The following is a 121,481-nucleotide window of genomic DNA, read 5'->3' on the forward strand; positions in this document are numbered from 1 at the left end:
TTCCCAGATCTTAAACCAACGCTTACCCGAAGCATCATACTCATTGCAAGGGCCCTGACAGTCGGCCAACCAAACCGTCATAGGACCCCACCAGTGAAACCAAGGTCCTTCAAAGCACCATGCTGGAATAGCATCGCCATATTCAGGTAGTAGCGGTTCGTAGCTCTTAAGCCAGTCCTTCGGACATTTAGGAAGAGTATAAGAAGCGCTGATTTCACCGCCGGCCCGTATAGGAGCGTGCTCCTTAGGGAAAACAGTCTGCACGGGGTACCCACGGCTGCAGGCCAGGTAGGGGTGTGATAAGTTGGCAATAGGGTCAGGATGCCAACGCCTCTGAATAGACAGCTGGCCTTCAATAGGTAACCAAGGGTAGTGGCTATTATGAAAATTTAGCATGTTAAGAAATGCGTTGCGAAGATTAGCACTAACCCCTTATATTGAACGCCATCAATGGTATAATTGGCAACACCACCATGAGCCAGGACTTGCGAAGCCCCAAAGAGGGTGAGAGAGAATGCGGAAACCTTCATGTTGACTTTTGGTGGGCCTTAAAACTGAAGTCGAGAGTACTCGTGGTTGTTATGATTATTTAGAGTATAGGGATACTTGCTGGCTCTTATGCTATTTCACATGAGTGATATAGAATCAGACAATGCAAGTCTAGGCACCTTGATGGTACAGTTATTATGTTAAGATTTGAAGGCATTCTAGAGCTAGTACATTAGTATGTACAAGAAGGATATGTCATGCAGAATAGGAATATGAGGTCTGATGGGGAGAACCTATCCGGGGCTAGTCTGACCACCAGGTTGGGTGGGATAGGTCTAACCTAATATAGATTTAGAATCCGAAGTTACGTTTACCCTAGAACCAAAGTCAAGTTTACTTGAACAATCGGGATAATATGCTTCTTTCTCACATGTACTACTTTATCTATTGCTATATAATGAGCGTCTATTTGTTAGAGCAATACCAGCAACCATGTGTGAAGATATTTAATGCCTAGATTTGCTAGCAGCGCCACCCCTCTAGGTGGGCTGTTATGCGCAGGTCAGGGCAACCAACTATGGCACAAAGCAGAAGCTTCAGTGATGATGACTCCAGCATTATTGCTCTCTATTCTACAATATATAGTTATGCCAGCCAGTCCCCAACCCCTCCATAAGGCATGTCCCAGGCCTCGATGAATCAAGCCGGGCATAATACGCGTATAGGGAAACCCAGGTGGCGGTGTGGGGCCCACCCACACATACCTACAAAGCAAAAGCTTCAGTAATGATGACTCCAGCATCATTGCTCCCTGTTCTACGCTATATAGCTATATCAGGTAGTTCTTAATTAGTCGGGTCGTAACATAGGCGATACTTTGGCTTAGTGGTTATATACATGCAATCATTATGCCTAGTATCTATAAACTTTGACTTTAAAGAGACAAAGAGAAACACACATTAAAAGTAAAACTAGTTATTCAAAGTATTATAGCAGAATTATTATTAGAGCCTCTTATCTATATGATTTCAGCATACTTAACGATAAAGCTAGGGGCACTTCTAGTATGCGGTGTATATATTGTAGCTCGAGTTCTAACCGAATTATAGTGTACCTTGATGGGTAGCAAATGACAAGAATTCAAGTGATTAGTTATACAACCTCAGCAATAAATTAATGGCCTGATAATGACGAACGAATGCTTATGGATTAATCTTGCGTCTTTGCTAACGGTCCGAGGATGTATTAGGTGGAGTCTAAATACAAGCTATCTGCTTAGCGACGGAGGACCTCCTCCATTAGGCAGCTTGTGTAAAGCATGAATACATATCATATTAAGACAAAGGACATCAAGGTGCTTACCTGTGTATGAATGTGACTTAATAGCAAGTATATGGTATTTATCCCAGTAGTTAGGGTCAATCAATTTCATTGCAAAAGCTAAAGAGAATCACGGATATTCACATTATCACAGAGTACACCAAGGGAAGAGACCATGCAAGCAAATCTAGAGATTATGACTTTATGCAGTAGTGGCGTCTAAGGAATTCGTCTCGGATCCTTTCATGGAAGTGTGAGTGTGGGCAGGCGGCAAGCTACGGATATCAAATCATTTTTCTCAATGTTAGGCTCAATATGGCAGTCAGGATATTAGGGTTACAGGGTAGCTCAGCGTTCCATACGTTAAGTACTGGTGTATGGCTTGCGGTGCGCGCAAATGTTTGACGCAAGGCTTCAGTCAAAGGGGAATGAAAGCGGAATGGTGTTGTCTATTTTTATAGTTGTAGAGGTCCTTGGGATAGATGTCGGACAGGATTCAGCAGGTAGTGCTTGGCTAAGTGACTAGGCAGACAGCATCATCGACAGCACGCCAGTAGGAGAGGGTATATACGTGTATTGATGCGAGACGCTGGCCTTGACTTCTAATACGACATTGACGAGGAGTGCATAAGCAGAGTTATTCCAGCCGGTCTTATGCTCCATGAGCCTCGGCGATACCATATGTGGAAACGATTGTGTTTGGCTTCCGAAAGTTCCGATAGAAGATACATTAATGGATTTGGCTAATGGTGATAGGCTTGGTTCGGCAGATAGCGATTTGTTTCTATCCAGGGAAGCCAGATGTTACGACCTTCGCTTCCTTTTCTTAGCCTCGTTGCGTAACACTTATGGAAAGGTTTCCGCAACGCGACATACCGGCACAGGGTGATTCAGCTTCGAGACCTCTAGTTGTCATACAAGACGTTAAAGACACGATTGTATTCCAGAATGCTACAATTATAACTTCTGAGGATTCTTACATTTATGGCAATAACATTTGACTGAGTCTTTATCTAGGGCTAGATCACCCTATGTCTTTAATGGCAAAATCTCCCAAAACCCTAGAATGCATTAGACATATATTTGCTCACAAGCATTTGGTTTGTAAAGCTTTTAAAGCAATAACTCAACCACTCAATTTAGACCATGGAAGCGCGCCTCTAGATACTCTATAACCGCTGACGGCCTATACGCTAAATTCCCGCAACTCCGCTTCAATCGTCTCAATCGATAGTACAGGCAGCGGTTATTTGCTTATTTTAGCCTTACTATAATAAACAAAGTACCCATGTCAAGAGCACTAGCAATGCCTCATAGCCAATCCGCGGCATGCTTGCAACGCTATTCGAGAGAAATCATTAGCCAGCCGATGAGGGTTGATGGAAAGCTGGTAAAACACACTTTGGTTTTGTTGTTGAACCTGATCCTGAACCAGTCGAGGTCGAAGTGGGGTTGGACTTGGGGTCTGAGGAGTTCCATCGATTGTTTTCATCAGGAGTCCAGCAAGTAAACCCCACGTAGGGATCGTACTTCCTAGGAGTAAAGGTGAGAGAAGCTAAAGAAGACTTTAGAATTAGTTGATGCCGCCAACACGGTCGCGTCGATCACGAACCAGCTCTGCTTGAAGAGGCTACGCGAAGGAGTTCAATTGCCCCCAACGTCAAATGAGGACCAAGGCGGCGGTCCCCAACTGCCTGGAAACAAGCAACCAAAACCACCCAAGGGTGGTCAGAAGCGGGACCCAAAAGTGGACTCGGACGATGAGGACCCGGGAGAAGATAAGAGGAAGACGTGGGTGGTTCACCAGGAGTCCGATGCCAAAGCGAAAGCCCTCTGGGCCAAATTGTCGGCAGTTTTGGATGACTACAACGACGAGTGGAATAATGTTGTCCGAATCGACCCTGCTCCCGGCGCGGTTGCGAACCCCCCTCATCCGATCAATGACTTGGTTGGCAACCAGTACGGGTTTCTCAACAGCATCCAAACGGGTGCCAACTGGTGGACTAATGGAGTAAAGGTGATTCGCGCGGCCAAAACTCATTTTCGAGACAGGACAGAGCAGGCCAGGAACCAGGACATTCCCACTCCGACTAACGTGTATCGTAGGCTTGAGATGAATCGCCTGGCTGGCCGCTTTGGAGGAGATGCGGCCAAATATCAAGCATATACAGTGAAGCTGCGAGGGTTACTAACTGCCGTATACGTTGATATGCTAAGCTTACAGCAACATATCAAGGCAAACCCAGTGGTGGTAAACGCGTGATACTCGGTTGAGAGTTGGTCGGATGCTGATAACCATGCCTCTTCACCGAGATGCTTGTTTGTCGGACCGTGCAAAGGCTGAGAACATAAGAGGGCCATTATCAAGTTTATATTATCTAGTGAATTAAATGAAAAAGACTCGCATACCTCAGAGTTTGTAGATTGAGAGTGTTGAAGCGAACAGTCTATTGCCTTGCTTTCAATTGTTTTGAACCAAGCCTGAGAAAAGGCATTTCGTCCTACAATTCTGGAAACAATTGCTAGATTCAAGACAAATTGCAAGATGTAAGTCCCTAGTATGTCTGACAACAGCTGGCTTAAGCGGTTGGAGACGGGCTTGGCTTCGCAGGTCAGGTCATCAATTGCAGCGAACCTATGTTTCGCTGTCCATCAATCCGCTAACAAATCCTAACCAAACTGACTAATATTCGAAACAGCTCACGACCCCTCAGTATTAATATGCGGATGACTATAAATGTCGCAGTCGTCGCTCCTTTGCTTAGATGCTCTTGAAAAGAGACTGCAGGAACTTGCCTAGATCCAAGAATTCTCCAGTTAGAGCTTAAATCTATCCCAGAGCTTGGTGATAGCTAAGCTCAGTTGTGAACTTAACGCGCTTTCACACAAGCAAAGCGCGCAGAACCCCGCTGGCCAATATGGCCAGCCAAAATCACCATATTCCCTACTCGATCGTCCACGTGTTCAACACGACGGCCTCCAAGGGCAACTCGCTCGTGGTGGTAGATGCGCGCGGACTCGACCTGACAATGGCTCAGATGCAGCTGCTGAAGCGCCAGCTCAACCTGTCCGAGACGACGTATGTGCTTGAGGCCAAGGCCGAGGGCGCCACCTACCGTCTGCGGTCGTTTCTAAGGTACCACAAGAAACTTTCTAGGACACTAGGTGGCGCGCCGAAACAGCTCCCTTCATTAGATATTCACCCTCAGGTTATTTGCTCTGAACCCCAGGTCACAAACAGCAATGAACCTTATAGCGATGTCATTAGGTCAATTTCGTAGAAGCTTCGGACACGATCGAGATCAGAGAACACATTGGCACTGACAATTTCCACCCTCCATCACACCAAACTTGAATCATTATGATTCGCAGACGTCACAAACCTCGTCTGCGTGCCAGCCTGGAACTCCAGCCTATGGTACGACCCTAACCCTATAATCGAACTTTCGTCTAGGTACTTCTATCTCAAAATTGAGACTTGGGGCTGATGTAGTATACCTTAGTTGTCCACTGGGAATCACTTTAGTTACTGATATAGGCCAATACAATTGGCTTGACAAGAGTGGGCACTTTTTCATACACAACCCTAAGACACCTCTCTTGGGCGATGAGGAACTCAAGTATTTGCAACAAAAAGTCGTGTTTTTCCTGCCTGAACCAGTCCTCTCCGATAACCTCATTCGAATATATTTCCACCATGTCCATCCTTTATTCCCTATAATCGATGCGAAAGCCTTCTTTACAGTTTACGGCAGTGCACATCAAGTGGGATTGCATGTCCTCTGGTCCATGTTTCTAACAGCCTCTCATGTAAGCTTTATATGACATGCAACAAAAAGAGTAAGACTGCCCTGATTCAAGCGGTCTTTCTCATGGGATTCTGGTGCGCTGACACAAAAGACCGGACGGGTCCCTTGCACTGGATCGGGATTGCTGTTAGGTTGTGCCAGACCGCTGGGCTGCACCGTATGCCGGGTCCAAACACATCACATACCACGGCACAATACCAGCGTGTATGGCGACAACTTTGGTGGGCCTGTGTTTACCGTGATGCTTGGTATGCGGTGGTCTCGACGACTGCACTACGGAGATGCCCTGAGCCGATGATTACGAACAGGTATTCGCCGACATTCCAGAACTGATTCGCGCTAAATATCTACCACGCCCGGCTCGAGTCACGTTCTCTCTCTGCGAGATACATCGCAGCACTATATCTGTTAACATTATCTTAGCAACACTTGGGAAGATTAAAACAGTCAATCATAAGAATTTAGTGTAAACATGTCAAAGAGCACATCAAACTACGCCTAGTAAGGAATTCAGCATGATGCATTATGCAAGAATCTTCTTGGCCTAAACGAGCAAATCCCCCTCCAGCAGCCTGTTCAGTCCATCGGAAGTTGTAGAGAGTCCAATTTTAACTCAGAAGAGAAACGAAATTACACTTACCAGATGAATACAATGAGACTTATATACGATAAGCTTGACCTATCCAGAAGTTCGCTTGGCAGTTGTCTTGCATCGCATGGTTCCAAGAAGCACTAATCAGCAAGGCGGATAAAGGAAAAGAGAATATGAGACTTACCAGTTATGAAACTGTTCCAGTAAAACATTAGGTTCCTGGGTCCGCGTAAGCCGCATCCTCATCCTATGAATCCGGCCAACCAGCCACTAAAAGGGCAAACCCCGCAGTATGTCATACCCTCCTTGCATGACGTTTGGCAGGGCGATAGTACAATATTAAGCATAGGGTTAAGACTTATAGAATTCGATTGGCTTAAATAACGGTATTTAAAACCAAGCTTTGATCCCATATGTACTTCTAGATCCTCTGTTTAGAACGTATAGTTAAGGAGCCAACAGCAAAGTAGAACTCCGCCAGATTACAAGGCTACTCAAGATTATAACAAAATTGAACATCAAGATAACGGAGGAATAAGGTTATTTTCAGCGTGTCTTTAAACTGTAGGGTTATCGATAGATAGCTAAATGATTTGTCTCTCTGAATTATAGCTATTCTTTTCGAAGTATTTACGCCTATCGTCAGGGTTTTAAGGGACAGGATAGCCGAACCTTTGTTACGAGATCCAAGATGTTCCACTTCAGGTACCCCATTCGTTAACCAAGCTTGTTCCCCTACTTTCATGGCCAAGATGTCTGAAAGTATTTGTTGAGTATCGATTTGTCATCGCCACGTAAATACCCATCCCTTTATGCCAGTTTCCTAATCACCAAAGCGAACAACTTGTTTATATTTGTGTTTCTGAGCGTACTGTATATCCGTCTTTCCCAGGCCTTGCGCAGTTTCTGGTTCCTACAAACTCCATTTTGCTGACAATTTCTACATTGTCTATATTGTATAAACATGGTAAACAAACCTTGATACCGAATTGATTGCCTCTGTCACGTTACTATTCCTCGCTATTTTCAACCGTAGAATAGCTCGAATTTGGACGCAAAGCCACGCTCCGTTGGCCCAACATCTTTAATAGGGTGAAGAATCATCGGCGGCAAGCAAGGTCGACCGTGTTCAATTTCCCATTGTTTCCCACCGATACCAGTATCCACGTAACCCATCCAGTTGTTATACAGTCTTGGGGGAGGCTCGGCTCGGTAATACCAAGTAATACCTTGGTATCTTCTTTCTCTTCCATAGCCCATCGGGCTTCCATTTCCACCGCTCGCTCCTCTAGGCCCAGGATTGAACCATTTGGCAAGGAATGTACCAGTCCATGGGCGATCAAACCAGGTAGGATGAGGCGCAAAAACTGCTTTGAAACCGTGTAGAAGAGCGACGGTTTGAGGTGTCATTTCTGAAGCAATATGGTTGCCGCGGAGATTTTCGATATGCATAATGTCTAGTAGACGTTTCGAAAGACGGGATTGAGTAACGATTGTATTCCGTCTTGGAAGGGTCTTGGCGGGATCAGGGTGCTGGTCGTCTTTATAGCCCCAGATCTTGTCTGAGAAGATCCATCCGCTATCAATCGGGTCAAAGATGGGGCCGAAGGTGATGATATCTGCATCCTCACCCACTCCCCACTCGTATGGGTCTTCCTCAGGATTGCTGACTGGGGGTTTAGGACCAACAGGATTAATGAAGGACAGTTTGGGGGGACCCCAAACCTGTTTACCACGCGTAAGGTGCTCAACACTTTCGCGAAAATCGGTGTCGTAGGCTCCATGGTATTGGGGAATATAGTACCGCTCGTTACGCTCCCACAAGCCCCTGCGAGGTTGTTTCCGGGAAAAGTCTTCAATCCGTCGTAAGAAATCGTAGTTGTGACCAATAACTCTGACATCCATCTCCCAATTCCAGATATATTCATACTCCGGATGCTCTAGGCTAAACTTTTGAACTGATAGCCACTGAGCGTAATGCACAGTCTTCGAATCATCGTCTGTGAGAGCTTCGTAGGTGTCCCAAACGGCCTGGTCATTCCAGAGCTTGGTGATACCATGAAACTCCCGAGGTATGTGTGTGTCCAGAACGCCTTGGTATGCCTTCTTATCATTCCAGATATCGATTGAGGCGTCACGAACGTGTAGAAGCAAAAACACCTGATACTCCCCGCCGGACCTTAGTGAGAGCTCAGATATAAGAGACCTTATAACCTGTTTATCGTTTTCTGTGTATGTCTTGCCGGTGTAGGTCCGCAAAAGGACTGCAGTTCGACTATCGGGCGTCGCTGACTTCTCAGTTTCCGGCTTATCGCTGGCCTCATCACTGGCTCCTCGTGCTGCAATTTGTGTTTTCTCCTTCTTGAAGCCATTACCATACTTCTCTGCTATGTCCGCATAAGCAGTCGAAATATATCGATTCGGCTTGCCCTTGTCAAAGCGAGCAGAGTTTCTCTCGACACATTGTTTTTGTAGGTCGCCCCAGTTAACATCGTCCCATACGATAGGAAGACCGTGTTTGTTCAATTGGGGAAGGAAACCATAAGAACCAAGTCTAGTATCGCGTTCGTAACAAAGATTACCGTCCATGTTTAGAACCTCGAAACCTCCAAAGGCCGGCTTGGGGAATTTAGTGGGATGTCCTTTGAAAACCAAGAGATCCTCTACTGGGTCCCCATTCGCGCCGACGCATGGCACGTAAGGAGCGCGGTGGGTCTGGTTCCAATCGTCGCTGTTATAGTCGGGATATGGATTGAAATGAACAGGCCGATGGTTCGCATAAGGTTTCTCCTCTGTGCTAGACTCTTGAAGACGGGTTGCATGTTCGGCAGTTCTACTCTCTTTGTCGACAAGAGAGTTGAGCGTGTTTCCGTAGATTGCATTACTACCAGGGAGTCTAGCAGTGTTCAACAAATGGTAAGTATTCTTCTTGTACTTCGATATTCGGCAGATAGAAACTTACGTCTTAGCGGTTTCATACTCCTTCGCAAACTCATCACGCAAGTTCTGCTCATGCTTTGACCTCTCTTCCTCTTCTATTTCCTTCTTTCTTTTCTGATCTTGCTCCAGCTTTCTTTTTTGGTCCTCTTCTTGTTTCTTCTTCCTATTCTCTTCTTCTTGCTTTCTTCTCTTTTGCTCTTCCACTTTTTTCTTTCTTGTTTCTTCTTCCTCTTCCGTCTTTCTCTTCTTCTCTTCCTCTTCCTTCTGCATTACATCCTGCTGCCTTTGCCATTCTTCATCGTCGTTTGGTTCTTTGAACTCATGCTCTCTCTGGTTCTCGGTGTTAAGCGGCTCGATCGATGTCGATAACGGCTGGCTGTTGGGCTGTTCAGGAATTGGTGAAGTACGGCCGTGACGCCAAAGAACATTAGAATTTTCGGCACCGCCGTAATGTGTCATAAAGAAATGAACACAAGCAGCAGCCAAAATCAAAAATAAAATTGTTTTTGGGCGGGCCCTTGGGAGGCTGACGCCCCTCGACTGGCTTGGTTTGAACATAATGATTATTCCAAGCTTCCCTGATAGTCAATAGAAGACTTCAGAGTCTGCGCGTAAGACTCAATCAGATGGCTATTGGGCTGCGTTGAATTGCTGCCTTGAAAATCGAAACGCAATGCACCAAGACACGTGATATGAAAAGGAGGTGTGTGTTGAAGCTTGAGGAATTAAAGCAACCTTGGTTGTTCGCAGTTTGGGAAAAGCATAATTGATGATTAGGCATCGGGAACAAAGATTTGGCAAGACAGCGGGAAAGGGTTATCTGTAAAATGATATCGGAACAGCTAACAACACACAAGTCAGTACTATGGGGCTTACAAGACCATTTTCTAAAGTTTAAGATATTAAGGGGCCTTATATTCCGACGTTATTATGAGGCAGATCCTGAAAGAAGGTTTGCAGCTATTAAAATCCTGACCCATAAAAAACCTGGCATTGGTCGTTAATTACATTTAAGCAAAGCCCAAAGAAATCACTTGAAGATAATCTTTCATAATTTAAAAAATATTCGAAGAAGTTATTATGCGGAGTTCAGTTTCCATCACAACGTTCTAGTTCATATGTACCAGCTTTGCAATTGTTAGACTTTAATACATGTATACGTGTTTGCTGAATGAAAATAAGTACCAGTTCTAATAGACCATTATGACGATATAGCGCATTGAGTAGTGATAAGACTGTAGTTTGATGATCGCGTTTATGAAATAATGTCGCATTTGGGCATTTTTTGACAGATTTTACTGCAGTACAGGTACAACTTTAAGAAGCAGAGAAATTCCCTGAACACAAAATGAAGATTCATTTCCGCCAGAATTAACGTGGCATTGACAAGAAACCTTCAAACTAGATCAGCGACGTGGGGTTTCAGTTTCTAAGCAGTCTCAAACGTAAGTAATAAAAGAGAGTTTCAAGCTGCAAGGACTTTGCATGTTGAGGAGGCTTAACAGACTCGGCACGAATTGCGTCATCAATTTCCTTGGCTACGTGCCTTTGCTGAAGGAATTTGTTAAATGATTGGACGGATGGCCTTTGTCAAACGAATTGCGATATAATTACGGCAGAACCGTGGGGGTTTGACAGAAAGTCAGGGACAACTCGACGCAATCACACAATTTCACAGGCCACACAAACGGACAAGGCACATAGAAAACTCATGCAATTGCATACGAAGATACCAGTACCACGTTAGATTAGGGTTAGATAGGTTGTTGCCATCAAGCCGCCGCTGCCGATTGAGGCGCTACGGTGTCTAGCGCAGCACTGCTTTCAATGTGGCCGTGAACATCGGCGTGTCGCAGTCCCGGAATAAAGGCCGATCGTATCAGTGGAGACTTCGTGGGGCCTAAGCACAAACCAAAGCCTCGATAGCTCTTCGCTCGAGGTGCCGACGAGTGAGGACATGGCGGCGATTAAACGCAGCCCGAGGTTGAGGATCATGGCAGGTAAGTGGAAATGTTCGACAAGACCAAGCGGGACAATGGTTAGCGCTGGTCGCCCGCGTTGTTTCTCGATTGAGCCAAAATTGCTGGATTTGGATACGCTAGCCTCCAGGGTGTAGCTCCGCGGCGCAAGTTCTTGTGATCTCAAACTCACAGATAAGATCACCGATTACAGTTTCAAGTTATCAGTGTACTGGTAGCGCCACACTCGCGTGACTCTAAGGCTTTTGACGATATTCGCATGCTTGCCGTCGGTCGTGTTCCTCTCTTAGTCGAGCTGGGCCCTGCCAATGGACTGATCGCGTCCTTCACAGCAACATGTCAACGATATGCGTGAACGATATGCCTGGCCTTCGTTGACTTTGCCCCAGATCTCTTTCCGGTCACGACCGGCAATCAAGTCGATAACTCGACCAGAATCAGATCCACACGAGTAATTACAAGAGGGAAGGGCTCAACAAGACCTCGGTCAGCACGGTCGACATTGGCGTCCGCACGAACCTAATAGAGCCATTCCGAGCAAAAGGATCGCAAACTGGTTAAATAGGCAGGATTTAGTGTGCTTCGCTTTAATGTAAACACGCAGCACCGGCTACTATGCGTTAAGTCGCAGGAGATGCTCCGCGATGCCGCCAATCGTTGTCAAACCATGCAAACTCGTGTACGACACCAATGGTGAAGGGAATGAGCCACGCCAATACGCCGGCGGCTAAGTAAGGAACTTGGGCACGGCTGAGCTGTGCAGGCCCAAGGTGAGCTGATTAGGTATAGCGAGTTGACGTGGACTAGCGTGGCATGGCCGTACTACGGCAAGTAGGCAACGTGAGACAACAGGCCGACAGGCCGACAGGCGGGACGATTCCGAACATCATCGTCGGCCATGCGCTACGTAGCGGGCTGCCAGAAGTAAGACAACAGTAAGGGCACGCAGGCTCCGGGTAAATCTACTCAACCTCTCTCGTAAATCAGACTGATTAGCTCCTCTGGTAGATCCCGCGGCGATATAGGTGTGCTCCTCGGTATCACTTGTGTTATGCATTGCCGCTCTAGATTAGGGTTAATTGTAACATCCTAGTAATAAGTGATCAATGTCTTGCTTTGATACTTTTGACTATTCAAGACTTCTTATTAAGACCTACCCTAGAGACTATATGGTTCTATACTGCTTAGTAGGCTGTATAACAGCCTCTCTATCTACTTACTAGGTTTTGATGTTAAAGTCTACTAGTAGAATATAAGTATTGCTTCCTATTTTCAAAATAGTATATAAAACGCTACTAAGTTATCATACACTTTAACAGATTCCGACTTCCATACTTACACATCTTTATCTATATAGATGTTTTACCACTTTTAATAGCCAATACATACTAATAATTGCTTTTCTGAGGCTTTTGTTTTATCTGCCTGCCTCATGTCCCTCTTGAGCGCGGGCAACACGGGATACCAGGATCCGATGGACTGCCAAGAGGCCGCTGGCGCCTTGCGCCCAGGGATACAGCACGACCAGCTTGGCCAAGACTTGTGTTAGCTATTTGGCTGCCGACTTCAAAGCAAAGGCCTTTTCAGCCTGGCCGAAGGTTATCAGGCGTTGTTCCTCTGTCTCAGAGATGGCGGCCCTTTCACAACCGCAATCAGCACTGGGGTATCTAGTTTGCTGGGGCTAAATCCGCTCAAGATCACAAGTAGGCTGGGTATGTCGCCTCAAATGTAGTTGGGCTAGTGGTCAAATTTGATGAGCTTACACAGCGCTGTGGAATTTATATTATCGCGTCCAGCGAGAAGGTGATGCCGAGCTGGAGGCAGATCAAATTCTGGTCGCGTCGTTTCATGCTGACCGTATACTTTTATCGTATCATGATCGTTTGTTTTTTTAAAGCCTGCTTGCGAATCAGATCGAATGAAGCGGTCTGTAGCTGGCTTGAAACTTTGACGGTTGCTTTAACCTGTGCGTAGCCGAGAGTTCAACGTTTTCGGTTCATCGACCAGTGCAGCAAGCGACCGGTTAGGAAGACTTAACCGGTAAATTCGGCCAGCCATACGCCTATCACGGAGGTAAACCGGATCGTAGACGATGAACCGTACAGGCAAGTCGTGAGCGCGGATCTGTGACATGCCACCGCAACCAGTCACGTCGTCAAGGATAGACTGGGCCGAGCCGGCGACCAAAACTATAGATTGAAAATGATGTGTCGGTCTGTCGCATGCAAAATGATGTACTAGTTAGAAAGCTAGTCGAGAAATGCTAAGATGCTATAAGTGCTACTGACATGAGGGATCTTATATCCCATGTGCGATTCAGAGACCAGAGATGAATGAAGTCATCTTTGAACACCTACCTGACATCTTCTATATGCACCACAGCGCCTCCAATAGGGTCGGCGGCAGCTTCGTTCTCCAAACTGGCCATGAGCCATACCGCGCCTTCATATTTGCTTATACTTAGCTTTGAAATATGTCGTGATGCCTTCGAGGCGAAGTGCGCAGCCTCACCATCACGTGACCCACATATCGCCTGTGGGGATAATCCCGAAATGGAATGACCGGAATATCTTTATTCCGCTTCGCCCACAAAAACATATTTAGGCACAATATCGTTCCATAGTGTAGTTAGGAGAAAACAAGCCACTCAATCTACTACTTTGAATACATGCCTACGTTCAGCACTTTGCTTCACCACAAAATATTATTACTGTGACGATAGTGTCAACGCTCACCGAACACACCGAACGAGGTGTGTTTACGTAAGCTACGTGAAACACCGTAGGCGTATAAGTACGAGCTTCCTCACGCACATACCCTCTTCCTAAATCAAGTCACTCTTTTACACCTTTTCTGGCCTGATTGCTATGTGCCTAGTTCGTCACAATTAGGTACTTCATAGAACTTGATCCGCCGGACATACTCATGTCGAAAAGTGAGTATCTCACCAAATAATCTTTACCACAGGCCTACTACATGTTTATAGGCTAAGAACGGACTGTGACTGGGCCATCTGGTTCGACTTGTTGAGACAATATGTATTGCCTTATAATTGGTGATCCAGAAGTTTCGGGGAGCGTTACGTTCACCAACTGGTTAGCCTTAGCCTGGAAAAGTCGCAAGCCGATTGCTGTTACTGGGATGCTTGGCAGTAGATGGTAAAGTTGAACCACCTAGTTGACATTAATGGTTTGATTCATTTCAATAGCTTCGACTTTTTTAGGATTCTATACGTCTTTGAGTAAGTGAACATTTCAGAAATAGTGAGGGTTTCTAGAAAGTTTACAAAACAACCTCCCAACAGAACTCAGCGCCTCTATTAATAAGCCTTCCGCGCTTCCGAGGCCTCCTGCAACAGTATCTCCCACATGCTGTTTCAATATGCATGCAAGCAATAAGCAACTAAAGTTAATAGTAGTAAACTAGTTAAACATTATGTTAGATAACCTTTTGACATAATTGTCAAGTGACTTGAACAAGGGCTGCGTTTGATGTGTCATCTAGCACTTAGATATTCCATCCAAAATTCAATTTTTTCTGTTTCTACTTACTCAGCCTAAAATCACAAGTAGTTCCTCTTACACTGCTAACTAATCGTTAGCATTTACCGGCAAATGATATTCATGTTCTTGTAAAATACCGAGCTCCTATCATTCGCATTTAGCTCCAACAGTAACCATAACACAATCCCTTGGGGAGCAGTCCTCATACTATAATATAGAGGTTAGTAATTCTGTTCTCGTTCCAAGTCTTTGGATGGCTAAATTGGCATCGTACATCAAACACCTTGTTTCTGGCAAATTTACAGAATTTGATCCTGTTGCCCTCACAGACCTGGATCTCGTTGCCGTGCAGGACTGGGCATTTTTCGCCCTTTGTAAAAGGACAAGTTAGCTCTGTCAAAGTGAAGAAGGTTTTTTTCACACATTTCAGCATTGAACTGTCCACCCTCGAAGTTATCCGGGATATTTATACACTCATTTGTAACGCCCGGGTTGAAAGTTTTACCACGCTTAACAGGGCATGTAGTTATCCCAGGAATATGTTGCTGATATACATACTATAGACGGATTAGTTTTTGCTAAACAACCAGATTATGGGGTGTATTGCAGTTATAGAGTCTTTAACCATCCTTCCGATAATAGTAAGAAGCCCACAATCGGTCCAAGCTAATGCATCTCCCACTGAGATCCAAATCGATATGCCGAATATTTGAACCAGTACATCCCCTGCCGTTGTAAAAGTCAACATTGCCAAAGTCAGCGGCTAGAGCAATCGGAATAGCAAGGTAAAATAAGAAAGATATAAAGATAGTATATGTAGTGTTGTTGGTTTATGTCTGTGAAATACAAGCAACATAAAGAGGGGACTCTAGTCTTCTTAAAAGCAGGAAGAAACGACTTGACTTATACCTGTAAGATATTAACGATAGACGTTTTTGAAAAGGTCAACTATACTAGTTCTTACCACAGATGCTTTGTAGCGGATTGAACAGACACATGAGCTATTGTTCTAGTATGGCCGCTCAAAGTTCAAAGGGTGGATTGCTGTGCCCCTTTGCCAACCAGACTTCCTAGCTAAAGCCACTTGTGGACCGAAATTGCCGCGGTCTACGGCAGTCCGCAGGGCGCACTGGGTCAAAATTCAAGGTAGTGATAGGAACACCCTATAAGTATAAACATGTGTAATCTCGCGTAAAACGATTTTTGTTTTTATATATTTCTAAGTAGGTATTTGCCCTTTTAAGAAATAAGGGTTTACTATATAGAACTATAGTCCCCTATAAGGCTCTATCATAATCTATTAGAGGTTAGATCTTCTAGTTCTAGTTGATTAGGTGTATGGTCTATACGCCTAAATTAATAAATAAATAGGAATTTAGTAAGGCTTAGAACTTCTTCTTTTTTCCTATATTAAGTAGAGTTTAAGTATATAACCCCTACTATATAGAAATTTATAATGCTCTCTATACTGTTTTATAGAGATTTAGTTTTTATCCTTTATTATACTTCTATTTTCTTTTATCTTCTCTATTTTTAATTTTTTTTTTTAATTTTTTAAGCTTTTATATATTTCTATATAATTATTTACTAACTTTTAGCTTTTATATAGATTTATATATCCCTAAGTACTAGGCGTTACCCTTATTATATTATATATAGTTTTCTAATAAAGCTTTATAATATCTTATAATATCTTATAATATCTTATAATATCCTTATAATCCTAAATAATACTTAATATTACTTTATATTACTATATATTATAGTTTAGGATATAGAGCTAGTTATTAAGCTCGTGCTAAATAAGATTAGAGATATAAAGATTCTTATAGAGTTGCCTACTAAGCTACCTTCTATATATACTTATGCTCTTAGAACTAGTTATTACCTTATTTATATATATACTTTTATAATTCCCTTATAATATTATACTAACTTATTATAAATAGTATTCCTTATATTAATAATACTCTTATTAATAACGTACATGATAAGCGAGTGAGACAGACAAGCGAGTGAGACAGTAAACCGCGACCGTCGCACCTTGACGCGACCGGCACCTTTTCCTCTACAATAAATCATGGAATCAGCTAGTATTGAAAGAAGGTTACAAATTGCCCTTCAAGCAATGAGAAATGACCCAAAACTTAGTGCTCGGGCCGCAGGTGCACTCTATACAGTCAGTCACGCAACATTAAGCCGGCGACTAAAGGGAATAGTCTCACGACGCGACAGCATGCCTAATTCACGGAATTTATCAGATTTAGAAGAGAAGACAATAGTTGAGTATATTCTCGACCTAGATGCGCGATCATTTCCTCCCCGGCTGAGTGGTGTGGAAGAAATGGCCAATCGACTTCTCGCAGAGCGCGACGCGCCTCCAGTTGGGAAGCGCTGGGCTTCTAATTTCGTCAAGCGACAACCACAGCTTAGGACGCGTTTCTTTCGCAAGTATGACTATAAGAGAGCTCAATGCGAAGATCCAGAGGTGATTCGTGGCTGGTTTTCGCTTGTGAAGAATACAATTGCGAAGTATGGTATTGCTGATGCTGATATCTACAACTTTGATGAGACCGGCTTTATGATGGGCGTTATTGCTTCTGGAATGGTTGTTACAAGTGCTGAAAGGCGTTCAAATACGAAGATGACACAGCCTGGCAATAGGGAATGGGTTACAGTTATCCAGGCTATTAATTCCCAAGGGGAGAGCATCCCGCCATACATCATCGTTGCAGGCCAGTATCACCTCTCAAGCTGGTATACAGAAACCTCTCTTCCGGGCGATTGGGCTATTGCAACGTCTGAAAATGGATGGACAACAAACGAGAGAGGTATTGACTAGATCAGACACTTCGACATTTATACAAAACCACGTACGTCTGGGAAATATCGCCTCCTCGTTGTTGATGGTCATGAAAGTCACCACTCCGCAGCCTTCGAGCTCTTTTGTCAAGAAAACAACATTATTACACTGTGCATGCCGGCTCACTCGTCTCATCTACTTCAACCCTTAGATGTTGGTTGTTTTCAGCCGTTAAAGAATGCCTACGGTCGGCAAATTGAGAATAAGATGCGGCGAGGCACAACCTATATCTCGAAGGAAGATTTCTTTGCAGCATTTCACGAAGCTTTTAAGCAGTCTTTTACGAGGAAAAATATCCAGGGAGGTTTCCGAGGAGCTGGACTTGTCCCTTTGAATGCAGAAAGTGTTCTCTCAAAGCTGGATGTAAAGTTCCGAACGCCAACGCCTGAGGAGGGGGTCCCTCAGACACCAGACCCTTGGATCTCTAGGACGCCGAGCAACCCAAGCGAAGCAAGATCACAGTCTACTTTTATTAAGAGTCGAATCTCACGCCACCGAAGCAGCTCTCCAGCATCAATTTATAGTGCTGTGAGTAAGCTAGCCAGAGGGACAGAAGGACTAGGGCATCGGGTAGCATTACTAGAGTCAGAGGTTCAAATCCTTCGAGAGGAGAATGCAATATTAAGTCGGCGTCGAAGGGCTAAGAAAACACGTCTACAGAAAGGAGGAAGTCTTACTATATCTACTGGAGAGGATATACAGTCGCAAAGAGAGGCAGACACGCAACTACAAGAGGAAACGCGACGGAGTAGTGGTCGCAAAGTGAGGTCTGAGACGACTCATCGTCGGTGTGGCGTATGCGGGAATACAGGCCACAACGCGAGAACATGTCAATTTATTGAGGAAACATCCGAAGAACAGGAATCCGAGTAGTATTAATCAATCTAAGATTTCTTGTTATAGATTTCGATATTATTGTCGCGAAGGTCTGGTTTACTGTCTCACTCGCTTGTCTGTCTCACTCGCTTATCATGTACGTTATAGAAATAATTAGTATACTTATAAGAATAAGAGGATAGATATAGGTATTTATAATTAGTAACTTTAGTTTATAAGTTAGGTACTTCTATATAGGGTTTAGTACCCCTATATAGAAGTATAAGACTGTCTATACTCTTGCGTTTTTAAGTTTTTTTAAGATACTTAATTTATATTTCTTTACTAATATTTATATTTTTCTATTCTCCCTTATAAATCTCTATATAGATTATTATAATACCTTACTATAGCTAGCTAGCTATATATTAACCTTATTTCTTTTTAATCTATTATTATTAAAAAGTTTTAAAATAACTAGACTTATTTTAATATAATTATATATCTTTCTAAATTATTCTAAATTTAGGTCTCTCTATTAATATTTAAATATTTCTTATAAAGCTTAAACCTCTATTATAAAGTCTATATAGAATTTTCTAATACCTTATTATAATATATCTTTTAACTCTTTTTTAATTATAGGCTATCTAATTTAGATATTTTTTATACTTATAAATAGAAGGCTTTATAATCTTATAACGTAGCTTAGAAGATATTTAAAAATGTTATAAACTATAGTATTATTAAACCCCTAAGTAGCTTTAAGTAGTATTTTACTAAGTTATAAACTTCCTTACCTTTATAATAAGTAATAAAGTATATATTATATAAGACTTTAACTAAGAATTTCTCTTTATATATATATACTAATATAGCTATATTATTAGCTACTTAGTCTTATATAAAGCATATTATATAGTTTTTCTTAAGGAAGTTATAAACTAACTAAAAGAGATCTAATACTAATAGAAAGGTTAGATTATACTAAGTTTAAACTTTATATAGTTACTTAATATATATAATAAACTACTTCTATTTAAATTTAAGATATATATTAGTATTAATATATACTCTTATTATATTATATAGTTTTATATTAGGTTTTCTATAAATATAGCCCGTTCTATATTAACTTAATATCTATTTATACTTCTATTATAGGGTATTATATTATAAACTATTTATTTAGACTATAGTATAGAAACTATCTTAATTATTAGTAGTTATTAATATTTATTATAAGACTATATAAAGAAGGCCCCTTTATAACTAGGTTAAGACGTTTCTATTTAGTTTTATAACTATTAGATCTTTAATAAAAGTATTTATAATATTAAGATTAAAAGCTAGTAGAACTAACTTTATTAAGTATAGTTTATAACTTAGAAAGTATATATTATTTACTTTTATATCTATTTATTTACTAATAGTATTAAGTAAATTTTTATTAATTATAAGTATTAAGTTTATTTTATAACTAATTGCTTTCTAACTATATTACTTGTTGGAACGGTAGGTAGGAATCTCGTAGATAGTACGATATCCTTATAACAGGATATTAGAGTAAGGGAACTTGTACTTATGAAGTAGGGCTTTAATAGTAAAGAATGTATAGGCTTATATTGAAGCTGAGTTGGTTGAGGAACTAATAGCTAGCTAAGGGAGAGAATTAGGCTAGTTATATAGTAGTATAACGTCGCCTATAATAGCTAATATAGGAAGCTATAAGCTAGGTTTAGTATACGTAAGTATATACGTCAACTAGCTTATAAAGCAGCTTATAAATCAGACTAGAATCTTCTTTAACTAGATAGACTTTTAGATAAGATTAAAGAGAGTATTCCATAGGGATCTGAATATCATATGTTTAAACTAGCAAGCAGCCATTCTTAGCTAGTTACTTTTGTAAGTCCTACTAAGTCTTAGATAAGACTAAATAGGATAAATAAGTAAAATAGAAGTATAATATACTTATACTTCTAACATTACTTTATTATTTATCTTTATACTACTTATTTATAAAGACTTTACTTCTTTTATTTAACTCTAAAATAACTATTATATTTACTTATAAAAAGTTACCTATATATTATTTTTAATTAACTATAGAAACTTTATTATTATTTAGATTATTAAACTATATAAGACTTTACTTAGCTAATTAATTATATAAAGATTTAAAAACTTTAAAACTTACTTAGAAGTAAAGAACTTAATTTAAATTAATTCCTTCTATATAAAGGTTTTTAAGTTTATAAAGGTATTATAAAGCCTATATAAACCTTTTTATTAGTTATAAACTTCTATAATATATAATATCTATAAATTAAAGTATATAACTTCTTATAATAATATCTTAAAGAATATATTAAGGCTAGGATTTAATTAGAACTTTACTTATTATTAAAATAAAATAGAGGTATTAAATAAGTAGAAGAATAGTTTTATAACTATAAGATTAGTATAGATAAACTTTATATATTACTATTAAGAGGTAATAATAGTTTAGAAATAGATAAAACTTAAGTATATAGAGTATACTTAAATAATTATTTCCTCTTATTATACTACTATTTCGTCCTCTTTCTTATCCTTCTAACTACCCCCCTTAAGAGTTATATCCTCTTAAATAACGTCTATATAGCCTTATTACTTAACTTATAAGTATATATACTTATATAACTTTATTCTTTCTCTCTCCTACTTTATTACTTCTTATACTTTAAGAGAAGGCTTTTATTTAGTTTAAGTTTAAATTTAAGTTAGAGGTTTAGGTATAGGCGCTTTTATAAATATATTAATAATAAGTAAAGGTATTATATTAGTTATTATTATATTAAGTATATATTATTTTAATTATAACTTCTTTAATACTTATAATTTAATAATAAGTAGATCTACTTAACTTTTAAAAATAAGTATAATAGTATAAATGTTGGAATAACGATAATCACATGACCGTACGACAAGGCTGTCACAGGCAAAGGGGTGTATAGGTGGCATGACTAGCACCTGTAACACCTAAATGTCTGAGGAAGGGATCATGGTTTATTACCTGTCATGCACGACTCGTGTCTAGGTATGGACAGAGATATATCTGTTCGTACGGAAGGCAACATCTAGTTAGGAAAGGTAATCACGGAAAATAGAATCTTTGGTTCACCCTACATTTATGACAGTACGATCGTACAGAGAGCCCATTCAACACTGATCAGTGATTGCTTGGCAGTCACGAGTGATTGCATCGTGCGATCACAGATTAGCAAGAGTGAAGAGACAAGATCGAGGTTTTACGGCCGGGCTACCGGGTAGTCTCGTACGCAAGTACGAGGCGAGAAATTCGAAAGAATACCTAAGGGGTCACGCTAGGAAATCTCTTGTGCTAAGAGCCTTAGCCTAGTTGTTGTCGCTGCGGTGAGTCGTAACCGGACAACTAGCCTGAGAAGACGGTTTGTTATAATATCGTACGAGACAGATTCTTGTTGTCGCTGCGGTGAGTCGTAACCGGACAAGAATCCTATCGTGCAATACTTTAGCAAATAGTGTGCGCAACGGCACATTTCAACAACCATCCAACTAGATACCGTACGATACGAAACGGTTGCCAACATGACGACATCAGGAGAACCTGATATCGTACAGCAAGACCTCCTCCAGGAGGAGGAAAATGACTATGAGGTCACGTACGAAGACATGAGTGCAAAGAGTACTATTCCTATTAGTATATGGAAGAAGTCTACAGATCCGAAATACTGGGGAGACTTAGTCGATATCGAAACAGGACCTTCGGAGAAACAATTAACAACATACGTCGGCTACGTAATGATGGAAATCATACACCTAGACCCTCCACAGGAAGTACTTACTACGAAATTGTACGAGGACTTCCATCAATGGTCGCCATACCAATGGGACTTAGTTAACCGGACGTACAAAACCGAGTTCGCACGACTACTTAAACTAAAAGGCTTTCAACTACCTAAATCAAGGACGGTTTCAGAACAATTAGTCGATATAGTCTCAGACATAGCAAAAGGATTCGATTCTACGGACGACCGGGATAATTCCCAGACAAGAACATCAAGCCGTACGAACATTATTACACGCACACCGGTCCGAACCACAGAGACAACTACACGTCAGACTTTAGCTGAACCAGCGATAGAGTCAATCGAACCTTCGTACGATACCGAACGAGCAAGCAGGAAGTCAAATACTCGAGATCAATCAAGCACACAGAATCTACCCCCAGGGGCAAGATATACCCAGGAGATCGAGAGCTTCCCACAGATACAGGATCGTACAACAAGTATCTATACAGCAAACAGTATTTACGATCTTCCACCACGACGCATAGTCCAGAATGGACCGTGCGAACCAAGCACGATTGCGGTCTTTCAGAAGGGATGGAAGAAAGAGAGGAACTATACTGGCAAACCGTACGATATCCTGTATGACAAGGCCAAGATTTTCATCAGCTTCTGCAGACGATTGCGAATAACAGAGGACCAATACCATGCCGTGTTTCCAGACATCTTAGCCGATCGTGCGGAGGAATTCTACCTCCACCATATCGGGCCAACAAAGAGGTGGGACGAGATTTACAAGATGCTAGATGCACATTTCAATACAGACATCAACCACAATCTCTACTATACAGATTGGACAACATTATCTTTCGTACGAGTTAAACGTGAGGAACCAGACAAGAAACCGATCGAGGTCCTCGAAGCATTATTTGATAAGTTATCTCTCGTACAACGAGCACTAGGTACAGGATTCCAAGGAGAAATTATGCTTCGCACGCAAGTTATCCAGGCATGCCGAGGCGTACCAGAGCTAGAGAACGCCCTCAGTAATCACAAGTCTGACCAGACATGTGAGGAGCTATTCTCTAACTTACGAGCCTCGCTACAAGTTGCAATCGATAGGAAGACAATATCGTACGACATTAACTTTGTCGATAGGCGGTATAATTCCAACCAGAGAAGCAGACATAAGCAACAACCCTACCGAAGACCTCAAGGACAGACGTACGAAAGACAAGACCAAGGGAACATATCCCAAGGAAAACCTACCCGTACGAACACAAGCAAAAGATGCTTCATCTGTAAGAAGACAGGCTGTTGGTCGACAAACCATTCTGATGAGGAACGCAAATATGCAAGAGACCAATACCTACAAGCATGTTATACACTCCACCAGGAGCCGTACGATGATTTTACAGCATATCTACAAGAAGTAGAGGGAGATAACCCTGTTGAAAATATTTCTGATGGTGACGATGATGATACTGGAGACGAGGAGGTTTCAATTTTCCTTACTTCAGCAGCATTCTTCCACCGTACGACAGGGGAAGACATTTTCTCAGCTCCAAAGACAGTAGAAGCAACTCAATTCGTACTACAAGACCCATATACATCAGTTTACCAAGGGGAACTTTGGGACACAGGTGCAGCGAAAGTTTCTACAGTCGGCAAGTCACAGGTCATAGCATACCTCAGGGAAAACCCACAAGCAAAAGTATCCTGGAAACCAGGGTCGGTCTACGTACGATTCGGAGACGGACGCTTAAACACATCAATCGGGACTATCATCATGGAGAATCCAATCGGACGAGTGAAGTACCATATCTTCGAGTCAGCTACGCCATTCTTATTCTCTTTAAAAGATGCAGATAGACTAAAGGCATACTTCAACAACATTGCGAATGTTATCGTACGACGAGATGGGAAACATATTCCAGTCGTACGCAAATGGGGCCATGCTTTTTTCAATCTCAGCAAAAGAGAGTCAAGTATTTTCTTTACGGAGGTACAACTAAGGCGTTTACATAGACGATTTGGACATCCTCGTACGGAACGACTATACCAACTTCTGAAAAACGCTGGACACGACGATATTAGCCAGTCGATTTTAGAAAAGGTCCAGAAGTTCTGTCACAACTGCCAGTCGCACGATCCAGCTCCAAGGAGATTTAAGTTCTCCCTTAAGGACGAGAGCTATTTCAATTACGAAATCGTGGTAGATGTCGTACGACTGAAGGACAAAAATGCCTTACATGTGATCGATACGGAAACAAGCTTTCAAGGAGCAACATTCCTAAAATCCCTTTCCGCACGAGACACATGGAATGCGTTAACCAAATGTTGGATTAACACCTATGTCGGTCCACCAGACCATATCGTACACGATCCGGGGACAAACTTCGCATCTACTGAATTCCGCAAACATGCCGAAATTATGGGTATTACGTGCGATGAGATGCCAGTAGAAGCACACTGGGCAGTCGGCAAAGTCGAGAGAGCTCACGCTCCCTTAAGGCGAGCGTACGATATCCTTCATACCGAACTCAGTCATAATACAGACGATGAGACAATCCTACAGATGGCTATCAAAGCGTTAAACGATACAGCTGGACCGTACGGAATCGTACCAACACTTCTGGTATTCGGTACTTATCCACGTATTAACAAGGATTCACCACCATCACCAGAAATCGTACAACGGGCAGAAGCCGCCCAGAAGGCAAGGAAGTTACTTCAAGGCATCCGCGCAGAGGTTGAGATCAACCGTGCGATCAATACAAGGAACGGTCCTAATATTCAACAAGTCTTATCCCTCCCTATCCAGAGCGAAGTCATGGTATGGAGAGAAAACAAGGGATGGACCGGACCGTACGAAGTACAGGGGATTGAGGGACATAATGTAACTGTGAACATGATAAACGGACCTACACAGTTTCGGGCGACACACGTCAAACCATACTATAGGGACGATACACAACCCCAGGAAGAGTCTGAACCAGACGTCGCACGGCAAATCCCTCAACCACAACCAAGGAAAAGAGGACGGCCAAAGAAGGGTCAAAGAAGGGCCGTACGACAATCCCCAAGACATTTTCTCACTCAGAAAGAGAAAGACAACTACGAGTTAGCAGTAAAACTCCGACTTGACAACATAATCACAACACCAGGATTACCGTACGAAGAGTCGGATAGGATTGAGATCGACGCGTTAATCAACCAGGGAGTCTTTACCTTTATTCGGTACGACCCAGACAAACACTCCAACATACGGATCTTTCGTACACGAATGGTTAGAGAAATCAAAAACAAAACCACGAAGCCGTACGAAAAGTCAAGACTAGTAATCCAAGGATATGGTGACCAGGAAAAGGAGGAAATCCTTACACAGGCACCAACGATCCAGAGGATGAGTCAGAGACTACTCCTCGCCCTTGGACCTACCCTCGTACGAGACTTCAAGTGTCAAGGAGAACTCAGGGATATTACGCAGGCATATACCCAATCGGACGATCCATTAAAAAGAACAATTATCGCACGACTTCCCAGGGAACTCGAGGGTAAATACCCAGAAAGAACACTCCTACATATCGTGAAGCCGCTCTACGGATTAGCAGAATCAGGTCTTTACTGGTATAAGACGTACGCTACACACCACAAGGAGGACCTTGGAATGATAGAGTCAACGTACGACCCATGCCTCCTTTATACTACGACAGGAGCAGACGACTTTGGTATCACGGCAATGCAAACAGACGATACAATGAGTTTCGCAACAGCAAGTTTCTCCGTACGGGAAGAGGAACAATTGGAGAAGAAGGGCCTTCGTGCGAAGCCGAAAACAATCCTATCACATAACCAAGAAGTAGATTTCAATGGCGGCAGGATTCAGTCGTACGAAGACTACTTTACTTTCTTACAGAAAGGACAAGTTAAGCAGCTCAATACTATAGAGATAGATGCACTTGATGCACGACAACAGTACGTTTCGCAGCGGGCAAGGGGCGCATACCTTGCTTCAATATGCCAGCCAGAGGCATCGTACGATTTAGCAGTCGCAGCTCAGATCAAAGAACCAAGTAAAGAGGACATTGAAGCTCTGAACGTACGACTTCAATGGCAAATAGACAACCCTGATCGAGGTCTTAAATATATTCCACTCGACTTCGTACGAACAAAGATGTATATCTTCACAGACGGATCATTTGCAAATAATACAGACCTTTCATCACAGCTTGGATTTGTTATCGTACTTGCAGAGGAAACAGCTCGTACGACGACAGACTTTGAGATCAATGGAAATATTATCCACTGGAGCTCAACGAAATGCAAACGAGTGACTCGAAGCGTACTAGCTAGCGAACTATACGGAATGACTACAGGCTTTGACAGTGGCATATCGTTAAGCAGTACCTTGAACCGGATTCTTCGTACGCTCAACCTCCCAGGAATTCCAGTCGTGATTTGTACAGACTCAAGATCTCTGTATGAATGCCTCGTACGACTAGGAACTACTGATGAGAAAAGACTTATGATCGATATCATGAGCCTGAGGGAGTCGTACGAGAAGAAAGAAATCTCAGAAGTGAGATGGATCGATGGCAAAGACAATCCAGCAGATGCTTTCACAAAGAAGTCATCAAATTCAGCGCTCGAGCAGTTAATTACGACAAGCAAGCTCAGGATAAGAATCGAAGCGTACGTGGATAGACTTGGGGGAAAAGACGAATGACAATCAACTCGTGCGATTTTACTATCGTACGAAAACCCCAATACCAAGATCCACCACCAGATGTTAGTCTATGAGAGCCGGACCCTTGAGATCATAGATAACCACCGTACGAATGAACCAATCCCCCAATTACTCCTTCTCAATCAGCTGCGGGTTGTGAGAAGAGCCAAGGAAGCTGCCAGAGGTGCCGACACCACGACCAAGCTTGCGACCAGGCGTACGGTCGGGCTGGCGAGCGCCACGGGCGTACGGCTTCCGATAGTTAGAGCGACGGGGAGACTCATCATCATCATCGTTGTCGGAATGGTTGCTACCACCAGACGAATCGGACGAACCATCCTCCTGACCACGGTGAGAGCAACGAGCGCCGTGCGACTGCTAGACGCATTCCGCACACGAGCCATCAGAGAGGGTCCTGAGACGAACACACTCCCGGAATCGAGGAGAGCCAGAGGTCGCACACTTGCTGGCGCAAGCAGGCATCGTACGACCTCGAGACTGAATGATGATCGCGATGAAGTAACTAGAGCGTCGTATGATAGAGGCGACGAACTCTTGAACGCTCATGTTGCCAGTCATACGCACTTCAATGTCGTGCGACGGCAGGGCAAGAGCATTACGTTCATCGTTCTAGACCATGGTTAGAAAACATAAAAGAAAAAAAAAAAAAAGCGTTGAATGAGAATGATTGTTCAACGTACGAAGAGAAGAGAGAAGAAGTGGTGTACGAAGAGGAGAAAAGGTAAGTAAGAGGAAAAGAAGAAAAGACGCGTTTTTATCATTTCAATACGGAAAGTTCTGCCTAAGTAGGCAGGAAAAAAAAACAAGAAAAAGTGAGGTGAAGCAATAGAGGAAGGCACGTAGGACACGCGACTTACTCAACCGACAAGAGAGGAAGGCGTACGAGACGACTTCCTACATTCACCCTTACGACATATATTAATCAAGTAAAGCTATTACGAACTGGAATAGCGCAACCTAATTGGACAAAGGATAGGCACGTACGGTCATAAAAAGAAAAGTTGTGAGTGTTGGAATAACGATAATCACATGACCGTACGACAAGGCTGTCACAGGCAAAGGGGTGTATAGGTGGCATGACTAGCACCTGTAACACCTAAATGTCTGAGGAAGGGATCATGGTTTATTACCTGTCATGCACGACTCGTGTCTAGGTATGGACAGAGATATATCTGTTCGTACGGAAGGCAACATCTAGTTAGGAAAGGTAATCACGGAAAATAGAATCTTTGGTTCACCCTACATTTATGACAGTACGATCGTACAGAGAGCCCATTCAACAATAAATATCTTTATTAAGAGTAATTAAGAATTTATAAAGAAAGGTAAAAAGGTCTTTAGCTTTATATACTACTTTATAAAACTTATATATATTTATAAGATTCTTTAAAGTAATAAGTATTATCTTCTAGTTTTAGTTAAGGAATTGCTTCTTAGATATAAACTTTACTAAGATCTTACTTATTATATCTATATATAAAGTAAACTTAGAAGTTAATAAGAATTATAACTTCTTAATAAACTTTTTAATAAACTAAACTTAAGTATATATTTAAATAGAGATTCTATTTATATTTATAATATAGAAAGATATAAGTTATAAGTAAATAATAATATCTATAATTAGGTTTAGAACTAGTTTCTTCTAGGTTTACTAAATACTAGCTATATACTTCTCTAAGCCCTTAATAAGAGTAGTAAAGAGACTATATTAGAACGGTAGGTAGGATATTATATATATAGTACGATATCTTTATAATAGGGTATTTAGAGTAAGGGAACTTATACTTAGAGTAGGGCTTTAATAGTAAAGAATGTATAGGCTTATATTAAAGCTAAGTTAGTTAAGGAACTAATAGCTAGCTAAGGGAGAGAATTAGGCTAGTTATATAAGTAAATAACATCGCCTATAATAGCTAATATAGGAAGTTATAAGCTAGGTTTAGTATATATAAGTATATACGTAAACTAGCTTATAAATCAGCTTATAAATTAGACTAGAATCTTCTTTAACTAAATAGACTTTTAGATAAGGTTAAGAGAGTATTCCGTAAAGATCTAAATTTAATACGTTAGAACTAGTAAGTAACTATTCTAGCTAGTTACTCTATAAGTCTTACTAAGTCTTAGATAAGACTAAATAGGATAAATAAGTAGAATAGAAGTAGAATATACTTATACTTCTAATGCCCCCTCTTTTATACTATTTAGTAGAAAAGATAGAAGGGTAATTCTAGTTAATACTAGAAGAGGAATCTAAACCTATAAGTTTAATAAACTTAGTAAAGTTAGGTTTAAATAAAGGCTTAGTTAACCCGTCGGCTAGTATACTAGTAGAAGGAATATAGGATATAGAGATATTTCCTTTTTCTACTTCTTACCTAGTATAATAATAGTATATCGCCGTATGTTTTATTCGATTATGATATTCCGGGTTATAAGCTAGGTTTAAGGCTCCGTTATTATTAGTTTTAATTAGTATAGGCTTATAGTTAAAGCCTAGTTTAAATAAGAGACCTTATAGCTAAATAGCCTCTCGTATAGCCTCTTGAAGGCCGTTGAATTCAGCCTTAGTTATAGAGAGGGCTATAGTTAATTGTTTCTTAGATTTCTAGCTAATAGGGCTACCGTTTAAAGTAAATAAGTAGCTGCTAGTTGATTTCCTAGTAGTAAGGCAATTAGCCTAGCTAGAATCCGTATAGCCTATTAATTTAGGCTTTTAAATATTTGAGTTAGACTTATAGTTAATACTATAGTCTTTAGTAGTTAAAAGGTATTAGATTATACTTATAACTACCTTTAATAGTAGTTGAGTAGGATTATAAAGAAACCGGCTAATAAAGGAAATACTAAAGGCTAAATCAACCCTAGTTATATACATAGCCTAGATTAAAGAGCTAACTAAATATTGATATAGTTTTAATAGCTCTTTAGAGGGTTGATAGTTAGCGTTATTCTGCCCTAAGTCTTGCTTTAGAATCCTAGAAGATATAGGGATATTAGAGCCTTTAAGGTGTTTAAAGTTATTATTTTCTAGGATTTGTTAAATATAGTGGCTTTGAGAGATTTAAAGAGACCTATTAGGTCTATCTCTAGTAATCCTAAGACCTAGAAAATAGCTGATTTCGCCTAGATCCTTAATTTCAACGAAGTTAGAAACTAATAACTTAAGCTTCTTTATTTCGTTAGGATTCTTAGCAAATATAATAAAATCATCGACGTGGGTTATTATAATAATAGGATTTTCTTGATTATTATTATAGTAGGTTGCTTCGTCGGATTTAAGAGGTTATAAGCCTAGTTGTTTAAATATAGCCTTGACTTTGATTTACTACTATCGAGAACTTTGCTTTAGGCTGTATAAGGCTTTTTCTAGCTTTAGAACCTGATTACTAGTAGGATTATATCCTATAGTGTTTTGTTTAGGGTTCTATTTAAAGAATTCAGCTAGAGGAATATTAGAGGTATCTAAATAGATTTCTTCCTCTAATTCGCCGTTTAAAAAAGCTCCTATAATATCGATATAATAAATTTCCCAATCGTAATAAGCAGCAAGGGCAAATAAAACCCTATAAGTTATAGGGTTAGACCCTATAGTAAAAGTTTAGAAATAATTGATTCTATAACGTTATTCGAAGCCTCTAGCTATAAGGCGGGCTTTATATTTATCGATTTCTCCGTTAGGTAATAATTTTCACTTAAATACCTATCGTGCTATTATAGGCTAGGTTATAGCTAATTTAGAATTTATAGCCTTAAAGGTGCCTTTAGAGATAAGTTAGGAAATCTCTTAATATATAGCTTTAAGCTATTCGTCTTTTTTAAGGCTTTTAAGAACCTATTTAATAGTAGAAGGTTCTTTAGTATAATAACTAGAAAAGAGATAATTTATAATATAGTTATTCTCTTTAATAGTTATATACTCCTCCTTATTCTTAATAGAAGGAAGCCTGATTTCGATTTTATTTTTAAAGTCTCTGTTTTTAAAGACTATAACGTCTTTAGAGACGTCTTTAGAGGGTATAACTTCTTTAGAAATACTAGAAGTAATAGTTTTAGAGGTTTCCTTTAATAAGGTAGTTTCCTCTTTTTTCCCCTCTCTTATAGTATTTCGTATAAAACGAATATGCGTAGCCCTTATGATTCGAGATTTATAAGGCTTAGTAGGGTAGTATATAATATGAATATTCGTAGCCTCTATATAGAGGTATATACCCTCTTGAGTATAGGTATAAACCTTATTTAATTTAACTCGTTTTTCCTTAGGATAATATATATAAACCGAATCTCCTATATTATATAAGGAAGATAAATCGGGTCTATTATCCTTATTAGGAAATATATAGTTGAAAAATGCCTCGTATGGTGTAATAGAGAGTCTTGAAGTGGCTGTATAGTTTAATAACTTAATAATAGCTTTAAAGACTTCATCCTATAGAAATAGAGGTAGTTTTAAAGCTAGTAGTATAGTTCTAGCCTTTTTAACTATAATTCGATTTACTCGTTTAGCTATACCGTTTTATTCTAGCGTATATACAGTAGTAAGCTCTATAACTATCCCTTTAGGTTTAGTATAGGCTTCTAATTTACTTATAGTAAATTCAGTACTATTATTAATTCGTAGTAATTTAGGGTACTAGTTATACTACGTATGATAATATTCTAGCTTATTTTATATAAGAGATAAGATTTTATCCTTAGTAGGACTGAAATCTATGTCTCTATAGCTAGTATAATCGTCGGTATATAGGATAGCGTAAATATTTCTAACTATAGTAGAAGGCGTAATTTTCATAGTATCGATACATAGTCAATCGAGAGGTTTAGTAGCCCTATTATAGTTAACTATAGACTATTATCTAGTTAACTTAGCTTTCTCACAGCTAGGGCATTATAAATCGTCTTTTTTTAACTAGTTAATAGGAATACCCTTAGTTATCTTAGCTATCTTAAATAGGTAAGAATAGCTAGGGTGTCCTAATTTATTATGCTAATCCATAGTAGGATTATTAGGGTTATTACCCTTAAGAATAGGGTTATTTTGACCCTGAGGGTTAGGGTTACCCTCTAATTCCTCAAAAGCTATAAAGTTAGAGGCTTCAGAATTAGATAATTCTTTAATTCTAGAGGATAAATCAACCTCGTTATAGTTAGAGGTTATAGGCTTTTTAGTCTTATTAGTAGAGGAAGACTTATAAGTCTAATCTTTCCTCATACTATTAATATTAAGTTCTGGTTTTCTATATATAGATAGAAAAAATCCCCTTTTAGGGATATTTAAGATAGTAAAGGCTTTATAAGACGGGGTATATAAGAAATTCCCGTTAATATAGCCTCCTAAAATATAGTGCCTTAAACCAGAGATAATATTTATAGGGAAATCCGGTATATATAAGGTATGTTCTAACCTTATAGTTGATTTTTAACCTTTAAAGTAGAGGGGTAGGTCTATAGTACTTAAGCCCTTGGGTTTTATAAGTCTAGCGCCTGTTTTAACTTCTAGGAGGTTGTCTTTAAAAGTATAGGCTGTAAAGAATTCTCTACTATTAGCTATATAAATAGTAGAACCGGAGTCGTATAGCTACTAGTTCCTAGGACTAGAACTAAGGCTATTAGGCCTCTTATTAAAGTAACTAGCATCAATCCCACTATAATATTCTAAATTATAGAAAGAGTAGGAGTTGCTAGGAGGCTGTTTGTTTTCCCTTTTATTACCTTTAGAGGAATTAGGTCTATAATTAGACCTTTTTATCTTTTTTAACTATTGTTAATAATGCTGCCTATGGGTATAGGAATTAGACATAGGGGTGTCCTCTTCACGCCTATTTTCGTTTAATATATCCGTAATAAGGGCTTTTAAAGTAGGTATTTCTTTAGAACGTAAGGCAGTCCTTTGCCTTTTAGCCTAAATAGGAAATAATTTGAATAAGGTAGCTATAAAGACTGTATTTTGGTTTATAGTTTTAATTTTAGCTCCTATAGAGGCTAATTTAAATAAATATGCCTTAAAAGAGCTAATAAATAGATTTAAAGAGCTATAATCTTCGAATTTAATAGCGTGAAACTCGAGATATAGCTATTACCTTAGAACCGGCCCGGAACCTTTATAAGTTTCTTTTAGTAACTTTAGGGCTTCTACTAAGTCTATATTATTAAAGACTAGGCTAAGAGGTTCTAGCTATAAATTCTACCTTATAACTAGTAAGGCTTATGATTTTTACTCTTTAGTTATAGCTAAATAGTTCTTATTATCCTCGAAATATTAAGATAAATTTAGTAATTTAAATTGGATTTAAAGGGTAGTAATCTAGGTATTCTAGTTATCTATACCCTTTAATCGTTGATTTTCAGGCATTAAACAGCCTATAACGGCTCTTATAGCAGTAGTAATAATAGTCATAGTTGAAGACATATCGACTTAATAGGGTACTTTGCCCTTAAGACTGCTTATAATATAGGATATATATAATCCTTAAAAATATAGGGTACGATACCCTTATAAACTACTATTAATAGGGTGCGTTGCCCTTAATAGCCTTAAATAGGGTGCGATACCCAAGCTATTATAGTAGTTATAGTAGCCTAGAATAATAGTTTCTAGGAAGTAGTCCCCTTAATAGTCTCGTATTTAGTAGTACTAAGGGCTTATACTTCGTCTACCTTAATAATACTAGAATAGAGTTAAAGTTTTAGACTTTTTATCTTAGGGGAATATAGCTATTAATATAATAACCTGTTACGACCCGTCAGATGCACTTAACAGACCCACTGGGTCGGGCGGCTACGACAGGACATATGTACGTAGGATCACGGGAACAAGGGTAAACCTCTCGGCAAGGAAGAACTACGTTACAAGTCACGTGACAATCGACCAATCAGGACAGAGTCGACAGAGTCGACGAGCGACTCTGTAGACTCCTGTAAAGGACCAATCAGAAGAGAGTCGATAGAGTCGACGAGCGACTCTATAGACTCTCTAAGACATTGGGAAACGGGACTTGTATATAGACCAGGACTTGAGCATCTGCTTAAGCCTTCTAGATAGTTCTTCAGCAATCAACTTGTGATTCATCCTCGAATGACTTTCAGCTTACCTCTCAGTATTGTGAATACTAAGAACCTCGTTACCATAGTGTAAGACTGATCACCTTACCCTAACCCTACGATCTACCAGAACGACCTCTACGAACCAGTGTTAGTCTCTTACTGCACCTTCTGTTAGCAGAACCCTACTGTCAGATAGCTGGCCGTAACACTTTGATTGCTCCTGTTCAGTAAGTTGCCCTTTGAGACTAACGAACAGTATAAGACAAGATGTCTTCGCACGGAACTACCGAAAACCCTACTCCTGGAACCTCGTCCACGTCCGAGAGACGTATTCCCCAGAATCTGGCCCAAGAGATTCAAGACCAGGAAATGAAGGAGGAATCCGATAGCGATGACGACAATGAAGAACTTAAGCGGCAACTTGAGCGGAACAACAACGAGCTCAGGGAAATGAAAAACCTGTTCAACCAGAACGTCAAAGCCCTCAAGGAGCTACAGGAACAAGCCCGCCGCACCAAAGAACTAGAGAAGGAAGTCACAACCCTTCGAGCTGCCGCGAACGTCATATCAGCTCCTGTCGAAGGAAGAGAACGCCTTAAGCTCAACACCCCTACCACCTTCGACGGAACCCCTGGACAGCTCAAAGGATACTTGGTACAGATACGGACCTACCAAGCCTTCCACATCAACACGTTCCAGAACGATACCGAACGTGTCGTCCACGCCGCCACCTTCTTGAGAGGGAAGGCCCTCGCTTGGTTCGAACCCCTCCAACAAGAATGGCTGGACACCCCTATCGAGAGATACAGTCAAGAAGTGAAGGACATCTTTTTCAGCTTCAGTGGATATGTTAAAGCCCTTCAATCTCTCTTCTTAGACCCCGATGAGAAAAGACAAGCAGAAAGAGAACTGGCGAGCCTACGACAAAACAAATCAGCTACAATGTACGCCGCAGAATTTCGACGACTCGCAGCCAGACTCGACATGACCGACGAAAGCAAAGTCTTCGCTTTCTACCAGGGTCTCAAGGACGACGTCAAGGACGAAATGGCCAAAGTGGACACGCCACCTAGCTTCCTTGATTATGTCGAATACGCCATTAAGATTGACAACCGACTGTTTGAACGACGCAAGGAAAAAGGAGAAAAACGTCAAACAGCCAACTCAGGAAAGAAATACCAATGGCAACCTCAACACAAGTTCAACAACAAAAACCAGAACAACAGGAACAACAATCAGCAGAGCACCGCACATGGACAACACAGTGGACCCATGGACCTGAGCGTCGCGCAAAAAGACAAACCCAGACGCAGAGAATTCAAATGCTACAACTGCGACAAGCCAGGACACATGGCCAGACACTGCATACAGCCTAAGAAACTTACGGCAACCCCTAAGCAAGCCAACGCTGCAACCAAAATCCCTAGCCACGAAGAAAAGGGATGGACAGCCTGCTATGACAATGATTGCACTACGCACAGGCATGCAAAAGAGAATAGTGGATGGTACCCTCAAAACCCAGCAGGACGATCGGGATACGACACCACCAACATACCCAAGGCCATTGCTGTGATAGACCGATACACCGGTGGACCGGATTACACTAAGCAGCGACAAGAGCCACTCGACGACTGGGAACAAGCGAAGAAGGCCGCGGAACTCAACAACGCCTTCCAAGATGGTAGCATTGTGTACCAACCGGGACTCTTATGGGACATCCCACGCCTCGCCAACTATCGACAGACGAATGAAGTAAACACCCCGGAAAGTCTCTCAGAAGAAGAAGCCAGGAAACTCGAAGAAGAAAACGAGACAGCCATCAAACGGATACAAGACGCCATCAACTACACGATGCAAATTCGAAACAACAGCGAAGTTGGAGACACCCTCCAACACATGCGGAAAACCCGAGACCGCCGCATCGCACTACGCGGAAACACCCGAGGACAGTATCAACTCAAGTACAAAGCAACCCAATTTGTCTACCGACCCCAAAACGATGGAAAGACGGAACGAACCCTCGCGGTAGCCAGCAAATACGCCCGCAAAGCCACCGAGCAATTGGATGAAATGCTGAGACAACAACAATTCAGGGACGCCAGCACCCAGACCCGAGTATACCAAGCAAAGGACAACCTAAGCCAACGATGGAGCTCACCATATACCACGGTAGCCAGCGACTCGACCTTTGAATTGCCACAAAGAACCCGCGCTACTCCTCAACCCATCTCGGAATGGGCTGAAGACGTCGCAGACGGACCACCCTCGGCGGAAGTACGTCCACAAGGAACGTCGATAGACGATACCGACCCGGAAGACGCAGAAGAAGAACACCATCTCGACAGAATGGAAAAAATTAAGGAAGTACTAGAATACAAATACATCGACCCCCAAGACGACTGCCAACAGATCGCCTTCCATGCAGAAGAATATCATAACAAAATCCCTACAACAATCACACAAACCCGGGATGAAGAAATATTCTTGGAAGACGATCCCAGGATTACGACACAGCACAGAGAACACAAGGAGATAGCATGGATCTACTGCATCTTCGATCACTGCGCCTACCATCTCTTAAAGAAAGCAGAAAACGAACTATACCCCAAAAGAAAAGAAGAACTGCGAATCCGCAGAGCCCATGAGGAACAAGAACTCTCATATTGGGAAGTACGGGGAGAACCCGGAGAATGGAAAACCAACAACAATGGAATAGCATTCCTACGACCCAGCGTCGAATACCCTCAGAAGTGTGTGAACCACTTCACGGGAGTCTGGTGGAATTGCAGGGAAGACCTATGCAAACTCCACTACATTCCAAAAAGCGAAAGTTGGAGATTCCGACAACAAGAACTAGACAAGCAAGGACAGGACGGCGAGACGCCCAGCCCACCTCGTCTAGGAATCAGAGAAAGTAACCTCGGCAGAGACCGAAAGAAGGGCGAGAAGGCCCTCTACTCAAAAAACTAGGAGAGCCGCCTTGTCCGGGACACATGGCGAGCTCCCCCAGCAAGTCCCTATGTGCTACATTCGACGACGACGCACAAATGAAGATCACAGTAAACCTGGGCGGATACACCACACAGGTCCTGATAGACTCAGGAGCCCAAGGAAACTTTATCGCACCCCGAATAGTGCAACAGCGAGAAATACCATGGAATCAGAAGCAAAACCCTTACCGACTAAGGAATGTGGAAGGGAAAGAAGTCGAGTATGGCGGAGGCAGCATTGATCAGGAGACAGCGCAACTCCCTTTGCTCTACCATGGCCATCAGGAGCTTATCAGCCTCGACATCACGGAGATAGGAAACCACGACGTTATCCTCGGAATTCCATGGCTACGAAGACATAACCCACAAATCGATTGGGTTACCGGCCGAATAAAATTCAATCCAGCCTCTGAGAAGCACTCGACGAAGGCCTCATGCGGATTACTAGCAGCAACCAGAGCAAGACCACGCCTGATGCTAAGGATAAAAGACATTGGCACTAGGACGCTAGCAGCCACGACGATTGACAAAGTCACGGAAGATCCAATGTCAAAGATACCTGTTGAATACAGGGTCTACAGCAAACTCTTTGCACCAGAACTCGAGACCGGATTACCGGAACACAGCAAGTGGGATCACAAGATCGAAATTAAGGAAGGACACGAACCCACCTTTAACAAAATATACCCACTCAACCAAGAAGAAATGAAAGCCTTAGACGAATGGCTTGACGAAAATCTTGCGAAAGGATTCATCAGACCTTCGAAATCACCCGCAGGATACCCCGTACTATTCGTACCAAAGAAGAACGGGAAGAAACGACTTTGTGTCGATTATCGACGACTCAACGATATTACGATCAAAGACTGTTACCCACTGCCCCTCATATCGGAACTAAGAGACCTACTCTACGAGGCCCAATGGTTCACAGCCTTGGACCTTAAAGGAGCCTACAACCTTATCCGAATTGCAGAAGGAGATGAGTGGAAAACAGCCTTCCGAACGAGAAGAGGACAGTTTGAAACGTTAGTCATGCCATTTGGACTCACCAACGCACCGGCTACATTCCAAACTATGATCAACCAAGTACTACGGGAATATCTGGACAAGTCTGTTGTTGTGTACCTCGACGACATCCTTATATTCTCCAAAACGTTGGAAGAACACAAGAAGCATGTCCACGAGATTCTCAAAGCACTCGAACAAGCGAAGCTACTTGTGGAACCAGAGAAGAGTCTGTTTCACAAACAGGAAGTAGAATTTTTAGGGTTCACAATCACGCCAGGCGTAATCAAGATGTCCCCTAACAAAATCAAGGCTGTGCAAGAATGGCCTACACCAGAAAACCCGAAGGACATACTATCCTTCTTAGGATTTGTCAACTTCTACCGAAAATTCCTCAAAGACTACTCCAAAACGATATTGCCTCTTACCGAACTCACTAAGAAAAATGCACCTTGGGAATGGACAGACAAACAACAGAAAGCGTTCCAAGAAGTCAAGGACAAGGTCACATCGGAACCCGTCATCCAGATTCCGAACCCTGAGAAGCCCTTCGAGCTCGAAACGGATGCTTCGAACGAAGCTGAAGGAGCGCAGCTAGGCCAAAGGGACGAGAACGGAGTCCTACACCCCTGTGGATTCTTTTCAAGGAAGTTCCAAGGACCTGAACTGAATTACCAGATCCATGATAAGGAACTTATGGCAATTATCGACGCATTCAAAGAATGGAGACCCCAACTATCAGGAACAAAGTACGAAGTAAAAGTGTACACGGATCACAAGAATCTGGCACACTTCACCACTTCGAAAGAGCTCAACAAACGACAAATCAGATGGTCAGAATTCCTCTCAGAATTCAACTTCAGAATCATCTACAGGAAAGGATCAGAAAACGGCAGAGCAGACGCGCTCAGCCGAAGACCCGATTACAAGGACGAAGTCCCAGAAGAAACTCAGGTTATCCTCAAAAAAGACAATGGCGACCTCGTACCCGCCGCGAAACTCTTAATGATCGGCGACCGTGTCAAGACCAGCACGACTGGAAGAATGACACACGACCAGATCAGGGAGATACACAGCGCACCCGCTCACGGTCACCAAGGAGTTACGAAAACCTGGAAACGAATTAGACAACACCACGACAAGCGAGTAACAAGAAAAGACGTCGCTAACGCAATCAAGGATTGCGAAGTCTGCGCAAAAAGTAAGCCCAGCAGACACAAACCATATGGAGAATTACAACCATTGCCAGCACCACCAGCACCCTGGCACTCAATCTCTCTAGACTTTATCGTCAAACTACCAAAATCGAGAGAACCACTCACTAAAGTACAGTACGACAGTATACTAGTGGTTGTGGATAGATTCACGAAGTACGCGTATTTCATACCATACTTGGAATCAAGCACGGCAGAAGACTTAGCATACACCTTTCTCAGGATCATTGTCAGCCAACACGGCCTGCCCCAGGAAATAGTATCAGACAGAGGATCAGTCTTTACGTCCAAGTTCTGGAGATCCCTGATCTCGCAGCTCGGAGCAAAGCACAGCCTCAGCACTGCCTTCCACCCGCAGTCCGACGGACAAACGGAAAGAATCAACCAGATCCTGGAAACGTACCTAAGGAGTTATGTGAACTACGACCAGGACAACTGGGTCAAGTTGTTACCAACCGCACAGTTCGCATACAACAGTTCAATAGGAGAAAGCACGCGAGAATCACCTTTCTTCCTCAACTATGGATTCAACCCTACCGCTTATGGAGAACCCCGAACCGGCTCTGCCGCGATAAAAGCAGTAGCAGACATCAAGAAACTTAAGGAAATCCAACAAAAACTACCCCAAGAACTCGAATTCGTACGGCAAAGAATAAAGAAACACGCCGACCGACATAGGGTGAGAGGCCCACCCCTAAAAGAGGGAGGTAGCGCCTACCTCATACGGCGAAACATCAAAACGAAACGACCTAGCGACAAACTCGACTTCAAAAAACTAGGACCTTTCGAAATCACGAAGAAAATTTCCGAAGTCAACTACGAGTTGAAACTACCGGAAACAATGAAATGTCACCCAGTCTTTCACGTCTCATTATTAGAACCAGCACCGGACGGTACACACACCGAAGACTGCATCATTGTGGAAACAGATGACACCGAATACGAAGTAGAACGCATTCTAGACCACCGGAGGAATGACGAAACAACAGAATACTTCATTAAGTGGAAAAACTATGGACACGAAGACGATTCGTGGGAACCAGCTAAGAACCTGGAACACGCTCAGGAAGAACTCCAACAATACTGGCACCAGAGGACGTCTCTGGACCCCAGTCGTCCAAACCGACGCCAGACCAATCCACAACGCCAATAGCACCCAGGGAATGAAGTGCACCCACAGTTTCCGAGCTAGCACTCTGCAAACCAAGAACCTCGGAACGATACTCATTCTCAACCTCCTCCACACGCCGCAAACCAGATCGAATGAGATCAGTCGCCTCACGATTGATGTCCTTGCGACGCCTTCGTAAACGACGAATCTTCGCCATAAGAGCTAACTGCTCTTCTTCAGCTTTCTCAAGCTCATCATCAATTTTTATTTTCTGTTGCCGAACCCGAATGAGGGAAGCCGCGGAAGGACCGTGAATGTCGCAAGAATGCTTATCGGCAACGCAACGCGAACAACGAGAAGAATTAACTTCGGAAACGACGCAGTCGACACCGGCAGCCGCGCAACCGGAACAAGGGACAGGCATGATGAACCCGAACAAATCGACAAGCTGGCTAAGTTCCTTATAAGCCACAGGGTTCTTTGATTTGGATTTTTGAACGCGACCTGACATGATGTCAGCATTATGAATAAACAAGGAAGCACGATTGACGACTCCCCAACCTGGGAAGCCACGACCTACTTATGTTGGCCTTGAGGACAAGACCATCGAGGGGAGACCTGATGTTACGACCCGTCAGATGCACTTAACAGACCCACTGGGTCGGGCGGCTACGACAGGACATATGTACGTAGGATCACGGGAACAAGGGTAAACCTCTCGGCAAGGAAGAACTACGTTACAAGTCACGTGACAATCGACCAATCAGGACAGAGTCGACAGAGTCGACGAGCGACTCTGTAGACTCCTGTAAAGGACCAATCAGAAGAGAGTCGATAGAGTCGACGAGCGACTCTATAGACTCTCTAAGACATTGGGAAACGGGACTTGTATATAGACCAGGACTTGAGCATCTGCTTAAGCCTTCTAGATAGTTCTTCAGCAATCAACTTGTGATTCATCCTCGAATGACTTTCAGCTTACCTCTCAGTATTGTGAATACTAAGAACCTCGTTACCATAGTGTAAGACTGATCACCTTACCCTAACCCTACGATCTACCAGAACGACCTCTACGAACCAGTGTTAGTCTCTTACTGCACCTTCTGTTAGCAGAACCCTACTGTCAGATAGCTGGCCGTAACATAACCGTTATAGTAATATATGGTTTAAATAAATAATAAATATAAATTCCTATAGGTTATACTATATATAGGAATAAAATAAGGTTTAAGGATATATAATAACTAAAGAGTTGAGGATAAAAGAATAAGTAAAGTTATTACTCTTCTAGGCTCATAACCTATTAGAACGGTAGGTAGGATATTATATATATAGTATAATATCCTTATAACAGGGTATTTAGAGTAAGGGAACTTATACTTAGAGTAGGGCTTTAATAATAAAGAATATATAGGCTTATATTGAAGCTGAGTTGGTTAAGGAACTAATAGCTAGCTAAGGGAGAGAATTAGGCTAGTTATATAAGTAAATAACATCGCCTATAATAGCTAATATAGGAAGTTATAAGCTAGGTTTAGTATATATAAGTATATACGTAAACTAGCTTATAAATTAGCTTATAAATCAGACTAGAATCTTCTTTAACTAAATAGACTTTTAGATAAGGTTAAAGAGAGTATTCTATAAAGATCTAAATTCAATACGTTAGAACTAGCAAGTAACCATTCTAGCTAGTTACTCCATAAGTCCTACTAAGTCTTAGATAAGACTAAATAGGATAAATAAGTAGAATAGAAGTAGAATATACTTATACTTCTAATAGACTATTATCTAGCTATATATCTAGTATATAAAGTACTTATTTAATTAAGTGTTACGGCCCAACCAGTTGGTGCCTGGCCGGCGTAGCTATATAGTGCAGAACAGGGGATAATGATGCCGGAGTCATCATTACCGAAGCTTTTGCTTTGTGCCACAGTTAGTTGCCCTGACCTGCTCGTAACATTAAGTTAGTTATAGTATTAGAAAGTTATATATATAATAAAATCATAGTTATTAGAGTTTTAAAGTTATTAGTATTTATAAGGTCGATTTTGTCTAGTTCTTATACTTAGGATAAATTAATTAAATAAAATACATACGTCTTCTACTTCTATAGTAGTTTTGCTAAGAAGTAGTCTAGGTTAGCTTACTTAGGGTACCTTAAAGACATATTTATATAAAATATAATAAATATTATTATTAAGAATTAAGAATATACTCCTATATAATCTTATAAAACTCTGTATATATATGTATATGAAACATAGAATTCGCTTAAATTTGTAATAATTATATAATAAAGATAAGAAGCTTAACTATCTATATGGGTGGTGTATGCTTATCTTGTTTATGTATCCTAATTAGGCAATGTTTGAATTTTGACCCAGTGCGCCCTGCGGACTGCCGTAGCGGTCCCCGAAGCCGGAGCTTATCCAGTTCCGTTTCAAGCGAATTTATTACACTTCGCATTTCCCATTTCACAGCCTCTAAACAGCCTTCATTCTGTGTCCATCTAATAAATTAACAAATCCTGCAGCAACCACATGCGATGCTACCAACCAATATTTTGGTCAAACTATTGAGTACAAAATTACCTCATTCTCGCCAAGGCTTAAAAAAAACACTGTAGGAACCCCTTAGCGCAAGAGGAAACAAATGAAATGAGCATATATTTATCGCGTCGCCTACGGGCAGATGCACATTCGATACGTCCAGATCGGGTAAAACTAGCCAGCCGCCCTGCAATTGAGCTGTGAAGGATTCGAAAACCTGCTTCTCTGCATTGCCTAGCAGCACGCGGCCCCGCTGCGAATCCTTCCGGCGGCCATTGCCGGAGAGATTGGGGGGCGCGGTAACGATGTCGTTCGATCGTATGACTTTCAGCATTTGTGCCGCAGCCTATTTCAGTTTCTTTAAGCAAGCTCCCTTCGAGCCGGTGAAGATCTTTACTTTCTTTCTTATTCCTCGAGAGAGCCTTACTATGTCTGAAGACAAAATTTTGACCAAGACCTACGAGGTCTCAAGGAGGCGCATACTCGCGCTGTCAACAACTGGCGGTTATACGCATGCGGGTGAGTTCTCTTCTCTTCTTTACCAGACATGATTGATCTAAAGACAACCTAAAGCTCCGGTTTTAGACATCTGTCGTGTGCTGGCCGAACGGGGCCACACCGTTGAATTCGCGACGCATGACGGCCAGCAGACCTGGATTCAAAATCCTTACTACTCTTTTGTCAAAAATGTGCACCTATTGGGACCAGGCCCAACTCCGGAGCAGTACAGAGATCACTGGACGCGCATGGTGTCACTACGGGTGGAGGATGCTCTCAGCAGCTGGATGATGTGGAAGTCCAAGTACCTTTGGGACTCATTCTGGCCAGCGACTTACCGTCAACTGAAAAGACTCTGTAGTGACCCCGAAACGCGCCCAGACTTCATTATTGCCGACTTCTTTGACGAGACGGTTGCCCGGGACATGAGCCTTGAGTGCGATATTGCTATCGCTATAGTTTGGCCGCAAATGCCTTTCCTTCTAGCGCCCGCTACATACATTCCTGGGCAGCCGGGGTTTCAGATCGACGTTTGCCTTACCTCGGAGCATGTTAGTCTTTGGTCACGCTTGCGAAACGAGATAGCCATTGTTTGGGCTGCGCCACAATTCTTAATGTGGATGCGTTGGTTCACAAAGCTACGGCGTCGTGAAGGTGCTCGCTGTCCAGTTTTGCCGGGTGGTGACCGCCCTCATCACCTTGTATTAGTCAACTCATTCTTTGGACTCGAGGCTCCAAAGGATCTACCACCACTCATGGCGCTTATTGGACCTGTCCTGACGGAGGGGTACCCACCTCTCGACAAGCAGCACATTCGCTTTCTCGAGGCGCATAAGCAAGTTGTTTATGTTGGTCTAGGCACTAACGTCGTACTGCCGGAGACTAGCCTACATAAGTTGCTCCAAGGTCTTATTCTAGCCCTTGATCGTGGCCACATTGACGGTGTAATATGGGCTTTGAACCAAACTGCTCGCAAGGAGCTTGATTTGACACACACTGTGTCCCGTTTAAATGGTGAATCGACGACACTTGGAGAGTTACTAGATAATGCGATGCCAGAATTCCTGACGCCAGAATTTGCACCCCAGCGAGCGATTTTGAACCACAAACATACACGCCTCTATATGACTCACGGAGGCAGCTCGTCGGCGAATGAGGCTACATATCATGGTGTTCCTGTGCTGGTTCTGGGCTTCATGTTTGACCAACTTGCCAATGGAGTGCGTCTCGAGGAAGCCGGATGCGGTCTGCAGCTGAACAAAATCAACTTCACAGCTGACGAAGTGGCCGCCCGTATATCTTTCCTTGTAAATAGCGGTCCTGATAGCAGCATCGCGCGGAATGTCGAGCGGATGAGACGCATTTCCACGGTAGCCGCGCGCAGAAAACGTCTCGCCGCTGATCTGGTGGAGGAAACTCTGTTTGACCACGAGCTGCGCGGCTCGCGGCCAATGCATCTTCAGACTGCTGACATGCGTATGCCATGGTGGAAGGCACGTAACTTGGACCTGGTGCTTTTCGTCTTCGCCACTGCAGTTGGTGTTCCCACGGTTGCTATCTTCGGAATTCGGTCATTTCTTGGCGGTAATATTTCGTTCACTTAACTTGCAACATAGGGAGGGTGTCCGAAGGCTATAATCATCGAGATTCTGGCCTTTACGGGACAAAACCTACTGAGGCTTACAACTAGTTATCTGGTTAATTCATTAATTGAGAACTTACAAAAATGAAATGCAATGGCCACGGATTTTCTTTTAAAGTTACTCTACAGTTGCTTGGATCCAAACGGCATGTTATTTTTTCAGACAAGGCTACCCGTGTCTCCCTGTCTCCCTCTTTTGCGAGCAGACAACTAACCCGTCATTCGCGTAATAGTAACAAACAAACACGGTCTCATTTACTATATCTTGAAACACCTACCTGTATTTTAGTTCATTTTCGCCTCCTTTAGAGTACAACAATCTCAACAAATTCCGCAGTAAGATGATTAGGTCTCCAGAGAAGCCAGAAACACAATATTCAAATTTCAGTACTAAACTTTTGCTGGGATTGCCTCCATCACTACATTCTTAGGTATACCTTTGAACATGTTGGTTATCTATTCTTTGAGGTCCCACGCCCCTGCTTTGGAACGTAGGGACAATCCGGAGCCATGATAATAATTTGCCTGGGTCCTCAACCATTACAACATAAATTTTAATTTGACCTTGAAGCAACCTAATTACTCAAAACTGGCTTATTTCTCACTGAACCCCTATATCGTATATCGCACTCCATCGAAAGAAATCCCCCAATGAAGAAAGTCCTGCTCGAAAAAAACAGAAGATCGCCCGTACAAAAACTTCGCTTGCCCTTGGAGCAGTGAAAGAAAAGCGCTCAGGAATAACATCAAAATAAAGTAATTCTTCACGCACCACTGCTCAAATAGTGGTGTTCCCAGTACGACTTGGGTGCTCAATGTTTCAAGCAAAGGGTTGAGAAGCTAGATACGAATGCATTCACCTTAGAACTGTACATGATCTCCTTAATGTGTACCGTACAGTTTTCCAATGATTGCACAGAATGTCGGTTGGGCTACCAGAACATATATCTTCGTGGTGATTCGGACTAATCGATTGATTGAGGCCTGCTACTAGATTGCATGTCCTTTCAGCTCAGCGAGACTTCTGCCAACCTTTGAGACCAGGAGGGACTTTCTAGTAGTATTTGATATTGCCACGTGGAGCCAGTAACGTGGAGTCCCGTAGCAACCAGTTTTCATGCACCCATGAGCGTGACCAGCATACAGTAATTTTGTATATTTATTTTTCAATGGGTTGTAGTAAGTAAAAGACTCAATTCAACTCTTTCATGATGGTGGTTATACACATTCGGCATATTTTGTTTGGATTGAGATGTTGTATTTACTATTGGCAACAATTAAGCTTGATGACTAGTGTTGGAAGAGATTTTGAATAAATATCTCGATATCCAATCTATTCATACTATGTGCATACCATTCTTCATTGAATTGGTTGATGCTGAAGCTTAATTAAAGTGTGACAACTGCAAGCCTCTGCCGTATTCGACAGTATGTGGAGTGAAAAAGTGATTACCGGCTTCCAGATGCACCGGCTGCCAGGCAAGCATTAGAAAAATCATCTCCATCCATAAGGCGGCCAGCAGAGTTGCAGACGCGGTGACCGTCCTTATCGCCGAGCGTGCAGTCAGAGCAGAAGCTAGGACACACCTTATTCGTTGCGGCATCATTCTGAGTAATGTTAGCCCATGTTTGAAAAGTGAACGAACATGTGAGGAAAAGAACTAGCTACCGGGAACGAAAAAATAAATTGTCCGCTGCCGCTCGCAGTAGTACATTGAAGCTGGTTGTGGTTTTTGGCAGCAACCCTAAAACTGTTAGTTTCTGAAAAGCACCACAAAAAGGCTATGTCTTGAATAAAAAGACAGAAGTAAATGCCAATGCGTCTTACCCAGTGGAAGCAATAAAGATAAATGTAACTGCGGTGATGGAGAATTGCATGGTGGTAGACTTGAAGGAAGCAGTGTTATTGAAAGTAAGAACAAGGAGAGGCAAAGCTTTCCGTAGTTGTTGTCTGAATGAACTTAGAGATGTCCAAAATCTGCTTTCGAAATTGTTAAACAATATCTACTATGTAGGGAGGCGAAACGCTTGTTATATAGACAAGTTATTCATCGTGGTGCATAGTGGCTCAGCTGGTTTCCGTTATCACGAAAACTAAAACTTGACTACTGCTACAGTGGAGATACATGTAGTTTGTGCCTGCTGTGATATGAAAGCCTTAGAAAGAGTGAAAACGAGACCGAGACCGAGACCGATAGAGCTTAGACTATTCAACTAAGATCAACGGGAGAACTATGCCACTGTAAGGGCGGCAGTGAAAAATTAGTTAAGACACACGGTAGCAGTATCCTTAGAACATTTTCTGAATTTGGAAACTTTTAGTTTCGTTTACATCTTGGTCACTGCTGTGGTTGTAGTTTGTGATCTGAGACGGGTGTCAAGCAATGCCATAGGCACTGCCACAGCAATTGTCATCAATCCACCCCAGCCCTTGAGTGGGAAACAATCGTCTCTTTTTAGCATAAGACACTATATTAAAGTATCAATGCGCCTGTTTATAACGAACATTCCAGCCCATCTCAATTCAACTCCAGACTCGGCCCTTGACACACTTCGGGTCAACCATTAAGCTTTCGGAACTGCAAGATGAACCCTCCCGTAACCCGCTATTAGGTCTTGAATAATCTGTTAGTCAAAAATTCAATTCTACTATGATAAATAAGAGAGGAGCCCTGACCTCTCTAGCTGATGATCGCCGAATTTGCAGATGCGCCGGACCGAAGCCGAAGCCAAAATGATGTGATTCCGACCTCTAATCGATCTGGTGATCCCGAGAAGACCACTTGCTAAAGCTTCCCCCTAGATAATATTTCGGACGCATGAAAAGGACGTTAAAAAGAAAACGCATGTTTAAAAAAAGGCGAAGGCATAAATGGTTCGGATAATGTCAGGGCGTCATAAAGATACTTGCTGTTTTGATAGCCACTGGAAGCTCATCCGCCACTACGAACAACTTCCAAAACGATTCCCAATTCATTATTTTGTATAGTATGGTAAGTCATTTTAACGTGACCTAAAAGATCTAAGTTGACTGATACATGGTAATACTAGGAAAGTCATTATCAGCGTGCGGGGTTTTCCTCATCACAATGGCCCCCAAAGACGCTATAAGAAGAGACCCCTGAGTTTAATGAATATATGATGTGAATGCTTGTTTCGATGCTGGTTTGATCGATGGAATTACACTTCGATTTTCTCCTGGGATTCAATGAATATCATCTGGCATAGCCGTTGGAAATTTCACCAATGCTGGTTGGTTATATTCTGGAAAGGATAGACCCAATTTGTGGCCATCATCCAGCTTCTTTGTTGGGTATATATACTTACAAGCGCTCATAGTGTCGCATGCCAGTGTTGATAGATCAACAACACTTGATATTAAGTAGAGGGAAGCCGGTTTATTATTAGGAAGATTGTAACTGTTACTGCAAGTAATGATTTCACAATTAGATAACAAATTGATAAAATATAATCCGAAGGCTAAACTAATCAGATGAGTTACAATTTAACAATGTTTCTGGTATAGTAACATGATAGCTGTTGATTCTGTCACCTAGTCGGAAGTACGATGCCCTACAATTAACGAAGTGCAGCCCCGAAGTGCAGCCTACTTATAATTCGATAGGCCACACGGGTCTTTTGGTCCTGGGATACTGCTCATACACGCAGGTATTCCGGGGACCAAGTGTGTCCTCTTGAGGCGTCTTCCGTAATCGGCATAGTTGCAAATGGCCTTGTAGTTGCCCTAGAGGAAAGCCTGTGGGGTGAAAGCGGTTAGGATTCCGGCTTTGTTTCTATTGTGCACAGCCGATAACCGAGTGGGCAGAAGAAACACCGGATCAGATGTCGCGCACCGTTATTTGATAAATCATTCTCTGTGAGACAATAACAGCTGAAAGATTCTAGTTTTTTCTAATCTGACAACGCAAGGGAACCTACCCCCGGACAGGCCCTGTGGGTCCCAAAAAAAGGCGAGGTTCGTCGATGGTGTAAGTTGTGACGTCATCTACTTCTCTCAGATCAAATTTCGAACCATCAGAACTTTTGTAGGCAGTGATGGTCATAATAGATGGTTTTTTAAAAGTAGCAAAATCACGTATAAGAGAACTTTCACCTGCTTGTGATTTAGGATCTATCCTATGACTTTTAGTTATAAGAAGTTATTTGAACACTTAGCTGGACGTCATGGTGTTCCTGTTTATTTATCAATTAATAGCGTACTTTCAGCACCAATCCTGGCTGTAATTCACAACAAGCCGTATTTCTCACCCACTGACGAGTGAATGCAAATCTAGTTTCCTTTTCAATTAACCTTACGCCGTTCAAGAAGAAGGAAATAATCTCTTCTTCCTTAGCTGCTTTACAAAGAGAAGTCCCCATTATGCTTTAACGTTCCTCTCCGTTTTCTGCTTCTTGACAGAGTTGTGAACCTAGATACATTATGCTATGCAACTGAGTGCCAACTGACTTCTACCGTTTTAGTTAGCTCATGTACTTGGTTAGGTTGCATCTACTCTTTAAAGGTTCTAGGCGTATGAGAGATGCTGAAGATCTCCGTTCCTACAGAAAACTACATCATGACGACGATAGAAAAGGAAATCGCACAAAATATATTCCTTGCCTATTTACTCATCGGACTGCGAAGAAAAAGCAGCCATAAAAAAGGAAAATTCTTAGGATTGGCAAAAACGAGACCAAGTGGCACCCTGTGGGATAATGATACTCAGCAATACCGACGTGAACGATTGAACCAACCTACCTTAGCCAGGAATGATCCGCTTTATCCTGCTTCTGAGAAATCTCCCTTGGACAATCATATCAAAATCCGACCGCCAGCTATATAACGTTCTCACCTGTCAGAGACCCAGGTCCAAAGCTGCGTTAACAAAACAAAGTTGAATCCTAATTTGGTGTTTATCGTGATGAACTCATTGTAGTCTGTAGGTAAATATGTTTGGCCGGATAGCAGGCCCATTATTTGCATAGATTTACCAATTATTCGCACCAAAAGGGGAACTGCCAAAAGTTGTTCTTAAGCTTTGGAATGAAAGTGCTACGCCTGCCATAATTAGTACGGTCAGGTTAATAGAAGCAGGCAAGATGACTTAGTTAACTGAAGCTGGATTTCAGTTATTTAAAATGATATCAACGAATGATCCCTAACCACGCGATGGCATGACAGGAAAGATTCCGTAGGGGCAGAATGTCATCATAACGACATGCCTGCTATTAGTCAGTAATAAGTGCCATTGGTGGAACCTTCACTTAGCTAAGCTCTGCTTTATCGTCCTAGTCTATTAGTTCGAAGTTAAGGTCTTGTGAAGATGTGGCGCCCCTACTAATCATTATCCTTATTGAGTTGAACCAAACACCAGCATCCTATCAAAACCCAGCATAACATAACAACAATGGGTTCCTTGGCGTTGGTGCCGAGTTCCCACAAGGCACGCATCTTGGTTAAATTGTGGATCTCACGGCATGGGACAGCCATGGCATGACGCCATCAACAATCAGTATAAAAGAAGTTAATTCTTACTGTGCATGAAAACCTAAAGCTAATATAAAATGGTGCGGAATGTCATCCTGCAGAGCTAGTGGGCGATATTTGAAGACTTCCGAGTCAAATTTTCATATACTCCGCGGTACCCAACGCTGCATATCATCGATTCGTTAGATCGCTTGCCTTACTGGAAATATGAATAATAACCACCAAACTGGCCACGACTTAGAGCACGGGGTGCCCGACGTTCGTGCCAACAGTAATGGAGACCATCCTGGTGTTGACTCAAGCCAGGACACCCCTCGCCTCAAGTACAAGCCCAAACCGCAACATGCAACACTAATTGAGCGCCTCCACCACTTCACCTGGTCTTGGTTCGCCTGTACGATGTCTACGGGCGCCCTCGGTGTTGTCCTTGCCAACACACCTTTTCGCTTTCGGGGCCTAGACGTCATCGCCAAGATAGTATTTGTGGTCGACCTTGTCCTCTTTACCCTCTTTTGTGTCGCCATCACCTATCGCTTCACCCGCCGCCCGATTGTGGCAATCCGCAATCTACACCACCCAAAGGAGGCATTATTCTTTGGCTCTTTTTGGGTCAGCATAGCATTAATCTTGAACCTGGCGCAGACCTACGGTGTGCCGGTTTGCGGGCCATGGTTGCCTGTGGCGCTGCGAGTATGCTTCTGGACATATTCTGGATGTGCGCTATGCGTGGCCATATTTCAATACACAACATTATTTGTGGCAGAAAGACTGCCAGCTGACAGTGCAATGCCTGCCTGGGTATTTCCCGTGTATCCATTTCTGGTCATAGGGCCGCTTGCGGGAGTGCTCGTCAAGACCCAACCACCGGAGCATCAGTTGTCCATCTGGGTTGGGGCAGTGATGTTTCAGGGACTTGGATGGACGGTGACTATTTTCATGTACGGAATCTATGTCTTGAGGCTGATGAGCAGCCAGCTGCCGGACCCGAGCTCACGGCCAGGGATGTTCGTCAGCGTGGGCCCCGCAGGATACACAAGCGCTGGACTAGTGAGCTTGGGGAATGTAGCACCAAGCCTGATTCCAGACGGCTTCTTATCGGTCAATACCATGAAGGTTGGGGATGTGATCAAGGTGATCTCAGCCATGTCGGGAATTTTCTTACTTTTAGTAGCATTTTGGTTCTTTGCATTATCCGCACTTGCAGTAGCGGCGGCTGCCCTTAGCAAGAAAGAGAAGATGGAGTTTACCTTGAACTGGTGGGCGTTTATATTTCCAAATGCCGGGCTATGTTTGGCTACCATCAATGTTGGTAATGTCTTGCAAAGCGATGGGATCAAGGGCGTGACAAGCGCATTGACTTTGCTCCTCGTTATTGCGTGGTTGGTGGTTGCTGTAGCAAACATCAGAGCTGTTATGAAGGGGAAGATACTATGGGAAGGTAGAGATGAAGATCATGGTATGCGGTTGGATTAGAAACTCAATCGAAATACAGACGTGATAAGATCAATGTATTGTAGATTGTGGAACGAGTTTCCGTTTAAAAGTATATTAATAAATTACTCATACCGTCAATTATTATTTAGTCATTGATGTAAGACTTTATTTTGGCGTGAGTTACCCCGGCTTTCTAATGACACGGGGCTGTTCTTTCACCATATTTGCAGTGGCTATATGCTGCAGTGCTCTGTCATTGTCAAAATCACCCACTTACCCATCTGGATTGCATAGCAACGCGGTGAGTTTTATCTGGAGGAAAACTAACAATGATAGGGCATTTACCAATATGCAGTACAAAGATAGAACACTTGTGACGTTTTGACAATGTCTTTCCGCTTTCTAACAATTCATTAAAGGAAACCAGGCCATTGCTAGAGTCCTAAATAATACCTAGCCAACTCAATTAGGGAAGTGATGCTGGACATTTTTGTAAGCCGACTTGCTAGTACCTAACTTGTATGACCATTGCTAGTGGGCACCTATCACAAAGATTAGCCTATACTGTTATCGGCATGTTCTTTTACACCGGTGCGTTCTTATATAAGGCAAAGGGCGTCTCATCGTTAAGCTACAATTGTAGATTCACACAGTCTTTCCAGGCTCTAGCATGTCCGAATTACCTTTTTTTCATGGCTAAGAGTTCCTCTTCCTACGCCCATACGGGGAGTCCTATGATGCAACAAGACCCTTTTTCTGTAACTTGTGATATCCGATACATGACCGATCGGGAATCCCCGTGATACAATTGTTCCTTTCATTTGCCATCATCCAAGTTGAATTGCCGTCCGTACCAGCCTAAGTTTTCTCAAATCGAATTCTAATGTCAACGTCTACTGGGCCTGTTTTAGGCATATGTAAGTGCATCAGTCAGGGCCAGACTATGTTTCTGCCGTTGTCGCAAATAATCAAACGCTTGCTAGAACTTCGCTGAATTTGGTCAATGGAGCGACCTAGAATTCCTAAAGCTTCTTAAGTCCAATACGGTTATACTGTTCTTGTCATCTATCAAAACACACAACCACTCTCTCCCTAACTCTGATTGCCTAGAGGCTTCTCTTTTAAACCCGATATACCCCTTCTGCAAGCCTCATGACGAGAAGAGCTAACTTAGAGCATTAACTAACCCTAAGTTGCTTTGAACTGTTGCCATGTGTCTTTTTCAACATGGCTTTACCGAAATACGCCAGTAAATTAGCGCAATTTATGGCAAATTCACCAGAACGATCCAGGATTGCATGTTGGCCTTCTTAATATCTACGTCTTGGAAAGGGCAATTACAGTGGAAAGCTTGAATCAGTCCAAAAGTGTCGTCCTGACCGCTAAGTAAAATTCTTGACTTATTCGGGATTATCCGTATGAGAATCAAATACGACAAATTCAAACTTCACAAATCAAGCGTTGAACTTGTCCTGCCATGTAAGGGTTTGTATGGTTTCAAGACAAGCTTGTTCAGTTTGTCGCCTCCTTTATCGAATGTTTGGTGTCACAATAACAAAGATTGAGAACAGTTTACATTGCTGATAGATTACTGACATGTATTTCTCACAATGTATCCCTGTAGCTAATTCACTTTCCTACAAAATGTTGACTTGAGATGTAATTCAATCTCATTAAGATGAACAATCCAATGTCGCTCAAGAGATAGCTTATACATCTGTCAGTCAGGCTGTATCAACTACTGCCTTTACAGGAACTGGCGGTCGATCCTGAGCATCGCGTGTCGTAGCCGCATGGCGTGCGACTGCTGCATACTCCGGATCCGTGTCTGTACCAGACGAAAGCCCCTCATTAGAATCTTTGGTTGTTCTAACTGGTTTTGCTTCCATCGAGGAATTCCAATCATTCTTTTCATCCGCAGCAGCAGCTGAGTTTGCAAAGCTCGGTGTTTTGATGCTGTGCCCATCACTTTGGGCTGTTTTTTCCCCTAGGGGGTTCGATTGATCTGCAAGTGCTTTTTCTCTGAAGTTCTTAATATTTTGGTTGGCTGACAAGTTGCTGATGTACTGTTTTGTATTGCCCAAAGCTGAGTTGACACTTTCTGGTGCTTTCTTTGCCGCATTCATTCCAGTTTGCGATATTTTGCCAACATTCTCTTTAGCTGATGCTGGGGCACGTATCGCTGTACTTTTCGCTCGAGCTGACAAGTCAGAAGCGGTTTCCATGCCTCTCTTAGACACATTTTTGATCGCAGTTTCACTGTCGTACACAGTTTGTTGTGCCTTGGATGACCATTCAGCGGTTTTAGTCGAAGCATCATGAGCAAGCTCATTCCCCTTGGTAGTGGTAAAGCTGGCTAAATCGGAAATCTTTGCTTGGCTATTTTGTGCAACTTCTTTACCTCTATCTGCAGTTGCGTTTACCAGCTCTTGAGCACGCAGACTTGCATCACTGGCTACCCTGCGACCTTCAGGCGAAGCTAAAAGTGGGGCGATAAATATTGAGTTTAACCCCATGAAGGTCAACCAAAAAGGTGAGAGAAAGTGAACAAGCCAGTACAAAGCGCTGACGCTAATGAAGGCCTGGGGACCGTCAGTGTTAGACACATGTATAAGACTGCTAGTTTAAACTGCACCCGACGGCTCACTCACGGCAAATGTCCTTTTCAAATCCTGTCCCAAGACAACTCTCTGGAATTCCACCACAATGTACTGAGTAAAGTCATGGATGTCTTTCAGTGTGGCGTTAAGGGTCGATTCTGGAATTCTTTTGAATTCTTTGGGACGTAGAAGCGCTGACAAAGGGCGAGTGCTGAAAGGACGAGTAACGAACTCCAAAACAGACACCACTGAAGAATTGCTGTCAATGCCTTACTCATATTCAAAAACATCATTGTAAGTGTAAATACCTCCAAGCGTCAACATTCCAACTTTCAGTGCTACTTGGGTGATTGGTAGGTAATGGATCCCAAACAGGACACCCATTACGCCAGTGTAAGCGCCAAGTGTTCGACCGGGTTCTTCCCACTTCAGTTCAATGTTATTAGATTGATCAAAAACATATGCATATCATTACTAACATTGATATACTTATAGAGGCTGTCCCGATGAGCTGCAGTATCTTAAGTGTAAGAAAGGACATTACTTCGTCGTGTTGCCTGCGCATTGCATACCTATTACTTGTTTCAGAGGTCCGTCGGGCTCTGATTGAGGATTTCCTTCTTCAGATAGCGCATGCTGTTTTTTTGAGTTGCCTGGAAAAGCTTGATCGTAAGTAGCCGATACTGCCACGCTTAGTGACGGTTCCAGGACTCACTTTGTGCTGTCTCCTGCCAGGCTTGCCCAGCACTGTCAGTGGAGCGTGACAGACCGAACGCAGTAGGCTCAGACATTGTGACTTTCTTGAATGTAAAGGAGATTTCACTTGATAAAAGAAATCTGTACTTCCATCTAGACGTGGTTATATTGCAATCAGTTTTGCGCGCGAGAAATGTTTCAGTAAATGCTCGGCCTCTATTTTATAACCTTTTACTTTGAAATTAAGGAGTAATCAGAATGATGCGTCATTTCCAACAAGTGATTTTGTGAGATGTTACGTCAAGATCGCGTATGAGAGCTGTGATTTCAATAAAGTGACGTGCAGTGACAAGCCCAATCGTGATATCGATAGCTGGCTTTTACATTCCCACAAGGGTCTTGGCCATTTTTGCCTTCGGTACGTACCGTTGAATCTATCTGATTGTGACGATGGCGCTGGTCAGTCTTATCAATTGAAGGGACCTAGATTTGGCTTATCCCATCGACTGCGAGTTGAATACAGGTACATTATGAGCCACAATTCGGTCCACAATTTCTCCAAAATCCGTGTAAAATAGGTATGCGATTGGAAGGGGGTTGGTACTGTCTGTCCCTGAATGGCTACAATGTCGTAGGTTATGTACCTGTAGCCAACTCGCAGTACATGGGATAGCCCCGGTCAAATTTAACATTTGCAAGTTTGATGTATCTGCATCAAACGTTATAATAGATTGCACAACTATTTTATTGTACCAAGGTTGCGCTAAATAGCTGCATCGTGATAAATTCATCGCAGCCGGCTTAATCTGGGAAATGTGGCGCCGGCAAGTTTCAGCTACAAACCAAGCCTAATTTTAATGTCTGTAATCATCCAACAAACTGCCTGTTCTCGCATCATTCTCTATTAGACAAAGATCCTGTCTGTTTATGTTATTCTCACTCTCAGGAAGTTTACACACTTGCGTCCGACAAAACCATTGTCGGCCTTGGGTAATAAACCCGTACAAATCATTCTTCAATGGGCATTAGAAAGATTTCTTATGGCTAGCATAAAGCCCATTATCACAGGTGCGGGCTGGCTTCCTTTAAACAACCTGACTGTCAATCCTTTCGAGTATACAGCATCACTTACGTAATAGTGCTGGCCAGATAGTCTTTTCATTCTGTTATTAGTGCTGGGATAGAGGGTATTACGTCTGAGACTGTGTGTTACGAGGGCTTTTCAAATGAGGTAGATGTGCTGTTAAGCTTACGCCGGGACGTGCCCCAAATAATTATTCACTGGCTCTGATGGATTTACTAGCGTCTAACATTATTCACACATCAATTACCTGTTTTGTCCAGGCTGTGCTGAACAGAGTCACTAGCGGTCATTATGATAATTATGATGTCAACAGTTGCACCTTCTCGCTCTTTTTTTCGGCTTGATGGTGGACATATCCTTTGGTTTGTGCTGTATCTGTTGCCAATAAACGCTCATTTATTTTCGTCTGATTTGCTGCTCAACATCTACATTAATTACAAGAACCTGACTTTATCTGCCCTTTCATATGCGTATGGCACGCTTGGAGTCTTCCACTCTGGAGTTGTCTCTTGTTCTCCTTCAAATTTGACGACTGGCCTAAGGATGCTCAACCGTTTCTTGTCAAAAGCGCTGGCATCGAAACTCTGGAACCAACCACTCTCAGGTTGCAGATAGTCTCCGAGAACCCTCTTCCAACCGTTCCAGACAGTGACAAGAAGGTCTAGAACGTGGTGTGCTCCTCTCATCTCGCCCCATTGGAAGCGCTCCTTGCATTCCTCCACAGTAGTCTCTGGGTAAAGACCCACTTCCTCAGTCAGGGCGTACGCATTAACTCCCGTAAGGCTGGCGTGAGAATAGTAGCTTCCTCCCTCGACTGCTCGTCTCTTCAGACCCAACATGGCGCCAACCGCGCCAAGTACTCCTGTTGACATATCGGAGATGGGCAAACTAGGAAGTACCGCTTCATTATTGGGCAGCTTGAGTGATCTTCCGGTAACATACGCGGATCCGGCAGCAGCATCCGCAATCTGTTGCCAGCCAGGGCGCTCGGCATAGTACCCGTCAGGGCCGTAGCAGTTCTCGCTTACGTAGACTATGCCACGGCCACGCTCGCCGGCCATCTTCAATAGGTCATTAAGGCCAAGGCCATACTTGGGCATCTTGTTGATGCGGAAGCCTTGGATGAAAACATCAGACTCGGCAACGAGGGACTTTAAGAGGGCAGCGTCATCTTCTTTCCGAAGGTCAATAGCGATTGTTCGCTTGCCAGCATTGAGAGACAACTGCATGATGTTGATATCAGGCAAGTGAGGAGGGTTGATCCGAATTACGTCCGCACCATAAGCAGCCAAAATCGTTCCAATTTCTGGACCGGCGATGACACGCGTCATTTCAACAACCTTAACACCGGCCAGCGGACGCTTGTCGTTCGGTTTCAGTGGGGGGAAGGCGACGGGAGGAGTGGGAATCGTTTGCTCTTGCTTCTTGACATTGACCAAGGGGTGACTTGAGAGCGAGCGACCCATTTCAGATTCGCGCCATTGCTTTGGTGTGAAGCAGATGCTTCCACAGAAACCATTCAGGAGATTCGTCATCTCCATCTTTTCAGGGCTCAATTTCGAGGTATGTTGAGCGATATGCGATGCCGCCTCCTCCGGTGTTGTAATCGAAGTAGAAGGGTCGACGCCAATGGAGCGGAGTACTGGTTCGGCATTCATGCTTCCGTGTAGGGAGTACCATACTTCAGGGTTGTTTGTAGGGTATAGACCGGTAGTTCGGTACTTGAGGGGTGTGTCGGTCCAGCCTCGCTCCCAATCGGGGAGCAGCTGCTTGAGCTTTCCTTCCTTGACCAAGCTAACGACATCAACGCCATCCAGAAAAGCAGTCGCAATGCAGCCAAACCAGATTGCGGCATGTGTGGTGTTGACGGAGATTTGACGCTCATCGTTCTTGACGCCTCTAATGGCAAGAATTTCGTCGGCCAAGACACCAGTCATGGCATGCAAGGCAGCAGCAACGGAGGTTGCCTTGATAGGGCCGGGAATCACAGGATAAGACTCTCCGGTGAATCGCACTTTTGAGAGAACCTGTTCATCTTGTGTAAAGCCAGGAGTCTGGCTAACGATGAGGCGAAAGATACGCTCCGTATCCTCTGGTACTGATGTAAAGGTTTTGTCTGTAAAGGTACCAGGTCCGTAGACGTCAGGAATCTTGTCTGAAGCCATGACGTGTGGTTTTTGAAAGAAGGTTTAGAGAATAAATATAAAGGCTAGTTCTTCAGAGATTGCTGATATTGGTGAGGTATAGTTGATGATCGTGAACTTGATATGAAAGCCTCCATATGAACGAGAACAGCCACTCAACTTATATATTGAAATAGTAGATTAAGGTGCGGGGCCAAAAAAGGTTCGATGCTCCATGTCTCTAGTGGACACCGATTACACACGTAGATATCTCGGTGATCGGCACGATAAGGAAGCAAGCCGTTGTCGGAAGAACCTTGCGTTCATCACGGCAACAAGCACCGCGAGGGCCGATGATGTGGGTCAGCAAGACGGAAGGCATGACGTTAAACAGGCCTCAAAACCGGCTCATGGGGCCAAAGGGGTCCTTGCGATAGGGCTCCATGAGTCGGGGTTTTCCTGACGCGAATGCCGGCAATCGAAACACTGAGACAACACATGAGGAGTATGGATATGACGTTAGTGCAAGTATGAGCTAGATCATGGAGACAATAGAAGTTTTCTCGAAGCTCCATGGGCGGGGCCGGATTTGCCAAGATTGGTGATCCGGAGTTAGCGTACGAGTCACGGACCCGCCACATCAATTCCGCGGGCGGAATATTGCCACTCTTTCACATCGTAAGATCGTAGAAACTGCGGGGCCAACAAACTTTCCGACTTTGGCGGCTCTTGCACGCAGGCAAAGCATTGCTGGATCGGCTCGTGAGGCCTACGTTGTTGACTTCGGACTCTCCGGCCGGTGATTTCTTTGGGTACCAAATTAAACGTGTCACCCTGTGTTGGGGTTCCATAACAACCGACGTAATCCTTCAAGAGCCGTACACAAGGACTCCTTCAAAGTGGCTTCTTTTATAAAACCACATATGATGCTCTGAAGTGGTGACTATTGTGACTTGGGATCACTGCCATTTTTACGTATTGTTTGAAAGCACATGTCAGTGCCTAAACTAGTGTCATACTTTACTGTTCGCAAATTTACCCTCAACGCATAATCTCCTCCAGTTTCAAGGCATCATGTCTGAAATTCGACAAGTAGCCATCATTGGCTGCGGCTCAATCGGAGCGTCTTGGGCTGCACTCTTTCTTGCTCAAGGGCTCAGCATATCCGCATTCGACATCAACCCAGCTGCCGAGACTTTCCTTCGCAATCTGGTCACCGATGCTCTCCCTGTCCTATCATCACTGGGATTGGTTAAGGACTCCAGTGTCAAGGCGTCCGACATTTCTTTCACCACCAACATCCACGAAGCTCTCAAGGATGCAGACTTCGTTCAAGAGAACGGCCCCGAAAAGTTAGAATTCAAGCGAAAGTTGTTCACCGACATGGCCGCGATCATTCGTCCAGACACGATTATTGCGACAAGTAGTAGCGGCCTGACATGCTCAAGCATCCAAGAAGGAATGGAGCCACGCTGCAAACCTGAGCGGTGTGTGGTGGGCCACCCATTCAACCCACCGCATTTGATTCCTTTGGTCGAAGTTGTTGGAGGAACCCAAACTTCTACAGAAACTGTGGAAAGAACAATGGAATTTTACAGGCTCATGGGGAAGAAACCGGTACACGTCAAAAAAGAGGTCGTTGGACATGTTGCCAATCGATTGCAGGCTGCATTGATAAGAGAGGTCATGTACCTCCTGCAAGAGGATATCGTTGGCGTCCAAGACATTGACGATGCTATGAGTTATGGGCCTGGTCTGCGCTGGGGTGTTATGGGACCGAGCTTGTTGATGCATTTGGGTGGGGGGGAAGGAGGCATAAAGCACATGGCGGACCACCTACTAGGGCCTTTGATGACATGGTATGCACCTAAGGACCCTGAGGTTAATGATGAGTTGAAGGAAAAATGGGTACAGGGTACAGTACAAGGAGTTGCAGGAAGACAGTACCGGGAGTTGGCCAAGCAGCGGGACGAAGAACTGGTTAGGCTCTTGAACATCCGTAAAGAATGGGATGGTTACGCAGATGCTCAAAAGTAGTCATTGGACCACAAAGCTCACAGAGAGCCTCAAAATGTATCACCAAATTCAAAAAATAAAGATAAAAATAAAAGATCATTATTCCAGTATTTGTTCGGCTATCATGTTTTCACTGGGTTCTCTACTGCGGAAAGAAAAAAAACATTTCACTCAAACAAACAGATACAACTACATTTAGCCTCCATCCTTGTCTCCTGGAGAGAGATGAAAGCTCGCATTTGTCCTCCAAGATGTTGGTACGATTGTGGATGTACACCGAATGCTCTTCGCAGTGGACGGTGATTCCCTGTGAGACGAACATAAAAGCCGTAGCTGTAGTTCTCAGATAATACGAAGCAGGTTCTGTTGGTTTCTAGGCTGAGAACAACATCCCGATGACGTCCCACCCAGGGTCATGACTAGTGCACCCCTCAATGCGGAACTGTGCGGAATTTTACCGCCCTTACAATGTGTGATCCGCTGCACAACACAATAGTGGACCGCCGTTCAGTGCGTGATTATGAAAGACCGAACTGCGAAATACCGATACATCATACGTGGGCCAGAGAACGGCCGGTAGCGGACTGCCTCGTAATAGTTCTGCAGTCAAAATATGAAATTTCTTCCTGGTCATGCGACGGGGCTGGACCTGTTTTTGACCGAGGTACCAGGTTACAACATGAGGCAAGATGCGAGTAGAATGATTGAAATACATCGGGCGACCCGTGATAGATAACTATGGTGCTTATAGCTTGAAGGATTATTTCTTTACTACTTCAACTTTAAACCAGTGGATTCCTGGGCAACACACGAACAACCATGGGCTCGCAACCTCAACAACGTCTTTACATCCTCGATACGGATTTATCGCACCCGTATCGAGACACCCGGTCAGGACGAATTGTATCATGTAACACGAACGGCAGCGACTTACAAACGGTAGTCGACAACATGGAAACTCTTCCTGACGGAATTGTTATTGACCATGGAAACGGCCACATGTATTGGACCAACATGGGCACCAGCTTTAAATCTAACAGTGGTTCTATTGAGCGGGCAAACCTTGATGGATCTCGGCGGATACATATCGTGCCCCCTGGAACAACAGGTGTTTTTACACCCAAGCAAATTACCATCGCGAAACAGACTCGCAAATTGTATTGGTGCGATCGTGAGGGTATGAAAGTCATGCGCGCGAACTTGGACGGCTCCGATATCGAGATTCTTGTCTCAACGGGCAGCACAGATGAGGACCGCCTCGACCAGAGAAACTGGTGTGTGGGAATTGCTGTGGACGAGAAGCGAGGCTTTTTCTATTGGACTCAAAAAGGCCCATCCAAGGGAAACCAGGGGCGCATCTTTCGAGCCCCCGTACAACCGCGAGAGGTGAAGCAGAAGGATATCGAGGTGGTCTTTGACAAACTTCCAGAGCCAATTGACCTTGAATTCGACGAAGAAAGTGGAACACTCTACTGGACAGATCGTGGTGACCCTCCAACCGGCAACTCTTTAAATCGAGCAGCCGTAGCAGTAGGGGGACAGCCTCAGACTCTAGCGATTAGATTACATGAGACCATCGGGTTGGCTTTGGACAAGAATTCGGATATGGTCTATGTTACCGACTTGTCGGGTGGCATTTACGCCATTGACATCAAGACTAGGAGGAAGACAGTCTTGTTTTCTGAGTTAGGTGATACGACGGGGATCGCATTAGCATGAGATTTAGATTATACAATAGTAATTCCTCTATTTCCATTTGAACATACTGCAGCTGAGGTAATGCTACCAGCTGATTTTTAATCCCAGTCTAAGCATGAAAAAGCATGCCTTTTGGGTAATGTACCTACTCACAAATTGAGAACTTCCGATTTCTGGTGCCTATTGACTAGATATCAGCCCTCTTGAAAATTTCCTCCTCTATAGAGAATAAATCGAGGTTCTGTTGAATTTTGGATGGATTCAAGGTAGCGATAACTGTATCGAAATACCGAAGCGACCAATGCAGTGTAAACATTGCCTACCCGTGGCATGAAGACCTACATTAGGTAACTATAGATATAGATTTTATAACACATTTAACTCAAAAGAAAACTAAAATCAAAAGAAAACTAATTCCTTTTTTTTCCCGATTTCTATCGCTACTTTTGGGACAAGGCATTGTTTTTGTTAAATGATCTTGTCGGCAGGCCATGGACTGAATCGTTTTCCATCCGTTACTGAAAGGAACAAGCTATCCTTATGCGGTCTCCAGACACCACCTTGCTAATTAAGAAGCGAAGGCTTTTGAAGCAGTTTATGGGAAAATTAGCATGAGTTGACTTTTTCGGATTTTTCTTAATCTTGCAGGATCCCAATCCAGCCTTTGCCGCTCAGAATGTAAAAAATGGTTACATCCTGTAACCCACGATGGAATGTTGATCCAATGACGCAATAAGATCCACCAAGGTTTTCGATCAAGAGTTGACAAAGTTGAGTGCTGCCTACTTATTAAGTCTTTAAGTGGCATTTTGTGGGTCAGGCATTATCCCTGGAGTGATCAACATGGTTGAGCCTTCCACGCAAATTCGATCAGTCGCCCAAGAATATGTACAAAACTACTATGTTACTGTCAGATAACCACGCTTTGCTACTTTGCATCAACTTTGCTATTATTTAGTCAATGATAACTGAAGAAACAGCCCGCATCCATTAAGCCATGTATTTTCATTGATTTCTCATACGATTGTTTACTTTTCATGACGGCCCGAATCCTGTTAACTTTGGACGGTTATCATGTACTGTGCTTGTCGTCTATGAATACATTGTATGGCAGGGGAAAGACATGCGCCCCAACTTGTACTTTATGTCTTAATCTTTTCTGATACCTCTATCGAAGTTAGGTCGTATGAGCAACTTAAAATATTTGATAACTAATTGATCTAGTCGGCTCCTAAATGGATGATCATTATAATGCACATTCGGCACCTCAACAGCTAAGTCGATGAGCACTGTGCTAAAGTTGACGTATTCATAGGAGGATGACTTTTGACTACCTAGCTTTGTCGCCTACGATTTTTATTCCTTCTGATTTGTTTTACGGCGCTACGTACTTTTAAACAAACCTGGAAAACGTTCCAACCCTCTATTTGAACCATTTTAGACAACAGATCTGTGTTTTGACTTGTCCCAGATGAGCCAGATGCTACACGATAAGACGTTGAGTATGAAAGCATGGCTATCCACAATTCTTCTATTGGTTGTTAGGTATAGATTTCCCTGAGAAGGTAAACAACATCTATTTCCCCTGCCACAGTCTCATCTCAGCCATACCGAGACAATTGTCGCTAGTGTGAGTTCTTCACCCAAAGAGTATCTTAACACTCGTCCATCCAAAATCTTCTGTTTTCGACGGAAAAAATGTTTGACGGAATGGACCTTCATACTGCGTGACTATCGTAAACGTTGAAATCTGGTAAGCAGTTGAAATTTTCTGTTTTTGAGATGGATAAAGACATAACGCCACGACTAACAGCCTTCAACTATATACGACGCAAAATTATTGGGACTGTCATTCTAACGCAGCTCGAAACAGCGTTATTCCTGGTGAAGCCGTAAACATGAAAAAGATGTCGTTGGAGGAATGAAGCAATGGGATACAAAACCAGTAGTCATTCAGACGGAGAACGGAAACCTCGCGCCATTCTCAGCAAAGCCATTGGACAATTGTTAGTCACTCAATTTGATCTCACGCCAAAAGATTCATCATCTTGCCACAAGCTGCCTTACCACACATTCCAGAAGGTGTCAGAATCTTCTATAGAACTTCCGCCACTTCAACCCATGTGATTGTGTGACAGACCATATACGCTGCTACCAAAGCAGCTGATGAAGTTCTGGCGCGGGTCTGGGCTCAAAAAACTTGCCGAATCCCACGGTAACACAGTCATTTATGTCATTTCTGACCCTGTACTTATGTTCACGTGTTTGATTTCATATTCCAGCACTAATTTAGATGAGGCCCTAACTTATAGTGAAAACACATGAATCAAACGAATTGGAGAAAAAATCAACTCTTTTTGCGGCGAAGACTCGAGGCTATGAGGACGCCGCTGTACTCGCTGCACTCCTCGTCGGTAACAACGCCGCCTGACTAACTAGCTTGTTGTTCGTTGCAGTTTACTAATACGTATACAAAATTGTTTTTCCATAGAAGGAGAGCAAAAGAGGGTGACAAAATCGACGAGCTCAAACGACGCCGATTATCTTAAAGGTCTCAGTGGAAATATCAATAAGTTACTCCTCAGACGCTATATATTAGCGATTTTAAGTCCTCGTGGTACCTGATCGTCCCATTATGCAAGTTGTTCTTCTATCCCGGTGGATCAGGCTCAATATCTTCAATCTACCTTACGAACAGCACACCCATGCTTTGGCCACTGACCATACTTGTACTCGATCACAAATTTGTTCGCAAACCCTTGCAACGTTTGGTCTGTCAATCACAAGGTCCTCATCGTGGCGAAAGATTGACGGTTTACTCTGAGGTGTCCATCGAAGGTGCTCTCTCCACGCGTGCTGGCACTCCAACTACCACGCTTCTTGGCGGGTTGCCTATGATGGTAACGGACCAGCAGCATCCGTACAGCCCTCCCCTATTGTAACACCGAGAACAAGTAGCACACGTCTTTCGATCCATCAATCATTCCCGATATCCGTGGGCTTGGCAACGTCAAAATTGGCTCGTTGGCTCTCCACGTCGACCTCGTGGTCAGTCGCAAATATAGGTCCATTAGGGGGCTTGCCGTGACACGATGACCGTTGTTTCGATATGGCAATCCATAACTGTTAGAATATAGTTGGTGCAGAACCATTCTCCAAGAAGCCCTAGTCGACATGGAAGGTCGGCTCAATGGAAGACACCTTGCCAACATCATCCAGATGATCCCGCAGCACTTGGAAGCGACATCTCCAACTCCTCGCCTCGGCTATTTCGTCAAGACCTTCGAAGATGTACATATTAGGGTTATGCATCCATGCGTGGAATTGGATCTGCGTGAGGGAAAACTCGGGTAGAAGGCGTAATAACTAGCAGCAACGATAATGTCAGCTAAGTTGTTATCTTAAAAGGGGTTCCGCTATATCCGCGGGTTCCATAAGTGGCTCCAGGGCCGATATATTTATCAAATATTTGCTGACATGACTTACAGCAAGCCTGAGATCATCTTGTTGTACTCATCTCCACTTGAATGCAAGCTTTGCTCCTTGTACGAACTCCATTTCGTCCTTGACCGTCACTGCCATCGTGGCCCGGTATGATTGAGTAGTCGGTATATGTAGTCAGTCAAGGTTACTGAAGTTAGACAAGCAGCCGCTTTTCCCGACATCACGTATGAGCAGGGAGAAGGTGACCATTCCGAACAGGCTGAAAGGGGATGACACAGGTACAGTCAGACTTGTGGGTAGGAAGCCTTGAAACAACCTACCCCCTGGCAGTGTTAGAATTCCGGTTGGTTTTATTGCCGAAAAGGGCAATATTTCGCACTTGCCAACAATTTGTGGCGCCGACTGGGTCCCACAGAGCTGACCACCTCCGTATTTTGAATCTGGCGTCAAGTGAATCGTTAAACACCATATGTTAGAAAAAAAGGTACGCATGTTGCTGTTTTAGAGCTTCAGAACAAGTCTTCACGCTTATGGTCAGTATAATGATTTGCAGGCAAGACGCTCAAATTGTACTGACAAATTCCATCCAAGGTACATTCGGCCAGCCGCGAGTGTTGTTTCTTCTAGCCTCCCATACCTTGTCGAGAATCTCCGCCATTGCAGCATGCCGAAACCCCGTCGAACGCTTGATTTCCTGAATACATAAGGTGGCATAATGAATCTGGTGGTCTATAGATGTATCGACTGCAGCCACGAATAGAGGGAATAATAGCCGCTTATAAAATGGAGAGTTCATCGGAACTCGTGAGCAAGCGTTCAAAATGGCAGATACCGAAGCTTTAACTCGCTCATCCTCACATGGAATCGAGAAAGTATCAGGCCAACGCAACACACGCAGAAGACATGCATGGCGATAGGCATCGGCAAGGTCCTTCCATTCGGCATGTGCGGTTGGATAATCAAGCTTGTCCAGGTCGATCTCTCGAAAGAACACTTCCGCGTCGCCCAACACTTGTTCAAAATCTGGCAGAGACAACAAACCTGCCCGTTGGTGTTTTGCTGCCACTATTACCTCGCTTATACGACGAAATATGACTGGAGGGCATTCTACAAAGGTATGCAGGCTTAATTGCGCGTTTTTGTCAGCGACAATACACAAACGAACATCCTCTGAATAGGTTAGCTTTTCGGCGCCACTGAACCCTCGCAATACGTCCAACCTATAGAGCTGTATTAATTCGAGTCTCTGTAGTCTCGTAAAGTGAGGTGGGGCTTACCAAGCCAACGCAGATAAGAAAAACATGCTTGCGCTTGTTCTCCGTGATGAGTCTGAGGCCGCTGCGACTCTCCCGCAGAGAAAAGATACCCCTGTTAGATGAACTGCGTGTGAAGATATGCCCATCTCGCAGATCTTGGAGAAAAAATCAGTTTTAGCCCCGGACTTGATGTATCACATGTATGGAGGAGGGCAAGCCGAGATGGAGGTACATAAGGACTAGAGAAGAGTTTGGTAGCATGTTCACGTCACTTACATCGTGAAGCACTAATAGAAGAATAATTCCTAAGACGGATTCTTCTTCAGCAGGTACTAAACCATAGACTTCCTCTTTAATCAAAAGGGAACTAAGCACGTTAAGGGCCGCTACTCGGTGCTGCAGGGCAGTTGTCATGTCGACGTGATCAGCTCGGTATGGAGATAAGTTTAGGTGACAGGCAGCCAGCCCTAGCACAGCATGAAGAATCCCGCTGTGTTTATATGCTAGTGGTAAGACATGGACATGGAATGGGTTTTCTTTCTGGTCGACTACGATGGCCAGATGCTGGCTTAATTCTTTATCAACTGTGTTGTTCCTTGAGGTTAGGCTGGTGTTTTAAAATCTTACAGACTGGGACAGACTTGCAGTATACTAGCAGCTTTCGGCTTTGCGGCGTCAGAAGTGTATCGTCAACGTGGTACCCATCAATAGGTACTGGTGATGGGTAGCCGACGGAGAGATTTTGAGGAGACTCGGGCGCAGCAGATGATGTGTTTAGTTGAAGGCGATGGTCCAACCCATGTCCACTCTGCTGCCCTGCGGATATGGAGGTTTGGTCTGATGGTGAACTGTGCTCCTCGCTTCGATCGGGCTCCCGTGTTGGAAGAATAGCCTCGCTTCGTTCTTCATCTTGGCCCTTACTGGCGGCTGTCGAAAGGGGTGCCGATTCGCAGAATTGGAACCTCGGGGGGTAACCTTCACAATGCAGCCCTTTCACCTTGCATCGATTGCAAACTGGCCGCGTCCTATCACACTTGCGACACTTCTTTCGACAAGTCCCGCACGCTGGGTCTATAAAAGAGGTCGTTGAGGTTAGAGTTGAAACTTGAGCAGAAAGAGGAAGTAGCTCACACCCAGCGAACCCAAGAATGGGGCTGGGAGACTTGTTTGGTCGGAAATTGTTGTCTCATTGAGCACCTTGCAATGAATGGATTTTGATGATTAAGACAGATTTTGACTAACCTTTTCTGACAGCCTTTGAGCCTTTTGCTATATTAATATTTGCGTGCATATCTGGCGTTGCCGTAGGAGGAAATGTGCGAAGCCTTGTGTCAAGAGTGGGAGATGTAGAAGTTAGAGACTTGGGGCGAATAGCCATGAGCACGACTGGTGCGCTAGTGGAGTATATGACTAAGACGATTGAACCAGTCCAATCTGCTGGTGCAGCACCCGGCATGCGCCTGGTTTGCAACCAGTGTTTCTAGCTTCTGACCGGCTCTTTTCATATGAAAAAGCATAACAAATTGTCTTATGTGCTGATCAGCAAACTCCGCAGCAATTATTATGTTTCCGGCAAAACAAATCAAACGTGATTAGCCATGTACCCCTAAGGCCAGTTGATTGTAAGAGCGCAAGATCAATCAACATTGAAAACGTGCTTTCGGCAGCCCTGTCACACGTCCAAGGCGATTACAATTATTTCAAAAATAGTGCTGTTGGCGACAGTCTTCGCAAGTGGCACAGGAAAGCATTGCGAACTTAACAAGTTTCGGTATGTACAATTGGCAAATGGTCAATAATCAATATGCTTCAAGACATCAAGTACCAGCAATCTTTGGATTGGGTTTCGGTGGCCTCAGCTTAAAAGTCTTGTGGACGTCCATCTCCTTTTAGCTCAGGGCGAAGCACAAGGATAGGATCCATCTGGTCTACATATCCACAAGCAGGATTGCTCAAAGCATAACCCATGTATTCCTGAACAGGTCTGTCGTATTTCTTTGCGATATCGTGAGGGATGGAAAGAAACTGATTTTCTTCTTGTCGAAGGTATCCGCGAGTCGAAAAGGTTGAGAAGATTAAACGCTCCTCGTCCTCGGTGGTGTTGTGTCCGCCCGCATGATATGCTGAAGCAAGCATGATGAAAGCGTCACCTTTGTTCATCTCAGCGTATATGCAATCATCGACCTGTGGCGGTAGTTCTCTATCAGTACCCCTAGTGAACGCAGCTTGGTTAGAAACGGCAGAATAATAGGCTGTAAGCTGGATTTTGAGTCAATGCGACGCTGGGATTTAGGGCTAGGTACCATAAATGACTGCGCGGGATGAACTGAGTCCCCCCATTTTCTTTGGTGACTTTGCTTCCTGCCACAAAGAGACCCACAGCAGTCTCTCTGTTTTTGTCCCGCTCGTCGTCCCATTCTTCTATCTCTTGGTGGTAATTGTGGCTGATGTAGTCATCGCGGTGCAAGGGTTGAGCTTTTCCACCTGGTCCGATCCTCATAGCGGTGCATGAGTGGATGTACGGCTTCGAGACCGACTCCTTCTTTTCATTTCCCCACCAGAACCAGCTTCGGGTGGTCAAAAAGTGTTGGCACACCTTCTGATAGGTGGAATTCATCATCTGAGTTCTGGCATACGTGGGACTCAGCGCCAGCAGGGCTGATGCCCGCCGTGTCTCTTCTAGTATCGTGTCAGTTTCGAGCTCGCGAGCTCGGGGGAGAAACTGCTGAGCTATCAATAGACGCTATCGGATTCATGTGCTTACTCGGGAAAAACGAGCCATTCCATTCAACGTCATTGTCGAGGCGCTCACGGCATTCTTCGTAAGCCTTGTCAACGTCGGAAACATTAACCAATCCCTTGACAAAAACACCACCGTCGCGCTTTAACAAGTAGATAATATCCTCGATTGGGGTGCCCACGGGGACCTTCTGAACCTCAGGGCCATATTTACTAGAAATGTTCGACATTTTTTTTCACTTGATTTGAGTTGTTGGACAAATAGTCCAACGAGGCAGTAGCGCAGCTAGCAACGGCGTGGATTGTTAGAGTGGAGCGATACTTTGCGAGAAAGTTGCATGTGGTCCTATCGATAGACTTTACTTTGGGACGCAGTTTATAATCTTGCCGTCGCGGAAACTCGCATTTAGGAACATACTATAAGGGAGAAACTGCAGCTTGGACCCGCTTGTTCCACTTTCCGACAAGGACACAGAGCGCAGTGGGCTGCGTAGCAATTATACTAGTTGGTAGTTGTGAAAGAAGCTCATTGCTGTGAAACTTCCGAGGCAATCCGGTTGGGACTACTTCCGAAAGCGGAACAAGAATGCACTGCAATCAATTTCTAGTGGAACCTTCGGGCGTTTTAGTGCCAATTGTGCAAGAAAAGGAAAGTCACCGCAATAAGTCAACTAAAATAATCCCCGAAGTTTTACCGCTCTCCCCCTGGCTCGATTTCAACCGCCCTGTGCTCCAATCCGACCACTAAAGAGGGTGTGTGCTATCCACTTGTAGGAATTCATCATGTCCCAACCCCGTGCCTGGTTGTTTCCCTTCGGTAATCAAGCAGACAACAAGATTAGTAAAAAATAAAAAATAATGCAATCAAGACATAAATGCCTATACATAAAGAACTAGAAATTGATTGATCATGAAGATTCACAGGTTCCGAGTGTCCGTTGGAGCCTGCACCAACTCGCCAGCCGAGTCGGCAATGAGAGTTGTGCCGAATTTTGTATCGAAGTGGCTGTCACATCTCTCGGGAATACGGCACATACAACCCGTAGTCTAGGTATCTGGAGTATCAAGCCTGAGTAGCTCAGCGACAGTTTCATTAACGCACTCCGTCAGTAAGTTTGAAGCACTCTCTGTGAAGGGTTACAAAGAATATCAGCATCTAAGGTATTAACAGCAGGGCCATGATCGTCTTCATGTTTGCAAAGGTCATTTCACCTTGCTCTTGAGCTTCTCTATAAAATTTAGCGCAGATTTTTGCAGTCAGACACAGATACTTACAGATTAGGAAGAATGGATTTACCAGAAAAAGGGCCTCGCCGTGTGATATCGCGAAATCCCAGTTCTGCCTAATGTAGCGGCGGCATACTCAGCAATACGGAAGCTGTGGGTGGCAGGCCTCGCCGGCCCGTCACGTGGGCTGACGGCCGCCACCACTGGTCTTAGCCAGCCTCCACAGCCCTCTAGCCAGTTAGTTAGTTCTTCCAACCAACAACACCACTTTTCCCATTCTGAGCGTTCTGTGCTGGTTTCGCCCACAGGTTATGAGCCCAGCGTTATTCTTTCGGAATAACGTCGTTTTACCCATTATTCTACTCGTCTGTCAATTTTCTATTGATTCACGAATTTTTGCGATTTTATTCGCTTTATTTACCCTTCTGTGCGATTTTCTCGCTTTCTTTCCTTCCTCTTCGCTGACGAATTTCACTTTCTGACGCGACATTGGCTGCCTGGCGCGCACGAATATCACGTGGCACGCGACCGACCACCACAACCCACTGGTTTTCACGAACACCACGGTCAACAACAGACTTTTCAGTCACAACTACAACTTTTACTTCGATTCCTCGTTTTTCACGAGAATTCAACCATTTCAGCTTCGGTTTTTCGAACCAGCCCATCAGTTTCTCGTATCTTCTACGAGTATTCATTCTTCCCTTCGATTCACCGTATTTCTACGGTCGGATCTCACAATTCCACCCATTTCTCGTGTTCTTACGCAAGATTCTCCCTCCTACACAATCCAACAGCACGCGTAGGTGGCAGCGAAAGTAAGCCATCTAACGTACAGACACGCCTCCAAAGCTGCGGCCTCGGAGAAACGCCTGTGATCGAGGTGCGACTATAAGTCTGTCCCGCACTGTTGTGATACCCTCACTTTCACTTCAAGATGTCTCAAAACGACTTCAAGACCGTCTTCACGCCTCTTCCTCGCCTGAAAGGTGAATCCAACTGGAACACATGGCGCATGCTTGTTACAGCGACCCTGCGAGGATACGACTTCGAGATATTCCTCGAGACTGACGTCCCTCGCCCTGCTGACCCTATCGCTGCAGAGGAATGGAGAAAGAACCGTAACGTCACGAATGGTCTCCTCATGAACGCCAGCGAATCGGTTCTTGACAGACTCTGCACAGCGGGTTGGGTTGACGATGGAAACCCTTACGAATTGTGGCAGGCGCTCGAGAAGCACATTCCGAGAATCTCACAAGACGCCACAGCTGCCCTTGTTGACGAGTTTGCCAAGACCACCGCCAACGATCACAAGACTCTTCACGATGCCCTCAATCGCTGTCACCACCTCAGAAAGCGTATTGAGACCATTCACGGTCGTCTGCCAGACTCCTTCCTCGCTGTTTTCCTCCTTAACTTCTTTAAGGACCGACTTCCCGATACGTACAAGCATTTCACATCGAAGGGCGCCACCCATCCCACGTGGAATGAGGTGGCTGATACGATTTACACGCTTGCCCAAGACGAGGATCAAAAGCGCAGTTATGCCACTATTCGCAACACACCTGGAGGCAAGTCTGCTGGCAGTGGGGGTCCTGCCTCTCCAGCCGTCACCACCACCGTCACCTCCACTGTCACTGCCTCCAAGGAAAAGAAGAAGTGCGACCACTGCAACTGTGATCACGAGACCACAAAGTGCTATGTCGCCCACCCCAATCTCATCCCTCTACACTACGTCAACCGGGATAAGTTGATTGAAAAAGCGAGAAAGCACGTGTGTGGCGATCGCTGCCGCTGGGATCAGCCTACTTCTGTTGATGGCACCCGCCAGACTGTTGTCAGAGCGTCACCTGCCATCTTGGGTCAGTCTGCCCTTGCCTCCATCGCCAGCCCAGCAGTTTTCACTGCTGCCCGCGATGACCTCATCACCCGAGACGATATCGTTCTCGATTCTGGTTGTACTACTTCAACCTTCAACAACTTGCGATATTTCGTCAAGTACGCTGAAAAGAGCGATTTGACACCTTCCACTTCTGCCTCCGGCGCCCCAGTCCGGTCACTTGGCGTGGGCACCGTCTTCTTCCAGACCCAAGACCCCACCAACCCTGACGTTATTCACGATTGGACACTTCACAACGTTGAGTACAACCCTTCCAGCCCAGCCAACTTACTGAGCCCTGGAAAACTTCGTCGTGATCACGTGGAATATGATTGGCAGACCTCAAGCCTCATACACGTGACACAGCGCACTTCCCTTGCCAAAGTTCATTGGGTTTCTGACGTCTGCGTCGTTGAGACTCATGATACTGGAAATCACGTGCCTCGAGATATTGCTGTCAGCCTCGCCGCCTTCCGGGCTACCCAGCGACCGTCTCTTGAACTGATGCACCGCCGGCTGGTTCACGCCCACCCATCACGTGTTGTGGAGGCTTGCCGCCGTGTTGGCATTCGGTTCACAACGTCAGAAATTGACGCTTTCTTCTGTGAGTCTTGCCATCTCAGCAAATCCACTGAACGGATTAGTCGAGACCACCCACTTCCACTTACGAGTATTGGCGATGAAATTCACCTTGATCTCGTTGGTGTTCTTCCCCTATCAACAAAAGGGAACCGTCAGGTTCTACACCTCATGGATAAGTATAGTGGTTACCACTGGGTTGTTTTTCTGCCCAACCACAAGTTTGCCACCATCCTGGCAGCTATCAAGAAATGGGACACTGAATTCTACAGTCTCACCGGCCTCAAGCCCAAGGTTTGGGTTTCTGACAATGCTCCCGAGCTAATCAAGGTTTTCAACGACCCCTACTTCGAGGGTACTCGCCACAACACGACTATTGCCCACACACCTTCCATGAATGGGACTATTGAGCGTGCTGGTCGTACCATCGTCGAAGGCGCTCGAACACAGCTGATTGACATGTCCCTTCCAGAGGAACTGTGGGATTACAGCATTGATTCGGTGACTCAGATTCTCAACCTCTTGCCCACACCCTCCAAGGGTAACTTGAGCCCTCACGAGATCATGGCGAGAGAGCTGAACTTGGCTGCTGAACGTGAGGCCCCCCACATTGAACATCTCCGAACGTTTGGCTGTGCTGCCTACGTACACAAGAAGGGCCCTCGACGCCCTATGCGCTCTGCCAAGATGGAACCACGAGCAATCAAGGGATTCCTCGTCGGTTACGGTTCTCTTCGTGGCCACATTTACTACGTTTACCTGCCTGATCGAAAGGAGGTTATTCGCTGCAGAGATGTTCGATTTCGTGAGGAACCGCACAAGACAGTGTTGCCTCCAACTACTGGCACACCCAACATTGATGAAATTGAACATGATGCTGCGTTTGTCGAACCAGATATCATCATCCAGTACACCATCCGTCAGAAGCCTATTGAAGGTGAAAAACCCGTGACTGGTGATCCCAAACCAGATGAGACCATCGTTGAAAAAGCGATGGCACCCACTGATACACATCTCATGTCTCCGCCACCAGAGAACCTGTTGGAGACCACTGCTACACCTCGTGACAGCATTACTAACGAATTGAATGATGACGAATTCGTCGCTTCCGTGGAAACAATGGAAACTGATCACCAGGACCCTGATTCCCTCTCCACGATTGTTGAGGAAGCAACGAGTCAACCGGCAGAGTCCTCTCGACCTCGCCTTTTCTTCGCAGTTGTCGCACTTCTCGATCTTGAATACGAAGTATATGATTTCGACACTGCTTTCCTAGCCGCCTCGATTCCAGAGGGGGTTAAGGTGTACGTCCGGCCCCCCGCTGGCTACGCCACTGCAGACAACAAGGTTTGGCTGCTCCACAAGGCACTCTATGGATTGAGAAAATCACCACTTTGGTGGTTTCGACTTATCAAGGGTGAAATGGAACGAATTGGCTTCACTGCTGTTGATGGGGAGGTTTGTCTCTTCGTCAATCACAAGATTAAAGCGTACGTTCTTATGTACGTCGACGACAACGCCATCGCCGCTCCCAACAAGCAAGTCATGATGGAAGTTCGTCGTCTCCTCGAGAAGGTCTGTTCTCTTAAAGACCTCGGCGAGGCTACCGATTTTCTCGGTTTCCAGATTGAACGCGACAGAGCTGCCGGTAAGATTTTCGTTTCCCAAGCCAAGTACGCAAAAGCAGTGCTTCAACGATTCGACTTTGATGGTTTGAGTGCTGTCAAGACGCCTATGGCGACCACTGACGATCTGCCCGTCACCTGGGACAAGAACGAGTGCTCGCTTGACGAACAACAACTTTACATCGAACAAACCGGCTGCCTTAACTTCCTGGTGGCTGGAACTCGCGTTGACATGGCCTACACCGTCAGTAAATTGTCACAGGCGAATTCAGGGCCTTCTAAGGCCCATCTTCGTGCTATTAAGCACTTATTCCGATACCTCAAGGGCACCGTTTATCTCGGTATTGTACTTGGAGGCATCCCCACGATCAACGAGTTGGGGCTCTACGCTGCTGCAGATGCCTCTTTCGCTGACAACAAGCCATCACGAGTCTCGACAGGTGGTTACGTCGTCTTCCTCGCTGGTGCGCCGATTGCTTGGAAGTCAAAGAAACAGACTTTCGTGACTTTGAGCACCACGGAGGCTGAATTCATCAATCTCACACCTACGGCAATTGCTGTGAAGTGGATCAGACGTTGCCTCTCCCAACTGCTCGGCAAACCCATCACCACGCCTACTATCATGTTCACTGACAGTGCCAACGGCTACGACAACGTCATGAACCCACTCAACGAGGCACGAACCCGCCACATCGACGTCCGATACAAATGGATCATACAGGAGGTTCACACTGCGAAAAGCATCGAACTCCGACTCATCAAGGGCGCTGATATGGCCGCCGATGGACTCACGAAGCCACTGGTTGCGGTCAAACACAAGGAATTCGTTCGTTTGTTGGGCATGGCGGAGGGATTGGATTGAGAGGGGGATTTTGAGACTGTGGGACTATTGATATTGAGACTTCGGGATTCGGAGGATTTCACGGCCTCCTATTGGCCAGGTTTAACCGGTAATTGACCGAGTTTTCTAATAGTTGAGAACTCCTCGGATTTGGAGGATTTGGGACTTTTCCTGTATTTCCTATTATTCTACTGCTTTTTCGCTGAGGAGTCTGAGAGGGGGTGTGGGTGGCAGGCCTCGCCGGCCCGTCACGTGGGCTGACGGCCGCCACCACTGGTCTTAGCCAGCCTCCACAGCCCTCTAGCCAGTTAGTTAGTTCTTCCAACCAACAACACCACTTTTCCCATTCTGAGCGTTCTGTGCTGGTTTCGCCCACAGAAGCTGAAGCCTAGGGGCAGCACTGCTGGTTTTGCCAACAATAAGGTCTTTCCCACGTAGATCCTCTTTAAATTATATCTTGCTTGCATCAAAAATCAGCAGTGAAGTGTGGACAAGCATGGGGAAGGTATGCTTCATAACGTTATCAGTCTTTGCCACGGCTTGCTCGGTAGCTTTTGGTATGCCCACATGCTATACGACTGCTCGGAAATTAATGAGGTTGCTTGAGTCTTTATCGCTTCGATGTTATCTTGTCGCCATTATGCACGTGTATGTGTTCGCGCAAACAGATGGGTTATGAATCTCGATGTGACTCCAGGTAAAACTCAGGAGCCACCGCATCTCTCTATCGGCATTGGAGAAGGAGAACTTGCCATACGTAACAGCATTACCCCGGGCACGACCTCTGGATATATCATGTGCAGGCTGGTTTTCATATGTGGAGTGACGGATGTCTAAAGTTTGATCTTTTGGGGCTCGAACGGCTCTTGGAACATGCCCAGCCCAGCATGGAGAGATTGGGTCTGCAACAAGCGGCTATTCATTAGCAACCCTTGTGCTCAATAACTATTTTTTTTATGCTTAGTCCAGTTGCCTTGGCATGAAAGGGATGCTTCAGGTTGATGTTCTCCTACGCATGTGCTCCTCTCACGATCTCGTAAGTCTTCAGAGACCGTATCTGGTTGTGTTAAACAAGAAATTGCCTAACAGGTATACTATGCATTACGGGTCTCTTATTCTTCTTACGCAAAGATGCCTAAGTCATGCCTGGTGGTCGATGGCAGTGATAAGAAGGCACATTGAAGGAGATGGGAGGGATGCAGGTTACTTGGTCAACTAAGACACCGAACCATCAGAATCCAGGAAGCCTTTGATGGTAAGTTATTGTGATGCTAGATAAACGGCACATTTCCAAAACAGAGCATAGCAGCGTAGTTCAGCGCAGCAGGTCAACTATGCTTACACTGTTGTTAACGTCCAGCATCAGGCTTATTGGTTGCAAACCCGGACAAGCAATTTCTTACTTTGGCTCAATATGATCACAACTAGCACGCTTTTGTAAATAGTGAGGTCAAAAAATGTCGAGAAGCCATCCCTTGGGTATTATCTATCAGGTGTACAGAAATTCCATTCTATTCAACTCGTTCATTCATTCGCGATCTCCTCTTCCTCATCCTCCCACTCGCCCGCATCCTCCATTTCCTCATTGACCTGGTATTCTGCGTCACCCGCCAGACCCTCACTATCAAACTCGTCGTCGTAGTCCATATCCACATCGCTCTCATCTCCTTCTGCTTCACCCCGTTCAGCCCTGGCTTTCCGCTTCTTCTCAATGTTCTCCTTTTGCTGTTTTCGCCGGGCTTCCTTCTCCTGGTTCCTCTTCTCCCATCGCTGCTCCATCTCCTTGATCTCTTCTTTGGACTTGTGCACATACTCGTGCCACATAACTTTGCCAGAGCAGAGGCCCTCTTCGACCTTGGTCAAACGCAGGCGCATGCGCGGACCAATCTCCACCAGTTTGACAGCGCGTTTCTCAACGGCATCGGCATCATCGGCTCCTTCATCTTCCACCGGAGCGGCGCGCTGCTTAGCGATCTTCTTCGTCGTCGGCTCCAAAACCTCAATCTCGGCATCCGTGTCGACCTCGCTGCCGCTTGTGGCATCCGTCATATAGCCGTCGCCATTCTCTCCGCCAATCATGAAGTCGGCGATATCCTCGAGCTTCCCCAAATTGGGCACGCCGCCCTTCTTGCCAACCTTGGAAGCCAGCAGCTTCTCGGCTCGGTCGAGTCTTCGTAGTGGCCTTGAGATACCCGTAGCACGTGTTGTGATGGCGTAGTGCCTGAAGTTAAGGATGAAGCAGCCCTCATTCTCAGGATCTTGTTCGCGGTTCAAAAGCAGCACTCGGCGGATGTTTTTGAGAGGTGTTGTTGTGGGGTTGATGGGAGGGAACAGAGACTGGAATACAGAGGTCGCAAGAGACTCAAGGTGCTTCGGAACTTTCGACTTTGCGTCCGCATCAGGGGAATGAAAGTTGTTCATGACCAGCTAGCACAAGTCAGCAAAAAGTTACAGAAGATGAATCATTTGCATTGGGAGCCCGTACCAGAGGCGGAGCAAGCTGCTCCTTCGCACTACCCTTGGGGCGCCTTTGTGCCTTTTGAACATCCTTTGAAAGAGAATACTTCTCGACTCGGAAGTTCATGGTAGGGCCACGAGGCGTAAGGGCAATGCGCAAGTTGGTGTTGCCGCTCTCAGATCTTGAGAATAGAAGGAGATGTGTGACACCAAGGGGACCAGTCATTACGACGTAATCTTTCAGCCTGTTCGCACGTCTCTCCTTCAGACGACTCGCGGTGCCCGGTTCGAGAACTTTACGAACATCGGCAGCCAGCTGGGAGACGCTAGATCCGACTTCTCCTGCACCAATGCGAATAACCATTGAACGGGGTTCTCTCGCGCCATTGCTTTCGGATGGTCTAAGAGGGTTGTTAGCACCAACGTGCGTCCTCTTCTTGACTCTTTTTTTGGCCATGGCGGGCGATTTGGCGAAGATGAATTGGGTGAAATCGCGTACAGTGACGATTTCTGGAATCCCGGAGCTGTAGGATCTGGGCTTCTAAGAACTTTTCCTGCCAAAAAAAACATGAAAAGGTGGGTCGGCGGTGTCCCCGCCACGACGATAAGAAAATTCACGTGAAGATAAGAGAATAGCCCCACTAAAAACTTCCAGTCGTTCAACATGTCAGTTTTGCACTGTCAAAAGTCTACTCTCGATTACCTTCCTCATTGCGCCGCCCTTTATTGAGGAAAGACCACGCCCAAAATGCCTTCAACAAAGAGACAGAAAGTGTCGCACAGTGGCTCTTCAGCCAAGGCCACCCGTGAAAAGGAGAGAGAGTCGTCTCCTGCCGAGTCCGTGTCTGAACCTGAGCTCGAAGCCGATGTTACTGCGGATGGCTCAGAGGAGGTGAAAAAGACCTTCAAAGATCTCGTATGTTACCCAGGCAATCCAACGGCTGTCACCAAAACCATTCTAACCTCTGGGATCTCAGGGAATCGTTGACTCTCTCTGCGAAGCTACGGCAGCCCTTGGATACAAGCACCCCACACCGATTCAAGCTCAATCGATTCCTCTTGCCCTGCAAAACCGCGATATCATCGGTCTCGCCGAAACTGGTTCCGGAAAGACGGCTGCCTTCGCCCTTCCCATTCTCCAGGCCCTTCTCGAGAAGCCCCAAGCTTTCTTTGGCCTCGTCTTGGCTCCGACCAGAGAACTGGCTGCCCAGATCGCCCAAGCGTTCGAAGCTCTCGGATCATTGATCAATTTGCGATGTGCGGTTATTGTTGGTGGCTTAGACATGGTCGCCCAGGCCATCGCTCTCGGAAAGAAACCTCACATTGTGGTGGCAACACCCGGACGTCTGGTGGATCACCTTGAGAAGACCAAGGGCTTTTCATTGCGGTCTCTGAAATACTTGGTCATGGACGAGGCAGACAGATTGCTGGATATGGATTTCGGACCAAGCATCGACAAGATTCTCAAATTCATTCCCCGCGAACGTCGCACCTTCCTCTTCTCTGCCACCATGAGCTCCAAAATCGAGAGTTTGCAGCGCGCCAGTTTGCGAGATCCTCTTCGCGTCAGTATCAGCTCCAACAAGTACCAGACAGTGTCAACTCTTCTACAACACTACCTTTTTGTCCCCCACACCCAGAAGGACACTTATCTGATCTACCTTGTCAACGAGTTCGCCGGCCAGAAGATTGTCATTTTTACAAGAACTGTCGTGGAGACACAGAGGCTGGCTATTCTGCTCCGCACATTAGGCTTCGGCGCCATCCCCTTGCACGGACAGTTGAACCAGTCCGCACGTTTGGGTGCCCTCAACAAGTTCCGCACAGGTTCTCGCGATATTCTCGTAGCCACGGATGTGGCTGCCCGTGGTCTGGATATCCCCAAGGTTGATGTTGTCCTCAACCACGACCTGCCCCAGGACAGCAAGACATACGTTCATCGTGTCGGACGTACTGCCCGTGCCGGAAAGTCTGGTGTCGCCCTCAGCCTTGTGACTCAGTACGATTTGGAGATTTATCTGCGTATTGAAGCAGCACTCGGCAAGAAATTGGAGGAATACCCGACACAGAAGGACGAGGTCATGGTCTTCCAGAACCGTGTTGAGGAGGCACAGAGGCATGCCAGAATGGAGATGAAGAACTTGATGGAGGCAAAGGGCAAGAAGGGATCGACGTTGAAGGGAGGCATGAAGGGCGGCAAGAGGCGCCATGACAACATGGATGCCGAGGAGGGCTAAGAATATTTGCATGTTGTGGTGTGTTGATACTGTAGCTTGTTTGGCACATTGGGCAATTAATGATGTTAACGTAAAGGCTACGGCCTTTCCAGATCGATCTGCTTGTGGCTGCTTGCAAGTAGGTATCGAAGGCTACTAATATTAAGCTTCTAACACAGGAAATCGGACAAGGGTCGTTTTAACTTTTCCATTAAGAACCTTTCACTAATCGAGTTCTTCCTAGAGGTCAAACACAAACATGAAAAGAAGCAACAAGCTTAGTCCATAACTTTGAGAACCAACATCGTCAATCGTCCTGGCATTTCCCATTATCCAGTGTTGACACCTACGTTTTTGTGGCGGGTAGCGTCGGGAACGTATCCTAAGTTGGCCGGTTGGCGCAAAGGTAGCGCGTAGCTTTCCGGTTACCGAGATTGGCTAAGGTTGTGGGTTCGAGCCCCATGCTGGTCGTATTTTTGTGATTCTTATGGCGTATTGGTGTTTCGTCGTGATGATATCTTTTAGTCTTTTTTGGGTTGCAGCTAGCTACGCAAAACCCATGGATAAGCTTACCTCTGCATGCATCAAGATGTACGAGATGTTAGTTCCCTCAAATGCATCCAACGTTTGCGTTGACCGGCATTAATAGAGCAGTGACGCCTTCATTGCCTCTCTATTCTGTTTTCAGGCCTTCCTGTGCTCGGCTCGGCTTCTGTACCACTGCCATCCTGGCATTTTCTCCAGGTACCTTAACAACATGACCTGCCAAGCCGTGGGCGCAAAACCAGCTAAACTTGTATTTAAAAAAGCGCTTTCCATAACGTCGAATGCCTGATTCGCACCTGGCACTTTCTTTAAATTAATTATCTTAAGCATGTTGTTACGGCCAGCTAACTGACAGTGGGTTTGTGTTAACAGTAAGCCAGGGATTGAGAGTAGTAACAGTCGTTCCGTGGTCCTGGTCGAATAGATCGTAGATCTTCAAAGGTCTTGGTGATCAGTCAAGGCCTCAACAAGAGTCGTAGAGTAGTCGTTACTTAGGTATAGCTGAAAGTACCGGTTAGGGTAATTACAAAGTTGATTGCTGAAGAGCTATGGAAGTCTGACCTTGAGCCAGGCTTAGGTCATACTATATACAAGTCCTGAACAGTGTTTTTTGTCTACCTGGGGGTGATCACCTAGGTGCATGAGGTGATCGCGATCAGTTGGCAATGCCAACTGATCACTGAGCGTCCCGTCCTGTGCTCCACTGATCGTTTCCTTATCTTATCGTCACGTGACTTGTACCATAGTTCTTCCGTGCCGAGTGAGTTCCCGCTGTTCCCGTGATCCTGTAGTACAAATGTGTCCTTTAAAAACATCAACAACAGCGAGAACGAAATTTTTGAAAATCGGAGCAAAAACGGCCCCAAATACGCGTGCTCGCGGCTACAGAGCCCCCTTCGATGCAATGCCATCCTCGGCCTTGATTCTACGTCCCAAAGGGGCCCAAGATGGCCGCAGAGCACGCCCCGACTACAATGAAAAACTTGAGAGCAAGCCGCAAAATACGACATATCAATAGACAACACTGTTACCACCACCACAGGCGAGCCACAAGCCGCTACACGAAGCACTAAGACTGCGCCTAAATAATCAACTTCAATACAACAGCCGCCGACAGGTTTTGGGTTACCTGTTACCCCCGACAAAGTTTGCAACGTCCCACAACGACGAAGATGAGTCCGACAGAACAGTATCACCTTCCGCACGGAGAAAGCACCAGGCATTAGGCATGCTACGATCGATGCCACACAATACTACAGACCACAGACAGACTGGTCCCCTGTCGCCCCTTTTGCGAAGAAGGATTGGTGTCCCTTCAACGCGCGACAATGTCTGCGGAATCTGTGCGGGAGCTCTCATACCTAGTAATCGAACATGTCGGAGTCAGTGGAGCATTGTGCTTCGTGGAAGACCCTTCGGCTAATGTGGTGGAGGGCAATAGTGGTCAACAGGCAAGAAACAAGAGGCTATATAGGAACCCGGCAGGAGGCAATAAAGAATTTACAGATGCAACTGAGAAAACGGCATATACAAGTCCGGGAGGATACGGACAAAACAAAGAGACAAAGCTGAGCGCTGGGGGGAGACTGTAGGTACAAAGAACCAGATACGGTACTACCAGCACCAACTGAACCGAAGCAGGAGGACGTAAAACAAGCATTCTAGAGAGCAATACAAAAGCGAGAAAGCAGACAGGAGAGCAACACACTTCTTCAACAGAGGGCACAAACACACAGAATAGAGAACATAGTGGGGAGCTTGGGGATAGCTGGCCCTGATGCAACATCAGGGCGAAGTGGGGCGTCGCTGTTCATTGTCGACGCTTCGGCTACCTGCCAAACCCCGCTTTCCGGGCATAGCTGCTGGCATAAGAGCGGCTTCATAACCGAGTAGGAATAAATCAATCAATCAATCTACGTACATATGTCAAAACATCAACAACAGCGAGAACGAAATTTTTGAAAACAGCATCAAATTGATCAAACCACGCCCGCTCGCGCTCTCAGAGGTCACTTTGGGCATAATGTCATCCTCGGCATTGATTCTGCTCCCAAAGAGCCTGCTCGTGGCCGCGGGCGGGCTCTGACCACGAAAAATTCGAGAGCAAGCCACAAAGTATGACACGTCAATAGACAACACCATCGACACCACCGCGGTTGAGTCACGGGCTATCACGTGAGCACAACGACCAAGCCCAAACAAACATCAACACCACAGCCACCGATAGGTTATGGGTCGCCTATCACCCCCGACAAAGTTTGCAACGTCCCGCGACAACAACGACGACAAGCCCGACAGAACGGTATCACCTCCTGCATAGAGAAAGCACCAGACACCAGGCATGCTACGATCGATGCCACAAAATACTACAGTTTGCAGACAGATTGGTCCCCTGTCGCCCCCTCCGCGAAGAAGGATTGTCGCCCCTTCAACGTATGACAATGTCTGCGGAATCTGTGTACGAGCTCTCATACTTAGTAATCGGACGAATCGAAGCGGTTGGAGCATTGTGTTTTGCGGATTAAGTCCGACTCCAGGCGGTGGATGGAGGTAGTGGTCGAAAGATGGAAACATAGAGCCACATAGGAACCCAGCATGAGGCAACAAAAAGATTTACAGATTCAACTGAGATATAGCACATGCGAGTCTGAGAGGATGCGGACAAGATAAAGAGACGAAGCTGAGGGCTGGGGGGAGACTATAGGTATACAGAACCAGACATGGTGCCTAGCACCAACAGAACCGAAGTAGGAGGACGCGAAAGAAGGATTCTAGAAGGCAACACCAAGCGAGAGAGCAGGCAGGAGGACAACAATCTTCAACAGAGGGCATAAACACACAAGAATAGATAGCATAGTGGGAGCTTGGGGATAGCTGGTCCTGATCCAACAACAGGGCGAAGTGGGGCGTCGCGGTTTATCGTCGATGCTTCGGCTGTCTGCCAAACCCCGCTTTCCGGGCATAGCTGCTAGCATAAGAGCGGCTTCATAACCGTGTAGGAATCAATCAATCAATCAATCATATGTCCTGTCGTAGCCGCCCGACCCAGTGGGTCTGTTAAGTGCATCTGACGGGTCGTAACATATAGTAGCCTTAACTTATCATCAATATTACGCTGGCAACGCTAGCTTCGATAGGCAACGCTGGCTTCATTTGGGCTACTAATTCACGAAACACGTGGGAAGAGGTGGCGAAGGGGGCGCTCCGGTAGTTTCGCTAAAGCTTTCCACCCAAACATCACTTCAGCGTCCGAAGTCTCTTATATGAACCTGGTTGTGTTATCCACCAACATGTCCTCTCTAACGCAACTTTACCTCGCACGTCACAAGCAAGATGGAGTTAAGACTACAAGCGTACTGATTTTCGAGGACGGCGTGGTCTTTTATCAACCCTTTTTTAAACTGATTCTCATTCCTGTTTTCGGGTGCTAGGGTGTACCGTACGTACCCACGGGTGTGTCGGGCAGGAAGAACAGACGAACTACAGACCATCCACACAGCTGGGACGAAAGCGCCGCCGGGGCAAGTGAAGGCTTGGAGTTGCCTGCTGAGGCCCATCACTCAAACCTCTAAGACACGCCAAACTTAAGGCACGAGACCCATCACAATGCGCTGCTCGCCAACAGCCCATCTTGTGGGGTAACCCTGCGCATTTCCTCGGTTTGATCGTCCGAAAAGGCACCAAATATGGTAGTGACGCGAGTCACATTATTGCACTAGTAGTTTGGACAAAAGTTAAGTCCAGTTCGAGGCCGCCATTGCCGGCTCACCGCCAATTTCTTGTAGCCGTCGACTGATGATCTATTCGTTCTGGTCCCGAGCAATATCTCCTCAGGGGGGATTCAACATGCCCCCTAATTAGCTTCCACGCAGATGTATGTCTCGAGCTCCACTGAACGTTCACATATCCTCCACATAATATCAAAGTCTATTTAAGTGTGCAGGTCCTGATTTGTGCTGGGCAATGGGACGACCTGTCCCCATTTTTGTCTCACGTGGTGCGTCCATGATTATGGGTGAGGATTCAGATAACCTGGCGATATTGTTGAAAGGGTTCCTATCTCAACCTGGTAGGCAATCTAGTGTTTTCAAGACTCACATGACCGAACTGGGTCACTAGGCTATCTCTTCACAATAAACGCCGGGCTATTGCGGACGATAATCGAAAAACAATCTTAGGCCTTGAAACGAAAGCAATGTCGTTACAAAGGACTGCCGGGCAGGCAACTTGATAAAGCGTACCATATTTGAGTTAACAGGTATGCCCACCGATGTGGACGATATTGTCTGTAACGTCATCATGGATGGAGACGGGGATCCACTAACGCGCCGCTGTGCTAGCTGTGCATGGGACACCCATCATATTTCAACTAGCTATTGTATGGAATATTTTCGGAACGGGAGAGCTAGGGTAAGAAAAATGTCCGCAAAAAACCAGTTTCTAACAAGCGGGGCTAAGTCAACTTCAAAGTGGTAATTGTGATTGTCTTAGAAACCCAAGATGAGGTTAATGCAATGGGGGTTTATATAAGAGAGTTTGATAAGTAGCCCGTATATGAAGTTAGAAAGCCAGTGCTTCCCTGCACCGATTGGTGGTTGCGTTAGAGACTTGACTCGTACGGCACGCGACAGTCGATCTTAACCGTTTTAGCACGGCAGGTGCCCTTCCCCTTAACTTGACCTTCGGAGGTATACTGACGTTCGTTCGGGAAGACTATAGTGACTTTTTTAGCTTCAGCGAGCGTATAAGAACGTCTTCTGCCCAGCGTGATATGCGGATGAAATATAACTATCAGCTCACTCAATCCACTCATTCATATCTTACTTAAAAGTAATCTCACACATCCATCATTATGAAGACTTCTATGATCATCTACGCCGTTGCGGCTATTGCTGGTGTCGCTCAGGCCAAGCGTGGTTGCGCACCGGACCCTAACAACAAAGGAAGCGGTTGGTACCGTGTCGAGACCGGCGACACTCTCAACGACATCGCTAAAGACTTCGGCTCTACTGCCGAAAAGCTCGCCGAGGACAGCAACATCGCTAACAAGGACGTCATCTTCCCGGGTCAGATCGTCACCGTTCCTTGCAAAGCTTAAACTCTTAATACTTCGACCAAAGCCAACACGCTGGCAATGGCTTACAAGGCCATCACACGCTTAAGCATACTCGAGATTATGGTCACGGCTGGTTAGAATGGGAAATAGAACACACTACTGTCGGTGACAGTGTCGCAATATGAAGTTGAATACAATATCCGATTCTGGCTTACACCTGTCCGTAAAATGTATTGGGTTGTCTTTTAATCCATGTGCAACACCATTTGTCTGGTAGGTTTCACTTTGAAAATTCCATATTCATCAATAAATGGAATAAAGATAGAAGAGAATGAAAAAAGACTATAGTCGGCACGGGCAGGTTGTTCGTGGTGTATGCTGTCAGTTGTATAACACTGGATGGGTCTTGGTGTTAGGATGTGGTGTATTACAAATGATCGCGGAGAAAGCCAAGAAAGCAAAAACATGAACAGCTGCGTCTCGGCATAAGATTTGAACTTGATCATATGATTGAACAAGATCGAAACTGGAGAAGCATCCTTTCGATTCAGCTATTTTACAGGTCATCGTCCTAACAATCCAGGCAGGTCCGTTATTGTCTCTATAGGCTCTGTGCTGGAATGATAAATGAAACAAACAGTTCCCATTAACTTAGTATGGATTCCTTCCTCGTTGATACCCTTTTAGTCAGTTGGTACGAGAGCCCATTTCTCGGGTGGATATTCGTTCTGGATGGCCTCCCATCCTCTTTGGGCGACCGCGTCTCTCGCCTGGCGCATGGCATGTCTTTCCATCAAATCCCTCTGAACCCCGTCGAGATCATCTTCAAACCCATCATCAAGATCCATGAAATCAAAGGTAGCACTGTTATACATGCAATCCCACCCGTAATAGGCATCGTTAAAAGCTCCAGTAAGGCCTAGAGCCCGCATTTGACCAGCCAGGTACCTCCCAACGTTGGGGCACTTGCAAGTGTAGGCAATGTCAATGGGCATTTTGCCGTGCTTGTCCCGCCTGGCCAACTCAACACCAGGCACGGCTGCCAGCTGCTGAATCACATCCTCACAATCCAAAGTAGCAACCAATGCACGAGGTTTCTGCCTTCCATATCCCGCTGATTTGGGTCCACATCACCGTGCATCATCAACGCAACGAGCGTCTCCTTGAATCCGGCGTCTGCGGCGGTTTGGGGTGCTGTAAGCCCAATTCTGTCCTTTAGCTGCGCGCTCGCACCATTTTCCATCAGAACGAGGCAGCTGCTTGTGTTACCTAGCGCGGGCACTTTTTCCTGAGTGATCGATTTGGTTTACGTTTAACCGACCGTCGCCTTTCTGAAAGCATTGTCTAATAAGTCCATGCCAGTCGTTAATTGCTGCATGGTGCAGGATACCTTTACCACTGTGATCAATATGCGAACTAAGACCCTCATAATTAACCATTTCCAAGAGCCGAACACAGAGCTCTTGGTGCCCGTGTTTAGCCGCGAATGTAATACTACTAAGGTTTCCAAGGCCAGATATGGGGAATACTTGTGAGTTCTCAATCATAATGTGCGCAATATTTTGAAATCCCCAATACGTGGCGAGTGTCAGAGGAGTACGGCCGTTCTTGTCCATCAGGTCTAATCGAATCCCAGGTACCGTTAAAAGTTTTCGTACCGCATCGGGCTTTTTTAAAGAAGTTTCTATGTGGATAGGAGTAAACCCATTGCAATCTTGGACATTGACATCAATGCGACGGTGGTCGAGCAAGTATGCCAACCTCTCTTGAGGGCCAAACTGAACAAGGTTGTGGACAATTGTTTGACCGTGGAAGTCAGTCTCATTGAGGTCAATCCATGAATGCTGCAAAAGAGTATCGTACAGACTCCACACGCCCCCCTGGATCGTGGACCGGAAGTTTGAAACCAGAGGCTTCTCGGGCAGATTAGGGTTCGCACGAAGATTAAGTAAAAGCCTGGCCATCTGCTCCATTGCCGGGTCCGACTTCGCTTTTCTGGTGCAGTAAGATAGGGCATAGCCCCGTTGACGTCGTGGAAGCCAGGATTCGTCCAAGTCATAGCCAGCCTCACTGAATTTCTTAATCAATATGCCTTTGCCTGGCATTTGTACTTCGTCAAGTACAACTCTCAGGGGTGTTTGGACCGAGTAATTATCTGGACGAAGCGATTGAAGAGTGTAGATACTATTCGGTTTTGCGGTCTTCGCAAAGAGAAGCCATAATGGGTCGTGGTAGGGAAGAGAAGTGACGTGATGTAACAAAAACTCAACAGCGTATGGCAACAAAGGATAACTGTTAATCAGTTCTATACGCCGCTACAGTTAGTATATTTCTCATTTTACAGATTTACTGGGAACTGCAGAGTCTGTCTAGGTACATACCTTGTCGTTTTTCCCCCTGGAAGCATCAGTGATTAAGTCTTCGAGCATAACATATTGCAAGCATGCTTCTGTAATTTTTCTTCTGGCTTGATTCAAACGCTGTGACCCAAGGCTGTCCCAGTTGGTGTACAGATATTCCTTAAACGATAAATGTGCGAACGTGATTGTATCATCTTCATGGACGATTATCAGCTCAGAAAATCGCATCCCAAGCATATCACCAAGGTTGGGAAATCGGTCGAAATCTCGAGATAATTGAATGTTTGCTCCATGCCGCCACATGCCAAGAAGAATCCCAAGCTCATGCTCCTTAAGTGGTCTCGAAGCCGCAGAAATAAGGGAGAAGATGTCCATAGCGTCTTCTCTAGACTCGTAATCAAGGCCTTGCAAGATAGACTCATAGAGTTGATCAAGTCCAGGCGGTGATGCATCAAGCTCTTTGAGCTTCTGATCCAGAACGTGTTTGTTCCACAAGAGACCCTTTTTGAAATTATCCCAGGCAATTTGAGCCCAAAGGAACATGCCGTCTGCTCTCTGCAAGATGTGACTCTCGATTCGAAGTCTGGTTGGCAAGTCTAGTGTTGTGCGGAACATCATGTCTACTAAAGCAAGATCCTCAATGCTATAGTGTATATACGCCCTGATATTTCTATTTAGAACGTTTTTCGATAATCTTAGCGTAAATAGTGCGTGAGAGTCAAAGTTTGCCGCTATTGAATGTCGTCCAGAAAGGAATACACGAAGCCGATGCGTCGGACGGTTGGTGTTCATGCGCTGAATAAGGTCGTAGAGCCTCAAAAAGATGGTTTGGGCAACCGCCAATGGCAGTTCATCCACGGCGTCAATGAAGATTCGGATGTTTCTCATTGAGTCCATTAGGATGACTGATTCTAGTGCTAGCCATAGGTCTTGTTTCTCGGTACTAATAGCCTCAGAACCAGGCATGCGCTGCAATTGATTTCGAATAATAGTCGCCGAGTATGGATTCAAAAGTATAACTTGATGCAAAATTGATCGCAGTACTGTTTCCTCCGAGTTTAATGCCTGTTCGGTGTAAGAGGAAAAAAAGGTGATGGCAAGATGACGGTCTGGGAGCTCATCTCCATTTTCTCCAGAGACGATAGCCTCGACGACGTGTCGGGTCAAGACACTCTTACCGGAGCCCGGTGGAGCAGACATAACCAGCATTGAGGAGTTGTTAGAATTTAGCCAAGAATTGAACGTGGCGTCTGAGAAAACCCAATCGCAAGTCTCGGGATGTGCTTGACGAGGGCGCAGTTGGGCAGTCTTATAATCAACGCAGAATAAGCTATTGAGTAGAGGTTTGTTACTTGAGCGCTTTTTAAATCTCGAGGCTGTATGATAATTAGAGATGTCGGGTTTATGAAGATCACAGGGGGCAAACCTTCGACAAGCTCCTTTACCGCGCTCCAGACCGGTAGATAACTGTTTGGTAGACGAGGAGAAAGCCGTGCTATGTCTCTGTGGTCGGCATTGATAGGAATTGTACGTTCATTCGGTAATCCTAAAACGGCAGAGAAGGGTTCTACAATCTTTAAACTCAAAGTTATGGTCCAAATTTAAGCCAATGTTTATGTCAAATGCGCAAGACTTACCAGGCTAGGGCCTAAGGCTTTCTGTTCGTAAAATGAAATAACGTCGAGGTCCGCTAAGAGATACGTTGCATTCAGAGAAATGGATTCTAGTTCTGACGAAGAGACTTGCAAAAGCTTCAGAAATGATGATCGGACACCAAAACCGACTGTTGCGACGTTGACTATCCTCGCAAGGATTGACGCGGGAGACGCCAGTCGAGATCCTCGATGCGGAGTGCCCAGGAACACGACACCGGAGATAGAGTCGGCCATAGCCTTGGCGGAAGGGTTATTTTTGTTCGCCGAGAGGTGTACGAGCAAGCTTTTGAAAACAACACCCCCAAGACTATGGCAAATGAAGATGAGCGGGCGGGTCGTCTCGTGGGGGTCCCTCTGCCGGAGGTGTCCAAGTCTCTCGAATAGGTCGCGAACGAAGTCCTGAACGGACATTTGTGACTTAGGAAAGAACACTGACGAATCGTAGCCATAAGTCATGATTCTAGCATTGGGGATATGACCAGGCAGCGAGTCCCTCAACCATAAATGCTGATTTGAGTCCGTCCAGGTCTTCATCGCGGTACCTGCAAGGCCGTGAATTGCCACGATGCTATACACGAGGTATTTTAGTTGATTGCTTGCAGAGGCCGCTCAGATGCAACATACTCTACATCGCATTTTTCAGGACTGTATGAATTGTTGGAGGGATAGAGAACAAACAATCCATGGCTGTCGACGGGAAAATCCGTCTCCGTTGAGCTCGTCATTATCAGCACCGACTGGATGTTGGATATACCTTAGAGGCGGTGTCATGATGAAGAGCAAGTTGGAAGCGGGGTTGCTTCAGATGTAAAGAAACCGTATCTTATGCTCTCACATGTATTATATAATTGATCCAATCAAATTGAGAATTTGGCTCGAGCAAAATATGTTTGAGGAGTGGTCACAACCAACAATGGACAAGGACAATGTAACGGTTCAAAACCAGTCACAGCTTGGCACGTGAGCAGGACCAATCACAATTGCAAGCAGCTTCAAAACTGGTGGCATGGTTTATTGGTAGCGAGATGGAGTAACCATGGCCGCTCACTCGAGGTGCATGGGTTTCTGAGCGCTGTTTAATTCCTCACTCTATCCTGTAGATCTTCAACGTGTGTTTTTGGTGATCTTGTTGATGGAACAGATGGCTGTCACAAGGGATCAGGTCAATTTGTAATAGTGGCACTAATTTATGGGGCCTCAAGAACAATGATTGTTGACGAGAGGTAGATGGTTTGCTGATTGCAGAAAGAGCATAACCGCTTTTCTCCATGGGCAGAGCTAGGGCGAATTGCATTGTTGTTAGGGGCCTCATTTATTGTAGGAAGAAGACTAGAAAAGAGTACCTAGGAATCTCATTTTGACTTTCTAACCGCTTGTTCAATTGAATTGAAGAAGTTGGGCTTTACGAAATACAGAGTGTCCTGGTTAATGACCAGAATCCCACAAGTGCGAGGAAGATACTCTAGTCTTTCGGGTTAATTAAGCAAAATAATACACAAAGCCGGCTTTCTGTTATGAATTTTGAAATAACCTATGAGCGCCTCTGTTATATTTACCTCAAATCGGGTTCCGGTTGCCAAAGCCTTTTGCTCAAATGGAGAATAGTATCTCAGGTCTGCCATTTGTGTTGTTCGTCCAAGAGTTTTGGAAGCGGCAGGATACCGAATGCTCCATGTTGCTTATCGCCTGCTGGCATTTTGTCCAACATGGAAATCATTAGCGGGAGCAAGCAACATCCGAATCGGGCGATCCTCGCGTGATGACGGACAAGTGAAGTGATGTGGCATTGTGTTGGAACAATGGAAACCAGAATTGCGAGATTGGAATTACGGATACATCGACCTGGGACAAACTATTTCAGGCCGGGCTGTAAGCTTTCAAATTCGACAGGTTTTCCACTCTGAACATCGTTATCCCGCCAACATCTCATGTCAAATGACTCCCAGGCATGCCCTCCCAGGAGCAGATGCTTGGGTTAACTGTTACTTCAGGTCCAAAAAGGGCAAAAAGAGCGCCGACTCACACCAACCATGACGTCCGGCCATTCTCAGTCTGAGAAGAACAAGCAGTTGAACCAAAAGGGCCAGTTGCCGGCGTCGGTGTCATTTCACGCCGTCCAATGAAAGCAATTTGCGCACCCTCGCTCACGCAAGAGCGGTAACATCGTGGGAGCCTTGCATGAGGGGTTGAGGGGGCGATCTGCGGGGCGTTCAGGGGATAGAGACCTAAATCTGGGGTAAACCCCCTGCTTCTCCTCGGCTTGGGCTGTTGGGATCACCTGCAAAAGAACATGTGTTAGTGGTGATTTGTGTGTTGTTTCTCTCCGACTCGAGCAATACGGTTAACTTCTCGGCCGAGCGCATGTGAAGTGCTTGATTTCCTGGGATCTGTACGGACCGATCACACCTCGTCTTCGCCCTAAACAGGGCCGCAATTTAGCTCCTCCTTGATGCGGACTGCGGGGAAGGATGACATCGAATGGCAGGTCGCGAGGCATTGAGAGAGGTGTGATAGGCGGGCGGACGGATATTGGGACTAATACGGCAGTCGATGTGACGATAGCAGCGATGCGGTGATGTTATGCTGAGGCCGTGAAATGACAAGTATAAGAGGGCCTTTGAAAGCCATCAAACTTGCCTCAGTCATTAGGTTCGGGCTCTATGAAGCATTGCCACATGAAATCAGAACGCTTTCATAATTCACTCAAAACAGTCTCCCAGTCTTGCATTACCAGTCGCCAAGATGCTCCTCAAGTTCTCGCTGTTGGGCCTCTTCGTCACGTCCGTCATCGCTGACGGTGCTGCCATCGTGGCCGCCATGGATGAGATCGCTGCGCAAAACACATTGCTAGGCGACACCGTTGCCGCCTGGGACGGTGGCCTCTTTGGCACGCTCCCCATCATCGTCGACTCAACCAAGCTGCTCATCAAGATCAACGAGGCGACCAAGGTCGCCGAGGAGTCGGAGCCCCTGAACCTCATCGAGGCCATCACCGTCGCGCAATCGACGCAGAAGCTCGCAGGTGGAGTCGACACAACGCTTGGCAACGTCGTTGACGCGAAGCCCAAGTTCGACAAGCTTCTGCTCAGCCCCATTATCCTCCTCAACCTCAAGCTCGAGAAGGACGCAACCGACAAGTTCAGTGCAGCTGTTATTGAGAAGGTCCCCGAATCGCTGCAAGCTGTGGCCAAGAATTTGGTTGCACAGATCGACACGGCATTCGACAATGCTATTGATGCGTATCATTGAGCTGTACTTAAGAGCGGAAGCTGTGTGGTTTGTACGGTTGATTCGTTTGATTCGTGAGCGTGACGGGATCTTGTGACTGGCGATAGGCGAGGAAGCGGATGCTGTAATGAAGAAATGCATATGGCTGTTTGTGAATACATTTGCCTCGCATAAACCTTCAGTGAAAACAATCGAAAACCATTGGTGCCTCGTCTGGAGGACAGGTTGGCCATAGGGATTAGAAGCACGAAGGGAGGAACAAATCAGTATAATATCAAACAACGAAGTCACAAGCATGTTAAGACAAAACATTGAATATCATGATTTTCATTGAGAACTATAGGAAACATCATTATCGTTAAGCACACTACATGCCTATCAGGTATCGTGGAGGAATTTCTTCTGCTCCATATGCCTTGCGACATGTCCCGGTCTAACGTAATTCAGAGGCGTCTGTGCCAAATATGGCACCAACGCCAAATAACTTTTGTCTACCGCCGTTCAACTTTTTGACAGGTCGGTTTTGTAAACATCTGTAACATAAGGAAAGAGCAAAGAGCGAATGAGGTTGTAAAGTTTATGAGGCCAGGGATGACAAGTGCCCTTTTGCTTCAGAGGAGCATCATGCCACGCCATCCTCAACCGTTATATTTCGGGCAGGTCAAGTACTGAGGCATCGTACTAGATGCGCAGTAGGTTGACGTCCGAGATGCTGCGCTGGCGCTTGTGGGCCATAGGCATCTCGCTGGATGCCTTGCGCTTTTGGGACATGGACTCGAGGGGGCTGCGCGTGACATCGCGCATCTGCTTCTTGGAGCGCCGCAGAGGGGTCAATGGGACCGCCGCCGTCTCGAAACGATCAGATTTGAGACCACGCAGGGCAGTGTAGTTGTAAGGACTACTGAGGGCGAGCGAGTCTTGGGTGGCCTTGTCGCTCAAGATCAGTCGCTGGTTGATCTGGTCCCGACGGAAGGCCCCGACGTTGCTCGCGTTGATATGAGAATGGAGATCAACGTCACTGGAGCTGCGTGGGCGACCAGGGGTTGAGTTGAGGGGATCAGCGTCCCACTGGTTCTCATCATCGCCATCAAGCGACCGAGTGTCATCAAATTCGATGAAATCATTAATGTCGAGGCTTCTTTCAATCTCATCTTCGTCCTCGATTTCTATCTCGGAGCTCTCGTCGGCAGTATTGGGCTCCGACTGGAAAGGGAAGAAGGCCTCGGCAGGACCCATCGCCTGGGTGTTGAGGTAGTCACCAAAGGTGTTGGACGAGAACATGGCGCTCATCATGATCTGGGCGGAGTTGCTGAGCATGGGAGAGTTCTGGTTCTCATCAATGGGTGCAAGGTAGGAGAAGTTGAACTGTTCCGGAGACAAGTCAAGATGGCGACGGCGGTGAGGGGTGAAGATCATCATCTTTCTGGAGATGGGGTTCACGACAGCAATGGGCTTACGCTCAGAGCTATCCAGGTTGAAGCGGCCAACGCGAGGTTGGCCACGCTCGCCCTTGACCGGGTGATCCGTGTCGGAGTCATCCCACTGGCCGGCAGGCTGCTCAGGACGCTTAATCTTGCGACGGACAACAGGCTCAGGTTCATCTTCCTCAGTAGTGTCACCATCAGCTGGTAGGGGGAGTCAGCAATCACATCTTCGCAATGGGCATCACAAGACACAAACTCACTCTCATAGCCGTCCAGCTCCTGAGTTTCCTCAAAAGCTGCGACTGGAGTGGGCATTTCGGAGATTTCGCCCGCAGTCATGGGGGTAGCAATAGGGGTGTCGTCATCGCCAAGTTCCTGAATGACAGCCTCGATGTCCGAGTCTGCGCCGGGGCCGTATTCATAGGCTCCATGGTAGTCGCCATGGTAGTCCCAGAACGAGTTGGAGGCTTCAGACTCGTCGTTTTCATCATCATTCTCGATCTCGCGGCGGAAGGCCGGGTCAAGAGAGCTCTGGTCGACAAATATGTCAGGGAAGAAATCGGCATGATCATCCTCAGTGTCGGTTGAGTCGGAATCACTCGAGGGAACATCAAAACGGACATGACGTTCCATTGGCTCAGAACGATGATGATGGTGGTCAGAAGCCGCACTTTCCTCAACATCAGACATGATGCCGTCCCAACTGGCACTGTCCTCAACATCGGCAGCGCCGTCTTCTTCTTCCTCTTCGTCTTCTTCTTCATGTTCTTGATCATCATCGTCGTCATCGTCCTCTTCTTCTTGGACAATGGGCGGCCGAGGAGAGCTCGAGATACTGGGTGGCAGTACCTCATGCAGAATGTGCTCCTCCTCGGCCGCGACGACATCCTCCTCGTCGTCATCGGAGGAGTCGCTGATGTCCTCAACTGCCGAATAGCCTTCATCGTCGGAAAGATTAAACGACGAAGAGGAAGTGATAGAGTCACGGCGTTTGGCAGCTTTGCGGGCAGCCGCGGAGGATTTGTTGCGAACGTTGCGAGACATAATGGTAATTATGCAGGGGGTGAAACCCGAGAGGGTGGTATTGGAGGGTGGAGTGCGTTCTGTAGAATCGGCGGTGAGGATGCCGTTTGGATATCAAGTCGATAGTGGTAAAGGCGTTCAAGATATTTCTCTAAAGGAGTTTCGCCTGTTATGATTGAATATGTAATATGGAATATCGTGTATTGTAGGGTGGTTCAGAAGTGGGAGGTAGTAGGTCGTAAGTTCGGGAGGAAAGGGTGAATTGAGGTGTCTTTGCAGATGGGCGTCGTCTAGCCCCAGGTGAATGTCGGGCCAAAAATGATCGATTCGGAGTGAAATCAGATGCAGACTTCTGTCAATGGGCCAGAGCCGTCCCTCAGAGGGCTCTGGACAGTAAAAGCCTGGGATGAACTTCGTCGGAAGCAAGAGAGGATTGAATGTCTCGATGGGCTGCTGGACTGCAGAGGCGCCCCGTCAGGCACCCCCACAGTGGGCGTTTACAGCTCAGCGAAAGCGGGCGACATGATCTCGACGAAGTTTTGTAAGTGTATCTGACTGTTCTTTCGAATAATGTTTTGTTAGGGCGACTTCGTTGTCTGGTGGTTTTGGGTTGGTGGTTGACGAAGGAAAGGGAAAAGAGAGGGACGGAGGAATGAGGTACACGGGATTCCGAAAATAATATGGCTCCCGGGGTCCCCACACCCAATCGACTTTTTTTTTTTTTTTTTTTTTGCCTACTCCTCTCAATGTCGCCCAAACTTTTTTTTTCTCGTTTTTTTCTTTTTTTCCATTCAATGGGTCCTGGTTCGGTGGGGCCACTAGGCGTGGGAATCTGGCATTGTCTGGCTCGCTTCAAGTGGGTAGCGAGGCCACGCTAGCCGGATTGGGTGCACCGTCACCGCCTTTTTGCGCCTTCGTACCCCTGGCCCCTCCAACGGATGGGCTGCAGGCGCTGAAAATACGCTGGAGTCGCACCGTCATTAGTGGATTGGCGCACTGAAGTGTGGAGGATAACCCTGTGCCAGGCTGCAAGTCACCCCCTGGGCCATCGACCCTCATCAACCCATTCCTGCCCCTCCTCTCAGGCTGTATCACCTCACTCACGTACCTCCAGCGCATGTTCGCCCATGCGGGTTTGCCTGTTTTCCCCCTCCTCGCTGTCGTCACCCGTCGACCTGGTCTGGATCGAGATGGGTACCGGTTGATCATGTCTCCATTACGACAGATTTTAATATCTGAGATTTTCTCGTGGCCCGCCGAGCATCTCTCGTTTTGAGTCCATCATACCGTAATCACGAAGATCCCCAAGCTTGCAGCATCGGTCTCACCAGCCAGAGTAGGAAGCTGGAGGAGGGCCCCCATTAGAAACTACTACCTAGATACGGATAACTAAGTGTCTATGTACACCGTCTGGTCTCGTCGGCATCTGCGGACGACAGCGGCACACCAGCAGTAGCAGCAACAGTAGCAGCAACAGCGGGCAGCAGTAAGCGCTGGTGGTGGCTGGAGCTGGTCAAGAATGTGGGGTCGCACGGCGTCAAACATCGCAATCCACCTCTTCTTCACAAGCAAGACAGGCCCCCATTCCTGGCTCACATTGGCTTGCAATGACGGTGCCTCCACAACGTCCATGTCTCCATTGAAGGCCCACTGCTTGTCTGCATACGGGACGCTAGGTAAGGCCTCGACATGCAAATTAGGTAGGCGGTCTCCTGATTCGCCTCGGCTTGGCACATCGAGGGGCATCCTGTAGCTGCTGGAAGAGTCGAGCGAGGGGCAGGAAAGGTCAAGAAAGGCCAGCTCATCAGCCTGCGTATTGCGGCAAGCGCACGTTGCCACACCGTATTTCCATCATCCAATCTCTGTACTCCATGTTTTATGTGTCTGACAGTTGAGTCACTTCTTCCTGCAAGCTCATGGATAGGTATGTGACTTGGAAAGCTGGCATAGAAACGAACAACCGCAGTCGGCTATCTACGTATACGTCTACGTATGCGGAGCATTATATCCTTAGTAGCCATAGAAAGTAGCAGGAACGGATACTGTAGGCAGACAATGAAATGAGCTACAGATTGGACGGAAGGAAAGAAAGATAGAGTGACCAAAGAAAAAAAAAAAAGTTTGGCGGGGCTTTGCTGCCTCGGATGCTCGGTGCTGACCGACGACGTTTGCGACCCAACTCCGAGAAAAAGGGTCTATTGGTCGCAGTTCAAATTTTCAGCCAGTCATATAATAGCTATTAGGACCAGCCTTGAACTGTGTTGGTCCCCCATTGTCTGGCCTCTTGTCGTTCATGACTCACTGACGGAAAGTGAGGGGTTGTCAAGCCGGGTGATGCCTGCGCTGTCCTCAACCGTTTGGCTTTGAGCCTCAATAAAAAGTTTTGTCCAAGAGTCCAGAGCCTAAATGGCTTCCCAAAAAGGGGGTGAGCATGGGAAGAGGGGGAAAAGTGAGCTGGACATCAAAAAAAGTAATGACGGAGGTGTCTTCCGGTCTGTGAGACAACTCGTCCAGTGAGCATCACCAAAGAGTAAAGGATCTGTTTGGTGTCTAATGCTAATTCTGCCACGGTGACTCTACGCCGTAATGATCTGACTCGACTGCTGAGAGAGAGAAAATCCAGATTATGCTACCATTGGCTACAGAACTACAACGCCAAAGGCTCGGGATTGGCATGACCATTCGGGCCGTGAGCTAAATGTACCCTTTACCGGTACAGACAGTGTTTTAAGGAATGTGTTCTTTTATGAACGGACTCTGATTTGCGCCGTGTTCAGCAGAGGGGCAGATGAAGTTGAATCGAGGCCAAATGGTTTGTCCAGGCCCCCCCTCAGAGAGGTTTCCCCCTCCCCCTCGGTCGGACCCGGCACACCACACCAACTGGGCACAAGCCCCACTCGGAGCTGTGTCTCAGCGGGGAGCACCGTGCAAAACGTGGCGGGGTTGGGAAGAAGGGAAGGGAAAAAAAAAAACAGATGCGGGAACCAGGGGAACGTGCACGTCCCTCTCTCTGCATTCAAGCCCATCTGCTTATCTCTTATCGGATGGCATCTCGACTTTTCGCTTATCTTATCGCCCGTTGCCCGGTCACCATCGTAAACAAGGATTCTGTACCTTTGACAACCTCGTCGACATTTCGCGTCTCTATGTCACCTCCATCAATCTCGACACGACGAACCATTGCACCACGAACACGCCGACCGTGTCTCGCTAAGGACCAATCTTACTCGACACACATAGAGGGACAAGAGGGTGCTCATCACAAACCATATACGATGGATTCCTCCACATCATCACAAAAATCGTCGGCGAACTTGTTCCAGGTGTACCTTCGATTGAGGCCTCCCCCGGCTGGTGCTGCCTCGTCAGACAGGTTTCTAAGCGTCGAAGAACCCACTGATGGTTCCCACCCAACACACATTACTCTCAATCCCCCCAATGATCGTAAGCGCTCGACGGAGAAATTTGCCTTCACCAAGGTCTTTGAGGAAGATGCAGCTCAGCTCGACGTCTTCCATTCTACGGGAGTCGCGTCCCTCGTCGAGGGCGTTTTGGCGCCTCATGGCGGTCACGGCACCGATGCTTTGATTGCAACTCTCGGTGTCACGGGCTCCGGGAAGGTAGGCTGCTCCTTCTCTCTCTCTCTCTTGCGCTCTCTTCCTACTGTATCAGCTTCCTGACACTTAAAATCAGTCTCACACCATCCTCGGCTCGAAGACACAGCGAGGCATGACACAACTAGCACTCGACGTTGTTTTTCGATCCATCGGACCTAACATGTACGACTCTCCCAGCCTTGAAGGATCCCTACAGGCCGCCGACGCCTCCGACGCAACCATCATGTCCGCCCCGTGCTTTCTCGAGACCGTCTTTTCCGACTTTGGCTCGTCACGAGGCGGGGGATCAAGAGCAGGGACGCCAATGATTGTAGGAACCCCATCTATTTCCTTCGACTTTCTTTCTGCAAGCATCTCGCAACAGCGCGAACAGCCACAGCAATCTTCGTTGGGGGTCTTGGGTGGTGTACGGCTAGTGCCTTCCACTCCAAGCCGCCCACGGCGCCAGCGCCTACGTGAATCCCCGCTGCCAATGTCTACAAAGACACCTGTTCATCAGACGGATGCGCAGAGACATTTCATGACCATGACTACAGCTTCACATACAAAGAGCAATGCTAAAACTTTACTAAAGGGCGAACACTACCCTCCCACACCCCGAAGAGTCCTCCAGAGGCCGTCGAACCTCCCACAAGCACCCGATATTAGCTCCGTCGACGTCTCTTCTGACCCCGACGCCGATTATGCCGTCGTTTTGTCCATGTATGAAGTGTACAACGACAAGATCTACGACCTCCTGACCCCGCCGATCAAGTCCAACGCCACAAAGGAGTACCGTCGCCGGCCGTTGCTGTTCAAGTCAACAGAACTGTCCGCCGATAGGAAGGTAGTTGCTGGTTTGAAAAAGATTGCCTGCACTACCATGGCGGAGGCCGTAATGGTTTTGGAAGCAGGATTGCATGAGCGCCAGGTAGCCGGCACGGGCAGCAACAGTGTGTCGTCCAGAAGCCACGGCTTCTTCTGCGTGGAAGTGAAAAAGCGGTCGAGAGTCGGTCGCAATCGTTCCTGGGTCGGCAATACCCTCACCATCGTCGATCTGGCTGGAAGTGAGCGGGCGCGAGACGCCAAGACCCAAGGTGCTACCCTGGCAGAGGCCGGTAAGATCAACGAGAGTCTCATGTACCTCGGCCAATGTCTTCAAGCCCAAAGCAGCTTGGGAACCAACAACAAGGTACGTCGGCAGGACACGAACTGCAAACTTGATAGCAAAACTGACACCCGCTTTCCAGCCAAGCGTCATGCCGTTCCGTCAGTGTAAGATGACAGAACTCCTTTTCTCCAACTCCTTCTCCACCTCTTCCTCGGGCGTTGCAGTCCGTCGCAACCCACAGCGAGGCGTCATGATTGTAACGGCAGACGCGCACGGAGATCTCAATGCAACCTCTCAGATCCTCAGGTACAGCGCGTTGGCAAGGGAGGTTACGGTTCCTCGCATCCCCAGCATCACCTCAACACTGCTTGCCGATAATCCTTCAGCATCGCACATGCCACCCCCCCTCTCGTCACCAGACTTGCCGCCCCCTCATCGAAGAGGCTACTTTGGAAACGGTTCTTCGGGACATCGAAACTTCTCGCCAGCCTCTGACGGCGGAGACAGAGTTCTGATGGAACACGCGGCGCTCGAGATCGCTCGCATGCAAGAGGAGATTACGCATCTCCACATCGAACTGGACAACGAACGCGAGGCGAGGGTAACCGCCGAGGCGCATCTCCTCAGTATGGAGGACCGACTCCTGGAACTCGAGCAGACGGTACGCGAGGATTGCATGGCGGAGTTCGACGCCCGTTTCGAGCTCGAGCTGGCCCGTTGGAAGGCAAACCTCGCGGCTGAGCAGGAAAAGGGCGAAGAGCACTGGGATCGCAAGATGGAGCTCTTCGAAAAGGGGCTCGGCGTAGCGGTTGCGGAGGACGACGACTGCGGCGAGGACAAGGAGAACCTGCTGGTCGAGAACCTCGAGCAGGAGAACGAGAGGCTGCGCCGGGAAAACGAGATACTCAAACGCGAGCTCGCGTGCCGGAGCCCGACCAAGCGGAAGCCGCTCCAGGAGCGCGAGGACTTTGGAGGCCGCAAGGCGGACACTACCTCGAGCAGCAGCGGCGGTCTCAACAACCTCGGGCGCAAGATGGAACGTCTCCGCGTTAGCAACGAGAGCACCGTCAGCGCCGGGAGCACGGGAAGCCCCAAGAAGATGAGGAAACTGGGCAAGAGGTGGGAGAGCGTTGCCGATGACGACGTCTGATGCTTCACTTTGTGTGTTTTGTCTCTGTCCCTCTGGATGTTTGGTCGCGCTGGGGGGTGGACAGCGTATGTTTCGTCGGCATATACCCATGGGTGTCGTTTTATTTCTGTTTGATTGATGGGGTTTAGGTGTTTTTTTTTTCCCTTTGCAGGATAAAGCCTTTCATTTTTGTCTTTATGTGGTTGGGTTGGGAACCACTTTGTATCAACACATGCATGCACATGACTAGAAACTTTTAATTTGATGAAAAAGAATGAACCGTGGATTCTGTTGTGTCCGCGATCTAGCGTCTTCTATCCCTAACATACAAGCAGTCACAGCAACGTTATGGAGTGGTCGGCCAAAGCCACACGTGCTGTGAGTTCTGGGTATCTAATGTAAACAGGCCTTTTTGTTCTTCTTCCGCCCATCAGTTGCATCGGCTACGAGATACTGTTAACTCTTGGACGAGGATCAAGTTACTACTCGTCGTCATCACCCAATCCAAAGTCGTCGTCATCATCGTCTTCGCCCATCCCCTGATCATCGTCGTCGTCGTACATGTGTGACTCGTCTCCCATATCGTCGTAGTCATCACCGCCGCCGAACTCGTCGTCCTGATGCTCATCCACCTCGTCTCCACTGCCTCCCATATGGTCGCTCTCGTCATCAGCAATGGGGTCCTCGAGAACGCTAGGCGCCTTGCTTGCCGGACGACTGGCAGCTTCGCTCTCGGGCCGGGATCCAGGATCTCCGCGGTCGGCCACATCGAACATCTGCCGGATGGCGTCGTAGTTGATGCGCTTCGAGAAGCCGCGCTCCTTCATTACGTTGACGGCTGCTTCTCCCGGCGTGCTGGCGGGAGAGGTCTGGCCCTCGCCGATACGTGGTCTCTTCTTACGCTTTCGCGTGACCTTTGGCTTCTGCGCATCGAGCTTCTTGCGGAACAGTCGCTCTTGAGATTGGCGCAGCCAATCCTTGTTCTCATTCACCCACAAGAGCTCCTTTATCTTGACCTCGTTGGGCGACAAGACGCAGTTCAGAACCTCGGGGTCGTCAGCGAACTCGTCTTCGCCAACCTCAGGCGCCATAGACACAGATTTATCAGGCTGCTGCTGGAGCGCCCAGATGGAATGGATGCGCGCTCGCTGCTCGGCATTACTGAAAGCCTTGGCGTGTTCGTACGTCTCGGGGTCGTTCATAATCTCCGAGATCTCTTCTTCCATCTCTGCCTCGTCTTCTTCCCACTCCTCGTTAATAGGCAGTTGAGGCTTAGCTTGTCGGCCCTTTTTGCCTGTTGATTCCAACTGCGATGACTCCTCAGCCTGGGCCTCTGCGTCACCAAACTCTTCGGCGAGAGTCTCCAGATGCTGGGTGCTGTTGGTGTCCCGCAGAGCGGGTTCGTCTTGTTGGATTTTAGAAGGAAGTGGGGGAATAATGTAGCCGTCCTTGTCTCGACGGTACTCAATCGCGGGGGCTGACGCCAGATCGGGTGGCGGGGGCAATGGAGCTGGTGTAGTTCGCGCGTTGCCGCCATCGTCGAGGGCCTTACGCTTGCGCTTCTTGCCCAGCTCCTCCTGCTTCTTCTGCCAAGCCTCGGTGTTCTTGTAAAAGGAAGGCGGGTCGTGCGAAGCAGAGCCAAAGTCATGAGCCAAAAAGTCCTCAACCGTCATCTTACTGGCTTCTGTGACATTGAATTCTTGCAGACGCTCTTGGATGGTGTGGTTCGTGACCTTGACGATGTACACAACTTCCCTGACGGTCCGTCGGAAGTTGTGCATTCTTGCGGCCATCAAAAGACAGGCACCACAGATACCAGAGGGTCGACGACCCATGACAATCCAATCCTGCTTCATCCGAGCTACCAAGCGGACAGCATCCTCGGCAACGCGGTTGGTCATGTGCTTGAACTCGAGCTTGGAAGCAAATCTGTAAATGATGTCCTCAGGGAAGACAGGGGCCTCGCCATTTCCAAAGACGTAGACGACCTTATTCAGTGCTTTGAAAGCGCGACCAAGCTTGAAGACGTTGATCTGGGTGAGATCAGCCAGATCAATGAGCATAATCTTGCAGGGACGCTCAGTTCGGCAGGCAGTATACAGGCAGACGGCGGCAACCATAACGAGCGTGCGGCCTTGGACGAAATTGGCTTGCGAAGCAAGCTTGAAGACTTGAACGGCAGTGTTGACGGTGCTTTCTCCAAGGTTCAACTGTTGGGCGTAACCCTGCATCAAAGAACGGGCTTCGCGAATGGACTTTTCTCGATCATCGGAACCCCCGACTCGGCGAAAGGCAGGGCCCATAGTACGGACACCAGCTTGGTCGGCGGCGATGTAACTACCCTGGACCATGGCAGCACCAGAAGAAGTCTCGCCGAACTGGACCTCCGCCACGATATTGCTGTCGTCGGCGACTCGACCACAGGTTTGGCACACACCGTCGACAACATTTGGCTTCACACATGCTTTATTGGGGCACTGTGGGCGGTTGGAAAGGGCAATGGCGGGCGCTCGAGGGCGGTTCAGTTGTGCTTGGGCGGCGGCATTGGCAGCGGCGGCAACGGCGCTGGCCTGCTGGCGTTCGGCTTGCTCTCGAATGGCTCGAATACGGTTCGGTGGTTGGAAAGGCTTGCCCTTGGTAGGAGGTTTCTGTGATTTCTTGGTAGGGGTAAGAAAGGACGACATTTTGTCGACTTTGTAGGGTCTTGAGGGCGAGAAAACTGCTTGTTGGACGGTTCGTCACGAGTAACGAACTGTAAAAGATAATGTACAAGGTAACGGGAAATTGAGCCGACCAGAAAACTCGGTTTTTGAGGCGCCGTTTGTCGTCGATGGTCGTCCTGTCCTCGTCTCTTCTTCTTCTCTTTCTGCCTCCAGGCAGGCGTGGCCTGCCTCGCACGGAGGAATGGGGAGGGTTGAGGCCGCGCTTCAATGTGTAGAAATCCACGCACGCGTGACGAAAGTATTTGGCGAATGAATAGTGACCAAGGATGTGTAAGTGTGCGTATTGCAGACAATGATGGCTCGCTGCAAAGGGATACTGGTGGTGGAGGAAATGAAGCGAGGAATGAAAAAATTAGTGGGGTTGGCGACGAAATGGTCGAGCGGGGGGAGGTGTGCCTTTGGTTATGGGGAAAAGGCAATCAGACAGCCACAAAAGCCGGGCCTCAGTGGGGGGCAGAGCGCTGAGTCAATGTCCGAGGACGTCCGAAAGGGGCAACCTCCACTATCTTCAGCGCTTTCTATGGCCCACCGTTCGAGTCTCCATCGGCTAAAGGTGTCAAAAGAGTGTAAAATGCGTTTTTTTTATCTTTCTTACCTAAGCAGGCCTCCCTACGTATGTATCTACGCATTTCCACCACCTTTACGGATACCGCCCAGTAAATTTTTGTACTACATTGCAGTACCTGGTGTTGGCTTATTTTCAACAGCCAATCTTAGAATCTCACCAAATTAATGCTTCCTCATCTAGTTAAAGCGACGTGGACATGATGTGGCCTAAAATAGCTGATAGTGCAGATCAAAAGAAGATGCTTGTCGATGCAGAGGTTAAATGTTCAAAACGTGGCTATGATTCAAACCTTCTACTGTGGAAAATGTATTCCGTGACGAACTTGTCAGCAGCAGTGATAGCTAGCGCCAGTACATTTTTCGGCAAGTCTCTCCTCTTTTAGTCTGTCTAGAAGAGAGTATGGACGAATAAGCCAGCGACTAAACCAATGTAGTTCTAAACACCTCGATGCCGGCGGAGTCTCCGTGCTGGGTTTTCCGAACATCAGCCGTCCTGCTAGTCAATCGTCCTGGGCCGAGTCACATTTGCACCGCACCGCCGTGCTTCGCCCCGCATTGTGGAACCTATCCGAGTTACCTTGGACGTCTTCCCTGCGGCGTCGGATCTTAGCGAACAATTGCGCGTTGAACATAGGACTTGGCTTCGTTTCGTTTCGTCATTAAGGGACGCGCATACATAAGCATCACTGGCATAAACAGAAAGGCCACATTGTCCTCTCATGACATCCTTTCTTACACGTAGCATCTTGCGTTCATCTGCCTGAGCCATGATGCCAGATATTCAGCTCTAAACTGGGTCACTCCTGCGATGATCAGGAGTTTAATAGCGTAATTGAAACTAATGCACCAAGGTACACGTGGAATCTTCGACATGTACTTCGTGTAATCAGGTTTGCCCAGATACCTTATGCGGAGTCTCGGCCCAGGGAACCGTTGAAAAAAATCCATGTGGAAGGGACTTTGGATGGCCCGTTTGGTTGGCAGCTAAGACATCGGGCGGGCATCGTGGTGCATCCCCGGTGCGGGGCAACCCGGGTCAACTCGATACTCACACCATCCCGACTCCTCATCATACAGAGACCACATCGTTATCCTTGATCTTGACCTATATAAACCCTCTGTTCCTGCAGCCTCATACCTGTTTTTGGTTCTTTGAATCTCTGACACAAACCAAATCATCAGCAAGCCCTCAGTACACCCCACTCACTCACTCACTCACACACCTACACAATACGGCCCTCAATAGTCATATTCACCATGTCCAACGATAGCTTTGTCCTCACCTCTGGGCCGGGCACTGATGTCTGGAAGAAGCCCCCAACGACCAATGTCTACAACGGTAAATCCCATGATACATCTAAGATTTTATCGCTCCCTTCTAATCTTTATCAGCACCCATTCATGCACTGCCAACCAAGCCCCTGAGCGAGTTCGAGTCAGCCAAGATCACCTTCTCGGCAAACTGGGAGCAGCAGTACGACCAGGCCGGACTCATCTTTACTTTTGACTCCATCTCCGGCACCCGCGAGAGGAGATGGATCAAGACTGGACTGGAGTTCTACAACGGAACCCGCCAGATCAGCACCGTCGCCTGCGACCGCTGGGCCGACTGGAGCATCACGCCCCTGGCCGCATTCGAGGACTCCAAGAGCATCACCGTCACAGTTGAGAAGGGCCGCGACGGTCTTGGTCTCGGCTTCTGGGTCTACTACGTCAAGCAGGACGGCACCAAGGAGCCCCTGCGCGAGATCTGCTGGGTCTACGGCGACGACGACTCTTCGGGCAAGGACTGGAACCTCACCATCGGCGCTCTGGTTGCTCGACCTTCAAAAGACACCGAGGAGAGCCTCTCTGTTGAGTTCAAGGACTTTGAGGTGAAGTGGTCCAACTAGAGGGAAATCAAAAAGGAAGAAAAAGAAAAGAAAAAACCGGGGGGTAATGAGATCTGGTAGCAATCGACATCAACTCGTAACTTTCAATTTTTTTTCAAGTATATGGCTACGAATAATTGATCATTGTCCCTCTGCACTATATTGAAGCTCCGGGAAGATGCAGGCTCGAGTAAGAACTGTGGCAGGGATAGACTTAGGACCGACCAAACATGATGGGTGATGAAGGAAGTGGGGATGTTGTACGGTGTTAATCAGACATTCCAGCCCCTTGCCATTACAGGTTCACTAACACTCAATAAACTAGGCTTTCTAGTTTTCATAGGGTATCATCCAGTTTTCATTGAAATTCGTGGTGTCATACGGGGCCTATCCACCTAACGTGCTTGGCCGGTGTGGCTGTAGGACGCTCCATCCTGTGGGGTGGGGGATTGCAACTCCGAAAGAGTGTCATCCGCAATGTGCCCCTTTTCCTGCTGGTAAGGATAGTACGCCGGTTGAGGCTGGTTCGGGTAAGATGGGTACGATCCGTTGGCCATCTGGTTCGGCGTGGGGGTGGGTGCGGTAACGGGAACCATGATCACGGCTGGTCGCTTGTTGCGCCGGGCGGTCTCGACACAGGCCCGAACGAAGAGAACAAAGTGGCTGATTCTGCACTCACACGTTGGCTTAACTCAACGAGGTTTATGGGGAACCGGCTATAGACTTACAGCAACAAGATGGTGAAGGCGGCAACGGCATTCTGCAAAGGGATGATCGTATCCCTAAAGAATGACCTCTGCGTCCTCGTAAAGCGGTATGTGTCGAATTCATCCCTGACGAAGAGGTGGATGCACTGGATTGCGGTCGTGGCGGCGAAGCAGAGCCAGAAGAGAAGATGCAGGGCGACGTGGGCTCCTGGGTGTATTCCCTTACGGCCACCTCTCGCACAAATCGTGATGAACTCTGCAATATCCCAGATAACAGCAAGGGCAGCCCCGCAACAAGCCTGTAATTCACATGGTTAACTCCAATACTATATTGGAAGGTGGAGTTGTTGACTTACAATAAGGCCACCGAAAAATAAAACGAGCGCACCGTATGCTGTTAGGGTTGCGAGGTAGGCGACCAGTGCAATAAGGACCACACTAAATGTGATATTAAGGCATCTCATAACAATCTTGGTGATATGCCATGGTTTGCTATAGTAAGTCCCCTGTTGGGCCCCCTGGTGTTCGTATGGCTGGTATGCCTCAGCACCAGGCTGCTGTTGGTAGGCGTAAGGGTCGGCAGACATGGTGGGTGGGCGAGAGAATAAGCTCAGGACACGACAAACCGTTGGAAGCCAATGGTGGCGGAGCAAGGCCAAATCTAGGTTAGAATAACGATTCCCGAACCGCTGACGAGGAGAAAAGTGGACGCTACTAACTCATCTGAAATGGAGCGAGAGACGTGAGTAGATATAAAGCCCTCAGGGGGATATTAGTCTCATTTGGTCGCATGCCAGTGTCGCTATGGCCTCGCGTGTTAACCGCTCTGTCCCTTACATAGATATTGAGGCATGGAATCTGCTTCACGACCATCATATGGCGTCGGAGAAGCAGGGATCCCTACTGGTGGCGTCGATCAGGGACTTTCGATTGGGCGACGATGTTGCTCATACGAGCCGCTGTACATAGACCCTGTTTGCGGCTGACTTGCCCAGAGACACTCATCTGCACCGCGAGATTTTCCAGGGCCAGTTTCTTACACTAGGGAACAAGGCTCACGAAGATGATCAGGCTGGATACCTACAAGTAATAAAGACGACCGTAGTACTTTTTCCATTGCTGTCAGATCTGGAATGAAACAGCTTTTTTCGATGAGATCAGTGGTATATATTTGAACAATAAACATCGCGGCCATTTTTTAATAGTTGGGCTAGTTGAGACTTCCAGCAAGCCACACTCAACACCCGAAACATGGGCGTTTACCTGTCTGCCTCGTGACGCCCGGCCTAGTTGCTTGCATAATGATAGTCGGTACAGGTGATCCGCAAGGCATACTGACTATCAACCTTCGGGGTGCGCCTCCGCATCTCTTGTACTGCAGTTCTGCAGCCAGCAGCCACCAATCACTCATGGTTTGACAAGTCTACTTACTCCTCAAAATCTGGAAAGAATTCTTGTTGGTAGCTGGTGGTCAAACCTGAAGACGGCATGGAAGACGGAAGGTATCAGCTCCATTTTTTTTTCTTTTTTTGAACTTCTCGATAACCTGCTGAGTTACTCTCTCTGCAGCACCACGACCAATCCCATGATTCCCAGCATCACCGTCTTCAGCCATGGGTGCTCCGAGAGGAGGATGGTAACGTATCCAACAAAGGGAATGTAAGCAACGACGGAGCCGATAATGTCCTTTCGCACGAGGAAGTCCTGTCCCTTGGCGTAGAGCTCCTGATCGGCGCCGGCGTTGTTGTCTCCTTTCGTAAGGAGCTTCGCTTCCGGTCTGTTGTGCGCAAATGAATTAGCAATGCCTTCGACAGCGGAATTAAGGCCTCGCGAGACACGTACCCAGCACCGAACTTCTGAATAATTCTGTGAACAATCTAGAGGCAGGTTAGCATGTCGCACAAGATTCTGACCCTGAACCATGTCCACTGACCGGAATGTTCTTGCCCTTGACCTCGTAAACCACGACTTCACCAATGTCCGTCTCCTGGAGCAGGTTACGATTCCAGAGGAAAAGCAACTACATCCGATTAGCCTCGTCTAGCTCCAAAGGGACCCTTGGGTTCCATACATCACCACGCTGAAACGCAGGCTCCATTGAGCCGGAAAGAACTACGACGATAGGTGAGGGGGAATCGCTGACAACGGAGAGACCTTTCCACATCTACAGGCGCAAGAGTTAGCGAGAAGCTGCTGAAGAGGAAGCACGGGGGTAGAGGTATGAACCATAAAAGCTGTGGAAAGAATCAGTGCAAAGTTGAGCAGCTGCGACGCCGCCTGGCGCGGGTTCCCGAGGCTGGACAGCATGGTTCTGTTGAGTGGTGCTGGCAGGAGCTGGGAGGTTCGTGATGTTGAACACGGTTTCGGAGATTTAGAGTTGAAGTTCTGGCCAGCGATGCACCTCGAGACGAGCAAGACCACGAGCGAGAGAGCACAGGCCACGCGCTTGCACCTGAAGATGAATGTGGAACGTGTCACTGGAGGTACGTATTCATTTTTCTTATCTTATCGTGCCCACACTCGCAGAGCTTCTAGAGTTGAGGTCCAGGCACAGACCACCTCTTATTTCCTGTTAGTTGATGACCCTTCCGTGCCATCCCCAACACTTGACATGGTCGGCAATCTGGAAGGGCAATTAAAGAGCAGGCTAAGAGTTGCGTACACTATTCGCCTTCATTCCAGCCGTCTCTAGCTAATTTCAGGTATGGATATCTCAAAGACAGAAATCGCGAAAAAAAAATTATACCAAAGAAAGCGCGGTATCAAATATGGCTTTTGAGATTAGGGATTGAATTATGCCCAATATTGACACATTCTGGCGATCACCATCAATTATCAAGACATGAAGCCTCATATCAGAGAAAGTTAGAGATTTTCCAGGAGTAGATTTCATATAAGAATAATAAGTCATCAAAGCCAGAGAGCTCGAGCCATGTAGCAATCATCCTCTCTTTGTTGCAGGAACATCTTAACAGCTTTGACCGGCTCACTGACAATTCCGATCGTGAATTGAATCAACATCACCGGAAGGTAGACATCTTAGGCGGAAGGTGGCAATGATGTCGACGAAGCCCTATCGTGCCTAGCATACTGGGACAACTCTGCTCAAGTCCTTCCCGTCTGGTTACGCCTCCAGTTCCAACAGTCGCTCCCTTCCGTAGGCGAAAGACTTCTTTCATATGACTATCATCGCGGGCAAGTGCGGAGATGCGCTTGCTTGTAACGCATCACTTGCCTCATAGATAGCCAACCTGCTTGCATTTATTGTAGAAGCTGCTGATATGACTGCAAGTACGGTCCAGGTAGGTGTCAAAGCACCAGCTGCCTTTGCTGACGGGACATGATTCTCTCCCTTCCATCGCCGTCGTATCGTTTTCTCAATCAACAACTCCCTCCAAGCTTTGCCTTGATATTTGTTGCTTGTTCTTCATCAACAATACTAGCTGTCCATCCTTTCCGAGCTTTCTTGATCCGGCGACCAATCTTCTACTTCTTCCAGTACTGACACTTCCACGCATTTCCTGCTGCCCTCCATCGCTCTCAATAGCTTCGAACAATGAACGCATCCGCAAGAACTCCATTGCTCCACGGTCAGGTCACGCATCAGGACGATGGACTGCCAACGCCGGCTGCGTATGGGCAGGTCCAAGATCACGTTCGTCCCTTTGCTGCGCCGTCTCTAGTTGCTTTCTGGCCTTGGCTGACACTTGTCTTTAGCCGGCATTCCTCAGAGCATGTCATTCACCGTGGCGATGTCTCCCCCAGAACGTGCTCTGCTGGATTCGAGGAGGTATCGTTGCCTACCTGGTCGCAGTCGGCGCCATGATTCTCGACTTCAAGCTTCGACAAGAGTCACCTTACTCAAATTGGCGTATCATCTTTGACTTTTCCGTCGTCTCCTTCTTCCATCTATTGGCTTATCATCTGGTAGTCTTGGTACGTCCCACTGCTGTTGACGTCCTTGGGTGCCGTCTGCTGACCATGAATGCTTGCCTCCAGGGTTGGACGTACACCCACCTCTACCACCCACACATCGATGACAGCCGCAGCGGTTGGGAGTATTGGGTTCTGAGATTGTCTTCTCTTCCCTTCGACATGGCCAGCCTACGCAAACAATTCTACTTCACCTTGTTCTACACAGTTACTACTGTCTTTACCTTCATGAATACCGTCATCTACTGGTTTGTGACACTGCCGCACGATGAGAAGTCCAATGGCGAGCCACCCCAACCTCAGCCATCCGGAGGCTCATCCGTGTCAGCCATGTATGGGAGCACTTTGGGATTTGAAATGACTCGTTTGGAGGACGCCCACAAGCACCACCCTGATGAGCCATGTGAGTCACCCAGCCCAGCGAAGACTAGCAGAGCCTAACAGAGCCTGTGATTAGTTACGGAGATCTTTGGCGAGGGCTGGTTTAAGGCTTTCGTCATTCTGAATCTCTTCCTCATTTCTACAATCATCTCCCTTGTCGAGATATTCTGGCTGAACAGCATCAAACGTCCCCTTGTGAGTGGTTTCAGGCCTTGGGCAGGCGAGCGTGTGCTGACACGACTAACACCTACAGGCTGTTGGTGCACATACTTTGGGCGTCATCTTCTTCGCAGGTCTCTACCTCGGTTGGGCAGCTATCGGCAAGATCGAGACCGGTGCCGATGCCTTCTACTGGCTCGACGAGAAGCAAGTCGGATCGCGTGAGGCCGTGGTAGCATTTTCGATTGGATTTGTCACCCTTGCCCCCATCAGTGGGTTCCTTGGTACCTTGTGACATCTGGTAAAGAGGGTGCTGACTTATTGCCCAGTGTATGCACTCATGTATGGTCTCATTGGCATGAGGGAGAACATTGCCCGAGCTGCCCACACGAGACGGGTAGCCGCCGCTGCCGAAGCAGCGGGCCACTGAGGGACTTTCGGTCGAGACGGGTCTTGTCGGAGATGAACGGGGGGGATGCGTCGGGCGGTGAGCACGGCGGTAGCCCGGTTCCGTCGGGCTTGGCCATACGTGGTTATCAGGTGTTACCCCTTTTGTTGATGCCTCAGATGGCAGGAGGGATTAAGGCATGGGTCAGATTGGAGTCGAAGCAGTTGTACAAGGCGGTGGAGGCAGAGAGGCTGAGGGGGGGTGTGAAGATACAGTTACCGAAATAACCTAGATTCATTACTTTCAACACGCAACACGCAATACCTATTTCCGAGCCGAGGCCACAACATGACGAATGAAGAATGATTGATGGAAACGATGACCCATGAGTGACGATAGGAGGTAGCTATCTTGGGCGTTCACGGGACGGCACGAGAGGGGGAAGATGGATACCAGCGCAAGGAGCGGTGTTGAGGCGGTGATGCAGGTCACTGGGCTTGCCGACAGTGAAGACCAGCGGGGAGCAGGGATTCTCATTGGCAAGCAAGCAGAATGGGGTCAGGATGGAGCAACATGATTGGCAGCGGTGATTTTGTGCCTGAATCTGCCCGACTAGCTGCATGCGCCAATCTTTGACGGGCCTGGGTGTCCACGATGCGGTTTGCTTTGTAAAGGGTCTGACGAGGGGGAAGGTGGAGGGGGGTTTCCCCCTCTCTTTGGCTTAGGATCATGGATCTTGGAGTCAGCTGGGGTGGAGGGAGGGGAGAGGGGAGGGAGTTTGGGCTCGCCATGGCGGTCATGGTTGGCAGCAGGGACAGTTCGGACGAGGGGTTGAGGAGTCAATGGCGAAGCCACGATATGCCTGACTGTCAGAAAGGTGGTGGTTCATGCAGTTAGCGGATAGTAATAGACGGTTGGGTTCACTATTTTGGGTTATGACTAGTGATGTTAAGGTTGGCATATCGGCGGCAATGAAGCCAATATGGAGCGATGGCGGCACAGAAGGATGATGCTTGTGAACCGTGAGTCGTGGAAACGAGACAGACCGCATGGTAAGGTATCGATCGATGATGCCGGATGAGGTGACTGAGAGGGTAGGGTATCCATGGAGGTGTTAGATGAGGCAGGCAGTGTTTGCAGGAAACGGTCTCAGGGTTCAAGGTTCCCGAATTCCCAAGAAGCCGAGGACAAAGAGCAAACGTGAGAGGAGGAAATGGGTTGGGAGTGACAGTGACAGAGAGGGCAAGAGAGCGAGAGAGAGGAAGTCGCAGTACTGGCGAGGATGATTGAGAGTCCAGATCCTGCAAGAGGAGGTACATTCTAGAAAGTACACACGACTCACCAACCGGAAGGGTTGAAACTGAGCCGCCGATGAGTTGTCACGGTGGTTGCTTGGCCAATTCACTCTAGATATGTACCTTATCAAGACCCGGATTGCGGTCGGGCTCGCCACAAACAAGTATCGGTACCCGGCGACCGCCCTACCACAACCAATGACCAGCAACATGAGCCTCCCGACCGCCTTCTTGCGTCTTCTCCGGGGGTCCATGAGGGAAATGAGGTCTTTTGGGAAAGGGGACGAGCCCCGCGTTGCGACTCCCTCACGTGCGGCGACTGACGACCAGCGCATGAGATGATGATGAAGGTATTGGTAGAATGGGTTTAGGCCGCCATTCCCGACCCTCTTGGCAGAAATGTACCGAATTGGAACGAGGCGCCAGCGCATTTACTACGAGAAGCCCTCCAATATCAGGGTCGTGAGGGTCGGCAATGTACCGATACTTGGTAGTTTGAGGCTACAGATACCCAAGGAGGTTAACAAGAATTAAGGTGCGTTAGCGGTTGCTCCCCCGGTTGGAAGGCAAAATGGTGTCTCAGGGCCGTTGGAGGTTCTAAAAGAAGGGAGGGACGCGGGAGTGCCCTACGGATACAGTGAGTGGTCGTAGTAGTAGGTACCTGACCTGACTACCTAATCTGCCCTCTGAGTTGTACCACGGGTGAAGTCATTCCAGCGTCTCCAACGTTCCATTTTCTGGGTCACAACCGTTAGGCGTTAGGCGGCGATGCTGCCTGGGCTGTCCCTCCCACCTCGTTCCAGCGGCTTGACTGGTTGAACCCGGCTCACATCTCACAATCCCTCACCCCCCACGGTACGGCGCTCAATCGTCTTCCCGCCCGTTTAGAGCGTCAGCGCGTGCACCCAGTTTGTATCTTTTTTTTTTTTTTTTTTCCTTTTGGTCCTATCACGCCGCGCTTCCCATTATGCTATGACTCTTAGGCGCCGACCAGTCAGAAGAAATACGGAGGCCGGGGGCGGGGGACGGCAACCAATAACACGCCCGAGAAGGCGGGAAACATCACCAACATCACCATCCGCTATAAATATGGCGGCTCCCCCTCCGTAACCACCCCTCTTCCCTCTGGTTCTCCCCCCTCCCCCCTCAACCACAACCAAAAAAGGGTCGCAAAGTTGCAAGTTGGGAATATCTCCTTGGAATCGGTCGTTCGTTCTCTCAGGAACTCCCTCTGAGGAGACATCTCCCACCCCGGGCCCCTGTCAATCATTTTGTGTGTCACTTGTACCTCACTCTCTTTCCCTCTCTCTCTCTCTCCCCTCCCCCCCTCTAACTCCTCCCGACCTCACCCCCCCTTCATCCTAACCCTCCCTCTCCTCTATTCGCTCATTTCGTCGCTCTCTTCAAGTCTTCTATCCCCAGTAGAGCAGAGACATATAAGGACCCTTGAGCAACGCGCCTTTATCGCTTTTGGTTTCTTGTCCCTCACTCTATCGTTCCCCCATTTCGAGTTTCGTTCATTATCAAACTCATCAACAACGAAAACAACAACAAGAACAACAACACATCCAACACCTTCTTCAGTTCAACTACCCTTACACATACAGTCAACAGCAGTATCAAGAAAACCGTCGTCATGTCTCTGTTTAAACGCACGTTTAGGTCGCAAGACCCCAACGTCCGCGTCGACAAGTCGTCGAGGCTGAAGAAGTCCAACTCCATCAGGGATAACCAGAAGCTGTCGAAAATGCAACGGTCGGCTCCGGATGACCAGCACGCCACCATGGCCCCGCCCGTTGCCGCACCCCGCGGCGCCGCGCCGATGCCGGCCAAGGCCTCCGGCGGTGGAAAGTCATCCGTGGCGCCCTCCCCCATCGTGACCCTGACCGTCGGCCGCGAGGGCCGGCTGTTCGCTGCCCACGAGGACGTCCTCTTCCAGTCGCCCTTTTTCGAGGCCGCCTGCCGAGGTCAGTTTTTCGAGGCGCAGAGCAAGAGAATAGCCCTCCCAGACGAAGACCCCGAAGTCTTCTCCGCCGTCCTTGAGTACCTTTACAAGGGTGACTACTACCCCCGTCTTGTTCACAACAGGCACCGCAACTCTTGGGAACTCGAGGACGTCGTCAGAGGAACCCCCCAAACATCCCCCAACCCAGACAACCACAGAAGTGGCCGCGCAGCTGCTGTGCCGGGTGCGTACCCGCCGACGCCAAACTCGGCCCACACCACCACCAGCAACAACACAACAGGCACCACCCCCAGCGACGCAACAATCTACATTGCGGGCTGTGGGCAGCACATCCTCCGCGACACAGTCATCTACTGCGCCGCGGAGCGGTACGGGCTCGAGGAGCTCAAGCGCCTGGCTCTGCGTAAGCAGGGTCTCCAGTCTGGTGTCGACGTCGGCACCATTCTGCGCTCCGCCCAGTACGCCTATGCCCACACCCCCGATTCAGACTCGCGCCTGCGCGCTCACTACCTTGCCCTGATCATCCGGTGTCGCAAGACATTTAAGAGGAGCGGTACTATGCAGACCGAGATGGAGCGCGGCGGTAGCAAGCTCTTCTTCGACCTGTTCGTGGCCATGTGCAACCACCTCGACGACGTGATCGACCACACCAACGCACGAACCCCCAAGACCGTCTGAAGAGGTGTAGAGAATCTTACCCTTCCATTCTGCGCTGACTGACTGCGTCGGTCGGCCGGATAGAGAGGTTGTTTCTCTCACGTGTGCCATTAAAAAAGCGAGCATGGTTATCTTTGCCACGGCGTCTTACACGGTGTATTTTTTTTTGTCACTGGCATTTTGCTTCAGATTTGCATCACCAAGGAAAGGAGGTTGTCTAAAGAAGAAAACGCGATCCCAAGGAGGTCTGATTTCGTTTGTTTTTCTGCTGTTTTGTCGGACGTCACTTTCTCCTCTCTCTCTCCCACACCAGATTGGAAAAAACACCATTTGGGAGTCATCTTTTTCTCTTGAAAAGAAAAATCTCCACTTCTCCATGAGGTTGGCCGAAACCTTTCTGGTGGACTTAACGGAGCGAGGAGGACTAATACCCCCCTCATACACGAAGAACCTCTCTCCTCCCGCTCTTCTTCTTTTCTTCCTTTCCCGCATCTCTGGACGATGTCCACGCAGATACAGCGGCCTGGCGAGATTTTTTCTTCTCTTTCGCACTGGCGTTTACCTTACGGGGTCCCCTTAGTACGCTCCGCGTTCACTCGTAGGCGGTGGAAAAGGGGTACCCAACGGCTCATCAGAGAGTAAAAAGAGGAAACGAACAGAAGAGAACTTGCTACTCGTTTTTTTCTTCTTTTCCTTCACACCTTCAAAAAAACCAACAAAATGAATTCCAAAAAAAAAAAAAAAAACGACAACCCCACACCAAGTTTGTTCTTTTCAACTGCTTTGCTTACTTGGATTCACGGCAACGGGGGAGGCGCAACTCAACTCTCACAAACTTTCTCATTTTCCCCGGTTGGCGGAAAGGATTGAAGTGGCGTTTCGGTATTTAGAAACACCCCCGCCCGGCACAACGACGTACGGGCCAAGGAACCATACAGATTGTGTTTTGCGTGTCAATTTTTTTTCTGGATCCCATCGATGGAAAACTACGGACGTTTAGAGGACGGATGTGCCGCCTCGGACTCCAGGGCAGGCCAAGGAGGAATTTTCTTTTAACACAAAGAATGCGAAAGGACCACAGGCTTGGCGCAACCTCCTTTGCCCGCGCCCGCGAAAATCATAAAAAAATTGGACATCTCCCCAAACAAAAACAGAAACCCCCAGAAAAAAAAAAAAAACCATGTCAAGATTGAATCGCACTCACATGGCTTTTTTTTTTTTTTTTCTTCTCGGGACTTTCCTTTGTCATCGTTTTTGGATCTCGATTCCGAGAGAATCGGGAGGGAAAGCTCTTTTTTTTTCTTGGAGATGGCGGTCTGCATTAGTTTCCCGCTTTGCGATACAGCTGGCGGTCTTCCTGTATCTTAGTACGAAGATGATGATCTTGATGATTTCGTCGGGCTGTCCCTAGCGGACGGTCCCGGCTGGCTTGAGCCCTCGTCAGGGCGAGGTAATGAGAAAATCGGCCACCTCACTGTTGTTCGTTCCCTGCATTGTGATGTCTGATTCGTTTCACTGATGTATCGTTTGAAATGCCTAGACGGTTGGGTGTCATTGGATATTGCCAGGCTCAGCCAAGACTCTTAGAGTGCACGAGGGAAGTGGAATCACTTCGCAGAAATGTCTACATTGGATTTGAAAAACAATAGAGGCTGACACCTCTCATAACAAAAAGGCCATTGATATCGAAGTATAATCATAGAGACACCAGAGTACCTAGGTAGTCAAGGCAACCTAATCTCCACCATGGCCAAGCATACAGAACAGCAGGAAAGTAACAACACACCAAAAGATATGCTTGCTTTTGGCAGAAAGACACGGATCCCGTGAAACAAATATCAGACAATTAGATAGACACATAGGGCAATATAAAACCTCTACACGATTACGACTGCCGTATGTCCAGCAGCGCGCCGTCCATTCAGCGGGCCACGATTGTCAAGCTTAGTTTCCAGCACTTACACGAGCGACGTCGTTGATATTGAGATGGACGCGCGTGACACCCGCTGGCTAAACGCCGGATGACGTTGGACGGTCTGATGATAAGATTACCATACGCTCAAACGTTTAATAAACAAGCCGACGGGGCGACCTGTCTTGAACACCGATTGGAGATTGGATCGTCTCAACGGGCTCGGGCGGGGAGGGTCCGAACTCCGGCTACTGTTCCCTTCGAATGCATGGACATTGCTGCGGCCGCGAACTTCTAGAGTGTTTCTAGACTGGACATGGAGCTTAACTAGGTCCTATTGGCCCCCCCAAAGATCGAGTCAGACGGTGCGGAAGAGTTCATGAGAAACAGAGACAGGTTCCAATTTAACGACGGCCACAAGTGTTGTACACACGCCTTATGACGGGTTGCTGACTCTATCCTGGTGAGACATCTGCAGCTGCAGGGTGGGATTTTGTGTGCGTACGCGGACATATGCTCGGCGGGCGGCAAATGGACGACGCGCAGCAACGTATCATTGAGCAGCGAGACGATGCAGCGGAGAGACAAAATGATGGCAAGTCGAAACCCTTCATGGCCACGGAGGCGAGGAGACTCTGGCAGCCTCCCCGTATCGGACAGAGACACAAAAACACACCACACATGAACCCCTCTCACTTCCTCCGACACACGACGCCGCCACGGTCAAGAGGTTTGAGAAACACGATATATAGGCCGCCCGGCAACGCCAGGCTCCCTCCTCCCTCCCTTCCCCCTCCCCCCCTCCCGATGTTTCTGACTCCCTTTTTTCGCCTACCTCGATAATCTCTGGCTAGCCTGTTTGTCACTTTTCCTCGGCGTCATCCTCCTTCACACGTCTGCCAGACTACACTACCGAACACTAGCGAAAGCGCTACAGCACCCATCCTTCTCCCGCTCGGGCGCCGAGGTCGATTCAAACGTCAAGAGTCCAGCCTATCAGCTCGAAGTTTCCCGGCGTTGACCGATCGGTTTAATATCCTTCGAGGTTCTTCCTCGGAAGAATACTCCGGGCGGCGATCCCCCGTTTTTTTGGGGGTGTTTACATCTTCATAGGGGGGTGAGTTTCCTGTGACCTCTTTTTTTTTTCCCTTTTTTTTTTTTTTTTTTTTTTTTCCTTTCTCGGACTATTCAGTTCGTCTTGTACCTGTCAGAGTTTCGGTAGTTGGGGGCGCCAGACGCTTGGCCGAAACCACTGAAACTTCCACCAGGTTCCTGCGTGCGTATTTCATTATTTTGATTTCTCTCCCTCTCGAGATTCGATTTCAAATTCTAGAAATGGTCTGCAGTCTGCGGTCCAGTAGCAACACATGCGGAGTATTACGGGCGAATAGACGCGTCTTTGAGTTGAGAACTGCGTCATGGCTCCAGGGATGTTTCTGGCCCCCTGTCAAATTTTTTTTTTTTTTTTTTCATTTCCACTCGTTTATCATTACCTTCTCCAGGTGCACCGTCAGATGGCACAGGTACGGGGCTGGCTCTTGTGTTATCCTTATTTCGTTTCCTGTGCCATTCTTCTCGTTCTTCCCTCCCTTCCTTCGGCTTGTTCCCGCCCCTGTCCCACCAGCAGGGACTTTTTGGGTATCCGCACCGGGCCGAAAAAGAGGGCAGAGAGCTGCACTTTGGATTGGCCAATTGAATGCACGGGTCGGGTTTTTTATTCAGGGGTAGTAATTGCTGCCCCAGAGACCCGAGAAGAAGAACAAATGGAAGACGAGAAAGAGAGAGAGAGAGCTTTGCGTTGGCAGGAGGCTGCAGAAAGTTTTGATGGCTCCGTTTCAAGCTGACCTGCGTGACATGTAGGAACGGACAGCGAGAGACGACGCATGGGCGATTGAGGCCCGATCTCTGTCTGTATTTCCCTCCTTCTTCTGTTCTAGTTCAGCACCAAAAGTATTCGCACACTACGGAGTGCTAAAAGGCAGAAAACCGTGGTTCCCGTCTGTCAGCGATCATCTTGGACAGGGAGACAAACACCTTCAATTCGTCAGAAGCCAAAATTTGGCTGCTGGGACCCCCTGTCTTCTCCCCGGTTTTTCCTGGTCCCGTGCACCTGGATTGAGATTTGCACTGGGAGGGGGGGTAAGTGGCATCAGGCACATGTTCGTGTGAGTTCTACAGACGTTTCCTTGCCAGTTGTATTTGGATATGGTGACGATGTTGGTTGCCGTGGTTGTCGAGTACTCTGCTCTTGCACAGTTTTACTATGGTATTGCCGTGTATGGCACTATTATACGTCTGTACGGTACGTAGTACGTACTACACGCTATTAAGAGATATCTACTACTACGAAATACGGTGGGCACGGTAGAGCTCACGGGCCCCTTTTTTCCCCAATGCATCCATCCCATCGGGTTCAGTTCAACTGGTCCTTGTTATTTTTGTTCAAACTCAAGAGACGGGATTGATTCGTCACCCGTCCATTCTTTTGTATCTGATTTTGCCGAGTTTAGGCAAAGAAGAATCCAGACGACGTCGACCTTCTCCTCCTACAAACTACACTTGTATGTAAGGTACTCAGGTGGTAGTAGTAGTACTCCTCCTCAGCGCAAGGGTCATTCGTCATTATTTCCCTTCTGGAGCTAATAATACGGCGCTCTGCCCGAACCAGCCAGATGTGAGCAATCAATAATTGCCCATTTTACGCTGTCCGCCGGCCTGCTCTACCATTGCGACTTGCGACGCCACTACGTTCGGCCACCGCCAATGTAACCCTGGCCTTTTTTTTTCCTCACTGATTTTTTTCTTTTTTTCTTTTTTTCTCCAGTTCTTCCGCGCTTTCCATAAGCTTTCCTAGTTAGTTTGGACAATTTTGTGTTTTCGTCTTTTACTTTTCACTCTATACCCTCTTTTATTTTTTGCGGCCGACCGTCCTTGGGCTAACTAAATCCTCCTCCATTCCCGATCCAGCCAAAGCCCGATCAATCAAACAAACCTGCTGCATTATCTTTCTGGCTGTCACTCACTCACGGTCACATCACTGTCACCGTCACCCCAAGCGACCAAGAACCAACTGAAGGACTGATTGCGCCAATCATTCCACGCCCACGCACACCCTTTCCCTCTCCCCCATCTGCTCGTTTGCTTGAGCGCAAAAGGCACGGTTATCTCTATCAGGAAACCCTGAAGAAGAAGAAAAAATAATAATACAACCCCCCAGTCGGTAGAAGGAAAGGGGAAAAGGACGAAAAGAAAAACGAGCACGGTCCCACCCCTCTTCTTTTATCTCCTCTCTTGGTCGATCATCGCGAATAATCGAGACAAGGCGAGACAGTCAGAGACACTATCCCCAACGCGCTCCGCCTCAGCTTTTATTTTTTATTTTTTTCCTTTCCTTTTTCTGTCCACTATTACTACGACAGACTACAAACCACTACTACTTTCAAGCTGCAGCCACGCC

General features: G+C 46.5%; 33 protein-coding genes across 33 annotated transcripts; 20 read left to right on the forward strand and 13 right to left on the reverse strand.

The window, feature by feature from the left end:
- Positions 1-3,178: 3,178 nt before the first annotated feature.
- Positions 3,179-3,921, forward strand: CTRU02_207999 (uncharacterized protein; the record flags this gene model as incomplete). Its single annotated transcript, XM_070205009.1, has 3 exons — positions 3,179-3,260; positions 3,387-3,826; positions 3,916-3,921. The coding sequence occupies 3 exons, from the start codon at positions 3,179-3,181 to the stop codon at positions 3,919-3,921; spliced, it is 528 nt and encodes a 175-aa protein (XP_070061084.1).
- Positions 3,922-4,727: 806 nt separating this feature from the next.
- On the forward strand, positions 4,728-5,090 carry CTRU02_208000 (uncharacterized protein; the record flags this gene model as incomplete). Its single annotated transcript, XM_070205010.1, has 1 exon — positions 4,728-5,090. One exon carries the CDS (start codon positions 4,728-4,730, stop codon positions 5,088-5,090), a length of 363 nt encoding a protein of 120 aa, XP_070061085.1.
- Positions 5,091-7,236: 2,146 nt separating this feature from the next.
- CTRU02_208001 (uncharacterized protein) lies at positions 7,237-9,708 on the reverse strand (the record flags this gene model as incomplete). Its single annotated transcript, XM_070205011.1, has 2 exons — positions 7,237-9,106; positions 9,173-9,708. 2 exons carry the CDS (start codon positions 9,706-9,708, stop codon positions 7,237-7,239), a joined length of 2,406 nt encoding a protein of 801 aa, XP_070061086.1.
- A 7,160-nt stretch (positions 9,709-16,868) lies between these two features.
- On the forward strand, positions 16,869-18,368 carry CTRU02_208002 (transposase; the record flags this gene model as incomplete). Its single annotated transcript, XM_070205012.1, has 2 exons — positions 16,869-17,431; positions 17,480-18,368. 2 exons carry the CDS (start codon positions 16,869-16,871, stop codon positions 18,366-18,368), a joined length of 1,452 nt encoding a protein of 483 aa, XP_070061087.1.
- A 5,221-nt stretch (positions 18,369-23,589) lies between these two features.
- CTRU02_208003 (uncharacterized protein) lies at positions 23,590-23,700 on the forward strand (the record flags this gene model as incomplete). Its single annotated transcript, XM_070205013.1, has 1 exon — positions 23,590-23,700. One exon carries the CDS (start codon positions 23,590-23,592, stop codon positions 23,698-23,700), a length of 111 nt encoding a protein of 36 aa, XP_070061088.1.
- Positions 23,701-23,912: 212 nt separating this feature from the next.
- Positions 23,913-26,852, forward strand: CTRU02_208004 (uncharacterized protein; the record flags this gene model as incomplete). The annotated part of the gene is made up of 3 exons (XM_070205014.1): positions 23,913-24,347; positions 24,468-24,568; positions 24,638-26,852. 3 exons carry the CDS (start codon positions 23,913-23,915, stop codon positions 26,850-26,852), a joined length of 2,751 nt encoding a protein of 916 aa, XP_070061089.1.
- A 129-nt stretch (positions 26,853-26,981) lies between these two features.
- CTRU02_208005 (uncharacterized protein) lies at positions 26,982-27,863 on the reverse strand (the record flags this gene model as incomplete). The annotated part of the gene is made up of 3 exons (XM_070205015.1): positions 26,982-27,230; positions 27,279-27,482; positions 27,858-27,863. The coding sequence occupies 3 exons, from the start codon at positions 27,861-27,863 to the stop codon at positions 26,982-26,984; spliced, it is 459 nt and encodes a 152-aa protein (XP_070061090.1).
- Positions 27,864-34,187: 6,324 nt separating this feature from the next.
- On the forward strand, positions 34,188-36,822 carry CTRU02_208006 (reverse transcriptase domain protein; the record flags this gene model as incomplete). Its single annotated transcript, XM_070205016.1, has 2 exons — positions 34,188-36,750; positions 36,809-36,822. The coding sequence occupies 2 exons, from the start codon at positions 34,188-34,190 to the stop codon at positions 36,820-36,822; spliced, it is 2,577 nt and encodes an 858-aa protein (XP_070061091.1).
- Positions 36,823-36,913: 91 nt separating this feature from the next.
- CTRU02_208007 (reverse transcriptase domain protein) lies at positions 36,914-40,282 on the forward strand (the record flags this gene model as incomplete). Its single annotated transcript, XM_070205017.1, has 1 exon — positions 36,914-40,282. One exon carries the CDS (start codon positions 36,914-36,916, stop codon positions 40,280-40,282), a length of 3,369 nt encoding a protein of 1,122 aa, XP_070061092.1.
- Positions 40,283-43,100: 2,818 nt separating this feature from the next.
- CTRU02_208008 (uncharacterized protein) lies at positions 43,101-44,897 on the forward strand (the record flags this gene model as incomplete). Its single annotated transcript, XM_036729233.1, has 2 exons — positions 43,101-43,314; positions 43,369-44,897. 2 exons carry the CDS (start codon positions 43,101-43,103, stop codon positions 44,895-44,897), a joined length of 1,743 nt encoding a protein of 580 aa, XP_036579065.1.
- Positions 44,898-46,384: 1,487 nt separating this feature from the next.
- CTRU02_208009 (uncharacterized protein) lies at positions 46,385-46,813 on the reverse strand (the record flags this gene model as incomplete). The annotated part of the gene is made up of 3 exons (XM_036729232.1): positions 46,385-46,543; positions 46,605-46,680; positions 46,764-46,813. The coding sequence occupies 3 exons, from the start codon at positions 46,811-46,813 to the stop codon at positions 46,385-46,387; spliced, it is 285 nt and encodes a 94-aa protein (XP_036579064.1).
- A 3,817-nt stretch (positions 46,814-50,630) lies between these two features.
- Positions 50,631-51,896, forward strand: CTRU02_208010 (c4-dicarboxylate transporter malic acid transport; the record flags this gene model as incomplete). The annotated part of the gene is made up of 1 exon (XM_036729231.1): positions 50,631-51,896. The coding sequence occupies one exon, from the start codon at positions 50,631-50,633 to the stop codon at positions 51,894-51,896; it is 1,266 nt and encodes a 421-aa protein (XP_036579063.1).
- Positions 51,897-56,671: 4,775 nt separating this feature from the next.
- Positions 56,672-58,402, reverse strand: CTRU02_208011 (putative alpha methylacyl-CoA racemase; the record flags this gene model as incomplete). The annotated part of the gene is made up of 1 exon (XM_036729229.1): positions 56,672-58,402. The coding sequence occupies one exon, from the start codon at positions 58,400-58,402 to the stop codon at positions 56,672-56,674; it is 1,731 nt and encodes a 576-aa protein (XP_036579061.1).
- Positions 58,403-59,434: 1,032 nt separating this feature from the next.
- Positions 59,435-60,397, forward strand: CTRU02_208012 (3-hydroxyacyl dehydrogenase; the record flags this gene model as incomplete). The annotated part of the gene is made up of 1 exon (XM_036729228.1): positions 59,435-60,397. The coding sequence occupies one exon, from the start codon at positions 59,435-59,437 to the stop codon at positions 60,395-60,397; it is 963 nt and encodes a 320-aa protein (XP_036579060.1).
- A 798-nt stretch (positions 60,398-61,195) lies between these two features.
- On the forward strand, positions 61,196-62,095 carry CTRU02_208013 (low-density lipoprotein receptor YWTD; the record flags this gene model as incomplete). The annotated part of the gene is made up of 1 exon (XM_036729227.1): positions 61,196-62,095. One exon carries the CDS (start codon positions 61,196-61,198, stop codon positions 62,093-62,095), a length of 900 nt encoding a protein of 299 aa, XP_036579059.1.
- A 3,895-nt stretch (positions 62,096-65,990) lies between these two features.
- Positions 65,991-68,065, reverse strand: CTRU02_208014 (uncharacterized protein; the record flags this gene model as incomplete). The annotated part of the gene is made up of 6 exons (XM_036729226.1): positions 65,991-66,038; positions 66,096-66,738; positions 66,796-66,929; positions 67,051-67,358; positions 67,420-67,845; positions 68,017-68,065. The coding sequence occupies 6 exons, from the start codon at positions 68,063-68,065 to the stop codon at positions 65,991-65,993; spliced, it is 1,608 nt and encodes a 535-aa protein (XP_036579058.1).
- A 569-nt stretch (positions 68,066-68,634) lies between these two features.
- CTRU02_208015 (phytanoyl dioxygenase family protein) lies at positions 68,635-69,743 on the reverse strand (the record flags this gene model as incomplete). Its single annotated transcript, XM_036729225.1, has 3 exons — positions 68,635-68,986; positions 69,078-69,453; positions 69,539-69,743. The coding sequence occupies 3 exons, from the start codon at positions 69,741-69,743 to the stop codon at positions 68,635-68,637; spliced, it is 933 nt and encodes a 310-aa protein (XP_036579057.1).
- Positions 69,744-71,051: 1,308 nt separating this feature from the next.
- CTRU02_208016 (uncharacterized protein) lies at positions 71,052-71,222 on the forward strand (the record flags this gene model as incomplete). The annotated part of the gene is made up of 1 exon (XM_036729224.1): positions 71,052-71,222. The coding sequence occupies one exon, from the start codon at positions 71,052-71,054 to the stop codon at positions 71,220-71,222; it is 171 nt and encodes a 56-aa protein (XP_036579056.1).
- Positions 71,223-71,677: 455 nt separating this feature from the next.
- Positions 71,678-75,685, forward strand: CTRU02_208017 (KilA-N domain-containing protein; the record flags this gene model as incomplete). The annotated part of the gene is made up of 1 exon (XM_070205018.1): positions 71,678-75,685. The coding sequence occupies one exon, from the start codon at positions 71,678-71,680 to the stop codon at positions 75,683-75,685; it is 4,008 nt and encodes a 1,335-aa protein (XP_070061093.1).
- Positions 75,686-77,188: 1,503 nt separating this feature from the next.
- CTRU02_208018 (ribosome biogenesis protein ssf2) lies at positions 77,189-78,578 on the reverse strand (the record flags this gene model as incomplete). Its single annotated transcript, XM_036729222.1, has 2 exons — positions 77,189-78,091; positions 78,150-78,578. The coding sequence occupies 2 exons, from the start codon at positions 78,576-78,578 to the stop codon at positions 77,189-77,191; spliced, it is 1,332 nt and encodes a 443-aa protein (XP_036579054.1).
- Positions 78,579-78,869: 291 nt separating this feature from the next.
- On the forward strand, positions 78,870-80,358 carry CTRU02_208019 (ATP-dependent rrna helicase rrp3; the record flags this gene model as incomplete). The annotated part of the gene is made up of 2 exons (XM_036729221.1): positions 78,870-79,037; positions 79,099-80,358. 2 exons carry the CDS (start codon positions 78,870-78,872, stop codon positions 80,356-80,358), a joined length of 1,428 nt encoding a protein of 475 aa, XP_036579053.1.
- A 2,730-nt stretch (positions 80,359-83,088) lies between these two features.
- CTRU02_208020 (uncharacterized protein) lies at positions 83,089-83,457 on the reverse strand (the record flags this gene model as incomplete). The annotated part of the gene is made up of 1 exon (XM_036729219.2): positions 83,089-83,457. One exon carries the CDS (start codon positions 83,455-83,457, stop codon positions 83,089-83,091), a length of 369 nt encoding a protein of 122 aa, XP_036579051.2.
- A 2,278-nt stretch (positions 83,458-85,735) lies between these two features.
- CTRU02_208021 (peptidase m23b) lies at positions 85,736-85,981 on the forward strand (the record flags this gene model as incomplete). The annotated part of the gene is made up of 1 exon (XM_036729218.1): positions 85,736-85,981. The coding sequence occupies one exon, from the start codon at positions 85,736-85,738 to the stop codon at positions 85,979-85,981; it is 246 nt and encodes an 81-aa protein (XP_036579050.1).
- Positions 85,982-89,912: 3,931 nt separating this feature from the next.
- Positions 89,913-90,488, reverse strand: CTRU02_208022 (ankyrin repeat protein; the record flags this gene model as incomplete). The annotated part of the gene is made up of 1 exon (XM_036729217.2): positions 89,913-90,488. One exon carries the CDS (start codon positions 90,486-90,488, stop codon positions 89,913-89,915), a length of 576 nt encoding a protein of 191 aa, XP_036579049.2.
- Positions 90,489-92,696: 2,208 nt separating this feature from the next.
- CTRU02_208023 (antigenic cell wall) lies at positions 92,697-93,203 on the forward strand (the record flags this gene model as incomplete). The annotated part of the gene is made up of 1 exon (XM_036729216.1): positions 92,697-93,203. The coding sequence occupies one exon, from the start codon at positions 92,697-92,699 to the stop codon at positions 93,201-93,203; it is 507 nt and encodes a 168-aa protein (XP_036579048.1).
- A 660-nt stretch (positions 93,204-93,863) lies between these two features.
- Positions 93,864-95,650, reverse strand: CTRU02_208024 (uncharacterized protein; the record flags this gene model as incomplete). Its single annotated transcript, XM_036729215.1, has 2 exons — positions 93,864-94,807; positions 94,867-95,650. 2 exons carry the CDS (start codon positions 95,648-95,650, stop codon positions 93,864-93,866), a joined length of 1,728 nt encoding a protein of 575 aa, XP_036579047.1.
- Positions 95,651-98,904: 3,254 nt separating this feature from the next.
- Positions 98,905-101,486, forward strand: CTRU02_208025 (kinesin family protein; the record flags this gene model as incomplete). The annotated part of the gene is made up of 3 exons (XM_036729213.2): positions 98,905-99,249; positions 99,323-100,417; positions 100,476-101,486. 3 exons carry the CDS (start codon positions 98,905-98,907, stop codon positions 101,484-101,486), a joined length of 2,451 nt encoding a protein of 816 aa, XP_036579046.2.
- Positions 101,487-101,947: 461 nt separating this feature from the next.
- On the reverse strand, positions 101,948-104,149 carry CTRU02_208026 (transcription factor tfiiib complex subunit brf1; the record flags this gene model as incomplete). The annotated part of the gene is made up of 1 exon (XM_036729214.1): positions 101,948-104,149. The coding sequence occupies one exon, from the start codon at positions 104,147-104,149 to the stop codon at positions 101,948-101,950; it is 2,202 nt and encodes a 733-aa protein (XP_036579045.1).
- Positions 104,150-106,012: 1,863 nt separating this feature from the next.
- On the forward strand, positions 106,013-106,647 carry CTRU02_208027 (uncharacterized protein; the record flags this gene model as incomplete). The annotated part of the gene is made up of 2 exons (XM_036729212.1): positions 106,013-106,094; positions 106,148-106,647. 2 exons carry the CDS (start codon positions 106,013-106,015, stop codon positions 106,645-106,647), a joined length of 582 nt encoding a protein of 193 aa, XP_036579044.1.
- A 374-nt stretch (positions 106,648-107,021) lies between these two features.
- On the reverse strand, positions 107,022-107,920 carry CTRU02_208028 (uncharacterized protein; the record flags this gene model as incomplete). The annotated part of the gene is made up of 3 exons (XM_036729211.1): positions 107,022-107,295; positions 107,355-107,632; positions 107,690-107,920. The coding sequence occupies 3 exons, from the start codon at positions 107,918-107,920 to the stop codon at positions 107,022-107,024; spliced, it is 783 nt and encodes a 260-aa protein (XP_036579043.1).
- Positions 107,921-108,887: 967 nt separating this feature from the next.
- CTRU02_208029 (microsomal signal peptidase 18 kda subunit) lies at positions 108,888-109,640 on the reverse strand (the record flags this gene model as incomplete). The annotated part of the gene is made up of 5 exons (XM_036729210.1): positions 108,888-109,110; positions 109,176-109,210; positions 109,267-109,353; positions 109,405-109,497; positions 109,560-109,640. The coding sequence occupies 5 exons, from the start codon at positions 109,638-109,640 to the stop codon at positions 108,888-108,890; spliced, it is 519 nt and encodes a 172-aa protein (XP_036579042.1).
- Positions 109,641-110,889: 1,249 nt separating this feature from the next.
- CTRU02_208030 (uncharacterized protein) lies at positions 110,890-112,236 on the forward strand (the record flags this gene model as incomplete). Its single annotated transcript, XM_036729209.1, has 6 exons — positions 110,890-110,988; positions 111,051-111,269; positions 111,333-111,669; positions 111,724-111,842; positions 111,901-112,078; positions 112,136-112,236. The coding sequence occupies 6 exons, from the start codon at positions 110,890-110,892 to the stop codon at positions 112,234-112,236; spliced, it is 1,053 nt and encodes a 350-aa protein (XP_036579041.1).
- Positions 112,237-115,125: 2,889 nt separating this feature from the next.
- Positions 115,126-116,133, forward strand: CTRU02_208031 (uncharacterized protein; the record flags this gene model as incomplete). Its single annotated transcript, XM_036729208.1, has 1 exon — positions 115,126-116,133. The coding sequence occupies one exon, from the start codon at positions 115,126-115,128 to the stop codon at positions 116,131-116,133; it is 1,008 nt and encodes a 335-aa protein (XP_036579040.1).
- Positions 116,134-121,481: the final 5,348 nt, after the last annotated feature.

The sequence above is a fragment of the Colletotrichum truncatum genome, assembly GCF_014235925.2.
Source record: "Colletotrichum truncatum strain CMES1059 chromosome Unknown Contig_0005, whole genome shotgun sequence".
In the NCBI taxonomy this organism is placed as follows: domain Eukaryota; kingdom Fungi; phylum Ascomycota; class Sordariomycetes; order Glomerellales; family Glomerellaceae; genus Colletotrichum; species Colletotrichum truncatum.